A 114,390-nucleotide genomic window follows, 5' to 3' on the forward strand; every position below is an offset into this window, starting at 1 on the left:
CTCTGCTCAGCCACAAGCCAGGCTGATGGCTACCAGCACAGCAGTGGTGGTGGGAGCCTCTCCTGCCTCCTCAGCAGCACTAAGGATGTCCGACTGCAGCTTAGGCCTGCTCCCCGCTGGCAAGTGGACATCCCCCGAGGGCTCCCGGACTTCCAGAGGGATGTCTGATTGCCATCTTAGGCCTGATCCCCCCAGGGAGCTGGCCTAAGCCAGCAGGTGGACATCCCCCGAGGGGTCCCAGACTGCAAGAGGTCACAGGCAGGGCTGAGGGACCCCCCCAAGTGCACAAATTTTTGTGCACTGGGCCTCTAGTAGAAATAATATTAGTTTATTGGAAAATGTCTTTTAAAATGAGTTGTGCAGGGAGGGGAGGGGCCTCGGGGGTTTGTGGTCCCAGGCAGCACGGACCTGTAGTGACCTGCTCACTGCCATGTTGGGCTGGGTTTTAGGGTATGAAGGGAAGAACCCGAGATCAGGTGGTTGGAGCCTGATATGCATACAGAGCAGTCCTAACATGTTCCTAGCACCCATGGGTACCGCTGGCTGAGACTGCCCTGCCTTGGAGGCTAGAGGTCCATTGGCCGGCTGGGTGGAGAGAAGCAGGTCTCCCACACTCCCACCCCATGAGGACTCTGCCAGGAGGGGAGGGGGAAGGGAGGGAAGAGGAGGAAAACCAGAGAGGAATCATCAAAGTGAGCTGCACCCAGTGCCCTAGAGGAGAATCAGAGGAAAACAGTCATTTCCTACACCCAGGCTGAACTCCATCAACTTCCCTCACCGGGGAGGGCAGGGCACCACGGCTGTGTCACAACCAGCTGGGAAATGAACCCCAGGGGCTATTTCACTCCTGAGGAGGCGATCTCTCCCTCCTCATCCAGCCACTTTTATGTTTCTAAATCTCGTAAGCCTGGGCGCCTCTGCCTGTGTGTCGGGAATTCCTAAATCTTCTTGCACCTGCCCTGTTCCCCCAAACTATGACATGCTCTTCCTAGCTGCTTCTCCCTCCTGAATCATGCTCCCTCCTGTGTGTCCAGTATGTTCCATGGCTCTCAAACACTCTCACTTCCCAAACCACCCACCCCTTTATTTAACACCATGACCCTATCTGATCCCTCCCTTCCCTGAACATCTGTTGCAAGGCCAGGCAAGGGTTTCTTTTCATCCCCAGTCCCTACCCGGCCCCCACAACGTTCACTTCCTCAGCTCATTTACAAGGTCAGTGAAGGCAGGGAAGAGTCTTAAAGGCTGCTGTTTCTCCCACCGACTTGGGAACATAATAAATTCTTAGTAAATATTTATTGGTAGGTTGATGGTTGGAATGAGGAGATCTAGACCAATGTAGGGATTGTCTGTGCCAAATCAGAAGTCCAGGAAGTATTTTATTCTCCCCCAACTGTTTTCAACAAAGATCCCATCTGGCCCTGGGCCTTGGTGGAAAGGGTGGGGCAGGAGGATCGGAGGGGCTGAAGGTAATGTGGCTGTGAGATGTTTAATCCTGACCCCAGAAGGCCCAGGCTGCAGAGCTGTGTCCCCACACCCTCCTTTGGAGAAAGTGCAGCTGTGCTGAGAGTGCTGGGCAAAGCAATGAGGTCAGGTTCCATCACAGCCAGTGCAATTCATAGGTGAGCTCATCCTTCTGGATTTACAGCAACAGTCGAGTCATTACCGAAATTGCAGTTATGAACCGACCTACCTGCTGGGAAGAGAATTTGGGATAAATGATGAACTTCAAGGACTTTCTGCCAGGAAACTGAAGAGGTAACCATGGCCACCCGGAGGGCTCTTCATCTTGAGCAGGGAGCTCCATGTTCACGGAGTGGATGTGCAGGCCTGTGCCCCGTACAACCTTCCCTTTGTCTCTTTTGCTTTCTTTGTCGAATGGGAGACAGAACTAGCTCAGGAATCTGGAGCTTCACGGGCCCAGGGTTCAGCTGTTTTCAGTTCCAGAGCAATTAACTGAAGGCGGCTTGGGCACAGCCGTTGGGTTGTCTGCAGAATGGAAAACGGAAACCTCCTCTGGCTCAGTGGCAGGGAAACAGGAAGGAAGGGAAGGTTTGCGGAGGGTCTCTGCACAATCCCCATGATTGTTATCATGTGGCCATGTCCCGGCTCATTCCTACATGGTGCCGCTGAGGGCCAGGCTGGGGTTTCATCCATCCATACACTCGTTTTTGTCCCTTGAAGAACGGCTGTCCCCACACCCACACGCCCACCTGGCAGCTGCCCTGGGGCGTGAGCAGCCCCAGGTGAAACAACAAGCCTCCCCCCAGCTGAGAGTTCTCCAGACCAGAGAACCCCCGCTGATGGGCTGGGTGGGTGGTGTCCCACGGGGATGAAGGAGCATGCTGAGAAACAGATGTTCAAGCAGACATCCCTCCATTGTCTGGTTGCACACCACTGCCCCTCCCAACCCTCGCCCATCTCCTGCTCCACACCGGCCCAGCCCTGGACGTGTGAGAAAGTTACATCAGAGCCTAAATTGGTGAGACGGGGGTGCTTGGAGCTGAGGTGGTGCTACCCACGTGTGAGCTGCCACTGTACCTGCCCCCTGAGCTCCACTAACCAACCCCCTAACCAACCGGGAGGCTGGGGGAGCGCTGATTCTGGCTCCTTAGAGGGCACTGTGTTTTGACGAACTAGGTCAGATGCTGCAGGCCCTGGTTAGCGAGGGGATCAGCCTGGACAAACGAAGCCACACTCTGTTCTGAGCTGGGCCTCTTGCTCTAGCCATGCCTCCAGGACGCCTTCCAGGCCTTCTTCTCCACCCCCCTCAGTGCTTTTCCCCTTTCCTTCCCCCACCAGCTTTTCTGGGCCTTCTCACTGAGCTCTCTCAGGTGGGGAACCTTTTCTCCTCTTGTTTCTCTTTTTCCTGACCCTTTACTTCCAGGCCCTGCTGAGGAATAGCAACTCTTAGATGCCCCCATATGAAACCTAACTTCCAAAAGACACAAAAAAAGACAGTACTTACTTTTCCTTACTGCCTAGCAATCCCTGTGTTAAGTGGAACTGAGCACTAACATTTACTGAGCGCTGGCCATGCACGGAGCACTGATCTTAGAGCCTCACCTGCTATTGCAGGTGTGTGGCATGCCGCCCAAATCCCCTCTTTGGGACCGAGGCCCTCATTCCCAGTGCAGACTCTTTAGGTGTTTTCCCCTCAACGGAGAGAGAGAATTGCCTTGTTTAATATAAGGCTGTCTCTTGGGGCAACGGGTTCCAATGAAAGGCCGATGTCGGGGTATCTGAACCCTTCCTTCAGTGGGGGACAGCTTCAAGGGACTGTGGCATTCGCCTCCTCCCTCTGCCCCACCCAGCCTCCCTCACTCCCTCTGAGTTCTGAGAACTCTCTCCAGCAAGTCTCTGCCTCAGAGGAACTGAATTTCCTGTTTCCTGGGAAACGAAAACTAAGAATTAGCTTATTTACACCTCACACCCACCTTATGAAATACACATGTCACGTTCTCATCTTAGAGGGGAGGAAAACGAGGCTGGGAAGGTTAAGAGGCTTGCCCAAGGAAGGTCTTCTGTCAGTAAATGGTGGAGCCATGATTTGCAGCCAGGATCTGGCTCTAAACTCCACACTGGCAACCTCGAAAGCAACCTCTTCATGGCGACCCCAGAGGGAGCTGAGGGGCAAGGGGGGGAGGGGTGTATCCCCTTTATGGGAAGGTGAGGAGAGAGGCAGGGGAAGCATTGATCACCTTTATCTCAGAGGCTAGGGCACTGAATCAGCAGCTCTTATACCCAGGATCACTCATCAGTGACAGAGGTGGTGAGATTCCTTTTTTTTTTTGAGGAGGAGGAGGAAGCAGTGGGAAAAGCATAGTAAATCCATTCCTGTGCAGCTTGGAGTTATTTAACCTTAGTAAGGTGGCGAGTACACAGATGCTCAATCAGTCCTCACCTCCCTCCATCTGTCCGCTATTTCCAACTCTAGGATCTCAGGCAAGTCTCTTTAACTTCCTGACTCAGTTTCTTCATTTATAAAAAGGAGGTGATGATGAGATGTTGATAAAGGGCTTACTTAGCCCGTGGCCATCCGGCTAGGAGCACAGTAAGTGGTAGTTACCAGTATAATCACGATGCTCTCCTGCTCGGGGTTGCATGTCAGGGCCCAACAGGCTCAGGCTGTGATCCACACCATGTGTGCCTCCCAGACCCGTCTCCCCACTGCGAGAATCCTCCACCTCTGCGTTGGTTTCCAGCTTTTACCAGAGACCAGCGGGTTTTTTCCCTCCGAACTGGGTGTGCGCGTCTCATCTTCCTGTGACTTCTCTGCCCGGAGCAAGGCCGCCCCGTGTGACCCCCCCACCCCCGTGTGAAGGTTGCACGCGGGTGGCGGGGTGCAGTCCTGGACCGGCGCCGCGGGGGTTCGGCTCCCGGCCCCCGCCTCTGCCTCGGCAGCGCTCAGTCCCGCTCTCGGATTGGTCGGCGGCGAGCAGTGCGCCCCGCCCCCTCCCCTCCGAGAGAATAAAAGCCGCCAGACGGCGGGCTCCGCGAGTGCAGCCTGAAACGCCCAACCCGAGCAAAGAGCAAACAAGTATCGGCCGCAGCGGACCCTCTGCCTCTCGCGCTGCCGTGCCCACTGGAGCCCGCCGCCGATCTCCCCACGACGTGCTGCCCTGCGCCCGCAGCCATGTGCCGGACCCTGTCCGCCTTCCCCACCACTTGCCTGGAGAGGTAAGAGGGGCTTGTCCCGTCGCCCGGAGGAAGTGGGGCGCCGGCTTGGGGACCAGGGCGGGCGGGGTAATAGGATGCTGAGCATTGATGGGCGAGGCAGAGGTCACCTGGGTGCCGCTTGCTCAGCTGCTGCCCTTAGAACAGCGGTTCTCAACCTGTGGGTCGCGACCCTTTGGGGATCGAACGACCCTTTCACAGGGGTCGCCTAAGACCATCGGAAAACACATGTATAATTACATATTGTTTTTGTGATTAATCACTATGCTTTATGTTCAATTTGCAACAATGAAAATACATCCTGCATATCAGATATTTACATGATGATTCATAACAGTAGCAACATTATAGTTATGAAGTAGCAACGAAAATAATTTTATGGCTGGGGGTCACCACAACATGAGGAACTGTATTAAAGGGTCGCGGCATTAGGAAGGTTGAGAACCACTGACCTTAGAATCTCAGAGAAGCAACGGAGCCACGAGGAGAGAGGAGGGAAAACAGGGGCCGCTGCTTACTGTCCCTCTCTGACAAAGGGCAGTCCTTCTCAGGTGACCTGCAGAAGACCACGTTGCCATCCCCAGGCTGGACTGACCATCTCCCTCAGTTTCTCAAGCTCTTGGTTTTTATTGGCTAGCCCACACCTGGGGGCGTGGCCTCCTCTGGCCCTGGGAAGGCAGGGAGGTGGTTTTGGATCCGCAGGTGAGGGATGGACCCTCTTACCAGGCGGCCACTCAGCTGCCCCCAATCCTTGCTGGAGCTGGAAAAGATAAGATGAGGAATTACTTTCCACGCAGTTCCAGAAATACTCAGCACAAGCCCAGAGGGTGAGAGCAGTGTGACTTAACTGTCTGAGGTGCTGTAAGCTCAGACAGTGTAAGACCTACCGAGGCCCCGCTCAAACATTCCTTTCATTGTCTGGGGGTTCTTGGTACTAAGGAGAGAAGCCAAGTTCCCAGGAACTCCTGAGGCTGGAATTCAGGGGGCGCCAGCCCGAGCTCTTAGGCCCCATAAACCTCTCTGCCCTGGCTGAGCACATGGAGAATCCTTATGCGTATGCTCCTCCTGCTTTGTCTTCCAGAGCCAAAGAGTTCAAGACCCGGCTGGGGATCTTTCTTCACAAATCAGACCTCAGCTCCGATACTGGGAACGCTGGCAAGCCCGAGTGGAACAACAAACACAGCAAAGAGCGGTGAGTCCTGCTGACCAGCCCAGGGCCCCTAGAGGAGACCGAGTCCGAGTTAGGAGAGGAGTCATGGGAGGGAGAATCCAAGGAGAAACCAGGACATGCTGGACATGCTGGGAGGGACCTGGGTGACCCCCTCCCTGGGCTTCTTGCTGGTCCGCTCTGGCTGCTTGGCTCCTGGGTGACTGGGAGGATGGCTCCAGGGTTCTAAGTCTGCCTACAGATGAGTGTACCCAGGACCCGAATGTCCAGTTACCATACTCTCCCACCTGGAGATGTCATTGCACATGCAACCAGGGCTAGGACAGGGTCCAAGGCCCGCTTGAAGTTTTCAGTCAGGGGCTCTGCTTCCACGAGTGTGCGCTTTACCTAAAAGCCCTTTTGTATTGAACATCAACTGTGCCAGGTGCTGTGCCAGGCTCTGGGGTTCTGGGTGGCATACCCTTTATTCACGAGGCCCTTATTTCCTTGGGGAAAAGTACAAAACAACACCCCGAGAGCCAGGGGGAAAGAAAGAATCTTGGACAGCAAGGAGACCGCCTTAGAAGATATTTACTGAGGGCCAAACGGGGCCTGGCTTTGGTTCCTGTTTACAGACTTGCCTTCTAGAAAATACTTCTGTTTTCCCTTCCCCCAACCAAGGGTTGGAGGAGTCGGTTCCAATAATCGCCGAGCAAGTCTTCGTGTGAATTAGGCAGCTCCCATCAGAGTTCTGGCTAGGATTTGTGCTATGCATGAATTGGTTGGACTTTTTCTTTAAATTAAAATCTTGGCCTTTTTTTTTTTTTTTTTTTTTAAGCAGAAACTTCTCAGAAGATGTGCTGGGATGGAGAGAGTCGTTTGACTTGCTGCTGAGCAGTAAAAGTGAGTAGGACCCCGTGGTGTCTGTCTGTGGATGGCACGTGTGCGCTCATGTGCTTGGGGGGCCAGCCTGAGAGATGCTGAAAGGGCGGGCAAGATAACAGTAGTAATAATAATAATGATCCCCTAGTCTGCCAGCCTCTGTTCAGAATACAAAGGCAGGTCCTTGTTCGAGAAAATTGCCTCCTAAAAATAGAGCTGTTAACGGCAATGGCTGTCTTCGTTTCTTTTATTCCCTGCTGTTCCCTCAGTCTGACCGGTCTCTTCCTCTCTCCCTCCAACCCAGATGGCGTGGCTGCCTTCCATGCTTTCCTGAAGACGGAGTTCAGCCAGGAGAACCTGGAGTTCTGGCTGGCCTGTGAGGAGTTCAAGAAGATCCGGTCAGCTACCAAGCTGGCCTCCCGGGCGCACAGGATCTTTGAGGAGTTCATCTGCAGCGAAGCCCCGAAAGAGGTCAGAGCCCAGATATGTCCCAAGATCCTCCGGACCCTGCCTGCTCCTTCCCCACTGAGATTGGGGGGGCTTCGTGCCACCCTTGGGTGCCATTACCCTCAGACTCACTGATGGGGGTGAAGGGGTTGGCAGGTGCTTGGGCATCTGTCCATACCCACTCTTGCAGACTGAGCCATTTTTAGAAGCCCAAAACAGGGGAGCCAGGTCATTGTAGGGACCTTGTGTAACCTGCCTCGCTCCCCTGGCGGGCCTGCCTCAGATGGGCAGCTCTGTGATCAGTGAACTTGCAACCTTCTCTCAGGCCTCCACCGCCTGGCGCCTGCATTTGATAAGGACCATGGGGCCACCTAGTGGAGAGATGAGAGTAATGCTTTGCTTTTAGTGCCATAGTTTCTATTTTATTTTCTGAACACTTTTATCTAGTCCACGTTATTCTGTAAAGATTTATTGAGCATCAGTTCCATGCCAGGTCCTGTTTTAGTCATTGGGAAGAGAGCAGTGAACAAACAGAGCCTCTATCCTAGTGGGAGAAGGGGCCAGCAACCAATCAAACAAATAAACATTTGCCAGGGGGTGCTCTAATCCTCTGATAACAGAAAGTAGGTACAGGAGGGAGCACAGGGGTGGGGGGACGGAGGTGAGGTCTTCCCATTTTACAGAGGGAAGTGAGAGGTGGGCTATCGGATACGGTGACACAGGAACAGAGGCATGAGAGTTATGGGAGGACAGAACACCTAACAGGAAAAGGAAAGAGCAAAGGCCAGAGAGTGTTGTCATCATCACAAACCAGCACCTTGGCCTGTGTGGAGCGGGGAGAGAATAGCAGATGAGGTCACACAGGTGGCAGGTGGCCAGGGGTGGGTCCAGGTAGCTGCGTGGGCCCAGCATGCACTGTGGCTTTTCCTCTGAGTGACATGGGAAGATGAGAGTTGCCACAAGACTGACCTGGGGTTTGAAAGGTTCAGTCTGGCTGCTGAAAGGAGAACAGACTCGAGGGGAGGGTCGGGGAGGGGGGGAGAAGGCGGGAGGAGAGAGAAGGGAGGGGTGGGGGAGGACCCGCTAGCAGGCTCTGGCACTAACCTAAGAGTGGTTGTTAGAGAGCAAGGGGTGAGAAGGGGTTGCATCTGTGGACAGTCTTAACACATGCTTGAGGATTCTGAGAGATTGGAGGGCAGACACTGGATCAGATGTGGGGACAGGCTCAAAGTTGAAAGCCACTTAATAATGGACTCTGGAGACCCAGGTTCCTGGTTCAGAATCCAGGGCTCCTTCCACTGCCCCACCTGCCAGTCCTTCCTCCCTCTGCCTGCTGGACCCTTCACCGTGCCCCGCAACCCCCACTCACCCACGCGCTTGCCCTCCTTCCCACAGGTGAACATAGACCACGAGACCAGGGAGCTGACCAGGACCAACCTGCAGGCTGCCACGGCCACGTGCTTCGATGTGGCTCAGGGGAAGACACGCACCCTGATGGAGAAGGACTCCTATCCGCGCTTCCTGAAGTCACCCGCTTACCAGGACCTGGCTGCCCAGGCCTCGGCCACCAACGCCTCTCCGTCCAGCTGCAGCTCAGCCGAGCCCTCACACACCTGAGCCTCGCGGCAGCGAGGAGCCGGCCGGGGAGAGAGGTTGAGTCACCCAGCCCTGAGGCAGCTGCCCCTGTGTGGGAGGCAGGTTCTGCAAAGCAAACAAGAGGACAGTGAAGGACAAAGCTGTGTTGTTTTTGTTTGTTTTTGGAAGCAACAGCCTCTCCTCCAGAAACGGTGGGACTGAACCTCATGCATGAGAGGGTCGTCCCCACTCCCAGGACTTGCGGATAAGGGCTGGAGGTCACGGCTGTGTGGTGCTCTCTGGGGAAAAGAAGGGTGATGCAGGAGGTATCACGGGCTCTCGTCATTCTCAACGGGGCAGGAAAGAGTCCAGGGGGGTTTGGGAAATGTAAATAAAGCGAAACTCAAAAATGGGAGGGAAATCAGCCAGGTCAGTTGTTTTGCCTGTCGCACAGCGGACTGGTCACAGCCTGTGTGCCTCATCCCCAGGCTGTCCTGGGCACAGGAGGGAGCCCTGGACACGGACCCCTCCCATTCCATCCGCCCCACCTGCCTCAGTCGCCCAAGGGCCCTTTAGCTTGTACTTCTTAACACTCCCGTGTCCAGCCTCACAGTATTCAAGGCCAGGGGACCAGCGTGACGCTGGCCCCAAGGGAGATTTTTATACCTCAAACACTGGCCTGTGAGCCCACTTCCAAGTCAGCGGAGAGACACCATCTTGCTCATGGGAAATGAATCTTGGTGCTCTCGGTGACCTTGTAGGTGGTCCCTGACCTTGTGTCTGCAGCAGGGTGCACATGTGAGCAGGGCCTCTTGCTGGGATACGCCCCCTCAGCTCGGTTCCACCCTTGAACCCACGCCCTCAAGGAGAAAGGGGTGGCCCCTCTCGGTGAGTGGCTAGTCGGCTCTCATGCCCAGCTGTGTGCAGGGAGGGAGAAAAGGATCATAAGATAGAAATCCCTTGACAGTTCCTGAAAGTTCTGTTTAAGTCAAGCCAATATTTTTGTGTGAGGATGAGAACAGGGAAAAAGAGGCACCCAGGCTGGAAGCGGGGGAACCTCTGTCTCCTGCCGGTGGGTGCGAGGGGCACTTACCACAATGTAAGGGACCACGATGACCCTTGGACAGATCCCAGGAGCTGGGAGTGGAGTTACAGAGAGAGGCTGCGTGGAAGAGCAGGACTGGGAAAATCGGAACCTGCCTGTCACCTTAGGGCATCGCTGAACAAACCTGCTGGGGGGTGGGGGGCCTGGGCAGGAGGCCAGGCTGGGGAGGTGATGGACCAGGCGGCACCCTGTGCCCGGGAATCAGCCCTGTTCTCGCTGCACTGTGAGCTCCTCCAGGAGACAATTATTTAAGTTATAACGTCTTGTTGGTTCTGTGACGACTGCCAGAGCATGTTATTTTTTGTTACTGTCTGTTGGTGTGATTGCTATTGTTATTTATTATTGTGACTATATTATTGTGACTATAGTCTGCCTCGACCCAAGAATCTCAGCAGGACCTGGCAGCCTGTGTCCCTCCCGCCACCAGGCTCTCTACCTCGGGATGTGCTGGGAACCTCTTGGCACCGGTCAGGGACTCCTCACTATTGAAATATTTATTTATTGTTGACAACTGGAGCTGGTTTCCGAGATACAGATGGTGTACTCAATCCCTGTGTTTCCTGTTGCAGCATGTTATATTCTTGTAAAATAAAAATAAAACCCCAACGTGAGATCCTGTCTCCATGGGCTGTGTGTGTGGTCAGGGGACGTGGGGCGAGAGTCCTGTGGAGGAACTGGCCTCCGCCAGTCCCACAAGGACAGAGGGATGAGCTTCCCTGTCACAGGTGATGAAAGACCCATGTTTGGCTGGGAACTGGTGGAAGGGAAGAGAGGGTGACAGGGACTAAGGGTGGAGCCCATCCATCATGGTGGACCCAACTTGTGTTGGGCTGTTAGGTCATGTTGGTGGGACTCGGCTCAGCCTGCTGTCATTTCAGAGCCCGTATGACTTTGTCCTCTGAATAGAGACAGCATAGCCGTGACCAGTTCTGCCTGTACCAACACAAGGGCTGCTCCCCTTGGTCCAGTAGCTAGACATTATCAGGTGGTAGTCATTTTTACTTTTGCCCATTTCCCGCTTTATGAGTATTTTATAAGTTCATATACATTCAAAGTCGTATTCTGGAGTCATTTCACTGACGTCTCTGTGATGAGCTAGGGCAGTGGTTGGCAAACTCATTAGCCAACAGACTCAAATATCAACAGTACAACGATTGAAATTTCCTTTGAGAGCCAAATTTTTAAAACTTAAACTATATAGGTAGGTACATTGTTATTAACTTAATTAGGGTACTCCTAAGCTGGCCTTTGCTAAAAGCATCCTCAGTCTGATTGAGGTACGTTTGCTGAGGTCGACCCCTTCCAACTCTCCCATCCACACTTGTCTTGTATACTTGTTTCGTCTATCTCCTTTCGTTCATCCTCTCTGTATGTCCAAACCATCTCAACATACCTTTCTCAATCCTCGACACTACATCTTCTTTCACTCCATATTGTTCCCTGTATGTGTGCACCCGCACGCGGTATTTTGTGGAAGAGCCACACTCAAGGGGCCAAAGAGCCACATGTGGCTCGCGAGCCGCGGTTTCCCGACCACTGAGCTAAGGGAAGCCACTCTGTATGTGCGACTGCTCCACTCCAGGGCTGAGGGAATAATGGGTGAGTGGGGCTTGAGGACTTTGGGGGGAGGTTTGCAAGGATCCAAATCTGTTTTCCTTTCTCAGCCTATGGATCTCTAATTCTTTCTCTCATTACCACTATTTAAAAAAAAAAAATTCTTCCTGATGTTGAATTATCTGTTCCTATATGGATCTGGACCATATGTTGACTTTTTTTGCTCCCCTGCTGTTAGCCTGAGTAAAGTGGCCAGACTTCAGGTACATTGGGTAGAAAACCCCAGGAATCACACGCTAAGCCCAGATCTAAGAGGCGATGGATTCTGGGGGTGATGCCTGAGGGATTCTGAGTGTAAGAGCCTGGGAAAGGAAGAAGGGAACAAACATTGTGGGGGATCCCTGGTCTTATTTAGTCCTTAGAGCAGCTCCGTGAGGTTAAGTAGGATTACCCATCACACAGATGAGAAAATGAAATCTTCAGAGGGAGGAAACGTGCCCAGGGCAGCTGGCCTGAGAGTAGAATTTGCAATAATATGGGTGCCCAGATGGGTGAGGGAGCTTGGACTCTGGGCTTACATTAGCTTCTCTGAGTCCCAGTTCCATCATCAGCAGGACTGTTAGGGAGTAACTGGGACAGTGGAGCAATGAGTGGCAGGCCCCCAAGTCAGTGCTCAATAAATGTTTATTTTCCACTAATTTCCCTCAAGAAGATAGGGGATTTGGAGTAAGGTGGTGAGGATCAAGCTGGAGGCTGTGACCTGAAAGGCTGAGAGGTGAGCAGCATGACGTTGGACATCAAATTGGTCACCGGCCGTCAGAGAAGAGCCACCACTTTTCTCTAGAGCAGCGGTTCTCAACCTGTGGGTCGCGACCCCTTTGGGGGTCGAACAACCCTTTCACAGGGGTCGCCTAAGACCATCGGAAAACACATATATAATTACATATTGTTTTTGTGATTAATCACTATGCTTTAATTACGTTCAATTTGTAACAATGAAATTGGGGGTCACCACAACATGAGGAACTGTATTAAAGGGTCGCGGCATTAGGAAGGTTGAGAACCACTGCCCTGGCTGCACAGGCTACGCCTTCCAGAGGGAGTGCCTGTGTGCCAGATTACCCTCCCTTCTCACTCCTTTCTTGGCTCCGCCCCCCTGGCTCAGTGACTGTGACCAGGGGAATTTTTTCCTGCTGGCAACAGTAGGAAGTAACAGAGGCGGCGGCGGAGTTTAGAAGGTAAGGTGAAAGGGGTGTGGGACTTTGGGAGAGAAAGGAGAGGCAGCAAGAGGCACCCCAGGGCCCTTGAGTCCTGAGCCTTTCCTGAGATGCCACGGTTCTGCCACAATCCACACATTATTCGGCTGTTTACCAGGCACCTCCGGTCAAATGGGGAAAATGAAACTGAAAGCAGGAAGTGCCCTACCCTGCTTTCACTCAGGGTTTCTTTCCTTCTCTGTTCCTTTCCTGAGACTGGCCCCTCTCAGCTGTAACAGACACATTTGGACCAATGGTTTCATTGCTGGGCGGTTGTGCTCAGGCAGCATCGTTGATTTGGACCTCAGAAGGTGGAGACTTGGAGACAGTGCTGAGATAGCTGAAAAATGGTGGCTGTGTGAATTTGGGAGCAGGTGCAGTAAATATCCAGATCACACTTTGGTGCAATCTGATGCTTAAATTGGATGTCACTTGCTCTGAACCGATGGAGGGCAGTTGGACTAAACTGACACTCCCAGCTCCGATTTGTGTAGTACGTTTGTGCAGATGGGTGTGGAGAATAGGATGCGTTGATGACATGTTCTAAAATTTTGCCATTGTCTGTTTCTGGGTAATGGGATTATAGAGTAATAGTTTTCATTATTTGACTTTATATATGTATATTTATAATATTATGTAATACAACATTCTCTAACAAATAAGTAGGTATATTTTGAAAAAGTTGCCAGTAAAATTCATTTTTTTCTAATTCAAATGTTTTCTATTATAAAATTACAAAATACTTCTTTTGTCTCCAGGCGTAATGTCAGAAGACTCCCAGGGTATTGCCCTTCCTCATATTGCTGATCTGTAGTCAGATAATCCTGATTTATCGTGACAGGAGTTTCTAGAGCTCCATGTTTCTTTGATCAAGTCCCAAGGAGATAGTTTTCATTTTCTCAAAGGCAAAATGTTGTAACCAGTGGTATTTATGATCATGGAGACCAAGGGCCATAACAACCCCCAGGACAGACCCACACCCTCTGGCAATGGGGGGACTTCAGGGGGCAACAATCATTTGTTGATAAAAGCTATTAAACGAGAAAACATGGAGCTGGTCACGCAGTTGCTGGAAGGAGGGGCTGATGTCAATTTCCAGGAAGAGGAATGGGGCTGGTCCCCTCTGCATAACGCAGTGCAAATGGACAATGAGGACACTGTGGAACTGCTGCTTCGCTATGGCGCTAACCCTTGTCTGAGGAAGAGGAATGGGGCTACCCCCTTCCTTGTCGCTGGGATTGTGGGAAATGTGAGGCTGCTCAAACTTTTTCTTTCAAAAGGTGCAGATATCAACGAGTGGGATCTTCACGGCTTTACGGCTTTCATGGAAGCCGCTGTGTATGGTAAGGTCGAAGCCTTAAGATTCCTGTATGAGAACGGAGCAGAAGTAAATTTGGGTCGAAAGACAATGGAGGACCAAGCGAGGCTTAAGAAAGGAGGGGCCACCGCTCTGATGGATGCTGCTAAGTACGGGCGGGTAGAGGTCTTGAGGATCCTTCTTGAAGAGATGCAGGCAGATGTCAGAGCTCGTGACAACATGGGCAGAAATGCTTTGATCCATGCTCTTGCGGGGCCTGATGACAGTAATGTGGAGGCCATCACTCGCCTTCTGTTGCACCATGGGGCCGATGTCAATGTGAGCGGAGAAGGAGGGAAGACGCCCCTGATCCTGGCAGTGGAAAAGAAGCACTTGACTTTGGTACGGATGTTTCTGGAACAAAAACATATAGAGATTGATGACACAGACCGGGAGGGCAAAACAGCACTGCTGTGGGCTGTTGAACTCAATCTGACAGAAATTGCCCAGCTGCTGTGTGGCAAAGGAGCCAGTACGGATTGTGGGAACCTTGTTATGTTAGCGAGGCGCCATTACAACAGTTCCCTTGTAAAGCTTCTTCTCCATCATGGAGCCAGAGAAGATTATCACCCTCCAGCTGGAGACTGGGAGCCTCAGAGCTCACACTGGGGGCCGGCCCTGAAACACCTCCACAGGATATACCGCCCTATGATCGGCAGACTCAAGATCTTTAGGGATGAAGAATATAAAATCGCTGACAGTTCAGAAGGAGGCATCTACCTGGGGTTCTATGACGAGCAAGAGGTAGCTGTGAAGCGATTCTCTGAAGACAGCAGTCGTGGACAAAGGGAAATCTCCTGTCTACAGAGCATCCGAGGGAAGAGTAACTTGGTGACAGTCTACGGGCATGAGATCCACAAGGGCTGTCTGTATGTGTGCACCTCCCTCTGCGAGCAGACACTAGAGAGGCATTTGGCCCAGAGCAGAGGGGAGGCTGTGGAAAACGAGGAAGATGAGTTTAGCCGAAACATCCTCTTATCTATATTTAAGGCCGTGGAGTGTATCCTGTCATGTGGATACACTCACCAGGATCTACAGCCACAAAACATCTTAATAGGTGAGTCCCCAGTGGTGTCTTAGAAATTGTGGGGTCCTTTTTTCTTTTGTCATTGCAGATGGGAAAGGACTGCAGTCAATGTGGATTATTCAGTTTGAGGGTCAGTGCAACAAAGTCATAATTACAGTGCAGGCTCTCCTGCTCCCAGTTGTAACCCTTCCTCCGCATGGAGGTCATGGCTGCTAATGGAATACCAGCTAACCTCATATTGCCTTTGGCAAATACAAATATGAAGGTATGTCTTGGATGGAGCCAGCTCCAGAAATTTGGATTCCCAGAATAGTCTTCAAGTCAGAGAATCCTGAAAATGGCAGTTACTGTGAAACTTAATGGCAAAACAGGTCAAAATTGGGGATGCCAGGACAAGATGCAATACCATGAAACAGATTCCAAGCAAGCACTCAAGTGGCTTAAACACATGAAGGGAATTTATGAGAAAAGTTCTCATAACTGAAAACAATCTGAGGTTTATAATCTGCCCCCATCTACCCCTTCAACCTCATCACAAGCCACTTTCTGACTTAATTCCTCCTCTCCGGGCCTTCTTTCTGTCACGGTGGAATTCTCCAGGTTCCTTTCTGTCTCAGGAATTCCTACCTGGAGTTCTCTCTTCCTTCTCTTCTCCACTCTGCTCACCTACCCAGACTCTACTCACAAAGATGACTCCTCCCCACCCCAGCCATGTAGCTTTTTTAGGAAGACACTTCCAGAGCTTCCTGCCCTTTTGGCTAGCATTTTCAAAATTGCAGTTAATTTCATGTGTATCTGTAATTATTTGTCTCCTCAGCCTGAGACTCTAAACTCCCTAGGCCGAGACTGTGTTCCCCCCTTCACGGGCCTTTTCCCTGCACTAAACACTTGTTGAATAATTTGATGGATTTCCACACAGGATGTCTAAGTTTACAATAAAAGGGGCTCCAGAAGCACACAACTGCTCTGGCCATCATCTATATAGGGTTGCCCAGCCTTCCTTCTCAGACCCCTTGAAGCAAAAAGCAGGAGCCACCTCTTCGATGACCAATCACTGACTTGCCCTCCTGTCGTCTTGTTCCTGGCCATGCTCATCCCTGCATCCCTCTGTCTGAGGACTCAGTGGCTTCCTTCAAGGAAGAAAGATTCCGAAGAGGGCAAGGAGGCAGTGACTCATCACAAACACGGGGTGGACCCATGGTAACTGATGACAGTGTCATTGTGGGCTCTGGCTAGCAGGCTAGATTTGTTATGCTGTGTTATGTAGTATGCTAAGGTGGCCTTGGGTTTGGAGCCTTGTGGGCTAGTTGTCGTTTAGCCATAGGATGTAACCTTAACTCTGCCAACTGCTCCTTTACAAATCTCTGCTCTTTACCCCCAGGAATTGCATGAATGGGGGGCTGGTTCAAGGTCCCCTCATCCTTCCCCACCCCCTGGCTTGGAAAAAATAAAATATAAGACTTGCTATTGGCAGATGCTTCGTAGGTCAAATGACACAGGGCACATGAGTGTTTTGAGGAACAAACATAGTAAGTTTTATTATGGCCTTCTTAAGAGATGATGGATTGCCTACTGGGTTACATATTTATTTAAATGAATTACAGCATGGAGAATGAGGATTTTCAATTAACCACTCTCTACAAACTATTCCTTAGATTCCAAGAATGCTGTTCGTGTGGCAGATTTTGATAAAAGCATCAAGTGGGCTGGAGAGCCAGAGCAAGTCAAGAGCGATCTAGAGGTAATTTCTGGAGCTGGCTAACTTTTCCATCTCTCTGCTTCCTTATTCATTCATTACCTTATTTTCTATGGCCAATTAGAGGACATCCCTATTTTAACCAGGAAGGAAAGAACTTTCAAGGAATTCCCCCCTCCCCACCCCTCCCCGTGCTCACTGCTGTCATTCAATTACAGACAATGGCATTTCCCTAGGCTGGTGTGGATTGGTTGTCACTGTGGCTTCTTTCTGTGTCTTTTTGGATCTCTTTCTTTCTCCAATTACTTCCAGCAGGTATTTCCAAAACAGCTCCAGAATTCCAGTAGTAAATAAGATTTCTTTTCCCACTCCATTCAAACTCCAAAGAGGGCCAGATTCTAAGGCCCTTGAAAACACCTGGGTGCGATTCCCCAGCTCGAAAGAGACTAAGTTTGGTTAAAAAGGTGAAGATCCTGGAATATCTGGTTCTCTGAGAAGAGACAGAGCCTGGTCTCTGAAGACCAAAGTTCCCCATTAATTCCAATTGGGTCAGGGCAGATCTCTCCTGGAGAGTCTCCAGGGTGTTGAACTTTCACCCCAATGGACCAGGGCTCTTCATCCCTGGGTCTGGCCTTGGTGGTTCAGTGGCTCCACATTTCAGCTCCTTCCCTGATTTGTGTCTTGCCTGATGCAGGCATTCCGATGTTGGCCTCCTTCTTGGCCTTTCCTCCATGTTGTGGCCTAACCCCTGGGCCCATCGCTATATCCAGCTGGACCTGGCCTGGCTCCTTTACCTGCTTGACTGACATAGCCCCAACCCAAAGTCCCAGTTCCCAGCTCCTGGCATCCCCCTGGTTTAAAACCTTCTCTCTTCCTCATATTTATCTAACTTTTGCCCATACTTTGATGTCCAGCTCAAATTCCTCTTTCTCCAGGTAGTCTGTCTTGGCACTCTGGCCCAGGATTCTCTTTTTCTCCTTATAGACCTGAACTGTGAGGCCTACATACTGCCTGGAAGAGTTCTCTATGCACAAACCTGTGTCTTCTCTCCCTAACCAGCCTGTGGACTCCTTGAGATATTCCTCCCATTTTCCATTTGCCCCTAGCCTGTATGTACCACAGGCTCCAAAGTTACCCAAATAGAGTGATTGGGCGTTAGCAGCTTCGGCTTGATTGCTGGTTTTGGTGCAGGCCCTTGGACGGCTGGTCCTATATGTGGTAAGGAAGGGAGACATCCCTTTTGAGACACTGAAGACTCAAAGCAACGAGGAAGTGATTACATTGTCTCCAAATGAAGAAATTCAGGACCTCCTTCGGCAGCTGTTCTGGCCTAGGGAACATGTGGAGAACCTTCTGAGCGACCTGCTGGGTCATCCTTTCTTCTGGAGTTGGGAGAGGTAGGTAAAACTTACGTGTATGTCACAGGCCCCTGCATGGAGACAGTGAGTGCTGTAGTCAGGGTTCTCTAGAGAAACAGAACCAATAGGAAAGACATAAAACACCGGAGAGGACAATCCGCTTGACTGAGCCCACTGATGTCAACACCAATCTCATCTGGAAACACCCTCACAAACACAGCCAGAAAACTGTTTAGTCTGGGCACCCTGTGATCAGTCAAGTTAACATGTAAAATTAATCATCACCATGAGGTGGTGTGGGTGGGAGTCCGGCTGAGAATCAGCAGATCCACCTGGGCATTTCCTGGCTGTGTGTCCTTGGAGTGGTGACTTAACCTCTCTGGGTTCTGTTTCTCTCTTCTGAAGAATAGGGAGAGAGAAAGAGAGAGAAACAGAGAGATGCCTGTCTCTCCCATCATGCAGAATTTTTAAAGACATAGTTTTATTACTTCTATTAAAACCCAAAATCTAACAGTTTCGTCTTTCTTGAAAGAGTGGGAAGGATGGAATGACCATGATAATTCTGTCATCCTCAGCCGCTATAGGACCCTTAGGGATGTGGGAAATGAATCCGAGATCAAAACGAAAATACAAAGCCAAGAACTCAGTATCCTCCAACTACTGCAACCTAGACCATCTGAACCTTCCAGAAGTTTTGATAAGTGGACCTCTGAGGTATGAACAATTCTTACAGTCTGGAGGTTACTTAAGGAATAAGAAGCTGTGTAATGTTTTATCATAGTTTTTCTTTTTTATATATTGTTGGCCTGGCCCAACCAAGAAGTGAAAGAAAGGATTTCCCTTTTCTTCCTCCCCATCCTAGTCCCCTTTACCTTTTGGGTCTCTGGCCACCCTCCCCTCCCCCCCCCCCCCCACCCCTTATAGAGGCCAAGCCCTCCTGACAGACTCCCGTCTAGGCTCATTTTAGGGATAGTCTTGTCCCAGCCATGAGCCTTTGCCTTTTCTGTGGCTCTTTCCCTCAAGACTTATTTTCTGAGAAGGGCCTGGCTAATGACCCAATTGCCATGGTAACAAGAGCAGCTGACTAGATAGGGCTTAATCCAGAGGAAGTGCTCCACCATGAGGCCTTTCAGTCCAGGGCCTCTGCTGCCCGTGAACAGCCCAGCTCTGAGGATCCACACAACGCACCTACATTCTGCCCCAGAAAGCAGACTATGAAGAGGAGATGATCGTTCAAATTCCTCCTCTTCAAGAAAAGGCCCGCTTAACTTGAACTGAATATAGTGAAACATCAAAATAAATCACCATCTTGATCTAGTCAGTACTATCAGAACTTTCATTCTTATTCATTAGCACACATCCAACAAGTACTAGGTATGTGCTAGGCCCACGTGAGGTCATGAGTATACAAAGGAGAGTATGGCATGGCCAAGGTAGGGCCGGGACACTCACAGAAACAATGGCTGTATGATACATGCCGGGCGCCCAGAGACAGGTACAAAGCACTATGAGCGAATCCAGAATCCAGAGGTCTTTGACTGAGACCAGCAGCTTCCCTATCTTAGGTCAATCTAGGACTCTGCTTCTCCCACACCTCTTTGTTCCTGGGTCTCATTTTGCTTTCCTTCCCTCACTTGACTCTAGATTACACATCACACTCATAAATGTCAGCTTATTGTTCATTTTTTCCTGCTATCCTATAAGCTCCACAAGGGCAGAGACCATCCGTTATCTTGTCTGCTATTCTATTCCTGGCATGAAGTAGGTGTGCCACGACTCTTTGCCAAATGAATATCTATAAAACCTCAGCTGAGACTTAAACTTGTAGAAACAGAGAAGTGAGGAACCAGCGCAGATGACAGTTATAGCTAAGGACTACGTCGTGCTGACTACATGGCAGCTACAGTTGTGAGGACTTTTGTGAGTCACCACAGTTAATCCTTATAACAACCTCTGAGGCAAATATCTCCATTTTGCAGGTGAGCAAACTGAGGCAGACAATTTTTCCAAAGGCACTGAGCCAGTAAGGGGTACCGCGGGATTTGAAGTTGGGCAGTTTGGCTACGGAACCTGCGCACTAAAGCCACTCACTGCATAACACTCTGATGCCATCAGGCCCACCCAGCCATTTAGTTGTCGAGGAAATTGAGGCTCCCATAATACCCAGGACTGGAAAGGCAGAGATTGGCAGAGTTGGGAAGAGAACCCTATTATTTTGTTCCCTAATTCATTAGCCGTTTCCCCTAAACTGCATTGACTTATATTTAATTTTGATGAACTTCAGGCCTTATCTTTTAATTTCCATTTTAGACTTTTTTTTTTTTTTCCTCCTGTTGATTTTGGTGGCTTGCCCATGTTCATGGTCGTACAATCAGTTTTTGGCAGCTCAGGTCCAGAGCCACGTTTCCCGGTGTATATTCCTGCCTTCGCCCCCACCCTGCCACATACACATGGCTCAGCATTTCCCACGTGTGCTCCACCCATAGTACATGTGGGCCGTCTCAACAGGTCACCTCTAGCCGTGGCCCAGGTACCACTCACTCTTCCTAAGGGAACTATGGCCTCATGGTTGTTGCGTCTTGTTCCCTTATTCCAAACTCTTTCTAAATATGAAGCCATCTACAAGGGTGCCAGCACAAAGAGGGAGGCATTACTATGACCGAAGTTGCCCTGGGACACCGAGAGGCAAGGAGAAATATGTAACCCCTTTGGAAATATAATTCAAAAGAAAAAACAAACAAACAAAAACAACCATGATCATATTGGAAGGGGGGCCACAAGGATAAAAGTATGGCATAGTATAATGAGCACATCTCCTAGCACAGTGGCCAAAGATTTTCTGAACCATGTGTTAATATATTTAATTGCTTTTGGAAACAGACAAATTTAGTTACCGAATCCCATATCCAAACACAACTATCATTACCACTGCTTTTTTAATAGTAGTAATTTTGACACATATTCAAATTTGTATGTCGCCAGGATTTATTTTGCATTGCTACCACATTTTTGTGAAATGTTTTGTTGTTTAGATTGACAAAGGCATTATGAAAAAAATGCAATGGTTTTATAGAAAGAAACCCCATTTAAAATACCAGGATACTGTGGGTGATTTGCTAAAGTTCATCCGGAATTTGGGGGAACACATTCATGAAGAAAAGAATGGATGGTAAGTATTGTTTTCATTCCTGTAAGTCACATTTGAAATGAGAAGATCTAAAAATCCCGTTCTGAATTTATACCTGCTATTTGGTGGGAAGAGCACAGTTAATTTTGATGAAAGAAAAGTAACTCCTCCCCTGTTGGGAAAAGGGCCACTACATGGGCCTTACAAGGAATGATGGATGTGACCAGTAGGCTCCCATCTTTCTTCTTTTTTTTTGTAAAAGAATATTTTTATTGATTATCAGAGAAGAAGGGAGAGGGAGAGATAGAAACATCAATGATGAGAGAGAATCATTGATTGACTGCCTTCTGCACGCTCCCTACTGGAGATTGAGCCTGCAACCCAGGCATGTGCCCCTGACCGGTACTGAATTCTGCACCCTTCAGTCCACAGGCCAACATTCTATCCACTGAGTCAAACCGGTTAGGGGTCATCTTCCTTAACTTCTGCTGGGTCCCACTGAACACCAGGCTAGTGACTCCCTTGTGGAACCACAGTGAACTGGGCAGCTGGGTAAAGTGAATGTAACATTTAAAAAAATCTAGGTAGTAGCCCCATGTTAGTTAAGTCAGCGTTTACTGCCAAAAATGTTAGCTGCAAACTCATTAAAAAACAACCACCAACAACAACTTTCCACTTCTAGGGCTGTTTTGGATTTTGGAAATGTAGATAAAAAATTGTGGAATTGTATTATGTCCATTTCATGGATGATAAAACAGGTTCATAAACATCACATTGCCAAAGTTCACAGATAGTTGAAGAATCAGGCGATGACTCTTGCTCTGTCAGATTCCCAAGTCCTTATTCTCTCTTCTATAGAAACTAGAGGCCCGATGCACGAAATTCGTGTAATGGGCTTGGGCCCCCACCGCCTCAGTGGCTGCCTCTGCCCCAGCCCCCACACACCCCAGTAGCTGTCTCAGGCCTCACAGCACCGGCTTCGTCTGGAAGGTCATCTAGAAGGATGTCTGGTCTAATTAGCATATTACACTTTTATTATTATAGATCATGGGAGCACAGTGATCTCCAGGCCATGTGCTATAAAGGGGGAAGCATTGGGAGGATGCCTGCCAAAATATTTACATTTCATTTCAGGATGAAGTTGAAAATTCCAGACCCTTCCCGGTATTTTCAGGAGAAATTCCCCGATCTGATCATCTACATCTATAAGAGACTACAGAACACAGAATATGCAAAGCATTTCCCCCAAATTCACAATGCACACAGGCCCTATTGTGATGAGGGCAATGGTGGCCAGCAGACTAGCCAGCCCTGAGTGCTGACTGAGCCTTCTGAGGTCCTTATTAGCTGTGTGATCCAGGGCAAATCACAACTCTCTGGGCCCCTTAACCAACCTGGTTGCTTGTGAGGGATGAGTTGGATGGATAATGTCAGTTCCTGGCAATGTGTCAGGCAGTCCCTACATGTTTATATATATAAAAAAGTATATGCTCAAATTACCATGGTGCTTTTTTTTGGGTAAAGATTAGAAGCAAGAGCCAGAGGGCATCCTGCTGAAATTCCTCTTGTCTATTGCACGGAAGGAGTGAGTACCTAGACTTCTAGTACTGTATGCTTTACATCAACTATCTCGCGTAATTATCCCAAAGATCTTGTTTGCAGCATGGGTTAATATCCCCATTTGAGAACTGATGAACTTATAACTCAAAGAGTTTGAACTACTTGTCCCAGATCATACAACTTGTACAGAGCACTGAATAAATGGATGTGGTGTTGTTGCCTCTCACTTAAGCATCTTAGAACTTAATTACTAGCCCAGGGAACATTCGGATGAGACCTAAAAGAAATATATCAAAGGGGCTCCAGGTGGCTTGCCCATTCATTCACTCACTCGCTCATTCATTCAGCAAAGTATAAGTCAAGGCACTGATATTTTTTTAAATTTCATTCCTTCTAGAACCACCTGCACTGGTTCTATGATCTTAAGGTTTTTATGACCCAAAGGCAGTAGCACTAACCCAGGGCCATTTCGCCTCTCTGGGGCCATTTGGTAGTGTCTGGAAAAGTTTTTGTTGTCAAAGCTGGGGGACAGGGAGTGTTACTGGCACCTAGTAGACAGAGGTCAGGGATACTACCAAACATTCTACAAAGCACAGGAGATCCCCCCACTCCCAAAGAATTATCCAGCCTAAAATATCAGTGGGACTGAGGCTGAGAAACTTGGCCTTAAGGGGCTAGGATACCTGCAAACTGGCTCAGGCCCCAGGACCATGGAGTGCATGGGCTGTCTCACACAGGAGTGACTTGCATTTGTTTTTTGCTTTTGGATCTGTAGTGAGCCAATTCCAGTGTCACCTCCTCAGAAGTCCTCTGAACACCTCGCCGAGTGCTCTACACCCCAGTCTGAGTGCTCTTTCTGGCTCCTTAGCACCCAGAGCCACATGGGAGCATGCTTCTCCCCACCCTGAGCATGCTCCTTCTGCACAGGAATCTAAGCTCCTTAGGGCCAGTGATATATACAGGATGGGCAAAAGTAGGTTTACAGCTATATGTGAAGCAGAGTTTATTCTTGTATTATTGTAGATTAATTACTGTATTCTTTGTGAAACAGTGTATTCTTGTGTTGTTGTTTATTATTATATTCTTTACCATATAAACAACTGTAAGCTTACTTTTGCCCAACCCTGTGTGTGTATATGTACACACACACACACACACACACACACACACACATATACATGTTTTAATTTATATCATTACTGCCTAGCAAAGTGACTGCCACAGGTAATATTCAATAAAAATTCATTCAAAATGAATGAACCACCATATATGAGTAACAACACCACCTTATATTTTTATGGTGCTTTATAATTTCTAAATTAAACCTGCATATTTTATTTCTTAGTTTTCAACACAATCCATTTTTCAGATGAGGAAACGAAGGTCAGAGACAAGGTGACTCACTCTAATACACAGCTGGGAAGCATCACTGTCTTGATTTGAACTGCTTTTCTGGCAGTAAGTCTGCCATTCTTTCTACTTATCCTCCTCGTGGGGGTAAACATGGAGCTTTGCAATGGAAGGCGCAGGGCAAAACAGGATCCTGGGAACTTCCTGAAGAGGAAGGAGGTCTCACATGGGTGTCACTAAATGAAATGAAGATGTGCTGGAAAAACACACTTAGGACTTTTGTTTAAGGTTGGAGGAGTAGCAAGATTGTGTTAGGTTTTAAAATGAAGCTTTGATTTTCAGATTTGTAGTGAGTATGGATATGTCAGTCATTTCTATCATTATGTCAAGCTGGCTTCCTCCTTTTAAATTCTTATCTAGATCTTTTTTATTAACTTTAAAGAACTGTTCGCATTTAGAATTACAAAGGTATTTAGTAGAAGGCTTGAGTTGATATGTAAAAGAGACAGCGATTCTGCATTGTGTGTGGCCTCACCACCTTGCCCCCTTGAAGAAGACAGCTGCACTCCAGGGTTTTGGTCACCTGTCCATGGGATATTTTTTTCTCGGTACTGCACTTCTGCCCACTTCTGCTCTGGACTGGAAGTCCCCTGATCCACACACACCATCTTCCCCATGGTAACCGATTTGCATTCAGGAGGCCCTGGTAGGCATCAGTGACCCCGAGAGTAGCTTCCTTCCCATCCCTGGAATTACAGCCCAGGCCTTCTCGGCTGACTGGCATTTTCCTGATGCCCTTTAGAGCAACATGGATGACTAGTGAGTGGGAAATTTGTGAAGACTGCCCCTTCCCCCCAAAAACAAACAAACATTGGTCTGTCTTTTATGCTGGCACACATGGTAAATAGGAGCCCCCAGAGGGCAGTTTATTTGCCACTGTCCTGAATCTGTGTCCTCAATATGCTTCTCTATTCTGGTGACACAAGGTGAGGAACTAGATCGTGGTCCTCCAACCTGAAGTTCTACAAGCCCCCAGGTAAGAATAGCACCCATCCTGCCCCTTCCCCCTAGTCAGGTGTGTAATGCCCATTCACAGATGCAATACAGATTCAGACAAGTTCAGTGATTGGCCCAGTGCTGCCCAGCCAATGACAAAGCCAGGGTCTTTCCACACTTTAGCTAAGATTCTTGTATATTATTGGATGAAAAGTAAATCAAAAGCAAAACAAAACTTGTAGGGTGTGAGTTTTCTTTAAAATAAATGAGGTGGGTCAAAAGTAACCAGAATCAACATAAACTTGAACTTTAAGACATAAGCCAATTTTTGAATAAGAGTAACAAAACTTATTGTAGTGTCTTGTTAAAAAATCTAGTTTATATTATTTGATAAATACTATGGGAACACCAGAAATAAAAAACAGCCATACTCCCATTATGATAATAAACTTTAAAATTTCCACATTTCATCTCAGAGTTTGTTTACATGCATAGGAGAGTTTTACATAATCGACACCCTAGTGTATTATTTCATTCTGATTCTGCTTTTTTACTGATTATATTAAAAATATAATGTTATATTGATTTACTGTAATTTTTTTAAATGATTGTGTAATGCTCTATCAAGTTAAGATTTCAAAAATTATTTCAACATTTCTTTTTTGCTTGTATTGTTAGTTTGCTTTCTCTCAGTAATATAAATACTCCAAGGAGCTGCTTTAAGCATATAACTTCATCCTTTTTTAAATAAAAATTTATAGTTGATACTTGAAATATGTGAGATTTATATTTGTGTATATATTTAATGTTAGTTCATTGCTGGAAAATTAATTTTAGAGAAGAAGAAAATAAATGTTACTGTGTAATTGCAACACTTAGAATAATTGCTGTTAAACTTCTGGTTTTTAAAGTTGCATGTTCATGACATAATTATTGGGAGTTATATATATATATATATATGTATGCTATTAATGATACTAAATGGAAAATTAGAAAAATAACAAATTAAATCCAACGCAAGCAGAAAAATATAAATAATAAGGATAAGAGCAGAAATCAATGAAATTGAAAACAGAAAGTCAATAGAGAAAATCAATGAAACCAAAAACTGGTTCTTTGAAAAGATCCATAACAGGGGTCCTCAAACTTTTTAAACAGGGGCCAGTTCACTGTCCCTCAGACCGTTGGAGGGCCAGACTATAGTTTTAAAAAAAACTATGAACAAATTCCTATGCACACTGCACATATCTTATTTTGAAGTAAAAAAACAAAATGGGAACAAATACAATATTTGTATTTGCATGTGGCCAGCGGGCCGTAGTTTGAGGACCCCTGATCCATAATATCAGTAAGCCTCTAGCCAAACTACTAAGAAAAACAGAGAGAGAGCACAAGTTATTAATACCAGAAATGAAAGAGGGGACGTCAGAACAGATCCCATGGACATTAAAAGGATAATAAAGGAATACTATGGACAGCTCTATGCCACAAATTAGATAACCCAGATGAAATGGACCAATTTCTTGAAAGACACAATTTCCCAGTACTCACATAAGAGAAGCAGACAATCTAAACAGGCCTATATATCTGCTAAAGAAATTCAATCGATAAGTAACAACTCTACAAAGCAGAAATCAGGCCCAGATGGGTCACCTGGCGAATTCAACAAAACATTTAAGGAATGTGGTTTTCTTTTCTTACAATGTCTGTCTGGGTTTGGTGTTTGGGTAATGCTGGCCACATAGAATGAGTTAAGAAGCATGACCTCTGCTTCTATCCCCTGAAAGAGATTGTAGGGAACCAGTCTGATGGGTAGAATTCAACAGGGAACCCATCCGGGCCTGATGAGCTCTGTTTCTGAAGGTTATTAATTACTGGGGAAACCAGGAAGAGGAGAAGGGAACAAAAAGAAATATTTGAAGCAATAATGACTGAGCATTTCCCCAAATTAATGCTAGTCACCAAACCACAGATCCAGGAAGCTTAGAGAACACCAAGAAGAATAACCACCACATCATACTCACTCACACTGTGGAACATCAAAGATAAAGAAAAAATCACGAAAGAAGCCAGAGGAATGAAATGCCTCATCTATAGAGGAGTGCAGATAAGAATTACACTGTACTTCTCAGAAACCATGCAAGCAAGAAGCAAGAAACCTGACCTCTCCACACCTCCATTAGCTCGCCTGTAAAACAAGTCTTGCAAGTCCTCTCTGTTCTGTCGCATACTAACTGCTCAATGGGGGGGTCACAAACATTTGAAAGCATCTGTTAGGGGTCAGGGAGTGCATGTAATGGCATAGGAGGAAATATATTTACTTCCCATTAATCTCAAATATACAACTCCTCCTACATACACATCAGGAATTGAATAGATTTGTGGGTATCCTGGCCACTCAACCCCCATGAATCATGTATCTTGTTGGAGGAAATGCATTCAGAATCTCCCCAGGAATTAACTGTTCAACTATACCCCTACTGGTCTAGTGCTTTCTTCATGCTGTGGGAAGGTTTAGAGAAGAGGTGGAAAGAAGAGCAGCCGCTAATGTCCCTGGTCCCATGCCATGCACGTGGCCTATGTTATCTCATTAGTCTCCAAACAACCCGATGCGGTAGATATTCTCCTCTCCATTTCACACACAAGGGTGTTGGGACTCAGGGAGGTTCAGTCATTCGCTGATGATCACCAAGTTACTAGGGATTAAGGATGGGATTGCACACCAATCTGCCTCATGGAAAACTTGGCTCCGAAGGAAAGGCAGCAGGGCCTCCTGGCCTGCACTCTGTGGGTCAGGAGAGGGCCCATGTGTCAATGTCTCTGAATGAGACCGACTGGCCCTTGGTCTTGATCCAGGATGGGGAGTAAATGTTTCTGATCTCTTAAATTGAAAATGGCCTGTGGATCCCAAGAAATTGCATACTGTTGCTTGTGCCCTTCTCTTAAAGAAGAGGACAGGAGGCCTCCGGACTGTGAATGTGAACATGCTTTATTCTGATTAATGATCTGCAGCCCCGGTTGAGGTGTAGGGGTGGGGACGAGCACCCCGAGCTGCACACAAGCTGCCCCCGCCTCTGGGGTGACACTTGGATCAGTTGGAGGCACTCACAATGAGGGACAGACGTCTTTTCATACTTCTGTAGAAAGAGGGGCGATCTCGTGTCACTCCCTGACACACGAAACTGAAAAGGCTCCTGAAGGTGGAAGGCAGGTCTCGCTCAGTCTCTCTGGCTTTGTTTTCCTCTACCTCTTTCTGTCACTCTTTGGTCTGAATGGGTCGTATGAGCTTCCTGAGAAACCAGAAAGTTCTTCAAGCATCCAGAATGACTGGAACAAAAACAAATTGCATAAGGACAATTCGGTATTTCTTCTTTCTTGGGCTAGTCACAGCTGTCTTTGATTGCTGACTTGATTGTCTGGCAAACTACACTGTCTAATGACTGTGAAGCCAGCATAACTGATGGTAAGGTCAGTGCAGATATACATTGCAAATTCTGTTTTCTCCACTACACCCCTGGCATCTAGCACAGTTCATTTACTCATGCCGTCACTGTGTATTCATGGGGCGACTCTCATCTGCATGTCACTGTGGTCGGTGTTGGAGGTACAAAAAAAAAAAAAAATAGGATGTGGTCTCAGCCCTACAAAGTCTATAGTCTAGTACAGCGGTTCTCAACCTGTGGGTCACGACCCCCTTGGAGGGCAAACGACCCTTTCACAGGGGTCACCTAAGACCATTCTGCATATCAGATATTTACATTACGATTCATTAACAGTAGCAACATTACAGTTAGGAAGTAGCAACGAAAATAATTTTATGGTTGGGTCACAACATGAGGAACTGTATTTAAAGGGCCAGAAGGTTGAGAACCACTGGTCTAGTAGGTGATGCACATGCACAAACAGGTGTCTCCAAAGAGGGGACAAATACGTTGCAGAGACAACAAGGAGATGATGAGAGGAGGAGAGAGGAGATAACTAGGAGGTGTCACCGCTGTGATGTCTCTTCTCACCAGGCGGAGAAGAAAGGGCAGGGCATTCGGAGGATGGAATGCATGAGTGGGCGAGATAAAAGATGAATCTGGAAACCTAGACTGGACCACATTGTCAATGGTCTTATATATGCCACTAAGGAGTTGAGGCTTTTGCAAACAGGCAAAGAAAGGCCAGTAAGGAAACCAGACCTCAGCACTATAACTGTAAAGGCCGAATTCTGCCAATAACCTGAATAAGTAAGGAAAGGGAACCACCCCTAGAGCCCCCTAAAAGGAATGTAGTCCTGCCAATGACCTTGACATTATCCCCATGCTTCCCGGGTTAGACTTCTGACCTGCAGAACTATAAGATAGTCCATTTGTGTTGTTTTAAGCCACTAAGATTTGGGCAATTGTTTGTGGTAGCAACAGAAAACAAATACAGGGCCCAGAGTAAGCCAGCTTCCTGCCTCCGTCCATGGCCTATTCTGTAGATGCCTGTGGCTCCTATGGGTCTATTATTGGGGTTCTCTTCTTCCCCTCCCATATTTTCTGTCTAAGGTAGACTTAGGGCCTAAATATAATTTCAAGGGGGAAAGAAAAAGCTTAAAGCAAAGGTTGCAAGTTTTGTTGAACCTGCTTAATATTACAAAATTTTAAACTTTCTCGTTCTTTCTTTTCCCCTTTTCATTCTCTCCCTCCATCCTTTCCTCCTCCCTCCTTTCTTTTCTTTTCCTTCCTTCTTTCACCTCCCTCCCTACCTCCCTCCGCCCCTTCTTCCCTTTCTCCCTTCCTCCCTTCCTTTTTCTTTCTAAGTAAGCAGCTCTGGCAACTGTGGCTTGGCTGGCTGGCTGGAGCTGTCACTGTCCCCTCTGAGATAGGTTCTCCAGTTCTCCAGTCTCTACCACTCCGTTCTCTCTCACAGGTTGTTTTTCTCATGTGTATCACCCGTCCGCATTTTAGAGGTGACTGGTTCTGTGACGCTAGCCTAAATCTGGTGTTAGAACATGCTAGACCTGGGATCGCTGAGGGGAGATGGTGTAAGAAACCAAAGGAAGCAATCGGCCGGGCTCCAAGAGCAGAACGTCTTTCTATTCACGGTGGTCCTGCTAAGTGTCGTGAGGCCTCCAGTCCTGTCCGCCTCTGGTCTTCCTGACCTGTCACCATCAATCACAGCCTCACCCACACGCTCTGACAGTCTCTCCCTGTGAGCCCTGAGTCAGCATTGCAACATCTTTCATCCTCGGGAAAAGTCTAGGAGCTAAAGGCATCAGCCTGGCAGGAAACGCTGGCTGGAAGCCCGAACGGATTCCCCAATAAACGTTCTAGTCCCTCCTTGTCTTGCAACCCAGGGAGTCAACACGCCAACCTCTCCTTGGCCTCTGGTGGTAAGCCCTTCACAGCATGCTATCGTCTTCCTCCCGACTGTCTTCAAACAGCAGAACATGGGCCTCGTCACTCTAAACTATGATCATAGTAGGCTGTTAGGCCAACATTTATCCAAAGAGTCTCTTTATCTATCAATTGGCAAATGAACAGACCTCCAGGGAAGAACGATCCCTTTTGTGATGGGAAGTTGCATCCATGGTGAGCACGGAGTGAGAAGCAGCAGTGGGTGCTCTAGTCCAGACTCTGCAGTTACTGCCTCGTGATGTTGGGAGAAAGTCACTTACCTCCTGTGTGTGCCGGTTTCTCCAGCTGTTTAAAAATGAATGGTTTCTGACACGGTTACCCACAGGGTTCTGAGGATTTGCTGAGACAGTGGACGGGAGTCACTGTCCAAATGGGAGATCCTAGCACTTGAAGACCCCCATCTGTCTAATAAAACAGCACCTTGCTTCCTGGGGTGCTTCATGCCATCTCCACACACTTGTCTCAGGATTCTTAAACGACCTGGAGTCAGGGATTCTCCAGGCCATGCGGCTGCAGAGCGAGACAAAAACCCGGGTCTCCTGACCCCAAGAGTAGGGTGTTCCGTCACACGTCCATGGGGGATAGACCGTCTCTGCCAGGCCCCCCAGGATCAGAGGGGGCAGAGGTGCTTCTGCTCACGCTCTCTGCCCACATCTTACCCACTGACGTCACCCCACGGATCTTTCCAGGGCAGAGGGTGCCGGGGCATTTCTTTTCTGACCAGAAAAGGTTCTGTCAGTGTCAGGAAGCTTCTGAGAGATGATGCGCCTCTGTTGGGGGGCCCGACTAGATTATTTCTTCTCCTTTTTGATGCCAGATGGTTTTTTTCTGAAGGAATAGAGAAGAATGGCTGGTTAGCGCAATGGCGATAAGGTGTTAGCACTCTCTGCGATGGCAACAGCCTAAACCCAAACCCTTTGCCTTCAGGAGAGGGCCCCTCCCTTTCTTATTCTCACCATCCTCCCCAAGGGCTTGTAACCTCTGAAGACAGGCAATGCCTTTCTGAGCAAAGAGCTCCCAAGTGCCTGGCTTGTCTTCCAGGCACCAGCGCTGGCCAATGATACCTGGGGAGCTCCAAGCCCCATTGGCCTGGCAGCAGGTCTGAGAAGGTGGAATGGCTGGTGAGGAGGCAAGGCCCGCCCGCCATTCAGAGAGCCTGCTGTCTGTAACCTTGACTCTCAAGCAGTTCTTTGGCACTGGTTTCTATGACCCCCTGGGGATTCTCCCAGAGCCTTAATTTAGCATCAGCCCCACGGTGATGCTCTTACAGAAGCGAGGATGAATCAGGTTGCGACAGGCTCAAATCCTTTCTGCTCCTATCGCCAATCTCCTGCCAAGCAGAATAGCTCCTCTTTCTTTCCCATCTTAGGTCCTTATCCCGGAGCACTGGTATATTGGGGGAGCTAATAAAAGGCCACTTGGGTTGCTCTTCCTCCAGCAATGGTGCTCTACTGGAAGCTGGGTCAAGGCTTCAACTTCCTCGAGGGCCTGTCCTAATGGAGGTGGGTGAGGACACCCCAGGCCTCTCTGGAAGCAGCAAGCTCAACTTCTTGGTTCTATATGCCAAGGAGTGTCAGGAGGTGGAGCTAGGTCTCTGGGAAGTTTCTCCCCCGTCTCCCATGGTGCACTTGGACAGAGAAGCTCAGCACCGAAGAGGACTTCCAGCTGGTGCCTACCCTAAGACAGGAAACAGCTGCATGGAGGAGGCCGTATGTCCTGTCTGGGTCAGGTTGCTCGTCGATGAAGCTAAAGACAAATGCAGAGAAAAACTGCATCAGAACTCAGGGCACAGGCCCTCCCTGGAGGCCAGCCAGCCAGGGAGGCATCCCAGGACCAGAGAAGGAGTTGGGAAAGTGATGAAGCAGCAACGCTCCAGGGACAGTCAGGAGACCTGGGTTGGATGCTACAGTGTTATTATTATTTTTTTTTGTCCTAGGAGACATTTCATCTGGGTGCACAGATCATGAGCTCAACCTCACTGACCCGGGGACGTAAAATAAGGAGCTGAGGCCAGATAAGCTCTAGAAACACCAAACTTTAGGGCAGTTTGGGCCCTATGGCTCCTGGGCAGTGTTCCATAATCACCTCCCCACTAAGCAATGAGGGGACATTTCGGAGAAGCAGAATCTCCAACATGGAAAGAGAAGCTGCCAATGGGCAGAAAGGAAAGGTTTGTTGGGAAAGACCATGTGAGAACCAAGGCAGTTTTCCTGGGATTGACTCTGAACGGCTGGAGATGGGAAAGGGAAAGGATATGACATGGACCCAAGATGGGTGTCTAGGACCGGAATGCCCATTACAGAGATAAGGGGATCAGTAGCAGAAGCCTCCAGGAAGCAGGCGGTATGGACTGAAGTTCCATTGAAGCAGCAGGTGCTCTGAGAGGGAGGGGAAAGTAGCAAGTGGGACATCATCATTGTTTCTTAATGAAGATGACACAGCATGCCTGGAAATGGGCAGAGGAGCCAGCAGAAATATCGAGAAGCTTCAGCTACTGCCTTTAAAGGGCTATAAAAGATATGATTATTCTAATGAGAGCTGGCACGGGGCCCTGGAAGGATAGTCAGGAGACCTGCTTCTCACTCCATCCCCGCCACTCACAAGCTGTGTGATCCTGAGCAAGTCATTTCATAATTTGGGGGCCTCAGTCTCCTCCTGGCCAATAAGGAGATGGGCCAAGCTGGCCTTAGGGTCACCCTCTCATTGAGTGGGCTTTTGATATCCATGGGGTTCCAACTCCAACTCACAATTCTGGACTGAACTTGCTATTGCATCTCGCTGCTGAGGCCGCAACCACTCGATACCTCTGAGCAAGGAGAATCTTAAGATGGCATGTTCTCCTGGGGAGGCAAGAGGGGGAGCATTAAAAGCCTTCACAGCAATACCCAACAAAAGAAACCATTCCAAGTAAGCAAGAAAGCTCCTGTTTAACACTCCTGGGATTACAGGATGCTAGCGATAGAACATTTTCTAAATCCAAATGTCTGTATCTTAGATCAGGGGTCCGAGGCCTCAAGAGGGGAAGCGAAAGTCTCAAACAGGATGAGTTTCCGGACCTAGAACCCAAGCGGCCTGACCCCTTAATGCAGGGCATCCTGCCGACCCCCTTCTGACTTCTGACACCAGAAAAGATGCAGGGATTTACTTCCGTGGAGCGCACTTCCTGTGCCCTCGGAGTGAGCATCATTGGCCCACCCTGCCTGCCCACCTCCCTCTCCTTTTCCTTTTGCTGTTGCCTCCTCTCTCCCTACCCCCACCCTCATCCTACATAAGCCCTTGCACCTGCAGGAACATTGTCGCCCACACACTGAAAAGATAGCCGACTGCTGTCTGCAGATGTGGCATTCCACAGGGCAGAGACCAGGAGGCGGCGCCGGGCTCCTGGACCACAGGGTGGCTGCAGCCAGGGACGAAGGTAATTTGTTTCCACCTGAGGTGAGGGCCCTCTCCAGGGGTCCGTGGGGCAGGACCAGGGCTCTGTAGCCAGAGTTGTTCCCCAGAGATGGAGTTAGGTCTCCAGGGCCCCAAAGAAGGGGGTGGCACGTTTGTGTGTGGGCTCTGGGGTCGGGGCAGGAGTGAGCATCTGGGGAAAGGAACACGGGCATCGGCAGGTAGGAGCTGAAACAGCGTGCCCAGCTCCATCCTGGGAGGGCCGGCTGCTGTTTTTAAAACTCCTGTCCTATCCCCACATGCTGTTCTGCAGCTGGTACTGTCCCCAGGCGCACAGAACTTTGGTTCCCAGAACTTTCCACCCAGCCCTGCCTGCCCTCGCCAGGCACTGCCCTGTGCACCCTCCTCCCTCTCTCTAAAATGCCCCTTCGCTCAAGTACTGATCTCAGCGCACGTACTGGGAAAGGGACTGAGCTAAACTGCTCTGTGTAAAGAAAACATGTATATGTGTGTCTTCAAACACAGTTACCTACAAATATATGAATAACATAACATAAATACTATATGAATAATATGATTAACAATATATTAATATGTAAATCTGTCAAAATCACAGCACCCAGAGATACTCTTATTAACACTCTAAGTTGTTCCCCATGTTTTCATAAAAATCATACATGTGCATAAAGATCTTTATGCATATATATATACACACACACATATATATATATATATATATATGTATATATATATATATATATATACTTACCACAATAAAATCATACTCTACATCCACATCTCCATTTTCTCACTTAACACTATAACCGTTTATGGAGCTCCGTGTCCCCACCACGGAGGCTGTGAACCAAGTGCCCAGAGGCACCCTGGGAGGTAATGCCGGGGAGCCGCCCATGGGGTGGGTGGGGGACCTTCCTGCCAGCACTGATTGCCACAGATAACAGACTTGAATGCTTCTCCGTGGGCCCAGTAATGAGATGCCCATCCCACCAGCAAACACCCTCTGTGAGGTCTCACCATTGGTCCTCCCAGCCCTCGCCTTCCCTTCATGATTCCCGTTTGCTAGCGAATCGGGCTGTGGGTCCTGGCGGGGCTTACCTCCACTCCAAATAGAGTACTTGGCCACAGACTTAGAAGGAGTTTTTGAGTCCCTGCTCTTCCTCTCCTTCTTCTGGAAGTAAGCGCGGGTTACCTTCCAGGAACAAAACCTGCGAAAAGAATGGCTTCTGGTCACAGGGAGAAAACCTCCCAGGGGACTGTGACACTGAGCACAGGGGACCCGGCCAGAGCCAGTCTTCACGAGGGTGGGGTGGAGGGGGGGTTGTGGGGCACAAACAAGAGGACAGCTCCTGCCTCAGTGTGCTACCTGGCTCAGCGAGGGGCCAGGACAGGCAGGATGCTGGGACTTCCTTCTGGAACCTCCAGTGAACGGAGTCTATAAAGGACCTGCTGTTCCCCACCCTGGTGTGCTCCCCTGAACATCAGACTCTCAGATCCCATCTAACTCCACCTGGTACAGCCAGAGCATCTGGCTGGCCTCCCCCAGGTCACGATGAACGACCCCTAGTTGGCATCCTGTCCCTGGCTGAGGAGCTGGACCCCCTCACCTCATTCCCACAGTCCTGCCCTGGAGGAAAGCCTGGCTCCTCTCAGGAGCTCAGACTCGCACACGCACTACAACCTGAGAACGGCCGCTGCCTGGAAGCCCTCACAATGCTCCCCATCTCTCCCTCCGTGGCCCTGAGCCCTGGCTCTCCCCAGCCTGTCCGGAGAGTGGAGCCCTTGGAGGTGTCTGGGCTTTCTTTTCTGTCCTGCTTTGGCTCTGGTGGTCTTGACTGCTGCCCTCCTTCCTCCTCCCCAAGGCACATTCCACCCAATCATAGTGGGTTTCTCCTATTCCACTTGCTAAACTGGGTCTCCCTCCAGTCATGGACCTCCCAATATGCCAAGGATGCATTCTTTTAAAAAAATATTATTTTCTTGATTTCTCAGAGGAAGGGAGAGGGAGAAAGAGATAGAAACATCAATGATGAGAGAGAATGGTTGACTGGCTGCTTCCTGCATGCCCCACGCTGGGGTCTGAGCCTGCAACCTGGGCATGTGCCCTGACTGGGAATCAAACCGTGACCTTCTGGTTCATAGGTCAACGCTCAACCAACTGAGCCCCAGTGGCTGGGCCGAGGATGCATTCTTTATGGTGCCTGAGAGACCAAGATTCCTGGTTTTTAACCCACTTACGAAGTGGTACCACTTACCAAGGCCCTGAACCACTCTGAACCTCAGTTCCCTCATCTATAAAATAGAGACAATGATACTATGCATCACCCACCTCACGGGGGTGTTGAGAGGTTCACCTGAGATAACAGATGTGGACACAGTTGTATGATATAAAAATCTTCATAATATATAGGAAGGCGAGTAAAGAACCAGCTGGCAGAGGATCAGGACTCGAGCCTCCCCGAGGCACCCCTGTACTTCCTTAATGGGATGCGGGAGCACTGAGCCTGACTCCAGAGGGAGCAGCGAACACCCCCCAGGGGTTGCTGATCCCCCAGGAAGCTTCGGGACCCATTTGTATTTAGTCCTGGTTAGCAGGCGGAGAATTAAGTCTAGACGTGAGTGCTAGATAACAATTGGTGCTCAGAAGGCTCAACTGGTTATCTTGACCTTAGATTTTTTTAAAAATTTATTTCAATCTTGTTTTGCATAATTTATCTTAGGAATTTAAAATGGAAGGTTGGTGGTTGGTAAGCAACCTTAACACTTCTATTTTAAGAAAGTAACTTGTGGGGGGGGGGAGAGGGAAACCCCTAAGTGCTGGAATCACAATAGTAATCTAAACATCCCAAACTAGCCTGGTCTGGGGCCACTTCAGCCAGTTGTCCTGTGGCCTCTTTCACCCAGGGTGCTGCCATTCACGATGCGGAGGTGCGGGCTGGGGCCATGGTGAACCACAGGCCAGGTGAGTAACCAGCTGGGAGAATTTAGGGGACAGGTTAGGAACCAGGGGGCCCTGGTCACATTTGTTCTGTGGATTTTGTCTTTCTTCCAGTTTCATTTCTGGCCTTTTCAGCTTCTTCCCCGGGTTTTAGGTTTGAGTTGGTAGCCACCTTTCCTACTTTAACCTGGGGAGATAGGACCTAAGAACTTGAATTTCTAGCTTCTTTAGAAAATGGAAATATCTAGCAACTGAGCCCCTACTGGTAATTATGGGATGTGGGCATAGCAGAGGCAAACTCTCCTGGCTCACTGCCCCCAGGAGGCTCCCTGAGCCTGGGGACAGTGTGTCAGCCTTGACAGGCTGCTCCCAAGTAGCTGTGGTCCATGTCACCCTTAGATGAGGAGCCCACGCCGAACACAACCTAAGAGCCCGCTATTCCTTTCTACTCCCCATTCCACCCAGGGAGTGTTGGGGGCCAGGCGTTCCGGTCCCCAGTCCTACTGGGCCTCCCCTCCTCTGACTCAGTGCTCAGCGTGAGCGTGTGAGGGACAAAGTGTAGTGAGCAGGAGGGGAACACACCAACTGCAGCAGAGAGCTATGGGAAGACAGGAGACTCTAGCACAGCGGTTCTCAACCTTCCGAATGCTGTGACCCTTTAATACAGTTCCTCATGTTGTGGTGACCCCCCATTTCATTGTGACAAATTGAACATAATGAAAGCATAGTGACTAGTCACAAAAACAATATGTAATTATATATGTGTTTTCGGATGGTCTTAGGCGACCCCTGTGAAAGGGTCGTTCGACCCCCAAAAGGGGTCGCGACCCACAGGTTGAGAACCGCTGCTCTAGCAAGTCAAGTGTTTCCCTGACCTGGGGAGGGGTGGGGTGACAGTTTTACCTTTTCCAGAAGTACATAATGACGGGGAAGAGAGACACGATGGCCCCGTGAAAGATGTTCCGATCCAGGCGGCCCTCAGCAATGGCAGAGATGATGGCATCCCTCTGGGTCTCAGTGATGTTCACCTACCCGCAGAGTGGGAGCCCGTCACTGGCAGAAAACCTCTCTTGGGCCCCACAACCTTGAAGATCCCCCCTCCCCAGAGGGCAGACGCTTTTCTGGGGGCTGCTAGGTCAAGGATATCCGGCCGACCCAGGACTCAGCTTTCAGGGTTTTTGTGGGAAAATGCTCCTTGGGACAAGGCCAGAGAGGAGTGGAAGTCCCCCTTACCCTCAGCCTCGGAGGGACCTCGGACTGCAGGTAGAGCTTTAGGATGATGTTGATCTTGGACTTCATGAGGATCACGTCATTCTCGTTATAGGCCCAGCTGACTTGAAGCACATGAGCTGAACTCACCAAATCGTTAAACCTAAAGAGAGGCAGTAAGTAGGAAATCAGCAAAGAGGGAAGCAGTGGCGACTTAGGGCAGCCAGCCCACACCTATTTTTGGTCTAAAAGAGAGGGGGCCAAATCCTGGCCAGGTTGTGACTTCATTCATTCAGTCGTAATCCATCTACCGGCAAACACGAATTGAGTGCCTTCCACGTGTCAGATGACATGCTAAGTCCTTCCACAAGTGCGTTTCTTCATCACTAACTCCTTTATTAATCCCATCCTCCCGTCCTTACCCATCAGGCCCTCTGACTGCTTCGAGGGCTAAGTGCTGTCTTGCTCTTTCTTTCCCCTCCTGTGCTGACCCTCTCACAATTACCACCAGTCTCTGAAGCAACATATTCCTTTTATTAATTTTTTTTTTACTATTGTAAGATATACATAACATAAAATGTACCAGTTTAACTGTGTTTGCAGTGGCATGAAGTACGTCCACGTGGTTGTGTGATCCTCACCACCATCACCTCCAGAACTTTCTCATCTTCCCAAACTAAAACGCCTTGCCCATTAAACACTGTCCCATTCGCCACCTCCCCCAGCCCCTGGCAGCCACCACTCTACTTTCTGTCTCCTAGCAACATACGCTTTCAGTGACCCTCAAATATTTGTCAGTTACACCTTATGTTGATGTAAGTACACAGCTGACTTCTCCCGGGCCATTTAAAATTGTAACAATTTAAAGTCTTCCTAATAGTAGAACACCAGGTTTTCCCATATCCATTCATGTATTCAGTCAAGGAATATTTTAATTCAGGGTTTATGCTGTGCCAGACACAGTTCCAGGAGCAGGGTCTCAGCAGGGACTTATCAGGGAATAAAATAAACAAAGGCCGGCTTTCCAGGAGCTCACAGTCAATGAGGGAAGAAGATGCACAGTAAATAGGTGATTAATTAAATATTCAGAGGTTATGAAGACAGAAAAAGGGCATGATGTAATTGGGAAGGGAGCAGGCACTGAGACGGAACAATGAGAAAAAGACAGTCATGTGAAGCCAGCTTGGTGGGTGGGGAGGGGCAGAGGTGGGGCCGGAGCCTCTGAGCTGAAGCCTGGGGCAAGTGGTTGGTGAGTGGCAGGAAGGAGATGAGCTCTGAGATGCAAGGGGGTATATCCTGCTTGCATAGAGTCATTTAGGCCATGGGAGGAAGTTTGGACTTGATTCCGTGGAAATGGGAAGCCGCTGGGTCATTTTGGGCAGGAGAGTGCTCTAATCTGGTTGACGCTGTTCACAGGCTCTCTGGTTGCTGTGTAGCCAACAAGTGAGAAAGCAGAGCGGGAATTGGAGAGGCAGTGGGAGGCTGTTCACCCTGACTGGTATTCCTTTCTGTTCCCCACTCAACCCTCCCTTACACAGATTTTCTAAAAAAAATTCTCACTAACCCCCTCCTCATTCTTCAAACTTCAGCTTAGGTGACTTGTCTGCCATGAAACCACACCCGAGGGCTCAGCTGTCTAAATGCACTTCCTGACTCTACCACAGCATCACACGTCCTAACTTGGTGTCCTTCCGGCCATCCTTCTCTCTGTGGGATCCTGGAGGACGGAGAGCATGTCTTATTTGTACTTTGTGGATCTCCAATGCCAAATCCAGAGCCAAGAATAATCAAGCAATCTATAGGTGTTCGTGGAACTGAGCCTGGTCCCTCACCGAAGTGCAGTGGAAAAGCTCTTAACCCGAATTGATGCGCGGCGTTACCAGCGCTCCGCGCTTCCGAAAAGCACAGCGGCAAGTTGACTCCATACGCTGCTGGTACCTTCCTTGTACAAGCTCACACTGTCCCCACTAGCTAAGACAGGCATTTACTGAAAGTTCTTCGTACTTCTTCCCAAATGTTTTTGCCTGCTGTACTTGTTACTATAATTCATCATTTATGAAAATTAACAAAATACAAACGTGAAAATAAAGGTATTCATTGTTTCTGTGAAAACAGATTGGAATGCTTTGGAATATTCCAATAAAGGTCGAATTGCTTTTTAAAAAATTGCTATGGAGTTACGTATAGCAAGGCGATTACAAACATTTAAAAGATAAGTATAAAAATCCGGAAGGCTTAAGTTGCTTTGCAGTAACCTTTAAGTTCTTGCTCCACTTTATTTATTTATTTTAATATATTTTATTGATTTTTTTACAGAGAGGAAGGGAGAGGGGTTGAGAGTCAGAAACATCGATGAGAGATAAACATCAATCAGCTGCCTTCTGCACACCCCCCACTGGGGATGCGCCCACAACCAAGGCACATGCCCCTGACCAGAATGGAACCTGGGACCCCTCAGTTCGCAGGCCGATGCTCCATCCACTGAGCCAAACCGGTTAGGGCTCTTGCTCCACTTTAACAAGAGAACAATTTTTAGAATTAGTAGATAGCATTTTAGGCATAGTCTATACAAGAAAAATATGTGAGCCCCCAATTAGTGGAATGGCTTTGGCTTTACATCAAAAGTTTGGTAGCTGAGTGAATGCACATTTATATGTTTTAACTTAAAAATATCTGTTAAATGTCATACACACACAACCTTAATTATTATAATTCCTTGCTTTAACTAAAGAACTACTGGTCCAGCCCTGACCGGGTAGCTCAGTTGGTTAGAGTTGTCCCAATACTTCAAGGTTGTAGGTTCGATCTCTGGTCAGGGCATATCCAAGAGTCATCCAATGAATGCATAACTAAGTGGAACAATAAATCAATGTTTTTCTCTCTCTCTCTCAAATCAATAAATTAAAAAAAAATAACTATTGGTCCAATACATAAGAGGATTTCTATCATTTTACTAAATAATAGAACAAAAGGGTTCCACATCCCAGGTATAAGTAAGTGCATTTCAATATTTGGAACTCCAGAATATTAAAGAGCTTTCAGGATGAAAAAGGAAAAAATGGTGGAAACTGATACAGTGACAGCATTCAGTGAGGTTTTCACAGAAATCACTGTGCCAGTCTTTGCCAGGAGGCACTAAGCATGAAAAGCCACAAGGGGAAGGCGAGATGGGAAACTTACCTCTCCATTTCAGAAAAGAAATATAAATCACTGAGGGCAAAGTTGACAGTGATAACCCTGTGGCCAAATATACGGCGCTTCATCAAGATTACATCTCCATTCTCCTCTGCACTCCGGACATTTGAGTGATGTGGGGAGGGGCGTGCTGGTACATTTGGTGATGCAGGGTAATCTGAAAAAGAAAGAGGAAGGAATTAACATCTAGCTTGAGCAAGTCCCTCTTAAGCCTGAAGCCTTCAATCTGGGCATACTTAAAGTGAAAGATGACGGACACACCTTTGGGCCTACTGAAATAGTGACTGCCTCCCATGGGGCTCGACCTTTCACTTGGACTTGGAGGACTGCTGGAAAAGCCGTCTGCTCAGATGGCATGACAACATACATACCAAAAAGAAATCAACCAAGTATTGAAAGGCGCCTTCCTGATGCTGGTCTAATAGAGATAGGAGCGCACTGTAATTATGCCCATCTCTAGCATGGCTGCAGAAACTGAACATGCGGAGGTGACCTTCAAAGTAGAGTGTGTGGTTCTGATGCTGCTTATTCGAGGTTCATCAGGGAAATAGTTTAGAAGTAAACTGGGAAAGAAGCACAAAGGAAAAGCCAAAACAGGAAGGGTAAAGAAGTTAAATAAGAAGCAGAGGGTAGGAAGCTAGAGTAGAAACATGACAGGAATGAATAAAGAAGAAGATCCTTCAAGGTTTGGGTTGTGTGTCCGAAAACCAAGGCAGTTATTTTAGAAAGTCTCTTGATGAGGATATATTAAAAGAAACCCACTCATACGGATTCAGGGCTTAGGAGAGAATAGTGTTGGGCTGGATCTGACAAGTAGGCCCTAGTTCATTGCCTGGCTGGGTTTACCGGTAAGAAACTGTCTAGTCCTAGTGGGATTCGTTCTGATGGGAGGGTGACTACAATATTCAGTAAATACCTCTCACTTTCTGTGTCCCAGACACTGTGCTAGGTCCTAGGGTTACAAAGCATAAGGTCTCTCCCGACTATCTTACAGTCTCTCTTTCTCTGTCTTTGAGACTTGCATTTGAAGGGAAAAAGAGTTTGAATAACAGTGGAAATTGATATGATCATCAGGGATTTTAGGAAAGAGCGTGCCAAATCCACCCAAGAAATCTGGATGCAGGGGCAGGTTGACAAGTCTTCTCTGGTAGGGGATGGGCAGATATGATCTGTTTTATTTGCCTATTTCTATAGCAAATGCTCCCACCATGGTTGATTTCAATCTATCAATGGTTTGTCAACTAGCTCACAAAATACCTAAATGCTTAACAATTGGCTTTCAACTGGGCTAAGGTCATAACGGTGGATTTTTTTTTTTTTTAAAAGCAAGAGCCAATTATATGCTGGCTACAGGAAAAACACTTTAAATGTAAGGCTTTAAATAGGTTATAAGGAAAGGAATGGAAAAAGTCACATAGGCTAACACTAATAAAATGTGATAGTGGCTATTTTAATATCAGGCAAAGTACATTTCAGAGAAAAGAATATTACCCAGGATAAAGAAGGTCCTTTCATAATGAGAAATGGGTCAATCAATTGGAGGACATAATTCTGGAAAAGACTGTAGTGGTGGACCACTGGTCGGGCAGATCTCCTGTGGAGTTGCAGGAGCGTCTTTTTCTTGGGCTCCCATACAATGCTGGGGATGTAGGAAGTCAAAAGAAGGTGAAATTGGACTTCCTACATCCTGGGCATAAGAGGTGGAATTGATTTTACTTAAAAGAAGAAACAAAAGAGCTAGAACTAATTTTTTAAAATATGTTTTTATTGATTTTTTAGAGAGAGAGGAATGAAAAGGGGGAGAGAGAGAAACATTGATGTGAGAGAGAAAGATGGATCTGCTGCCTCCTGCATGCCCCCTATTGGGGATCAAGCTCGAAACCCAGGCATGTCCCCTGACAGGGAATTGAACTGGTGACCTTTCGGGGCATGGGTCGATGCTCATCCAACTGGGCCACACCAGCCAGGACTAGGACTATTCTTAAATCCTAAATGTTTGCTTGCGAAGCAGTCCATAAGACATACATACAAAAACTTTTTGCAAGTTAGGAAATACAATAATAATACTACAATTCCAATAGAAAAATAGACAAAGGACATATAAACAGTTCAAAAAGAATACAAATGACCAATAAATTAAGGTGCTCAAATACTAAAAAAAATGTACATAAGAACTGTACATTGTTTTTCATCTAGCAGACGGCCAATTTCTAACAAATGTATAAGAGCTCATGTGGGTGATAACGTGGCCTTCATTTATACTCTTGGTGAGAGTTTAATTAGTGCAGTGGTTTTAGACGGCCACAACTGAACTATTCTTAACCATTTACCCATTACTTCCATTTTTAAAAATGTATTTCATAGAAACTGACAGTTGCAAAATAAGTTTTGCAGCATTGTTTGTTGAAGTGACAGCTGGAACAACGCAAAAGTCATCAAAAGAGACACAAGGTCTGTCACTCTCAAACCCGCTAATCTCATCTCACTTTCCCCATCTCATTAATCTCCAGCCCAACTGGAGATTAATGGCCTCAAGTTCCTGATCTGCACCATCCCCTCTTTCCTGTTTTAGGATTATATGCAGACCTAGAAATCACTCCCTTCTATGTTGCCTGCCTAACTCGCTCATCTCTGAAACTCAACTTTATGTCATTTTTGGTACGTTTCTCTCCTGATCCTCCCCGTGGACTAATTAGGGTCTCCCTGCAATCATCAATAGGATCACTCATCACAATGTATAATAATGAAAGCATAATATGCTAATTAGACTGGACAGCTGAACAACCTTCTGGATGTCATTCCAGATGTCCTTCCAGACAAAGCCGCAGTGGCGGGGGCTGAGGCAGAGGTGGTTAGGGGTGATCAGGAAGGCAGGTGAGCAATTAGGAGCAATCAGGCAGGCAGGCAGGCGAGTGGTTAGAAGCCAGTGCTCCAGGGATCGGGCTTAAATTGGCAGTCTGGCATTTCCCAAGGAGTCCCGGATTGCGAGAGGGTCAGGCTGGGCTGAGGGGCCGCCCTCCCTTCTGCCGTGCATGAATTTCGTACACCAGGCCTCTAGTGATATAATAATAGCAAGAATACTGGCTAACCCTTTCACAGCACTTACCATTGCCCCAAATAGTTCTAAGATGATATATATATTCGCCTAATCCTCACAACAATTCTCTGAGACAGGCACAATTATTTCCATTCTACAGATGAGGAAACTGAGGCACAAAGCCACTTTCACAAGGTCCTCCCATTAGAAAGTGCCAGATTCAAACCCAGGAAATCTGGTTCCAACATCTGTGGCTCTTACTTGCTGCCTTGCCCTCAAAACTGGAGGTACCTTGAGGGCAGATCCTATGCTGCACGCTCACTACTGTATCCCCAGCAAAGTGCCTGCCACATTCTCAAAAAGGGCGTTGAATGAATGAACAAAACAATTTAATAAATCTCTTACTACTAACAAACAACATCAGCAAATAGTTTGGTAAAATGTGAGATCTCACACTGCTTTAGCCTAGTCCTTCTCCACCCTTTCTGGGTCCCTGAGCAGATGCCACTGGACTCCCATCCTCTCTAGGCTGGCCTGGGCTTGGCTTTGCACCCAGAACCTGGACTTCTTGCTGGACCCCGGGCTAATGCAGACATGAATGACACAGAGCCATACCCCTGCAACTTCTTCTCTGAGCCAGCCCTGCTACTGAAATCAACAGGGAAGGACAGCAGACAGACATGTGACTTACTTTCCTTGTTGTTAAGTTCCAGGTGGAGATATTTTTCAAATTCCTGGCGCAAGTTGGCATTGTTCATGCTTCTGCGGTACTTACAAAAGCTCTTGATAAAGCTGACCAATTTCGGCCAGATTCTTTTCTGGGGAAAGAGAGAGGGTATGACATAGTTAGTACAGCTGCTGTCCACTGAGAGTCAACTACGCCCCGGAACTCGACATTCTTTACATGCAATCCTCACAACACCTCCTTTAAAAAGGACTAATCTTAAGCCCCAGTTAAAAGCCCAGGAAATTCAGGTCAGAGAACTTGTATAACCTTCCCCAGGTTAAGCAGCTGCTGAGAAGTTTCTGGCTTCAACCAGGCATGTCTGGGGCCATTGGCAAATGAAGGTTTGAGTTGCCGTGTTTGAGAAAGGACTTGTCCGAGCTAAAAACAGGAAGAAACAGAGGGCAGAGATAAGTATGACTCACAAGGCGGGAATCATGGCGCACGCAGATTTTGAAATGTTGAAAAAAATAAGGAAATGAATGAAACCATTTCTAAGCATTTACAAAAGAAAAACTAGTAATTAGATGCAGACACTCATACACCACACGCTCGTACACTCTCACACACAAATTCATTTGGCAAGTTTCTTCATCCATTTCTTCACAGAGACCTAGTGAACATTCTCTCTAGTTCATTTACCCCTTGAAAAATGGATGTTGAGGGCCAGAAAGCATCTGGCTGATCTAGTTTTGTTGTCTCGTTCTACAGGCAGGTAACCTTAGTAGAAACATGGCTTCAGAGAGCCGGAGGTCAAGTTCAAACACACATGGACTTAGAATCAGAAACTTTGAGTCTGGAACCTAGCTCACCCTAATTGTATATAGTTTGAGCCAACTGACTTAAACCATGAGTCCATGTCTCCACGTGTAAGACAGAAACAAATGGTTGTGGTGAGGGTTAGTGATGATATATGAAAACCCTAATACAGTACTTAGCACAAAGTAGGCTTATGTACATGTTGGTTTTCCATTTATCTTTTCTTATCTAAGAGCAACAGGAAGACCTCAAAGTAAAACAAAGCATCGGGTTCTGAGTGCAGTATTCTTTCCAATGTCCTATGTGATCTTTCCTGGTACCCTGACATGGAGTTGATTCATGTATGGAGGAAATACAAAGAAGAAAGGCCAGGGAAGCCCATTTCCATACCTGGGGTATTGGGTCAATGGGCTTAGGAATGATTTTCAGAAATATCTGGGCATTAAAAAAAAAAGACATTGAACCAAGATTATTTAAGAGATTATTTAGGATTCTTTTTATTTTTTTTCTCCAACCCTATGAAGGCTTTCCTGAATAGCATACCTGTCTTCTCTTTCTTCCCTTTTTATCTCCTCCAGTAGGAGAAAGAATGAGTTAGATGACTGATGAGTTTGGAAGAAGGAAGCAGGTATGGCCTGCTCTGGGCCCTTTGCACTCTCTCTGGGAAGTGTTTGTCTTCAGGACACATGCTCAGGCCTGCCCTTTCTCATACAGGAAGGGGCTCACTCAGGTAAGTGGGGGCCTAAGTTGTTCCATTATGCTATCGTGACTGGACACGTGAATGTCAAAGAGAAAGGATGATCAAACCCTTTCGGCTTCATGGTCAATTCATGTCCTTGAAAGTAGCTTTCAGCAATAAAAAACAAGCAAAACACAAACACAAAAAAACAAAAACCTGACATTTTCATCTCCATCAGTACCTGCTGCCTCTCACAAAGACAGTAGAGAGTGACTTCCTTAAATTCCCACTGAATTTCTCTGAGACTCAGATTCCTCCTTCATAAAATGGGGTTTCAGAAACCTACCCCAGAGAGTAGTTGTTTTGGTGACTGAATAAGCTAACAGCGCAACTGTTTTGTATGGGCGACAATACCTAAGCAGCGGCTTCCTCACTCACCTGGGGTTCCTGTATTTGCGTTGATGAAGTCTTCGAGGGCTTCCTATACACAGTTAGTATCTGAGTTTGCACTTCCTGAGGAAAATCTGGGAACAGCTCTTGGTACTCTTTAAACCTAGCAGGAGGAGGTGAGGACTGTCACAGTAGGCCAAAGCCTGGCACACCAACAGGCGCAGCCAAGGCAAGCCTATCTCTGCTTTTGGAGGAAGTCAAAGTAGAAATTGGGGAACATCAAGATAGTCAAAAATAGTCTCCTTAATATTTCCATCCTTTGCTAATGTCAGCCTGCCCTTCCCATCAATGCTATATTGTTCCTGTTCAGACAAATGAACAGAAGTGTGTGTGTAAGAGTGTGTGTGTGTGTGTGTGTGTGTGTGAGTGTGTGTGTGTGTGTGTGTGTGTGTGTGTGCATGCCCACACATCCATGTAGGTAGGTAAGAAGGTTCAAGGTAAGTTTGGCTTTTCTTTTGTAGGGAGGCTCTGACGATGAACTCTGTAAGTGTATTATGAGACTTGAATCATGTGGCTTGCAGCAGCCAATGGGCAGCTCCAGAAAGGCTCACTGCCTCCACTAAGCGATACTCACCACTTTTCTTCCAGAGATTTCATAACACAGCTCTGAAGGATCAACAATGAGTTTGTGCTGAGACGACCCTTCTGAGAGACTTCTCTGATGATAGGGTCATCACACTGCAGCACTTCTTCTAGAAAATTACATGGAGAGGGGGAGAGAGGAGGGGAGAGGGGGAGGGGAGGGGAGGGGAGGGGAGGGGAGGGGAGAGAAGCCATCATCTCTCGTCTATCATTTCTGAAGTAGCTGGTGTTTTTTTCATCTCAGAGTCTTACAGTCCCTTATTCTCAATCTGGTTATAGACTGATCTCTCCACAGATTGCTTGAAAATCTCAAACACATCTTCAGGTGTTACGTGCAAGAGTATTTGTAGAGCAAATACTGTTCCTATTCTAGTTTAGTTCCACTCAAATCTCAGATAAGTGTGTAAAGGGAATAAATATTTAAAAGACTCATTTCTGAAGTTAATTTGAAGTTTTTGGTTCAGGAAGAGAGCAGAAAGGTAAAGGATTAAAGTTAATTGCTGAGGCAAATGAGAAATCCAAGATTACAAGTAAGTATTGTAAGGACAATACAATTTTTGTTGAAAGACTATGGTGTTCACTTCTGGCTCATTCAAAACAATGTACAGAACTTGATATCCTGACACTTAATAAACAAACATTTCTTACAAGATTTGCCAATTTTACCTCTTTTTTGACTTGTACAAGATCTATAACCTTTCTTGGTTGACCACAAGCAAAACACACACACACACACACACACACACACACACACACACACACAACCATCTCTGTCAAAATAGTAGGCTTGCCGAAACCGGTTTGGCTCAGTGGATAGAGCGTCGGCCTTCGGACTGAAGGGTCCCGGGTTTGATTCCGGTCGGGGGCATGTGCCTGGGTTGCGGGCACATCTCCAGTGGAAGATGTGCAGGAGGCAGCTGGTCGATGTTTCTCTCGTGGATGTTTCTGACTGTCTATCTCTCTCCCTTCCTCTCTGTGAAAAATCAATAAAATATATTAAAAAAAATAGTAGGCTTCATCTTTATTACTTGGCTTGTTTACCTCCAAGATGGAACCAAGCTCACCCTCTTTAGTTTGCCTTCAGACTTATAGGTCAATACTTTACATGCAACTTCTGCTTCTGGCCAAATGAATTTATAGCGTCAGATTTACCCTCCCACTTTAGGCAAGAAAACAAGGCAAAATTATGAGGATTTTCCAAGGGATAGCTCTGCTTCCTGGCACAATTACCTTTATAACCGGTGAGTGATGGACACCCTTGCTTTGCATACAGTTTACTCTCGCTTTTGTATCTAACTCCAGTGTAGTTGATTTGAAGGTCAAACAACTTGAGCTTGAATTCAAGTTCCACCAATTGGATAAGTTAGCTCCTCTGTTTCACCTTCCGAATTAGTTAAGTACAGCTATTTATCCCTACCTTTTAGGGATTAAATAAAATCCTATTTTCAGGGTAAAATTAACTGAGAGTATGTATTTCACATATAAATGCAAGTGTTTTGCACTTGGCTTCTTTTACTACCAATATTTCTAATTGATTGTTGTTCTCTGCTTTCACTATCCCTCTTAATCTGTTTCAATACTGCCCCATGTGGCCGCTATTCTGTTATGCTCCCTTAGGAGACTCAAGACCAGCTCTTTTCCAGACTCTTCTATGATACTAAAGGGAGAAGCAAACAGTATCAGGAGGAAGCTGCATACCAGCAGGGACTATGCCAGAGAAATAAGTCTCCATTATATTTTCAACAAGAGACTTGGCGACTTGTTCATCTGTCTCAATACTGATCTTCTGTAATGCCATCAGGAATTGCAATGGGCCCTCAGCCTTCCGTTCTTTGAGGAATTCCGTGAAGTACTCCAAGTGCTGTACATTTCGAAAGACTTCTGCCAGGTTTCTGGAAACAAGAAAGCATCACTGGTTGAGAGAATGGATGGTGACCCTGAATTCTGTTTCACTTAGGGAATGGGGAAGGGCTTCTCCCGGGCTGCGGGGCCTTTAACTATGTGTGAAGATCAGGGTGAATGAATTGGTTACTCTTATTTCCTTGTAGATAAATTTTTATCTGTCCATCCTAAGCGTGGTTCAATCATTTGCCAACATTAATGGAAGAGGACGAGAGGTATTTTAAAGGGGCTAATTTTTTTTTTTTTCTAGAACCACCTTCTTTCTGCATTATGGATTCAAAACAACCCCTAACTGGCAGTCATTTCAGTGGGTAGAGCAAGAGTGATCAGCAATTATTGATCAATATTTCTAAATTGCCTTTGCACTGTTCCTTAAATAAAGGTGCCCCTAATGTTTCATTCTCAATCCTCTGAAATTTTGCCTTATGACTCCTCCCTCTCCCCTCCCTGCCCCCAATTCTTACCTCCTCTGTGATCTCAATGTTCATTGATATGGTAAAACTATGTTTCTAGTCTTTTTGTAATTCAATAGTTTGATTATAATGTGCCTAGGTGTGAATATTTTTAAGTTTATCCTACTTGGGATTCATTCAGCTTCTAGTATGTTCTGAGTAAGTACTCAACCATTGCATATTCAAATATTTTTCCTGCCCCTTTATCTCTCTCCTGATATTTCCATTATTTGTATGATGGTGTCTCCCAAGTCTCTTATTTTGTAATGCTTTCACACTGGATAATGTCTGCTGAGCTAATTTTAAGTTCACAATTCTTCTGCCAACTCAAATCTGCTACTGATTCTTTCTAGTGAATTTTTCATTTCAATTATCATACTTTTCCAATGTTTTATTTGGTTTTATTTTATAATATTTATCTTATTAGATATTTTCATTTGATGAAGCATTATCATAATACTTTCCTTTAATTTTTCTTTTTTACTTTTAAATATATTTTATTGATTTTTTACAGAGAGGAAGGGAGAGAGATAGAGAGTTAGAAACATCGATAAGAGAGAAACATCGATCAGCTGCCTCCTGCACATCTCCTACTGGGGATGTGCCCGCAACCCAGGTACATGCCCTTGACTGAAATCAAACCTGGGACCTTTCAGTCCACAGGCCGATGCTCTATCCACTGAGCCAAACCAGTTTCGGCCCTTTAATTTTTTTTAAACATGTCACAACCTTTAATTCATTGAACATATTGCTCAGAAGTTCTTAGAGTTCAATATCTGGATCACTTCAAAGATAAAAGTTTCTAATGAGTGCTCTTTCCCCTCTGTGTACGAGCCATCCTTTCCTATGTGTGTTTTTTTTTTTGGGGGGGGGGGGAGATGGGGGTATGCATAATTTTTTAACTGAAATTTTAGATGACATAATTTATAGAGTTCTAAAATTTTTGACAGGTTTGTCCAGTTTTACCATTGGAGAGACAATTTTTTGAGGTTCTTACTCTACCATTGCAGAAGTCCAATTCCTCACCTTCAGTGTTTTGTTTTGTTTTTTAATCTGTATCTTCCATTGTATATCTACTAGAGGCCTAGTGCACGAAAATTTGTGCACTCGGGTGGAGGATCCCTCAGCCCGGCCTGTGCTCTCTTGCAGTCCAGGAGTCTCAGGGGATATCCAATTGACGGCTTAGGCCCACTCCCCCAGAGGAGTGGGCCTAAGCCACAGTCTGGCCTCCCTCTGCAGGAGGTGACCCCTGTGGGCTGATCTGGGGATGGCAAGATCTGGGGATGGCGAGTGGCCTGCCTCGCCCTGAATCGTTTTGCTACTGTCACTGCCCGTGGCCTCCCTCTGTAGGAGGTGACTGGGCAGGTGATCAGGGGTTGACATGAGCCCCCATCACCCTGCCACTGGTTGCCGCCACCCTCCACCTACCCCATCGCCATCCCCTCCCTCTGCCCACTGGCACGCGCCTTGGCTGGCCTGGCACCACCTGCTCACCGACCAGTTGTTCCGCTGTTTGGTCGATTTGCATATTATACTTTTATTATATAGGATTCCACTTTTAACTTCAGGTCTTTAATATCACTTGCCCAAACAACTGCCACAACCTTCCAACTATTATTTCTGCCTTTAGTCTGAGTCTCTGACTCATCATACTATTACTATGCTTACCAGAGTAGTATTTTAAAAATCCATATAATAGGGTGTGTTTTTTTTTTGCTACTCCTGTTCCAACAAACCCCCATGAATCCTTATTGCCACTTAATCAACACAAATTCCTTAATAATTCACTCAAAACCTTCTTTCAGTTATTTTAATCTCAATCTAGGTTTCTAATTTTGTATTTTATGTCTAAATTCTCCCTAAGTATTCTGTGCTTTAACACCACTGGACTATTTTCAAATACCACGTTCACACTTCTGAGTTCATTTCTTCGTGTCATTTCTTCAGTTTAGAAGATTTAGCCCTGCCCACAAAACACTCCCTTTCTTTGCAATTGAGTTGCTCCATGCAGATCAGGGCCTCTTTTGATATTCTAAGTTTTCCTAACCCTCACGCAAAATTTCCTCCTTCAATGATGCTCTTATAGCAATTAATCAATATTTTATCATGACATTTAAAGGTCAGTATTGTAGTTTATTTAGTTATGTACTGGATTAAGGGCAAGGACTATGTCTTTATTTGTATCATTAGTATCCACAGTGTGTCTGGGACACTGTGTATGATCAAAAACTGTTCAGTACATTGAATTTGGACTAAGGGCAAGGTTTAAGAGAGTTGTAACTGTGGTATACCTGGATCATTCTGCTGTGGTCCTAATGGAGTCGTGAAACTAGACTAATGGTTAGCAAACTGCGGCTCGCGAGCCATATGCGGCTCTTTGGCCCCTTGAGTGTGGCTCTTCCACAAAATACCGACTTCTGCTCATGGGCCATGAAGTTTCAATCTCACTGTACATGCGCGCCCGCACGCAGTATTTTGTGGAAGAGCCACACTCAAGGGGCCAAAGAGCCGCATGTGGCTCGCGAGCCGCAGTTTGCCGACCACTGAACTAGACTATATAACCCTGCATAGTCCTTCTAGAATTTAATGATCTTATAAATATATGATCTAGAAAAGACTTCTGTGATACTCATTTTCAACTAATTTGGAAAATACGAATCTCTGTAGATATAGTGAAAAGTAGCAAGTAGTACAAATTAGAATATCAAACGGAATAAAGATTAAACCTCAGGGATTAATTTCAGTTCCTTGAAAGGGAGGAAAAACCTCTCTAGAGTATTTAGAAGCGACAGAGGGCTTCTCAGCCCCTGTGAAGGCTAACAGTAACTGAAAACATACTTCTGGGAACTTTTCTTTGCAAATACTCTGCTAGCGATGTTGACTACCAAACTTGTACGTGCTAATCTATCTCTATCCTCTGTGAGAGAACTCTCCATGTCACTAGTCATTAATAGATAGTGAATTAAAAAAATGAATGACTGGCCAGCTGACATGGCTCAGTGGTTGAGCACTGACCTATGAACCAAGAGGTCACCATTCGATTCCCGGTCAGGGCACATGCTCGGGTTGTGGGCTTGATCCCCAGCGTGGGGCGTGCAGGAGGCAGCCGGTCAATAATTCTCTCTCATCATTAATGTTTCTCTCTCTCTCTCCCCCTCTCTTCCTCTCTGAAATCACCAAAAATATATTTAAAACAAACAAACATCATTAATTAAGTAAATAAATAACAAATGAATGACTGAATGAATGTCCTGGCTTACAAGAAAATGTTAGTCAAGAAGGTAGTCAACATACCTAAAAAATCAAGAGCAGTACAAAATAGTGCATGGTAAGTGTTTGCGGTTATATTTTAGGGATTTAGTGTTTCAGAGGAGAGGGAGTCATACATTTGGATAACTTCTATGTAGAGGTGGCATTTGTACTAAGAAAAGTGGATAAAGTGAGGGGGCACTCCTGAAAGCACGGGCCACAGCGTCTTTGCCAGCAGTGGGATCTTACCAGAGGCCGACTCTTGGATTGATTGTGAGGGGGAGAGACAAGAAGTAAGGACCCAGTTAAGAGGCTTCTACAGTCACACGCAACCCAGAAAACACAAATATGCAAGGACACATGTACAAAGACGAATATTATGGTACTGCTGATAGCAATAAAAAATTGAAGATAACATAAATATCCATGAAAAACATATAGTTAAATAAATCATGCTCCATCCATTCGATGGAAGAAAGTAGACCTGTATACATATTGACATGAAAGGATGTCCATAATAGTTTGCTATGTTGAAAAACTTATTGTATAATACATATTGCATGGTGCCAGGTTTCAAAAACATACAGTGATTTAAAATACTTAGTATGCTTGTGCATGTATATGCGATATATGGAAAAGAGTGTGGACATTAACACAGAAAAATAGGCTCATGCTGAACCCCAGGGCTGTGCCTGGAGATATTGGTGTCACCAGATCCTATGTCTTACCTGGGTCCATGTGAAGGCTTCCTTACAAGAGGAATCTTTTTTACGGACGCGTCCTTATGTGGGGGTGAATGTGTCCTTGGTTCTCTGGTAATTATCTGACGATAGACTTTATACTGGTAATCTAATGAGAAGTCACAACATTGGGCAACACCATGTTATAAAGAACATTGCAGAGAAGAAGAAGGGACAAAGTAGCAAGAGTGCATGTGGGAAAACCACAGTCCGCACAACTGCTGCCATCTCAGGCCATTAGTGCTGGGAGTGCATGGGCCATTGGGGCATAAGAGACTTGGGGAGGATTCTAACCCCTGACCCTACTTTCAGTCCAGGCTGTGTTATTTACATCTGCTGGCTATTAGGCCTAGAGCCCACCTTCCTTAGAAAACTGCTGAGACCTACTCCATCATACTTCTTATCATTTCAGCACCAAACAGCATCTCTCCCCAATCAGTCATTTTTACTAGACCGTACTCCACGTGACAGTCTCCCCGGACACCTCTGCTGCCTCCTCCGAAACCCTTCCACTTGTCCTCTGGAGCCCCTGCTTTGTCATCAGTGAACTCACGGATTCTTTTTTTAAAAAATATATTTTATTGATTTTTTACAGAGAGGAAGGGAGAGGAATAGAGAGTTAGAAATAATGGATGAGAGAGAAACATCAAGCAGCTGCCTCCTGCACACTCCCTTCTGGGGATGTGCCCGCAACCAAGGTACATGCCCTTGACTGGAATCGAACCTGAGGCCTTTCAGTCCACAGGCCGACGCTCTATCCACTGAGCCAAACCAGCTAGGGCAAACTCACGGATTCTTGCTTGACCTCCTCATTAAGAGTTCCCCCCATCTTCTGGCTTTAACAGAAACCATTCCCTTTCCTGAGGACACTGCTTGCACAGCGAACTTCTCAAGTGGTATTCTGTCACACAATAGTACACAATTTGGAGTGGGTGTCTGGTGCCCTATTGCCACTTAGAAACCATTATTTCAAAAATATGTTAAAAACATTACTTTTTAAGAACGACAGGCTCCAAGCATTTTAGTATTCAAAGAGCCTTTTGAGGTCGTTAATATCGTAGAAAATAATGCAGACTTTTGCAAGGGCAGGGATGGCATATTACTCATCTTGCCCCTCCAGAAATTAGAACATGGCCTGGTTATAGTAAATCCTTTATAAACTATTTATTAACTAGAATGTCCCCCCACCCCACACACACATAGGACATTTCTGTCTGGTTTGGTAACACGTTCAGTGACAGATAATATGCCAAAGGATCGAAAACAGTAGAAACATATACTGAGTCTAATACGCAATTGAATAGGTGAAAAAGTACAACCCAGACAATGTAAGACCAGATATTAAAAAACAAACCAAAGAACCCCAAGAAACCTCCCAATAAAAAACACCTAGAAATGCTGGCTAAAAGAGTAACACGCGTTCAAACTTCTAAGGAAGCCTGTAAGACATACTACAAACCAAAATAGAAACTTAGGGATCAGAAGCAAAGAGAAGGTTAGAAGCCAGAGGGTAAGCTGACACCAACAGTGCATCTGCCCTGGAGGCATTTGCCCTGTTCAAGGCCAGAAGAGGACTGAAGACAAAGCCGTGTGCCCTTAGAAAATGGGCAGAGAAACCCATTGGCCACTGCTTTTACGTTCAAGGCATTTGACAAGTATGACAACTGTTACTGAGAAATACAGAACTTTTTGGTGGGCTCTCAAGGTAAAAGACAGCAAAACTGCAAAACAGCAAAGGAGAAAAGGCCCTGAAGAGCACCCCAGGCTTTTAGTTGGGACCACCCCCTCAAAAGGAAGGAAAACCAGAACTTGCTCACCCATCAAAAGGCATGGAAGCTAGTTCTGAACCAGCTCTAACCCTCAGTGGGTGAAGGTCATCTGGATGCGCCTGTTCAGTGTGTGTCAGAAGTAAAGCAAACCCTCCCTTGAGGACAGTAAGGGCACCCAGAGCCTCAAATCACCCCTACACACCCCATGTGAGTTGATACAAACTTGTACCAACAGCGCGTTCACAAATAAAGCAGAAATAACAAGGCATTTCCAAAGATGACCAAACACCAAGGAGAAAAAAGACACATGACACTTGAAAAAAACATGGCAGGAAATCCAAATATGGACTTGAAAATTACTACTATTCATTCAATGTAAGCAATTAAAAGAGAAAAAAAAATATCAACACGGACCGAGTATCGCAAAAAGGAAAAAAATAAATTCTAAAAATAAAAGGTTTAATGACTGAAATGTAGAAAATTGAGAGTTAAGAAATGGGTAGGATGACAAATTATAAATAGCTGAGTGAGGATTGTTGAACTAGGAGTAAGACCCAAAGAAAATATCTATACTGAAACAAAGAGAGAAAAAAGACATATGAAAAAACAGAGTAAAGCATATGAGACATGGGGAATGTGGCTGAAACGTCAAAAATATGTGGCCTGGGAAGTGTGGCTCAGTGGTTGAGCATCGACCTAGAAATCAGGAGGTTACGGGTTCAATTCCCAGTTAGGCCAGGTTGCAGGCTCGATCCCCAGTAGGGGGCGTGCATGGCCAGGTTGCAGGCTCGATCCCCAGTAGGGGGCGTGCAGGAGGCGGCCGATCAATGATTCTCTCTCATCATTGATGTTTCTATCTCTCTTTCCCTCTCCCTTCCTCTCTCTCCGAAATCAATAAAATATATATATATATTTTAAAAATATGTGTAGTAAAATTATCAGAAGGAAATAGGATGAAACAGGGCAGATACTTGAAGAGATAACTGGAATTTTTCTAAAACTGACAAAGGACAAGTCAGAAATGCAGGAAGTCTTGAAACTCATTCTGGGAGTTGCCTCCAACAAAGGGCCCTGCCTGACCCAAGGTCAGACCCTCCTGAGGGACAGCCACACCCCATGTGAGTTGATACAGACGTTATAAAAGCCCCTTGCCTCAGTGAGGGACCATGCTGAAGTGCCACCTGGCTCTCCAGCTTCTTAGGGGATCTGAGGAGGTCTACTGTAACCGCGTAACAGTCAGTGCCTACCTCTGCCCAGTGCTGCTTTCCTCATTCCCTTACAGGTGTTATTCCCAACAAACCTCCTTCTATACATCTTTGACTCCAGGGAACATCACAGAAGATAAATCTGCATTATTTAAAAGCCCAGAGTAATAACTAGGCAAGAAGGTAGAAATTAACTATTTTCATCCTCATCCTCGTTCACTTATCATCACATCTCATTTTCATGATGCCCTTCTATGACTTTGTAGGAGGGGGCAGGAGCTGGGAGACAAGTCTGACCACCCCTCATTTCAAACAAAGCATGGTTCCCCTTTTGGTTTTTGGCTCATTGCGTTGGGAGATTCTTTCGTACTAGGCTGTCTCCAATCTTTCTGTGGGTTTAAACACTTACCCATCTTACTAGTAGGTGCTTTTTCACAATATATTTTGTAGTCCTCACTTATCTTCTCTATGGCCACCTTTGGATACTTGTAGCAGAGTTCCTCAAAGGACATTTTCTCTATATCTATCAAGTAGAGAAAAAGAGGGGAGAGTCTAGTTGACCACTCTGGGGTCAAAGATTTATATACTTTTGTTGAAAGTATTGCTTTTTAAAGGTTATTTAAGTACGACGGTAATGTTCTAATGGAATGTCTATATGCAAGGAGCACAAGTTCTCTAAGCCAGATTAGAAGCAAGGAAAGACCGTGGGCCACCCCTCCAGCGTGGGAGGATTCTGTCCTTCTTGGAGACAACTGACCTGTGGGGACCTTCTGCCCAGGCACACACAGTTGTCCTGGAACTCCCAGGGCAGTCTAGTGCTTTCTGAGTGATACTGGTGAAGTCCAGAAGGAATCCTAGCGTGTGGACTACAGATGTCAGTTGTCCTTATGACAATTGCCACTGTTGTCAATAGCGCCTCTCAGCCAAGGGTGTCTGGCTGTAAAGTGCAAGAACAGTGGCTTATTTCTGTAGAAGATCTAGGTTTCCAGTCCTCCCTTGCTGAGCAGCTTTGGGCAACCTTTCCACCTCTGTGGGACTGATTTCCTCTGTATGAAAGCGGAGAGCACTCTAGTTCTGGTGCTCTGTGAGTTTCTGGAGCAGCGTGAGTAGAGGCATCAGCCTCCTGAGCAGACAGAGCTCCAAGATGGACAATGCACAGGAGGCCCTTATCAGGTCAGACCCTTGTTCAAAAAATGCAGCGGCGGATGAAACCATCATGTGTGCTGCGGGCGAGGGGTCGGGGGGTGAGGGGAGAGGGCGTCTCCATGGAGGGTGGTTCCCTCTTCCTGGCTGCCCCTGACACTAAAGAAATGCCTGTTGCCCTGTATGGTGTGGTGATATTTACCAGCTACCCTTTCTCCCACTTCTTTCTACATTTCTGGGAGAGGTTCTGGAATGTTCGGGATTTAGAGAGAAGGTGAAACTCTAGGTAAAACAGAGGGCCTGATCACGGTAGATTTAAATAACTCATGCTCAGGCACAGCTCTGAGGGGCCAGCGTCCAGGGCATCTTGTTTTGTATATAAAGTGCACCGTGCAAGGCAAAGATTTCAAGAGTTGAGTGTTATTTAAAAAGAATTTTTTTTTATTGATTTTTAGAGAGAGGAAAGGAGAGGGAGAGAGAACCATTGATGCGAGAGTGAAACATCCATCGGCTGCTTCCTGCATTGCACAGTGCTGACACACAGTAAACAATCACTAGATGTTAACACTCCATAGTTCCCAGATGCCTATGTGTCAGGGGTCGAAAAAATTATGGTGACGGCCCTCACCTGTCAGAAATACTGGAGACTTCAGTTCTACCCGAAGAGACCCGTCATGTCTCAGGTCCTCAGTAGCTAGTTTTCTCCACTGCACAGAATCCATTTCCTCCATGTTAGCCAGACCCTGGCTTAATGCCAGGGACTCCTCCAATCTCTTATAAAGAAGAATGTTCTCTTGTTTGCTTATAGAGTCTTTCTTATGCTTCCTCGTGTGGTTGACATTGGTCTGAGTCTAAGAGAAGGGGGAGGGGGACAGACAATATTTGCTACAGGAACTAGACCAGAAGCAAGACTTTTGTAACAGCCCCGTCCTCCTGTGTCTCCCTGTCAGGCGGACTGAGGCTGGTGGTTTTCAATTTGCTCAGATCCATTGCAAACCCATTTCCTATAACGGAGAAATTCGATGTGACTCTTAAAGTCAGCTTAGGCACTTGAGTCTTTTGCCTTGAGAGCTTTATGTTTAAGCATCAGGGACCATGTCAAACCCCCCAGTAGCCTCTAGGAAAAAAAAAACCACATCAGACTTTCATTTACTTTAACGAATAAGGCTTCTAAAAGAGCAGTTACTCTCTTTTCTCCCCTCAACCTTGTCAACCTTATGATTTGTCCCCAACTCAAAGCCCCTCTTACTGTGTAAGTGAGAAACAAGGAGTCCTCTTCATTCAGGAATTCATCATACCAGGAGCTGAGCATCTGCAATTCAAACAAGACATAAGGACATAAGCGTTAGGAGGTGTGCTCAGCCTGCTGGTTGTTTACCTGGGAGAAGTGTAGGCTGCCGATTCCGGAGTCTCTAGTTTGGAGATACAATGGAACAGCAAACATTAGCCATGACCAACCAGGACGTTCCTCTGTCTTTCTAAATTTGCAGCTCATGCAGCCTCTCTCTGAACCTCAGAGGATAGTAACCGATACTTAAGAAGAGGTACAACAAAGTTTACTGAAGGACAGTTATTTGACACCTCTTAAATCTTTGTTCCTTTACAAAGTACTATCTCATCTGATCCTCAAAATGGTCCTGAAAACCAACCATCTTCTTAATATCTCCTCCTTGAAAACCTTGCCCACTTGTGAAAATTATTTCATGACATTAAAATAAGTAAACAAAGCCCAATAATAATAACAACAGAAAGCTATGCGTTAGTGCTTAGCTAGGTTAATCTATCTATACCCTCACATTCATTCATTTATTTATCTGATGAGTACTTTCTCAGTGCCGCCCACGTGCCAGACACCGTGCCCATTGCTGAGAATATACAGATCAATATGCTGCAAGCCTGGTTCTCGAGGAGCTCACCTTCTAGCATGACGGCACTTGCCACCATAGAGGTGTGGGCAAAGTTCCCTGGGAGCGGAGAGGAGGGAACACATTTCACAAGAGGTAGGGGGCCTCTAGGCTTCCAGGACTGAAGAACTGTGCGCAGGAGAGCTGTGGCTGTGGATCCACTGGACTGATCTGGTCCTATACAACCCAGATGTGCAACCCTCGATAATTATTCTGTACTGGAAATTGTGCTGGACTTAGAGCCAAGAACTCCTGGGTTCTGCCCCCTGGTTCCTCTACCAGTCTGCTGTGGGCCTTGAGCTAATCCACTTACCCTCTCTGAGTCTCACTTTCCTCATTGTACAAATGACAATACTACCCTGTATGCCTCTGAGAGGTGCTAGGAGGCCTTGAGGAGGTAATGTGTTTTATAGGGTAAATAAATTGTAACGCACTAAAAAACTTGCTACTTACATCTATTTGCCCTTCCAGATCGACTCTCTACCCTTTCTTTACCGGGCTTATGCCTTGGGAAATTAACCTTTATGGACCACATCAACAAGCTCCCATGACGTCTGGTTGGGTTTATCCAGACAGGAGATGGGAAGGCAGGAGCCGATATCTATTCCCCTTGGTTCCTCCCAGCCAGATCACTATGGACTGGCTACATCCCTCTACTGACAATTACAGCTCCTGCTGAGCGCTCCATTCCATATAGCTCTTCTGGGAACTATTCCCTCTCCTCAACTCTTCTGGCCTAAGTGTGGTAAAGGGGATCCACCATTACTGGCCCTGGGGTACTGCACTATCCTCTGTAGTTTCCCTACTCTCACGCCCACTACCTTGTAATTAGTCCCTTTTATTGGATGCTCATCTGTTTCCCAGCTGACTCTGCCATTTGTTTTTCTCCCAAGATCTTGATGATACAACAATCAAGCAATGGGCCTTACTTCCTTTGAGTCTTTAGGATGGTCTCCTGCTTTTATCTCATGTTTTGGGATAAGAATAAACCCTTCTCCATTGGCCGTTTTCTTGTTGGCTATTCTAGGAAAGAAAGACCTTGCATTCTAATACACAATGTTCAGAACAGAGTTATTAAAACTTCCCTCAGTGGAACACTCAGAGGTTCATGGTTTTGGGAGACTCTACATAAGGGGGAACTGAAGAAGGAATAAAAGGTGGATATTGACCACTCCCCCATCTCCATTCTACTTTGGAGTTTTGGCTGTTTCTTGGGAATCTGTACAGCCTGCTCCTAAAAAATTAACAGACTCTTCAATAGGTGAAGGGTTATATGGGTAATTATATCATTAACTTAGTATAGATGAGCAGATAGGATTTTAGGTCAGTTTTGACCCAATCTTTCAGATCTTAACCCATCTCGGTAAGGTGTGACCTACCTGGCAGATCTCCTCCTGGGCTTTGGGTATCCAGGGGTTCATATTCCCAGAAGGCAGCAGCTCCTTCAGACCTTCAATGGTTTGGGATTTGAGTGGTAAGCGTGGACCAATCTGTTCATTCAGGTAGAGCTCACAGATCCGGTTGCCCAGTATGTGCCAAAAGGTGGCATTCCCAGTCTTCCTATTATTCATCAGGACATTGAGGAAATGGTGCAGGTCCTGCCAGAGGTCCAGGAGTTGGATCTCCATTTTCAAATTCAGCTTCTTCAGGTGGTCCCGGAAGGGACTCCCTGCAAAGGCATCAGCACACAAGGCCCAGTGGGTGTACCCCAAGGAGAGTCTTTTCTTGATGGCCCCCTTGATGGTCAAACGGGGGGAGTGACGGATGATGGGGGTGGCCATCCTCAGGTGGGTAGAGATCTTTGTCTCAAAGAGGCCCTCCATGTGGAGATGGCTCTTGGCTTTCTTCTTCATGGTGGACTTCCTGGCACTGAGACTGTCCTTTTCCAGGGAACTGGTTATTCCCTCCTTTGAAGAGGCCGTTTTCAGGGAAGGCATGTGTACAACCACTTTCTTCTGAGGAGAGATCTTCTGGGAGGACGTGGAATTGTCACCTGGCTTGGTATCCAATTCTAGAGACCACGAGGCATGATCTATCAACTGCCACATCTTCCGTTTGATCTTCCTGCTCGAGTACCACCTCTGGGGGTGGCAGGACTTCTTGATGCTCATGTTAAGAGGGAGCTCTGCTAAATGGGAACAGCAAAGACTGCACTGGCGAGTCTCATACTCTTGCATCAGATGCTGGCATGAATCCTCCTTAGCTATGATGGTCTTGGCATGAGTGTGAAAGTTGGGAAGCCAATAGCTCTGGAGTTTGAACAAAGCCACTTTCTGCATGTTGCTCAAGATCTCCCGCCTGGTGGTTGACTGGTTGGGATGCCAGATGGAAAGGTTCAGGAGAGACTCTGGAAAGAAGGCAGAGAGATGGAAGATGAAAACCGATGTGGCGCCAGTGAGCTTTTGAAGTTTTTCCGAATGTTTTTTGATTAGAATTTCATTGGTTCCTCACGCAACCCAAGGATGTGAAGAGGTCAAATATATGGTGGATGCAAGTTTACGATTTGCTCAGCACAGTGACCCCTTTCTCTGATTACCTTCCTTTTTCCCCAGATAAGTCATTCTAGGGGATTCTTCAAGTTATTTTTTAGACTATAGAATGTTATTGTAAAGAAAAGCAAACATCACATGAAAACTTGTGTAAGAACATGTACCTCTGAATGGGATTTCTCGGGATCAGATCTGACAGGAGGAAGGACTTTGGACAATAATTTGAAGGAGTCTTTATTAGCCCTGATTTTAATGCCATCAATTCTCAATTATCTCTATGAATTAAGAGTAGCGTGACTAATTCCAAAGAGCAAATCTGGAACACATTTGTGTTTGGGTTAGCAATGCCTCCTCACTGGGTGTTCTAGAGAAGAGGTTGGCGGCTTTGTCTGTGAAGGGCCAGCTAGTAAATAGTTCAGGCTTTGTGCGCCACCTACAGTCTTTGTTGCACACTTGTCTTCTTTAACCCTTTAAAAATATAAAAACATTCTTAGTTCATTGGCCACATGTACTTCACTTGACCCATGGGATGCAGTTTATTCTAAAGAATCCCAATTGAAAAAAAAAAGAGAAAAAGAAAAAAAGACAAGCCCTGCAGGCTCAGAAGATGGAGGAGGTATGCAATTACCTTGTTCCAATTCCTCTTCACTCCATCCAGCAAAACATCACTGGCAAGTAAAAGCTCAGGAAGAGGCCAGTATCAGCCTAAGGACAAATAGTCTCTCCTATCCCTCCCCTGTTATGGGCTGGTTCTCCCACTGGCATCCCTGATGCATAGAAGATGGAAAGGGTGGCAGTGTGCAAAGCCAGAGACTGAGGGCTATCAGACACTGGATTGATTTCTCTGGTTACATCCCCCAGGGATTTTACTTCAGATACGCTTTGTAGTTCTCACTGATGTTCATGTTGCAGAGGGTCACGACCCGTGAGCCCTCCTGAAGATGGGTGGCCTTCAGCAGGAGGAGGAGAGATAGGTAGTGGTCTCTCAGTTCCAAGTCCATCTCATCTATGCCCAGGATCTTCTCAGCAAGGATCCAGAAATCCACCAGCTCTTCACCTACAGATCAGACAGGGGAGGCACAGAGCTACACCCCTATCTATCCCCTTCAGGGGTTGCATCTGGGTGTGGCAGCTGATACCCCCACCACCCACCTGCTCTACTGCCTCCAACATTAGCCACTCCTCTGGGTCAAGGCACCATCTCCAGAAATGTCCTAATATGGGGGCAGATGGGAGTCATGGGGGAAGGGAATTCATGGATAGGGATCTTTTGTGACTTTTTTGTTAGAAAAACTGCCACTTTAAGAAAAACGGCACGACTCTGAAGATGGATCATGAGACATTTGAGTTTGGTCCAAAAAATAAAGACAGAGGGAAAAGCAAACTTCCAAGATTTTGGACCCAGAGTAGCTAGCAGAAGGGCACTCGGGCCAAAATGTGCCAAACACTATGTTCCCTGTTTCGTAACTGTCAGGGCTGAAGTCCTTGTGACACACTGAATGATAGTTCTTCCCTCCATGTTCCCTGGAGATCCAGGATTTCACCCTTAAACCAGGGCTTGTCCCTGAGTAAAACTTAACATTACTGAACTGTCCAAGCTGTTGGCCTCCCAGTATCCACCAACTACTGGACCCAATAGAGCAGAAAGCGATGCATCCCAACACTTTCGCCACCAGGATTTATTTATTTACTTGTTCCTTATCTGTCTCCCCACCACCGTGGCAGCTTTATGACGTGGGGATTTAGTATAGCTCTCATTCACCGTTGTATCCCCACCTACCAGCACAGTGGCTGCCAGAGAGTGGTGCTCAATCGCCATTGTTGAATGAATGAACAAATGAGTGAGCGAAAGGGACTCAGAATGCGTTTGCCCTAACCTACACTATGAATCCCAGTTTTAAAAGACTTTACTCAAATTGCATTATAAGTAAATTTTTATATTCACCATAGACACACAGAACTGTCAGTAAGTGCTCTGGGGCATCCTAAAAACTGTTGAGAACTTGCAAAGACCCCAGGAAGATCTCCAAGAACCCACCTGCACTGCCCTTGAGGTAGGTACAGAAGCGCCACATCCCTCTGACCCCGCCAATGCATTTCTGGAGTAGCCACTGGTCTGCCTTTTTCCATCTCATCATCTTGGCTGCCAGGAAAAGTCCATGGTGAGAGAGAGTGAGCTCTGTCCCCGGCTCCTCTCTCAGCCTCACGCACGGTCAGACCCCCATTCGCTCAGTGAGGAGAAATGGTGGATAGTTAGATGAGTTGGGTCCTGATTATGTGGTGCTTTAGAAACTAGGCACCAGAACCTCTACTGATATGCATCAAGTGACATGTGAGAGACCCACAAGCATATGTACAATCCAAAATCAAAACACCCTCCAACCAAGGCCCTTTGCCTTCTACAGTCCCCTCATGACAGTAAATCTACCAACCCAGTTTCCCCAATACGTATATCGCAGGAGAGAGAGAGCATAGCAGTGATGTGTTACAACATTTTACTCAATGGGATCTCCTGGATCTTAACCTTCCCTGGGTGGAGCATATCTGATTTCCTTTGGTTAGTTGAGCTGAAAGTAAAGTTACCAATTCAATCCTAGATGGAGATTTTATTCATTCATTCTTTCAACAAATATTTATTACATGTCTACTAAGTGCCAAGTACCATTCCAGGTGTTTGGGATACATTAGCAAACAACAAAAATTCCTGCCCTCAAGGAGCTTATAGTCTAGTGAATGACACAGACAATGAACAATCAGTATAACAAGAACATTATCTGGAAAAGTTGAAGCACTACAGGAAAAAATGAAAAAGTAGAGAAGGGTTGGGAGTGCTAAGGCAGAGGGTGGACAAGTGGGCATTATGGTCTTCATGGAATAGGTGAGAACTTCACAGAGATTTGAGGAGATGAGAGTGGGAGCCAATGTGGATATGGAGGAAGAGCATTCCAGGAAGAGTAAACAGCCAGTGCAAGGCTTTGAAATAGAAATATGCCTAACATGTTTAAGGAACGGCGAGAGGGTCAATATGGTAGAAATGGAGTGATTGAGGAGGGGCATAGGAGGAGATGAGGTCAGAAGGGAAATGAGGCCAGGTCTCTAGGACCTGGAAGGCCATTGTAGGGGTGTTGGATTTCACACTGAGAAAGCAGCCATTGGTGCAGGGGTGGTGGGTGGTGAGTAGAGGAATGACATGATCTGAATTAAATGCTGAAAGGCTCACCCTGACTGCTTTGAGCAGCAGAACAAGAGCAGAACCAAGGAGTCTAAGATGATTTCAGTGGCCAGGTGAGAAATGATGGTGGCTGAGACCAGGTGGTGGCAATGAAGGTGGTGAGATATGTTTGATTTTGCATAGAGTTCAGGCAATTTTGTCATGTTCTGTGGCCACCACTCATTCTCTCTTTTATGAATGTAGTGAGACAACAGCCAGCCCATTTGACTCCTGCTTATTGATCTAGGTAACAATTTTCCAGCTCGAGATTTTACCTATTATCACAACACAGACTGAGCCGCCTGCATGTCTAAGGCTATAAAAGTAGCCACTATTTGTATGTTACTGTAGGACTAACACGCAGCCTGGCTTCCCATATTTCTTCATACTTATACCTTCATGCTTACCTCCTTCTGGGGAATTAATGAAACTGATGAGCTCTTGACAAAGAATGTAATGGAAACACAAGTTGGTTTTACAGAAGAAAGGTAACCGGTATTTTCCCAGCCAGGTCAATAATCCTTTGTACTTTGGAATCTAGAGTCCAAACAAAATAGGAACAGAAAAGAGAAATGGAACTGAACTGCAAAGAAATGCAGCTTAGAAAAGGGCAACAAATAACCTAACACTTGCTGAGTCTGGCCCAGAGATTAAAAATAGAACCTAAAGAAACTGAAGACTTGAACTGAGGCTCCCAAAGGAGTGAACGGATTGGTACAAAAGAAATATTCGTGGGTGAAGCTGTTTTAAAAAAAGATCTAAGTCACCCAGCTGACGTGGCTCAGTGGTTGAGCGTTGACCTATGAACCAGGAGGTCACGGTTCAATTCCTGGTCAGTGCACATGCCCAGATTTCAGGCTCAGTCCCCAGTGGGGGTCATGCAGGAGGCAGCTGATCAATGACTCTCTCTCATTATTGATGTTTCTATCTCTTTCCCTCTCCCTCTCCCTTCCTCTCTGAAATCATGACCCCAGAGAGGGTCAAAATCATATCCATTTTGAAATAAGATCTAAGCCTTGCTTGATAGAAGAGGAGCAGAAGAGACTTTGGTGTTGAGTCATAACTCTATTCAATGTGCTTCTTTATAAAAGCACATTTATAATATTTTGCAGGCTCCCAACCCATATCAACTGCACAGCGTGTACAAAAACACACAAAGACTCACACATAACATCAGATAGAGTACAGGATGGATCCCTGAGACACTGGGCCACCAGAAAAAGGAGGAAAAAACTAAAATGTTTACGTTTCGGAGTTCTAGGAATACTGAATGTAACAGTCAGAGTGGGGTGTCTTTCTCAGCTCTCCAGATCCCAGGGGGAAACAAAAGCTTGCTGTGAGTAGGGATTAGGATGATCTGTCTGAGACTGTCTGCCGCCGGCAGGGTATGTGGAAGCCATTGGTATGTCTCACATTTATACGGTGGAAGAGGATACCAGTAACAGGAAGGGGGAGAAGGGAAAGAGAAAGACCATGGATGAGGACAAGGAAAAAGGATATAAAGAGGGAAAAGTGAGACAAATCTCTGGAGGAGAGTGGCGGAGTAGGTATTCGGAATTGCAGAGTGGCATCTGACCTTGAGCTACACTTTATCATGCAAATTACTATGTAGCCCATGGACTGTGACTGCCTACCCCACACCCACGTCAGGCTTTGCCAATCAATTCCCAGACTCTTTCTGGCTTAGGTGTGGCCTCAGAGTTCTTTTCAACACAGTGCTTCAAGCATCTACGACCCAACCAGTCACAGTGAGCATGAGAGATGAAGTCCCATTTGCTAACCCTCGATTGGAATATAAAAGGAGGAACTCACCAGCACCTCTTGGGCAAGTGATAAGAATGCACAAAGGAGAAATGTCTAACTGGCTTGATACTGTTTGCTCTACTCACCTGCTTTCCTTTCTCCCTCTCCCTCTCCCAATCACACTTCCATTTCAGCTCCCTCAGCCCCCCACCCCAAGACGGCCACCACTGAAGTAAGGCCCTTACTCACCAAGTCATGAGGTATTTCTGGCCACAAGCTCCACTGTGCATTTTCAACTGTATAAAATGGTGTCTGACCGAAGACCTGCAAAAGAAAACTAGGAAACAGCCAAAGGGGTAGAGCGTCTCCTCATGAACATGTCACGGGGCACTGCAGCTACAGGGGAAGAGAGGTTCCATTGCTTTCCTATTTCAGGGGACATTCATTCTTACATGTACGCCACTGAACCAACTTGCCTTGCCCCAAAACACCCAAAGTAGACGAAATGACAAGATTTGTTTATCTTTTGGCTCCGCCCTCAACCTGGGAGTTATCTTGCCAAAGCCCAAGCTATTAAAAGGTGTTGACTTTTGTGTATTTTGTGTATTAATTGGCTAAAGACAAAGGTCTAAACTCTTTCATAAAGAGAAACAGCTTTGGATTTGCCTGAACTCTTGAGCTGGAGAAAGTGGAAAGGACCAAGGATATGAAGATTAGGGGTACTGATCACTTATGGGGGCATTAGGTGTCCAAAACTGATAGATAATTCTAGCCTTTTGTCATGGAGCAGAGCCTGTGACCTAGGGAACCAGGTGGGCGGTGATCAGGATCTAAAGGCAAAAAGGATGGGACAGATAAGAGAGATTTTTTACAAAGCAAAATGCCAGGCCTCTCACTGTTTGAAGGTTGGGGAGAGGCGGTAACAAGAGGGAGGAGTTTGGGGGTAACAGGCTTAGCTGCCTGGATGGATGGTGGTGCCGGCCACATGGTAAAAAGAGGAAAGAGGAAGAGCCCTCTCAGAGCAGGTCTTTGGGGCGATCCTCACGCATACTGTTACCTCTGCCAGTGTCATGAAAGGTTTCAGAAGTCATACTAAGACATTTTATTAGTTGCAAAGTGCTAAGGGGCACAGAGGCAGGGAAAATAAGTCCCATTGGAAGGACACCTGGGAATTCCTTAAGGAGAACAGGACTTAAGCAGCGATTTGAAAAATGGTTAAGACCTTGGACGGTGGAACTACAGAAACTAAGAACACAGCTCAGCAGAGGTGCGGAGGAGGAAGAATGCCAGGGGTGCCCCTTTGGTAGACTACTGGGTACCGGCAGAGGGTGTGACGGGCAAACGCAATTAAGGAGGTGGGGACTTGGGATTATATCAACGATGGGAAGCTCCTGAATATTTAAAGGAAATTCTAATTCATATTTACTTGCTCAAAGTGAAAAGTTTTTATTTGGTAAGTTTATTTATTTTTTTTAAAGGCACATGGCTCAGTGAGATTCACTACTTGTCTGTTGATGAAACATGTGGATTTAAGTCCGAGTGAGAAAACTTACCGGGAGAGAAAGAAATGTGTTGAAAAAATCAGCAAAGATTTCATCCTCCAGCAGAATTATGAGATTTGTAGAACAGATTATCTCTATATGGGGAGAAAAAACAAACACACTCACGAACCAGAATTGTACTCAGGATGAGAAAACGAAGCAACTGAATGGGTCATTTCACATCGCCAAATCTCAGCTGACCGTGGCCTCTGGGGTCATCTAACTCAATTTCCGCCCCACCCCCAAGACTCTCCTCTGCAGTATCACTCCGCTTGAGCACCCCCAGCTGTGGGGAGCTCACGGCCTCCCAGGGCTGCCATGCCATTTATGAAAAGAGGAACTGTTAGGAAGATTCTTCCTATTGTGAACTGCCTTCCTTTATCTTCTTTCTACGGACAGAAATTCTACCCTCTGAAGCTTTCACAGGATTCATTTAAGTCCTCTTAAGTGGGGCAATGCTCTCACATTGATGAAGACATCACAACCTTCTGCTTATCTCCAACCCCTCTTGCTAGTCATTAAGCAATTCTTCAACCGCCTCTTTGCCATCTGGTTCCCCTTGTGTGGGTTGGAGTGTCTAGCACAACTCAAACCATCTGCACTCACCCCAGGGAAGGACACAGACAACTGCTGTCCATATTGCATGTTTTATCAGTGTGGCCAGAAGTAGGGTTAGCTGTGGGTGCCCTCTCATTTCATTGTTAACTCCACCATCCCTTATTTAATCAGTCACTTTTCAGAAACCAAGGGCAAGAATGTACATTTATTCCAGTCAAAGTGTAACTTATTGGGTTGGGCCCAACATTAAACCCAACGAGAGCTTTTCTAAATATTGATCTGGTCGTGCAAAATATTTTCATTCTCCTCAGGCTTGATCACTACACTGTCCAAGTTCATCTGAGAAGATAAATGTTGAACGTTACAAAGCCAAGCATGGAGACCACAGGTGGACGAGGTGACCCCTGTAAGTTAACTCTAATTCACTATCTCTGCTCTTAGAGCACAATGCTCAAATAGAGAATAATAAGCTAATTGTTCTATCGATGTTCCTACATTTGCCCATCATACCTAAAGTTTATAATGGGAGACTTATAAAATGAGCAACCTATATACATAACTAGTCCTATCCCTCAGTCTGAACAACTGGTGTGAATAGTAAGTACCACTCTCCACCACTAGAGTGTAGTTATGATAATATAAGAAAACTAAACAAGACTTCCATAACTTTTCCTGATGACACTCGATGATTATTGTCTTCATATAATAAAAATGGAAATAAAAGCTAAAACAGCCAAACACTATTGTTACAGAGTCTGTCAGCTCATGCCCTCTGTTCCACAGACCTATTCTTCCTGCCACCTCGTGTTGTAATTAAAAAAACCAACAACACAGAGATAATTTATTTAAATCAGCAAATTCAGATTCTTCAAGCCCCAGTCCACAGTGGGAAGCCCTTCCTCCTTTCTCCCCTCACACCATCCCTTAGCCACAGCGAGGGGAATGGAAAATGAGGGGCCAGGAGGGCCTCTGCCAGGGCAGGCTTCCTTCGGTGTGTGGCGAGCCCAGTCCAGCTGCGCAGGGGTGGCAGCTGCCACAGACCCCTCCCTATAAATTAAGTCCCTGCAGCCACAGCTGTGAGCGAGGCATATTTGTGGAAGGAAGGCCCAAAGGCATTGCTGATGACCCCCAGCCAAGGAATGAATTGAAGGCACAGAGATACGGGGAGAAGAGAGGTCTGAAGGAGGAGGAAAGGCCCTAAATTTTGGTCAGGGAAAAAGAAGAGGCCAGTTGGTCCAGGTTTTGTGAGTTTGGAGAAGGGACTATATTAGTAAGCACAGGGGGAGAGGCTGCCATTGGGCACCCCCGGAGGAGATAATGCCAGGCCAGGCCCCCACCCTGGCAGAGGGGAGCTTGAGAGCTCCAGGGGCCTCTAGGGAATGTCATTGCTAAAACAAACAAACAAACAAACAAATAAAATAATACATAAAATAATAAATAATAAATACATTAAAAAAATAAGCTGTCCAAGGGAGGGCAGGAGCAGGGCTGAGGATGGATCAGAGGAACTGGCATGACATCCCATAGCCAGTCATGCCTGCCTGAGATGCCCTGTGGTTGGTGCCTATCTATAACCCAATCATGTTTTTGCCCTCTTGCAGCTGGTTGTCTTGGATTTCTTAAAAAACCAGTTGGGATCCCCAGAGAAAAACCATCACCCAGGCTACTGCCACCCAATTTTATCAGTGTCCTCTGCACACAGACCATTTCTTTCCTTCCCAGAGGCCCCTGCTCTGGAAGATGTCGGTGCTACAGATGCCGTAGCGCTTGGCTGCTGACAGGAACTGCGACATCTGCTCCATCCACATGAAGGCCACGGAGAAGGCCTGGATCTTCTTCCCTGGGCCAGCCCCTCGGGGTACACACAGCCCGTTAATGCGCTCACACAGCACCGTGTGCCATCCCTGAGCCTATTCTGGATGTCCTCACATCCTTGCCGCACTGGGCAGTGATCCACTGGATCAGGATCTGCTCCAGGTCTGCACTGTACTGCTTCGCAATCTTCTGCTGCACCTCCTGGCTCAGGCCACAGGCACGTGCCGTTGGCCATTCTGAAAGGTGGTGGTGGCTGTGGGTAGCGTCGGGCGGGCTGGAGAGCCCATACTCCAGGTGGGGTTGCGGGGCAAATGTTTGTATTGTAAATTTATATCCATGTTTTTTCTGTCTCCCTTCTCAGCCCTTTGCCCTTCCTTTTATAAGCATTCCCTGAGATATTTATTCTGTGCCATGTGGATGATTCCAAAATCTGTGTTTTTGGTCCAAACTTCTCTATCTCTAGTTCTAAATGCCCAAGGAGCTATGGGACATCTCTACATGAACATCCACCAGCACCTTCATCTCAATATTTTCAATGCTGATCTGACCTTTTCTTTCTTTCTTTCTTTCTTTCTTTCTTTCTTTCTTTCTTTCTTTCTTTCTTTCTTCTTTCTTTCTTTTCTTCATCCAACCTGTTCCTTTTCCTGTATTCCCAATCTCTGTTACTGGGACCACAACTCATCCAATGATCCAAACCAGAAACCTGAAAATCACCTTTGATTCCTCTCTGTTTCTTTCTCTCTCTCTCTCTCTCTCTCTAATACTCCCACATGCAATGGAGGACCATGCCTTGTGGCTTCTCCCTACATGTCTCTGGAACCTGTCCTCTCTTCTCCATCCATAAAATAAGTCACTCCCTTATTTCAGGCCCCTGTCATCTCTCACCTAGACTACTGCATCAGTTTCTTAAAATCACCTCCCGAGCTCCAGGCTCTTTCCTTTCCAAGCACTCTCCACGCACTGCTGCCATAATCTTCTGATGTTGTTATTGTTAAGACCTTTCAAAGACTCTTCAGTGTCCTAAAGTCAAACTCCTTAGTACAGTATCTGAGCTTCACCAGTTCTGGCTTTTGGGTTCCCTCCCAGGCTCATCTCCCACCACCCCTTAAAATTAAACCCCTTGGACTTCCTCTCAATGACGGACTTTTCTGTATAATTCCTCCCGCCACTTCTTGTGTGTATCCTCATGTTTAATTAAACTTCCTTTCCTACAGATGTTATAAAAGAGGAAGTAAACAATATCTATATGGAAAGAAGCTATCAAAGACATTCAACAGTGCCACCTGTTGACCAGACGAGACATTGCTCTTCCTTACACATTGTTCTGTATTCTTACTTCCAACCTCCATGTCTTTGTTCTTGCATTCCCATTGCCTGAAATGTCATCTCAATCCCATCTGCTTCAGAAATAACCAGTCATCCATCAGGAACTGGGCTACATATAATCTTTGTGGTAAACCAAGCACAGTAGAAGCTACTGCAATGGCACCGCCCCACACACACACCATCATGTACATCTCCCATCATTACAATGAACAAGTCATTGTTTTCATCCATTGGTGTATCTTGTCTTCCTCACTCAACTGAACTCTATGAGAGTAGGGACCTTGCCTTTTCATCTTTCTTTTCATGGGCACTGAAAGGGTTTTCACAATGTCTAAGTTCTATAGCTCTTCAATCTTTAGGACTTTTGTTTGTCATTCACAAGGCCTACCATGGATTTGTTTAATAAGATTATTAAGATAGTTGAGTACAGGAAAGTGGGGTTTGGCAGAAATTTCCCAGTTGGTTGTGTTCCATAACTATACACATGGCTGGTGACAAGGGCTTGATTATGATAGGACAGTCTTATTGGGGTACGGGAACAAAGCTCTCCACATCTTCCCCTTACTCATCCTATAATTTCTTCATTCTTGTTTTCCCTTTCTCACCTCTTCTGCCTTCAAACTTCCTAATAATTTGGGAAGGCTTTCAACACTCATTCCACACAATAATAATATCAACTTGAGAACCAAAGAAATCATTGACTAATCCTAAACCTCATGCTAGCCTGGAGGAGGTATGACACAGGATGGCCTGACCGGCATTTTGTCTTATGAATGGGGTCCTGTCCTGTCCTCAAATATATGGTGGCATAAGGTGGGGAAGGTGGGGTGGGGAAAACAAGAGCAGAGTGAAGGAAAACAGAGGGCAGGAAGAACTAAGAGCCACTCGTAATGTCCCTGAATGACTCAGGTCTATTAATGAATGGGAAGGTGAGTGATTTGCCTTATTTGGGGACTCAAAGCCTGGGAGCCCTCCCTCTCAGGGACTCACCAGCATTGCTCATGTTGCCATGCTCTTCCTGCCACTGTGATTCATAAGGGGCAGCATTAGCCCCATTAACAGAACCCAGCTCTTTGAGAATGCACAGTGACACCTGTTCCAAAGGGTTCCAGATTCTACCAGTCTTTATGTGACCCAATCTCCTGGATCCCCTTGAACGTCTCAGACTCTTCCCACTCTAAGGCCTTTAGTCCATATTTTTTGTGTGCACTGACAGGTTCTTTGTCACTGTTGTCCAATGATAGTTTTAAGTCCTAAGTTTAAGTTCTGCCTCTTTAACTTGACTTTATGTTTTGGGAAAACAGGAATCTGCCATTTCTAATGTATCTTTTAGATATAACATCCTTCTAGAAATTTATCAGGTAATCAATGTATATGTAATGACTGTCTCTCATATAAACTGGAAAATTCAACCTAAGATCCAAGTTTTGTTTTCCACCTCTTCCCCTCCTTTCCAGATAGTTTCCTCTGGTTGGCTGTGGGTTATCTCATTTTCCACTGGCTTTAAAAAGGGAGACAGTAAACATTAGCTAAGTACCTTCCATGAAGAAGAAATCAGACTAGGGGTTTATACTTTGTCCTCAATCAATTCTCAGCCCTGAAAAGCAAATTCTCAAGCTGTCCATAAAACAATTTTGTGTGGCTCTTCCTTAGTCACCCTTCCTAGGGGGCAGGAACTCAATATTTTTCTCTGGAACCACTGGGCCATGAAATCCCATCACTGGAACTGCAATGCCAAGTTAGGTGTCTGAGTACAGGAACTTACAAGACCTTAGAACGCCTGCCTGAACAACTCTAACAAATTCCCACTTATCCTTCAAAACCAAGATCAGAATTAAACTGACATTTCATCTATGCTACTGTACCAGACTGTTTGTTTACTACTTATTGCATGCCTATTATCTGACTAGAGGCCCCGATGCATGAAACTGGTGCAAGAGTAGGCCTTCGCAGCCCCGGCTTCATCCAGAAGGTCATCTGAACAGTTGTTCCGCTGTTTAGCCATTTGGTCGATTTGCATATTATGCTTTTATTATTACAGATTATTACAGATAAGCTAAAAAGAGCATTTTGATGGTTCTTATAAGGTTGCTAAAAAGCAGCCATTTTAGCTCAAGGGACATTGACACTGTATTTGTGAGATACATACATATCTATAAATCTATAATGTGTAGATATCTATATATATGTATCTGTTGTTTATAGATCTAAAAATATAATCTGTAGCTATTGATTAAATATTATGCTTATCAAATTCACACATCTAAGTTTAACAGGAAACACACAGACCATTATATTAATGGATTCTTAGACAACCCTTGCTTCTGTATTTTTCTTCCCTCTTTCATTTCTATTAAATGGATAGTTCAATACTAAATGGAGAGCAAATGCCTTAGTGGGCACATGTAAAGATAGTGCCCTCTGGTGGATAGTAGTGAAGATGACACCTTTCTCTCCAAAACCATATTTATTTTTTTGGTTTTGTTCTTCCCAAAATGTATCTTCAGTTGGTTTTACATTTCAAAGTTTAGGATTACTGTCAGAGTGCACATACAATATTGTGATGTAGGAATAAAGAAATGTCCTTATCATCTAAACAGGAAGCCTGCCCATTCCACCATTATCTCAGGCCCCATTAATAATCCTTGGTGGCTCTGTAGGCCCCTATTAATATTTATTGTTTTACTTGAAAGACACATGTTGTGAGACATAATATTTCTAGGCATTAATTTACTACAAGAATGAGCTCATCCATATCTAATAGGACTCAAAAGTCCTCGGAAATGCAACAGCTCTGTCAACTTGTAGCTTTGGTATCTCTTCAATGTTTACCTTTGTAGAGTGAAAATACCTCAAAATATTAATATGTGGGCTTTGCTTTTCTCTCCTTGTATACAACATCCCTTAATTAGTGAAAGCTATTGCCTCAAGATGAGGTCTGATTATAACAGCAAAAAAGTATCATTTCTTTAGGTTAAAAAAAAATCCAAAATATGCTCTAAATATCAAAAAGAGGAGGCCTGAGTGAAGTAGGAAACAGAGTTTTGCTATATCACTAGGAAAGGATATAGCAGATTTCCTACAACCCCAATTGCAGGTCACTAGAGGAGGTTCAACTAGGCTACAGAAAGGGGGAGCTGCAAGGCAGGGCAAGGCTTGGAAAGATACCCAAGATTGTGGGGAGAAACCCAAGGAGATGGGACCAGAGGGACCAACCAGGAACACAGCAGAACCTAAAGGGGAAATTGCTGAGCTCCACTGGTCACCTGGATCAAGAAGAAGCACAGCAGCTGAATGAAGGGCCAGAATTCCACAGGCCCAGAAGCCTGGAGAAATCTGGACTATCCTCCATTAAAAGACAACAGGGAGCCTTCATTGCTGGAGAATCCCAGGACGCTATCAGAAGTCCGAATGGGGACTGATGCTGCCATTTTAAAGCTGCAACCTCAGAACGGTATTTGGTGGGTGGGTTTCCTTCACAGGGGAGGCTCTGCAGATGGTTGGGAACCTTAGGAATACCTGACAGATGCTCCATCTCCTGGGCACAGCAGGGAGAGACGCAGCATGGTGACACAGAGACACTGTTTCCCAAGTCCCCAATAATTTACCTCTACTCTTCAGAATTCCAGCCCTCCTTGACACCCAGCTATGGCATTATGTGGCATTGCAAAATGACTAGCCACCTTAAGCCACTTTCTTTGAATTTTAGATTATCATCTATAAACCGATCTGACAGGGTAGCTGTAGGAGTAAAAAGAAAAGGATGTGAAATAAACAAGCCATTGAATTGTACTATACATGAAAACCAGGAAGGAGTGGGTCCAGGAGGGTCTACTACTTGGAAATTGATTGAGGTATGTACAGAGACATGGACTGGTACTAGACACAGATAGAAGATCTTACAGAACACACTCAGGAAGAGAGAGACAGAAATTCTGGAAGCAGATGATCCCTTCTAAGCCTCACTCATGTAGGGTGTTACTCTGTTCTACTAGACCAATGATGGCGAACCTATGACACGCGTGTCACCTCTGACATTTTTTTGGTTGATTTTTCTTTGTTCAATGGCATTTAAATATATAAAATAAATATCAAAAATATAAGTCTTTGTTTTACTATGGTTGCAAATATCAAAAAATTTCTAGATGTGACACGGCACCAGAGTTAAGTTAGGGTTTTTCAAAATGCTGACACACCGAGCTCAAAAGGTTCGCCATCACTGGACTAGACTCTGAGGAGGACAATGCCCCACAGTATCACATAGGTCCAAACTCACTAAAATATATACATGAAGTATGTACGATTTTTTTTTTGGTATATTAAGTATACCTCAATAAAGCTGAAAAGAAAGATCTGACTTTCCTTTTGACAAGTTATAAAGTAATCAAAACAAAGAACTCAGTAACAACTCTAATGATGCTATATATTCAAAATGGCAGTTCCGACTCAGTATGAGTATGGAAGAGATCCATAAAGAGGCCGGATGTGGAGGTGGTTATTATGAGAGGTAAACTATTATGATGTGATACAGTATGTGAATTATGATGATGTACTAAATATGACTAGCTGGTATTCTATGTGGTGGGTGAAGGGTATTTATCGAGACCCAAAGGCGAGATGTAGTATATTATTTTTCCATTCTCCTGGAGGGGAGTGGAGAGTGCAGAGAGGAGCAGGGTGAGCAGACTGCCTTGGCTGGAGTTAAAGAGAGTGAGGAGAGGTAGGGGAAATACTCGGGGAGCTGGGAGTGAAGGTCATAGTCACATGCCTATCACCTTTCCTCTGCACCCAGCTCAGCAAATGAGACTGAGAGGAGCCAGAAGGGCGGCGGGGGGGGGGGGGGGAGAAGGGCGGGGGGGGGGGGGGCGGCCTGCCCATCCTAGCAGCGTCTCCTGCATCATCAGGTGGAAGCTCTGAAGGAAGGGCACCTGGTCCTCCTCTCTGACAGCTCCACTTCCCTCAATTTCTCCACCAGGTGCTCCAGAAGGTGCAGGTGACAGGAACCATTCTGGGCCCGCCCAGGTTCAGACATCAACAAACGTAACAATACCACCAAAACGAGAAGCCGTAGATCCAGGTCATCAAAATGGCAATGAAAGCCACATGCCAGCAGAAGAAGGTGGTGACGAATATAATGTCGTTTTTGTCATCGTCCATCCACTTATGGCCCGAGATGGGTTTGTACAGCATAAAGCCTATCTGCATCAGCCAAGAGCCTAGAATCATATACAAAAAGGCCTTCATCACCCAGAGCTGCAGCACGTTGGGAGCCCAGCATTCTGCAATGACCACGAGCGTCAGCAGGAAGATGACCTGGATAAGTAGGATGTGCGACTGCAGCTCCACGCCTTCTGAGTCCTGTATGTGAGACACCATCAGGGGCAGAAGCAGAAACATGCCCAGGACTTGGGCACTTTGCTCCAGAGCAGCGCACCTCTGGGGCAGCAGGTTCTGGCTCACCACATCTACACACCCACTCAGGAAGAAGGTCATATACAGAGTGAGATGCTGCCACTGCTTGCGGTACAAAAAGTTCCTCTGATGATATATCTTGCTGATGAATACAAACTGTCCAGGAATGCTATGCAGCTCTTGGGCCACTAAAATGCAGGCGCTCAGTATCTTCACCAAGCCGACATAGTATATTTGCTGCAGCCTGGCCCATCTTCCTTTGCTCCAGGGACAGCGTGGGAGATACTGAATGGGGCTGTTGCATATCAAGGCCCTGAAAACGAGTCGTGCGTGATAAAGTCCGTAGAGGAAGAGGGACAGGCCTGGGTACAGATGACCCTCAAAGCCTCCCATGGAACTGAAGACAGGTCTGACCAACTGCAGAGGCGAGAGGGTTAGCAAGGACCTCCTCAGGCTCTAGGATGTGGAGAGAGCTTCCTGAAGTCGACTTATATCCTCTATCCAGCTCACTGCATCCACGTTCAGAAGGGAAATGGTTTTGGAGAAGACCCAAAGTTATGGCGGGGTGGGTGTCATGGTTTCCGTCTGGTCTTCTGCTCTGGTTCATTGATAACTAACCAACCGTTGCCAAATAGTGATATAAGCATGTTCTCCAGCACAATGCCTGGGCCTCTGCCCTTCTCAGAGGGCTATGGGTCCCCCTTGCTTCTCCTCCCCCTTGTCCTTGATGCCAATGCTACCTTCCTTACTTTCCTCCAAATTCACAGAACGTAAGGAAGAACTCAGAGGAAGCACGGAGAACACACAACGTAGAGAACATCCCTTGGAGTCCTCACATATAACCTCATACAAACACAAGTACAACTGTATTTCCCTGGGTATAAATAGTCTTTAAGAGCCACAGTAAACACACTTAGTGCCTGATTACTTGAGAACTGCCAGGAAAATGTTCACTCCTGAGAAGCCCAGATTAAACATTGTATCTGGGTGTACCTATGGGATTTGCTTTTGAATCAGTGGATTTATAAAAATAGCTTACCCGCATCAATATGGACGAGTTTCATCCAATCTGTTGGGGGCCCACATAGAAGAAAAAGCAGAGGAAGAAGGAATTTGCCCCTTTTGCTTCCAGCCTGTCTACTGAGCTGGGACATAGGCCTTCTCCTGCCTTTGCACTGGGATTTGTACCACCAGCACCCCTGGTTCTCAGGTCTTTAGACTCAGACCGCAATGACACCATCAGGTCTCTAGACAGAGACAGCAGATGGTGGGACTTCTCTGTCTCCATAATCACACAAACCATCTCCTCATAATAGGTCTCCTTTCCATAGATCTTTCGGTTCTATTTCTCTGCAGAACTTTAATACAAACATGGAACCTCAAAAATATAACTCTAAGTGAAAGAAGAATGTCAAAGTTCAAAAACACACAAAACTGAACGATGTGAACACATATGTGAAACTATAAACAAAGTTCAGGCAAATGGTGACCCCCAAGAGTTCCATGTTATTTTGTACCTATTGGATATTAAGTAGTTTTTTTAAGGAAATAAGAAGGCAGTAGAAGTGCTGTGTGGGTACGTGAGACCATGCCTAACAAGTCCACTGTAGGATGAAAAAGTGGAAAAGCAGCTGTTTGCAAAGGGGCTCTTCATATGCCAAAATGAGTTTTCTTTCAGATGTCAATACTTATACGTATCATTCCACAACTGGCTTTTTTTCAACTCAGTCACAGAATGTGTTGGAGATAGAGCCATTTTGCTACAGAGAGGTGCAGCTCATTCCTTTTAATGTCATAGTCTTCATCTAGTTCTTTACCAATGAACATGTTGGTCTGATTCTTTTAAACAAACAACGCTGAACAAATATTCTTCTTTAGGGTAGGTAACCACAATTGACATTTCTGAATCACAGACTATTCCCTTTTGGGGGGTTTTAACAGATAGTGATGAATCTCCCTTCAAAGTGGTGGTACCAATTTTTACTCACCCCCACATCCTCAACAAGTTCTCTGGATTCCCAAAACCCACCCACTACCCTCATCCAGGCATCACCAACTCTGCATTGTTGCAACATCTCTTAACCGGGCTCCAGTCCTCACCTGTTCGTATCCACATTGCAGTCAAAAGAGTTAATTATGCGACTGGCTAACTTAAATCCCCCAGTGGCATCACACTGCTTTATGGGTAAAATCCATGTCATGAGAATAAGCTTGAAGGCGCCTTTTGCTTTAGCCTGACCTCATTCCTAGTCCCCTCCCACTGTATCATCTCTAGGAATATTGGAAGCTTTTCTGGAATGTTCTTCCTATTCCGCATTCTTTACCTGGGGAACTCCTTTTTCCTTCAAGGCTCTGCTCAAGCACTGCCTCCTCCCAAATGGGAAAGATCCTCTCTATGCAACTTATACACATCTCTATTGTTATGCCTGACACACTGCTCCACCATTCTTTATGTACTGGTAAGTCTTTCAAGTTGGAGACCATATCCTGCATTCTCTGTCCCTTTAGAATCTAGCCCCATGCCTAGAGGTGTTCAATGAATGTTTGATAGATGAGTGGATAAATTAATGAACTGTCAAATGAGCACATGGTCTCTACCCAAAAATGTTTTATAGTTAGTTATGAAGATGGAACAGATACATACAAATGATGCAAGGCCACTAATGCTCGGAGCTAAAGCTATGTGAGTGGAACAAATGACCAGAGCTATGCAGTTAGAGGAGAATTTTATCTCCGACTTCTTCGTCCTTGGACACAGGAGATGCAGAATGAAAGGATGTGGATGACTTGGCATAATTTTAACTTCTCAGCCACAGGCGCAGAGCCCTTTGCATAAATCAGTGTTTCTCAACCCTTTTCTAGTTTTTGTCCTCTCTAAGAAACTTTTTCAACATGTGTTCCCTTATCACCTTCCCTGCATGAAAACATTTTTAACTATTTTTATTGTTGACACTATTACAAATGTCCCCATGAAAATTTAATATCACAGCTATATTGTATATTTTATTTCCTATGGCCTCCTGGAACCATTGTAATACCTAAAATCACAATATTTTTACCCTCTTGGGGGCGATATTGCCCCCATTGAGGGCACTTGGTGTAAACCAAGAGCAGAGTGTGAATCCAGCAAAAAGCTTGGTGAGGATGCAGCACAGAGCTTATCTGCAAACATTGTTTACCTTTCGGCAATAGGCAGAGTGGATTCATTGGTACAGGTAGACTAGATGGCCTCAAAGATTCTACCAAGTTCTGCATGTGTGTCCCCCAGAGATCTCATGTGGGGAAGTCCTGGCATTTAATTAGGATCCTAATTTAATTAGGAATTTAATTTAATTAGGAAACTCATATTCAATTAAGAGAGAATTGAGTGAAAATTGCTCTTCTCTTCTCATTTCCAGCCAATAACAGGGGTGACAACTGTATCAGAAAAGGAAGTGTCATCTAAAAGGGTGAAAGGAATGGACACATCTCTGGTTTGGGGACTGATACCCAAAAATAGATGGAATGCAGATAAGAATACTCTGCTTGCACAAATATGGCAGAAGCAAGAGCTCCCCCTATTGCGCTGGAGGTATCACTGATGGGGCATCCACCTAGAATGTGGAGGGAGCAGATGCCAAACTCACTAGCTGATGTTCCATGACCTACAAGAAAGACCTCTACCTTAGGCGACCCTCTTGGTACTCCTGTGGACACTTGGCCACTCACTGGCTCACCACTAGGGGCGGGCCTTGTGGGCACAAGTATGAACCTTGCCACTCATAATAATCACCTCAGGAGAGCTTTTTTAAAATACGGAGTACTAAGTTTTCACCCTGACCCTAATGAATAAAGTCTCTGCATCTGGAATCATACATGTCTCCCACCCCTGGTAATTCCAATGTAGGCCAGCCATCCTTTAGCTGATGCTTGAAGCCACTGCACTAGACTAGGAAACACCACCCTGATCCTTAGGCTGTACCTGGACACCATCCTCCTGCCCTCACTGACCCACAGATTCACCCAAGAATGTGGGGAGACATCTTTACAAAGCAGAACACAGCAATATTTACCAAGAGAGGTTGGCATGCACGTGGAGAAAGGGGGCAGGGAGGGAGGAGGAGGCTAAGAGAGGGATGAATAGGGGAGGGAGAAGGTGGAGGGGAGAAGGAGAGATGAAGACTGAAAGAGAACATGAGGAACTCAACAGAAAGAAGGCAAAGAGGGTAAAATCAGCTCAGCTCCTGAAATGGGAGAGGCAAGGAAAAGAAAGCAAAGGAGCCGGATAAGTAAAAAAAAAAAAAAAAGAAAGAAATAAAAAAAAATCCTCCTTATTCAGGTCCCAGGAAACATTATAAATCAGTGATTAAGAAAATGAAACGTTTGGTCTGTGTTTGAGACCTAGTTTGCCTAGTTTGCTAGGCGGATGATTCAAGATGAGGTGTTTATCTTCTCCAAGATTCATTCTCCTCATAGATAAACATGGAATTGTGGGATTCCATAAAATGCTGTATTTTAAAGCAGGTTATAAATATAAATTACTTTAAGTTGGTCATCTTAGGGCTGGATGAGACCATAGGGCCTATTTGAAACTAAAGTCCAGAGAGAAGTGACTCACAGGATGTCACATGGCTGGTGGCTTAGTTGGGATGCTGAGAGTCACAAGCTGGCTGTCCACGAGAGGCACAAGAAAACCCCAGCTCAGTCAGCATAAGGCAAACACGTAAGTGGACCAAGGCTGTGAGCCCCCTTCTCAGCCAGCTCCCAGGCTGCAGGAGAGCCCAGCTTCCTGGCGGGCCCACTGACTAGCTCTCAATCTGTCCCACTCTGCCCAATGCCTCAGTGGTACTGTCAAGAGAAGAAGCCAAATAAGAGGTCGGCAGAATTGGGGGACAAGGAGAGTGAGCATCAAATAAATGGAATACTTTCTGCAGAAGCATCCCCACCCTAAGAGATTCTAGGTGCCACACACACGCTGCCTGGCATGAAAATGCCCACTTGCACGTGTCCTCAAGACTAGATGCTGCTAGAAAGAGCTGTGAGCGAATCAGTTATGTTGAAGCTGGGCTTCCTGGTGGAAGGATGTGTTGGCTGAAGGAGGAGTGGCTGGTCAACATGGAGTCTGGAAACACATAGACTTTATCTGTCTTTATCCCAGTGGTTTTCAACCTGTGGGTCATGACCCCTTTGGCGGTCGAACGACCCTTTCACAGGGTCGTTATCATATCCTGCATATCAGATATTTACATCACAATTCATAACAGTAGCAACATTACAGTTATGAAGTAGCAACGAAAATAATTTTATGGTTGGGTCACAACATGAGGAACTGTATTTAAAGGGCCAGAAGGTTGAGAATCACTGCTTTATCCAGTGCCATCCAAGGAGAAAGACTATTTGGGAGAAAATGAATACTCTGTTACAGGAGTGAAATCTTTTTGGAACAGGGACAATTTCTCAAGCTTTTCCTTTATCTGCTTTATTTTCCCTACACGTTCATTTAGTCATCTGTGTTCAGAGTCAATATTCTGAGCTAAATTATCCCTAGCTACTTTGATCCCAGCAAAAGGGGCGGGGGTGGGGCGCTGGTGGGGGAGCGTGGATGGTTGGTCGGGGTATCTCATCAGCAGGCATGAGCAACTCAGTCACTGGAAAGACATGGCCTCTAATATTAGTGAATAAATTGTCCTTCTGGTTTAGGTATTAGTGCCAATCAGTCCTTCAGAACCTAAAGAGACTGATAAAATTGAGTTTCTGGATCTGTAACACTGAGGTCTTGGTTCACCTCAGGATTTATCCTGCCTTCCTGTGACCCCCAAGTTCTGCACCACCTCACTTTCTGCCATCCCAGCCACAACAGTTTTCTAACACTGCCCAGGTCACATATTCACATTTAAAGGAAACAACAGTAACTTGGCCACTTCAACAAATGCGTGTTAACCACCTATAATCAGCCAGACATTATGCTATAAGGTGGTGCTGAAAAGATGAATAAGACATGGCACCTGCCCTCAGGCAACTCAAAAGCAGTACCAATGCTGGAGGGGTGAGTGCCTAGGGGAGAATCCGGCCCTGAGCCAAGTGTGTTCTTGGCTTCAAGCAGGAGAGAATTCAAGATGTGAGCCAGACAGACAAGAGGTTAGAGTGGAAGCAAGTTTCTAGAGCAGAGAGGATAAGCAAGAAAAGCCACTCCACCGACAGAGTGGCCGACTCTCCTTACAAGAAGAGAAGGAAGAGACACCCAACTGTCCCTACAGGCTGAGCTTTTATATCTGCTTATAGTTTCTATGGAAGACTGCTTGTATGGGGAAATAGAGAATGGAACAAAACGTTGGGATTAACTTTAACCTTTATAAGGTATATTTTCTGGTCTGTTTCCCTTTATGGTATGGGTAAATAAAAAGTATGGATGAGTAGCTATATATATATATATGTATGAATGGCTTCAGAGAGGAAGGGAGAGGAAGAGAGAGATAGAAACATCAATGATGAGAGAGAATCATTGACAGGCTGCCTTCTGCATGCCCCACAATGGGGATTGAGCCCGCAACCTGGGCATGTGCCCTGACTGGGAATCGAATCGTGACCTCCTGGTTCATAGGTCGATGCTCAATCACTGAGTCACTCCAGCTGGACTGTTAATCAATCTTTACAGGAATTTTCTTTGTTCCGGAAGCTCCCTGTGGTCTGCTTGCATCTCTAGTCAGCCCCGGGCAGCACATAGCAGGCCCCTACTTAGCTCTGTTTGACTTTAGTTCATTCACATAGTACTTATGCCCCTCTCCAATTATATTAATATTTTGCTATTCAAAGTGTGGCCCATAGGCCAGCAGTGTCAGCATCACCGGGAAGCTTGTTAGAAATACAGACTCCCAGGCCCCAAGCTAGACCAATTAAATCTAAATCTCTGTTTTACCAAGATCCCTAGGTGATTAGTATGTATTTAAAGTTTGGGAAACACAGATCTAACAGAAAAGACCCTACTAAAGCCATCCTGGATTAAATTTTATGATGATGGAATAGACCAGGTACGGTGGGAATATAGAGGAGCGTGGGGTTAATTCTGATGGAGGAGTAAATATTTGCACTGAAATTTAAATTGCACTGGCCAACAACCTGGGGATGGGGAGCAGATGAGAACAGGTAGGAGCATCTAGGTATGGACAATGGTGTGAACAAAGCTGTGAATGTGGTGGGTGGGTGGGGGAGGGGGAGGGGAGGCCATGTGCAGAGCCAGCCTAGAGCAGACTAGAAGTCTTTCAAGAGCTCCCTGGGATGGACAGCACCACTCAGCCCGCAGGTGCTGTGCTCTCCTTTGCACTGACCTGGATGGTACCCTTTCACCAGCCCTGCACACTAGACAGTGGTCAGTGGTTAGACAGGGAGAGGCCTCTTCCCCACACCTGGCCCTTCGTGACCCTTCAGGGATGATGTTTGCAGTCAACAAAGGATGCCGAGTCTCAGATCTCATGCCAGGCCACCTGGTCCCTGGCAGCGACTCTGCAGGACGACCTTGGTAGGAAGTGGATTCCCACAAATTCTCATGGATTCCCACACATTCCCATGGATTCCCGGCAGCCCAACCTCTGGGGAGAGGTTGGCAGGGAAGGTGACTGTGAAGAAAGTAATGACAAAAGGGAAAGGGGTTGAAGCAGGAGTCGGAGACCTGGCCTGGCCTCCGGCTGCCTGACCATGAGGCAGCCTCTGGGCTCAACTGGGAAATGAAGACGATGGGCCAGGTGGTTCCCAGGTCCTTCCAGCCCCGAGAGCCTGGGATTCTGGTGCCTTCCGGTTTTGGAAAGGTCTGTCATTGTTCCCTTTTTCAAACGATTTAGAGTACATTCTCCTGGAACTCACTTTCAGTGGCAAAATGAAACATTTTTCTTGGGTCACAGTCTCCAACCAACTCACAAGGGCTCTTGGGTTAGATCGCCCATCAGAGTTACACTTGGGGGAAATATATATGTGTGTGTGTGTGTATATATATATATATATATATATATACACACACACACACACACACACACACACACACACACACACACATACTATGAAATAGATATTTTTTTTAAAATATATTTTATTGATTTTCCACAGAGAGGAAGGGAAAGAGATAGAGAGTTAGAAACATCGATGAGAGAGAAACATCGATCAGCTGCCTCCTGCACATCCCCCACTGGGGACGTGCCCGCAACCCAGGTACATGCCCTTGACCGGAATCGAACCTGGGACCTTTCAGTCCGCAGGCCGACGCTCTATCCACTGAGCCAAACCGGTTTCGGCTATGAAATAGATATTAAACACCCACTATGCATTTTTCTTGACAACTGAGTTGGGCACCAACGAAGCAGAAGCTTGCATTCTGGCCAAAAATGTTCTCATATGTATTTGGAGGAACATGATACATATTAGTAAAGAAGAAAGCCCTATATAATTCTATAATAAAGTATCCTATAAATGATAATTGTTAACATTTCACGGTGCTAAACCCTTTATAGGAATGTCTCATTTATTCCACACAAATCTATCAGGTAATAAGTCATTTTGGATGTTTTTGGCTGCAAATAGAAAACTCTGATCCCACTGGCTTAAGCATTAGGACATTTATTCTCTCACTTAAGCACTCCAGAGGTAGTGCAGCCCCATCAACAGCAAGGGAACCAACCACCAGTGGGGTCAGCCTGCTTCGGTCCCTACAAACAGGTCCGGTGTCCAGGCCAACCTCCTCTGATACACAAGGCGGGGGGGGAGGGGGGCGGAGGGGAGGGCGGATAACTAGCAAAACAAAAAACGGGGTCCTTTAGGGAGAAAGAAGAGGCAGGTGGCTATTCAGAAGGCAAGCACAAATTTCCATTTTGCAGTTCAAAAAACGGAGTTTTCCAGATTGTAAGTAACTTGTTCAAGGCTACACAGCTTATGGGAGTTGGGATTCAAAGCACAGTCCATACCCTGGGCACATTCCAAGTCAGGTCAAAGTCACCTGCCCCCTATCGCCTCTGCTCCCTTCCTGAGCCCCCTCCCCAAGCTCGCTTAGGGTCAGAGACTCCTTCCCTCCATATCTGTTATTTGCTTTCACACCTGCTCCAGGACATGGACTAGTCAGTGGTCGGCAAACTGAGGCTTGCGAGCCACATGCGGCTCTTTGGCTCCTTGAGTGTGGCTCTTCCACAAAATACCGACTTGTGCGCATGGGCCACGAAGTTTCAATCACACTGTACGTGCGCGCCTGCACGTGGTATTTTGTGGAAGAGCCACAGTCAAGGGGCCAAAGAGCCGCAGTTTGCCAACCACTGGACTAGGTTTTATTCATATTTTTATTTCTCTTTTCCCCCCCATCCTCTAACACCATGCTTACTTGCTTTTACACTAAATCTCCATCTACTGGGCTCAATAGATTGGTGTTTCCTCCTTAGTATAAAGCATAACCTCTTTCTTTTGCCGTTTCCTCAGCCTCACTACTGCCCAGAACTCAGCTCTAATACCAGAGAAATTCAGAAACAAGGCTCAGACTTTGGGCCTTGACAGACCAAAGTTTCAGTTCTAGCTTTGCCACTTATGAGCCCATCGGTCAAATAATTGAGCCTATCTAATCTTTGTCTCCCTACCCATCAAATGAGAATATTCACCACGTAGGGTTATGGTGAGAATGGAATGTGATAGAGTTTAGCACAGCCTTCAATAGATGGGAGTTATTTTTTTAATTAATGAAATAATGTAATAAAAATGGAAACTCATGTTTTTAGTTTCCTGAGCTTTCTCTACACTATCTCCTCTGACCCTCAAAACAGCCCTGTTAGGTGAAGGAGGCTCCTTCCCTGTGACAGCTGGGGAAATTGAGTGTGAGTGAGGTAAAGAGCCTTGTTTAGATTCCTCTATGGTACATTCTTGGGGTGCTTTTCTTTAACCATGTGTGTCAGCGGACCCTGCTTGTGTGGATCGTCCTTGGTATGGGTTGAATTGTGCCGTCCATATATATGTTAAGTCCTAGCCTCCAGCCCTCAGAATCGGACCTTATTTGAAATAGGGGCATTATAGTTGTAATTATCTACGTTAAGATGAGGCATACTGGAGTAGGGTAGATTTCTAATCCAATCTGACTCACATCCTTCTAAAAGAGGAAATCTGGGAAGACACAGGGAGAACAGCACTTGAAGATGCGGAGATTCGGTGATGCTTCTGGAAGTCAAGGAATGCCAAGGATTAACAGCCAACCGCCAGAAGCTCGGGGAGAGGCAATGGAACAGATTCCCTTACAGCCGCAGAAGGAACCAACTCTACTGACCCCTGGATCTCAGACTCCTCACCTCCAAACCTGGGAGACAATACATTTCTGCTCAAGCCACTCAGAAAGAAGGCAGGCATGCGAGAGAGTGCTTGCTGTTGATACAGCAACGATGTCCCTCTCCTCTAGCTCCAAGTGGGGGGTGACGCTCCATCTCTGGTGCTGCAGCCCAGGGGGTAAACGGGCTGCCCCAGCCTAGTCCCTGCTCACACCAGCAGGGGCTGCAGGAGGAGGCTGCTCTAAGCCACCACCCTCCTCGTTACTCTGTGAGACCTCAGACACGTGCTCCTTGCATGGCCGTGGAACCTTGTCTCTCCAATCAATCCTATCAGACCCCTGCTGTCCCCTCTTTAGTCCTGCTCAGGGGAGTAATTGCATCAGATAAACCCTGAGTCTCGTGCTTGTCTCAATCCCTGGGATCTTATCTAAGGTTCCTGGCTCTTTCACTTTCTAAACAAAGGGTCCATCCTGACCCCTTCTGCTGCAATAGTTTCTGTACCACCAGGCAGGGCCCACATTTTCGGAACAAAAAGAGAGCTGTCCACCCTCCTGAGAGATAAGGAAGATCCAAATTTCTGGAACAAAAGGCCTATTTGCCACCCTGGCAGTGTAATTAGGAAATACCTTTCATTCCTGGTCAGGCCCACCCTCCTCACGGGCCATGTTGAATTTCTATGACTGCCTAAGTATAGCTGGCCCGGAATCTTTTCCACGGTGGAATGGGGCAAGCAAGGCCATGACACCCATAGCTGGTGTCTCCATCATCCCAGCCAGCAGTTGGTAACCTAACAGAAAGCTATAGTTCTGAGTGCAGATAGAGCCCAAAGTCACTGGTTAACATTTTCATTGCCTACTCATTCCCTCCAGCTATGTACTTGCCCAATTGCTCTGTGTAAATAGCCCCAGGATCAAAAAGGATATTGAGTCATAATCTAATAATCAAAAGAGTTCAGAAATGGCTGCAATCTCCTGTTAAGAGTTTTCCTTATAAACTGGAACACGTAACCAAATCAGAATTGCCAAAGAGTGGACTGTAATCTGGGGTGACCTGCTGCTTCTCCCCCATAGTTCTCCAATTACCCAGAATTTATTAACTAGCCAGAACTGGATGACATTTACAGAATGAATGGCAATAATAGACATTCTTCTTATGCAACAAACTCCGGAGCTATCACCCCCATTTGTCAGGTAAGTAATCAAGGTTCAGGGACTTGTCAAAGGTCACATAGCCAGGAGGTGAAAGATGGGAATTCAAACCCAGGTAGGTCCCGCTGGGCCAAAGCCTGGTGCTTGCTCTCTCGGACCCACACTCACCACTCATCTCCCTGGGTAACCAGACTGGTCAGAATCTCAGTACTATATGTGACCAGATGAATCACCCGAACTCTAAAATATCCAGCCGGGTGACTCTTTTGCCACCCTGATTTGTGGAAATGAGAGAGGCATTGTTCAGGCTTACAGGCCTGAGACGTGAAAGCCTGCTCCTAATAGCCAGCTGAGAGAGCGGTGCCTGGATTTCTGCAGAAACAGTCTGTTTTCAAGCCAGCATCCAATGACCTCACTCAGGAGACCCCCCTTTGCCCCACCCCTCCTTAAGTTCCTAACATGAGTTCCAATTTCCTATCAATCTTTATCCTCAGAATTTTATTCCCAGGATTGTCCTAACTCAGGGAAGACACTGAAGGTTGGAGTTAGTATAAAAACATGTGCTTCTCGTTAGATTGTCTGGAGCACGAGTTATAACCTGCTCAACTTCAACGCTTGGAAGAGAAACACAGCCTGAAAAATACAATGAATGCTATATTCCCATTATGTCCCTGATGGCTCAAGATCTCCGGCTCCCTACTGAATTATCAGACCCAAAATAAATGCCACAGTCTAGCACTCAAGGTCTTCTGTCAGTCTTGTCGCCAGCTGTCTCTATTCAAATCTGGTTTGCTCCCCCAAAGGCTCTGGGGCCTGGCAGGCATGCTGCCCTCCACCAAACTCCTCCCCATCTTGGTACCTTGGCTCATGCCTGAAACATCCTCTCACCCCTATGCTCCTCCTCCAACGCCATCATTTAGGACTCAAAAGAAAAGGCTCCTAGAAGCCCTTCCTGACCAGTCCCTATGCCTACAGCTCTTCCTGTTCGCATGTATTCAGAAGGCCAACATTTACTGAGCACAACCCAGGAGTCATCAAGTCCTTCTTCAGCCAACATTTATTGAGCCCTTTCTATGTGCTTGGCACTGTGCTAAGTGCTCTGCATACTACCCTATTGCCCTACTTCCCTTTACTAGATATCTCCAAAAAAAGTTGTTTATACTCATGTCTCAATTCCTGTCCTCTCATGGTCTTCTGAGCAAACTGAGGTGACCTCCATGTCAGCAATGCCCCTCCTCCAGACGGCCACCTCTGACCCCTCCTCTCCACCCTTAGGTTCCTTCACCCCCCAGGGGTTCTTCTGGGGGAAGAACCTTAGAAGAAGCTCTGTCCTGCTGGCTTCCACAGGGTTCGTATGCAGACGCTGGAGACAACCGCCATTGTCCTCTGTCATAGGCCCACACCTCCCCACCATGGGGCCACCTCTCCCCGCTCTGCACCAGGCAGCTGCAGCCCCATGATAGCCTCTTGCCACTAGATTCTCAGGTGAGAGCCAGACACAGCCTCTCCATCCCTCCAGAGAACACACGTCCTGCTTTCCACCTAGTGCCCTTGAAGCCATCTCACTTGGCTCTAGGTGAGGGGAGTGCACCTTCATGCCTCCCTCAAGCCAGTGGGGATGGAGAACAGAGAGCACACAGGGCACTGACACTTCTCTTCAAAGAAATCCCCAGTTTCCAATCTCTTGTCAACCTCAGCTTCTTCCATGGGCTAGAGCTGGGTGACAAACCAAGGCTGGCAGCACAACTCCAGGCCTCCCCTTTGGAAGTCTTACACAGAGGCTCCAGCCACCGCCCCCTCCCTCCAACCACCACCTTGAAATGACACTGGGGTTTTGCCACTAACTGTTTTACTACTAGACTTGGAAGCCACGGTTGGTACTCAGAGACCAAAGGATGAATTACAGTTAAGATCCTGTTTCAAAAATTTGTTGAATTCAATACCAAAAATAGAAAATGACAATATATGGCTCCAAAATGAGACCCAACACTCTTGAGACAAGTCCAGAAGACCAACTCTGCTAAGGAAAAAACTGTCTGCTGAATTCTTAAGCTCCTGAGATCGTAAGCTTTCTGGACAAGCTTCTTCTTCAATCAGAAAACTGGGGAAGCAATGAAAGCAATGTCTTTGAAAGAAGAGATCTTGGTGATGTAGATGGGACAGGACACTTGGGAAAGATGACCATGACATCCAGGAGTCTGAGACAAGGACAGGAACAATGTGACAATTAGTCCAGGACCAGTTCTATCAAGGATTAGGGCCCTTTTATGGCAGGAGAGAACTCTCTGCTGGGGCCTGCCTGTGGCAATCCTAAACTTCCTTATTTAAACATCAGTATTGACATGCAGCGCCTCCTCCCCACCCACCCACCCCCGTTACCTCCCCCCCACTCAAGTTCCTAAAGCTCTACTTCTCACCATTTAGGGACTAGAGTAAGGTGAAGAAACAGAACCAGGCATGATAGACCCAAACTACCATTATTCCAGCATGTACAACAATCTACACTTCCCTATTACAAATCATTCATTCTTCACAATAATTCTGAGTAGACAGAACTAGCCCCAGGAGGAAACTGAACTCAAATTAAGAGATTTTTTTTATGAAAACACTGAAGACAGGGAGGTACAACTCACTATTTCCAGAACATTCCCCAGACTTCCCTGCCTTTGCTCATACTGTGCTCCATCTGAAAGATCACTGCTCAGCTCTACCTGTCCAGATCCTACTATTCCTAAAAGGGCAGCTCCCATCTAACTTCCTGCTTACCGCAGCCTCGGCTCCCTCCAAGGCAGAAGCAACTGTTGCTGGAACTTTGTACCTCTGCTGTAACATTTCAGTCCCCCTCCTATTGTGCCTATTTGTGTCCATCTTATTTCCTCTAGCACAGCGGTTCTCAACCTGTGGGTCGTGACCCCTTTGGCGGTCGAACGACCCTTTCACAGGGGTCACCTAAGACCATCCTGCATATCAGATATTTACATTACGATTCATAACAGTAGCAACATTACAGTTATGAAGCAGCAACGCAAATAATTTTATGGTTGGGTCACAACACGAGGAACTGTATTTAAAGGGCCAGAAGGTTGAGAACCATTGCTCTAGCAGCATATAAAGTCCCTGAGGGCACTAATGGTGTCTTATTCACCTTGGTATTACTCAATGCACAGAAGAAATGCATGAGAACAAGTTTCTTGCTCACAGCAGGCACTCAACACGTTTGTTGCATGAGGAGCACAGAGGTGTTACAAAGGTGAAGTCTCGGGTATCTGGTACCAGAGCCCCTTGTTTGCTGCTCAGATGAACAAGATCTGAGAGTTCGCTGCAATCAAAAGCAAATGCTGGCCTGTCTCCAGAGGGCATCTATCCCATCCTGGCTTCTGCTTCAAAGTTCCCCCTAAGTCCCAGTTGCAGGTCTCTTGATCTTTCCATGTTTGCTCATTAAAGTTAATTTGAAACATGAAAAGATTCAGGACTGAGTATTTCATTAAGTCCAGGTCTTCTTAATGCAGCAACTGCAGACAAAACGTAAAAACAGGGCAGAGGTTGCCAGCACAAGGCCAGTACCTGGAGCACCCCTTTAAGGCCCTGGCCTCTGTTCACAAATGACATCTGCTGTCAGCTTTGGGGTTGCTAAGAACATCAACAGAAGTAGATTATGCCCCTTAGAGATATCATGTGTCTTCAAGGAGTTCCACGGCTCTCCCGGAAGCAACAATTTATGTGAACACAGTCTTGTCTAGAGTCCTGGGTGTGGACTAAGATAATTGTTAACAATTATCAGCTACCATTTCCTGAGTTCTCCCTGTATACTGAGGATTATGCTGTTTTTACCGGGGCTATCTCTTCTAATCCTCATAGTAACCCTCTGAGGTGATACTATTATTGACCCCATATTACTTATGAGGGAAATGGGGCTTAGAATGTTCAAGACACACACTGACCCTAGAATCTCAGGAAGGTAAACTCATAATGATAAATGGGGCTCAATCAACTTTTCCATCTCATGCTAATGGTCAAACACTTTCTAATTCATTCATATCCATGCTCCCCGCATTCTTGCCAATACTGACTGGTGAGGTCTTATAATTCTTTTGGTGCATGGACTTCCTCTCCCACCTCAGGTCTTGCACATCCTTGTCTAGGCTATTATTGGGATCTACTCTTGTTATGGATGTGGAGGTAATAGGGGTGGTGAGAGTGAGTCCTACAAAGACTGGTGTCCCCTGGTGACAGAACTCTCCCAGGTGCAGTTATTGAAAGGTATTTCTACAGAGGAAGACTTTTCTCTCAGCTGGGGAGAGGGGTTTCTTCTGTCAGAAAGGGAGGTTCTATGGAACTGGGGAGTTCAGAGTTCTCAGGCTCACCTGTTTCCCCATCCCAAATCTCAGGGTCCCACTCCTCCCACAAGTGCCCCTGTCTTAGCATTAGAGACTGGGGGTGGGGGTGGGGGGGAAAGCATTTAATTAGTCCTGTCTCTCTACAATCCATACAACACAGCACTGGATTCTTAGCCATGTCTGTCTGTCCTGCAACAAAAAGAAATGAAAGATTCCTTTACAGTTGGTATAAAAGCTTTTGAAAAACCTTCCCTGAGTTACTGGCAGTCCAGGACATATCTGGGGATGTTTCTCACTAACACTGAATCTCCCCCAGGAACAACAACTGTCATTGAAGGCTTCTAAAATACAATCTACACGTCACTCGACATGACATTCTCTAATTCGAAATAATTCTCCAATTACCATATATTTCTATATTTCCTGTGTGTGTCTGCATGTATATACTATGCTTTTAACTATATTGTAAGCTTTGTGGGGACAAGATTATCTCAGTATTTAGTAAATTCATGTTGACTAAATTCCTGAAGACCTTCTTGCTCATTCTAACATTTGATTCCAGACAATGGGCAGTGGCTGTGCCTGGGGACCCTCAAGAATGTGGGGAGGCAGGTGGGGGGGGAGGGGTCTGCGGGAGCCTCACTGTGGAGCAGCCAGGCCATGAAGGACCTCCATGGACTCCCGTGATCAAGCTGAGTTTTCCTTAGGAAACAGCTTCCCGGGCACTTGGTGCCCACAGACTCAGGACTGTCTGCCAGCTCTGCTAATCATTCACCCCCTTTGGCTTTCTTCTTGGCTACTTGTGGGCAGGGTCTGGTTTGGGGTGGGCGATTCCTACCTTCAAAATTGAGGTCAGGATGTTCATGTTTCAATGAACAACATGTAATGTTGGTGTGTGGCCAAGGTGGGGGCCTGAGCATCCTGGATGGGACCTTAAGTGGGGCTACTTGTCCTCATTTGTGACAATTTCAACTTCGCATCGCTGTTGGATCAGCACTGCTGTTCTCTCTCCTCCTCTGGCCACTGGCTCACAGATGCCAGGAATAGTCAAAAGGTGGAGACAAATGGGGTGGTCAGGAAGTGAATGCACTTCCCTCACTATCCACTATGTCCCTTAGACCCACAGCTATGACATCTGGAAGTAACATAACTAGTGACTGAAAACAGCCACTTCTTTAAAATATATATATATATATATATATATATATATATATATATATATACATACACACACACACACACACACACACATACACACACACACACACACACACACACACACACACACACACATATATATTGATTTCAGAGAGGAAGGGAGAGGGAGAGAGCTAGAAACATCAATGATGAGAGAGAATCATTGATTGGGTGCCTCCTACACACCCCCTACTGGGGACCAAGCCTACAACCCGGGCAGGTGCCCTTGACCGGAATCGAACCTGGGACCCTTCAGTCTGCAGGCCGATGCTCCATCCACTGAGCCAAACCGGCGAGGGCTACAGCCACTCGACACCTTCAGTGCATTCTAGGTGGAACCGGGCTACTCAGAAACGTGCCTGGGCTCTTGGTGGAGCAATGGACTTTGCTGCCCAGAGGCCACCTCCCCTCAGAGCAGCTCAGCAATTTCCCAGAACAAAGGCAAGAACCAAAGAGAGCCCCAGAGCTTCCTCCTCCATGACCCACTCCAATCCAGGGTCGCACTCACACTTCCCTTTGTACCTCCTCTCCCTAAGCATTCAGCTCCTTGACATTTTCTGGGCGTTTTGACCACTAGCTTAAAAGGGAAAATTGGGGGTACCAGAGTCACTCCTTTCTATGCAATAACCCCCACATTTTCCTCTCTTTCTCCTACTCTCCCCCTTTCTCGTTCTCCTCCTCTTTTTTCTTCTTCTCCACTCCCCCCTCTCTTTAGAGAACACAGGTGCCAAAGCCCTTTCTTTTCTCTAATAGAGGAATCGAAGCTCTGCTAATTAGGGGGAAATTTGGACTGGAATCCTGGTCTCTCAATTGACAGTCATTATTTTTTCCATTTCAAACCATGCCTTCCTAAAGCTGAGGTTCTACAACAGAATGTTAACAGCAATTATCGTCGGGTTTGGAATTGCAAGTGCTTGTTTTTCTCTATTTTTTTTGCTTAGGGATTTTTCCAAATTTTTCTGCAAAAGGCTATGAATTACTTTTGCAATAGCTTGGGTAAACTGGATGCTATAATAAACAAGTGTAAAAATTTCCATTGTTTACCCAAAAATGTTTATTGCTTGACCATAGATAGTCCAAAATGAGTGTTCCTGAAGAGTGCATAGGCCTCCTAGAAGAAGCAATTCAGGAAACCTGTTCCTTCCACCTTGGAGCTCCTCTATTCTCCAGTGTGACTTTCAAATAACCTGTAATGTTCAGTATAAAGCAAGAGGGAAGGAAAGAATACACGAGGGACACTTTTATGGGGGAGGCCAGAAAGTAATACATGTATATCACTTCCATTCACGCTCCATTGGCTAGAACTCAGTTGCAAGGCTGCATGAACTGTAGGCATAGTGGGAAATGTAGTTTATCAGCATACAAAAGAAGAAAAGGAAATGAATACAGTGAATGTGTAGTCAATCTATGCCACACCGTAAGGAAAAGAAAGTTGAAGTTAAAATGGAATAAGGAAGGCAAGTCTCTCTGTAAAGCTATCTGAAACTCTATCTCCCTTACAGCATTTTCACACTCAAATCCCCATTGTCCCACTGATAAGAAATGCCCTTCATCCTCAAGGGTATGAATAGATTGGTTTTTCTGATGTAAATGGGTATAGAAAAGGGAGATCACTGGATAAGACTGAGGGCTCAGGCAGCTGCTGTGACCTAGGGGTAAACCTCCTCCTCCTCACTGGGGGCACGATCAGCATATGGGTATCGCCTCTGCTTTTTACCGTGAGGACAGATGATTATGAAGACTGTGCGATGTCACCATGGTTCATGTTGAGTAATGAATTTTCTCTCCCCTCAAGCACAATGATCAGGCCCAGAGAAACTCCTATTCCATGTACCTCCTGCAACAGATCCAGAACCATTTGTGTGCTCAGAGCATGCACCTTGTTCTCTACCATCCCCTCTAAATGAAAACCTCTTGCCTTAGATACAGTATTAACAGATGTGTTAATATTCGTGAGTAACCCAGACTTCATCTGGATAACCAGGCCATGGGAGAGAGGGACAGCTGCGACCAGAAACATCTCAAAGGCCCAAACTCTGAGCTCATGAGAACACACATTCTCATAGGTGCATACCAGGAAATAGTCATCTCCCTTCTTTGGGAGAAGTCAGTTCCCAGTGTACTAGAATGGAATGGAACAATGAGACCCACCTCACCAAAAGTGTAGGCTTCTGTCCAGAACTTTCCATTCTGTCTGGGAAGAGTGGGCAGAGAGAGATAATAAAAGTAGGTAGAAGTTAGCTCTTTATATACAGCCCAAAACTTGAGGGGGTCCTCAAAAGAGAGGAGGGCAGAGAGGTCCTGAGTTCTGCTCTTCGTTCCTGAATCAGAAAGATCGGTAATTTCATGGGAAAGTTCAATGGTCATGTATACCCAGGGCTGTATCTTTTCTCTTATGGACTGTATCAGGCAGCAGTGGTCTTTAAGACCACCATAGTCAATGACTCTCTTCTGCATCCTTCATGTCCTCCCAGAAATAAGGGAATACGGGCCAGGCTGTGGGAAATATCCTACCAAGGTTTGTTGAAAATAGTGACCGGCTCTATCTTTACGATTTATGTGATCTTCTGTCTTGATGATGGGATGGTGCTGATGAACAGGGAAATGCCACCGAGATTTATGTACCCCAAAGAGTGGCAGCACCTCACCATGTTCATCCTCCTCACCCTCAATGGCTGTGTAGATGTCACGAGCAAGAACTTGCTGCCTCAGAGGTGTGTGCTCCTAGAAAAAGGTGCCCTGGTCCTGATCTTCTACGTGCTCCTGATACTGTTGGTGTCACATGTTCAAGATTCGACAGGGGTGGAACTGCAGGTTCATTCTCTACTCATCTTGGTGGTGTTCCTGCTCATGCTGGTGTTGACTGTTGAGCTGTGGGCGCCCAACGCATTTCACCTCTCAATGACTGAGGCCTTTCTGTTTCTGATGATGGGCTCCTGGCTGATGCAGGCAGGCTTTATTCTGTACAGACCAGTCACTGGCTATCCATGGCAGGATGATGACATCAGTGACATCATGTTTGTCACCACCTTCTTCTGCTGGCATGTGATGATCAATGCTTTGTGTCTACTGGGAACATATGGCATCTCTTCCTTTTGGCATCATTGTTACAGTTCCAGGTCGAAGCTGATGGGATCCAAAGAAGCTTCCATATTATACAAACACTGAAGGACCTGTCTACCAATTGCTGCCAAAAGTGGAGCAGTCAGAGAAAGATGACCAAGCTCTTCTCCTCCCAGAGAGCTCACCCTGAGATACCTGGCACATTGTCTATCCCTACTTCCTCCTTGTAGGTTCTCTCAGACATGTGCATTGTATCCTCTTTGGTCTCCAATGAAGGTAATGGCCAAGGAGAGCATTTGGTCTCCGTCTGCTGGTACATCTCCTGTCCTTGAACCTCAAATCACTGAGGAGATGAGGAGAGAGGGGGCTGAGAAAGGGATGCTGATGGGATTGATGTATTGGGGGGAGGACCATAGGAATAGATAAATGTGGGAGAAAAGCTATTAGAGTTAAAGAATGCAATCCAAGATCGGCCTCTGAATGGAAGAGAGTGGAGTCCAGCAGTCATGCCAGCACCAGCTGTTTCTCCAGGTTTTTACTTGTGGAATAAAGACTACTTTCTCACAAATCAAAATTGCAATCGTAGGTATTTCTGTTTGCCAACTAAAGTGAAACATTTATGGTATAATCCACTTCTCTCACCTGGTTACAGTAATAAGAACATCATACATACATTTTAAAATTTGGATAGATCAGGATTGTTTCAAATTTTCCACATAAAGAATCAGTACTTTCATATCACAGTTTGTCAAATTCCCATAAACCAAATTTCCATTAAGTGGTAGCACATTTCTTATTCTTGATTTCTAATCCAGCCAAAGCAAGACGTAGCTACTTGTTTAACTACCACCAGCCCTACCAGGAATTTACTAGATCCTACTTTGCTCTATCCTACACTTGCGCCTTTGCCAAAGGACACCCTGTGCAATTTGGAAAAAGCCATCGCCAGTCACATATTAACTATAGTGTTACTTTATACCTGACATTAAAACTTAACACTACTGCCACCGAGAATTATTTCTCCAGAAAATTCTCACATACTCTTTTGATCTGAACTCTTCAGCACCTCATCTAAATCTGCCTTGTTTTTTCCATGCTGATGATACATTCTTTGTCCTGTTTCTCACACTGTCTCTCACAGGGGAGTTTTGCCTTACCCACTCAAGGCTGTCTCCTTAAGAGCAGAGATCTGTCATATCCTAGGCACCTCATTTGCTCAGCATGTTCCAGAGGAATATAACGTTGGCCTCTACATATGAGGATTAAATTGCTTTACCAACTTTCATAATACATTATAAATATTCTATAATTAAAGCTGTGGTATAGGAGCAAGCAAGTACCACTGGACTGCCCATCAACATAGTATAATGTAATAGACGCTCCGGACACAGAAATACAGTGTGAGAACTAAATACATGCTAAGAAAGGGCTCCTCAATTAATGTGAGGAATAACTGACTCTCCATTTTGGGAGAAAAACCCTTAGTTTCTACCTCAGCCAACACACAAGGAAAGAATTATAGATGGATTGAAAAGTTAAACATCAGTAATAAGACTGTCAAATTATTTTAAAGGAAATACAGGAAGATATTTTATAATAAAAGATATGAAACTTTCTTGAGCAAGACAAATTCTAAAAAGATTACCCATTTTAATGAGCTTTCCCATAATTAAAAGACACAAGAAAAAGAAAAAAAAGAAAAGAGACAGCCCTAGTCAGTTTGGCTCAATGGATAGAGCATTGGCCTGCAGACTGAAGAGTCCCGGGTTCCATTTGGGTCAAGGGTACATGCCTGGGTGGTGGGCTCGGTCCCCGGTGGGGGGCATGCAGGAGGCAGCCAATCAGTGGTTCTCTCGCATCATTGATGTCTCTATCTCTCTCTCCCTCTCCCTTCTTCTCTGAAATCAGTAAAAATATATTAAAAAAATAAAAGGGACACTGGGAAGAATATTTTTAACACATGTAACAGACAAAAAAAAAATCAGTATCCAGAATATATAGAGATATTCTAACACTGACAAACAAAATGCAACCTGATATAAAAATGGGCAGAAAATATAAGTGTTGTCAAACCAGTTTGGCTCACTGGATAGAGCGTCGGCCTGCGGACTGAAAGGTCCCAGGTTTGATTCCGGTCAAGGGCATGTACCTTGGTTGCAGGCACATCCCCAGTAGGAGGTGTGCAGGAGGCAACTGGTCGATGTTTCTCTCTCATCGATGTTTCTAACTCTCTATCCCTCTCCCTTCCTCTCTGTAAAAAATCAATAAAATATATTTAAAAAAAAGAAAATATAAGTGTCCATCGCTCAGAAAAAGAACAATCTCTGCCTCCACCTTCACCTTGTCCTCTGCCTTTCTCTTATAAAGCCACATGCCATTGGATATAGAATCTACCTTAAAGCCAAATGATCTCATCTCGAAATCCTTAACTTAATTATATCTGCAAAGACCCTTGTGCCAAATAAGGTCACTTTCATAGGTTCCAGGGTTAAGACTTGGAAATATCTTTTTAGAGGCCACCACGCAAGCCACCACACTGTGCTTGCCCATACCAGGACCTTCTGTCCCATGTCCCTTGGGGCCTAAAGGCAGTTACAGCTCCATCTGTTACTCAACTATCCCTTGCGGTCACCTTACACCCAGCTCACATCTGTGTAAGAAGTACCCATTTAAGCCCTCCTTGAACTATTCCAATTTAGGTTGCCATCTATTTCCTATTGGGACCCTCTCTGAGTCCCAATAGACACTAATAGAGTAATTTCAGAGACCAGAGCTTTAAACAGAATTCACCCCCAGATATTTGGAACAATGATAAGAGAAAAACTTTTTAACTGAATTTCACTGAAGTGAACCTACAGTGAAGGAGACTAATTTGTAAACAGGTAGATAATAAATTAAGGGGATCTTCCAAATTCAATGAAGATGATCAAAGGATTAATTCATTCATTAAAAAAATCTTAAACAGCTACTTTTTTCCAGGTACTGTGTAGGTATTAGCAATACAATAATGAGAAAGACACAAACAGACATACACAATTATAGTGCAACTTATAGTAATGAATGAAAAGGAAGATTAGATGGTGTGGTCAGCAGAATTCTAAGATGGTCCCCAAGACTCCTGCCCCTGGTGTACACACTCTGTATAATCCCTTCTTCTTGAGTATGAGTGGGACCAGTGAATGTAATGGAATAGCATTCCATGGTTCGTTTGTAATAGTTGAATTTATTTCGTTGTTGTTGTTGTTACTTTAATATATCTTTATTAAATAGATATGACTTATTGAGCACTTACTGTGTGCAAGGTTCTTTATATGTTACTATTAACCCTCGTAGTAATATTTTTGAGGCAGCTTATTTTTATTTAATAATAATAATTTATGCCCACTTTGCTGAAGACAGTGAACCTCAGAAATACAAATATATAGTAAACTAGTTGAAAAACAAGACGATTTCTGAATCCAAGCTCTTTCCTCATATTATAATAAGTTGCATTTAAATTAGTGAAAAGGGAGATTGCCCTGGGTGGGTCTGACCTAGTCAGGTGAGGTCTTTACAAGAACGTGAGCCATCAGGGAGATGCAACCTTCTTAGCCTGAAGGAAAGCAAACAGCCGTGTCATGAACTTCCTATTGGGGGCAATATGGCAAGGAAATGCGAGCAAACTCTAGTTGCTGAGAGCAGTCCTTGACTCACAGGCAGCAAGAAAACGGAAGCTTGGGTCCTAGAACTGCAAGGAGCTGCATTTTGCCAACATCCAGTGAGCTTGCAATAGGATCTTGAGCCTCTGATGGGAATCCCAGCCCCAGCCATCACCTTGGCGAGATCTGAGCAGAGGACTCAGCCAACCCATACTGCATTCCTGGCCATGGAAACCATGAGATAATACATTTGTGTTGCTTAAACTCCTATATTGAAGTTAATTTGTTATGCAGCAATAGAAAACTAATGCAGGTCGTATTCATTTTGGGTGAAGGTTTATCCAGCACAGGTTAGGGATGAGAAACACCACAGTTCATTAAAGATTTATGGCTCTGCCAGGCTGGTGTGGCTCAGTGGTTGACCTCTGGACCAGGAGGTCACAGTTCGATTCTTGGTCAGGGCACATTCCCAGGTAGCCAGCTCAATCCCCAGAGAAGGCATGCAGGAGGCAGGTGATCAATGATTCTCTCTCATCATTGATGTCACTGGAAGACTGTATCCAAAATGAAGCTGAGATCCTAATGAGAATGAGGAGCTTCAGGCCCATCGAGTTCTTATGCTCTGTGTCTATAATCATAAGGTGGAATTTAGTTTCTTGGGCCCCCAAACAGTGGCTTGGACAGAGTACATGAGAATTCTAGATTGTGAGATACTGAAGGTAGAGGAGGAAGTTGGGTGGGAATAATAAACATAACCCTTTGGATGTTCGTCACATAAAAATTAAGGAATTTACTGAGCTTTCAGTGAGCCTCTTGGAGGCTTGGTAGACAATGTATATTAATTACCTGATTTAAAACCAGGCAAACCCTTAACTCCTATTGGCTTAACACAACAGAAGGGTATTTCTGCTACGCTCATAAAGTCAAATGCCAGCAATAACACACGTGCCATCTCTGACCTTGTGTCTGGTTCTGCTGGAGCCCCCAGTCTCTGGCTTTCTCTCTTCCTCTGATGTATTTCTGCCTTGCAGCAAAGGTGAGCTGCAATCATTTTCTGATGATGATGATGACGATGATGATGACGATGACGACGACGAGGAGAAACGCCTTCCTAAAGAGAAAGGAAGTAAATTAAAAGATGCTTGTAGATAGCACCATACTAAAACCCCCCAGCCATTGAAAAGCTTATACTGTGGCTCCCTAGATGCCATTTCTGACCAAACTTCTACGTCCTCTCCAAACTGTTCTTTTCACTAAAACTGAAATTCACTCAACATGTCATTCTCTCCTAAATCCGCACAATCCACTATGGCAGCCCTAACTATACACAACTATGGAACACTTGTAATTTAGTTTGTCTGAATTGAGATGTGCTGTAAGTATAAAATATATGCCGGAGTTTAAAGGCTTAGTATGAAATAAGGAACATAAAATACTTCATTTATAGTTTTATTTGTTTTGTTTTTAATATATTTTATTGATTTTTTACAGAGAGGAAGGGAGAGGGATCGAGAGTTAGAAACATCGATAAGAGAGAAACATCGATCAGCTCCCTCCTGCACACTCCCCACTGGGGATGTGCCCGCAACCAAGGTACATGCCCTTGACCGGAATCGAACCTGGGACCCTTGCATCCGCAGGCTGATGCTCTATCCACTGAGCCAAACTGGCTAGGGCTCATTTATAGTTTTTATAATAACATGTTGAAATAACATTTTAGACATGTTGGGTTAAATATCTCATTAAAATTAATTCCACTTTTATATGCTTTTTTTAATGTTGCTGTTAGAAATTTTTAACTTACATGTGACACTTGATTTCTATAGGAGAGGTAGTCTAGTTTTCTCATGTCTTCAGTGTATGTGTGTGTGTATGTGTATATAGAACTGTGTGCCTTCAACTAAATAGTAAGCTCTTTGAGGATAAGAACTACGATATATTTTTTATATGCCCTGCGGCATTCAGAATTCACAGATTTTATTAAGTTCATGTTTACTAAATTCCTGGGGACCTTCCTACTCATTCTAGCATATCAAACAAGGTAAGTGGCAGTGGCTGTGTCTGGGGACCCTCGAGAATGGGGTGGGGGATGCAGGTCTGAGGGGAGCCTCACCATGGAGCAGCCAGGCCATGAAAGACCTCCACGGGCTCCATGATCAAGGTGAGTTTTCCTTAGGAAACAGCTTCCCAGGCACTCAATGCCCACAGACTCAGGACTGTCTGCCAGCTCTGCTAATCATTCACTCCCTTTGGCTTTCTTCTCGGCTACCTGTGGGCAGTGTCCGGTTTGGGGTGGGAGATTCTTATCTTCAAAGCCGAGAGATCAGAGTGTTCATGTTTCAAAGAACATGCAGCATTGTTTGGTGTGTGGCCAAGGTGGGGGCCTGAGCATCCAGGATGGGCTACTTGTCCTCATCCATGCCACTTGCAACTGCTGGGTCATCTCTACTGGGTCAGTACTGCTGTTCTCTCTCCTCCTCTGGCCACTGGCAACGAGCTCATGGCTGCCAGGAACAACTGGGGAGACGAGTGTGGGAGCTGGAATGAGCTCTACTGCCCCCACCTCACTGGGACCCACAGCCTCAAAGTACCGGAGACAATTAAGAATGACCATATGCAGCCCCTCTTGGGACCTACAGGCCACGATCTCTAGCCCAGCACTGCTGATCCCCGGAGGAGCAATGGACCCTATGCTTCTCCCAGAGCAAATCTAAGAACCAAAGAGAAACCCTGGGGTCCTCTCCTTCCTGAGTCATAAAACCTGTCACTTCGAGTCAAGCACTGAGCTTTACAGTGTGCTCCAAGTATTTTGAAAATTCACCAAATGGGAAAAACCAGTCAGGAGATAAATAAGCTCATGTCTGTGTAACAGTATCCATGCCCTTTTATTTTCACTTTAATCGAACGTTCAACACTCGATTTTTATTTTTTTCAGTTAAGGAGTATGAAATTCAGTGAATCAAGGGAGAACTGGATTTAGAACCCAGATTTCTGGCTTCCAGTCAATGCATTTTCCCACTTTGTCAGGCTGCCTTCATAGACTGTGTTTCTATACCTTAGTGGTGACAATGGTCACCTTCAGACTGTGGGGTTACAGATGATTTTTTAATGTTCTTCTTTTTGCTTAGATGTTTCTCTGTGTTTTTTCCCACAATGACTATACAATGGATAAAAACGCCTAAAATTAAAATTTGAAATAAAGCAAAGTCCTTCAGAAAGCAGAATTAAGCTTTGTTTTTCCTACTTGCCTTCACACTCCAATACCCATTCCGACCAAATCTCTGAATAGCAAGAAGCAATCTAAATTATTGCCATCCTCGAGGGCAGAGAGAAATTTTAGTTTTTTGGAATTAAGTGGACTTGAGGAAGAGTAGGTATTTGCTGAGGCAACGCTGTGTGACCTGGGTGTGAATTCTCCTCCTCTCCACCAGGGGCGCTGTCAGCATGCAGGTGCCAACTCCCTGCTCACAGCATTGCTTATACTGTGAGGGCAGATGATTTTGCAGGAGACTGTGATGTTAGCATGGCACGGCTCGTGTCGAGTGATAAACTCCCTTTCCCCTGCCAAGGAGGTGAGCCAGCAGATCAGTAACCAAATGCATAAGCTACAGTGGTCCCTGGCACCTACACCTTCAAAGTGTGCTTAGGTTGCTGCCTTACTCCCACCTTCAGATTCTCAGGTAAATTTCTCTTGTAGCCAGCTCAACCTGGAACCATTTAGGAAAGGGAATTCTGGGAAACATGACTCAAGCTTAGGTTTATACACCACAAAACCACCACTTTCTTCAAAAGGAAGCTTTTTAGATCCAGTGGAGATGTTGAAGTGGGGGTAGGGGTGGGACAAAGATGTGAAGAGGTAAGGGGAGGAGGTGAAGGGAGCTTTCTTGGTCATTTTCCAGAATGTGTCTATAAAAGAATAGAAAAGCCAGGTAGACAGTAAGTATGTATTAAATGGTTATATATCCAAATGTTTATAAATATATGTATCCAGAAAGAAAACCTTACAATTGGACCCAAGTTATGTCTCAGAGGTACTGAATGATTTTCAAGGGTTTGTGAGTGCCCCGGCTTCCTCTGGATATCATGGTAACCCCTACTCATCCCTTAGTCCTCTCTCCTTCTGCTCTAAGTGCTGGGCAGCACAAGGGGAAGGAATCCAGGGGAGAAAGGGACAAGTGTGACCTGAAGCACCCCAAAGGCCATAGAGGGGAGCCCCTAAAAACACATTCATCAACTTTCTTCTTTGGCAGAAGCCAGTTCCCAATGTACCAGAATGGAATGGAACAATGATGCTTTACACCACCAAAGGTGTAGGTTTGATTCAAGAAACATTTCCTCTCTGTAGGGGGGCAGTGGGAGGGGTGAGATGATAAAAGTTGGTGGAAGGCAATTCTTTCCAAAGTCCAGACCTTGGAGTGGCCCCAGACGGTGCGGACGTGCCTAAGTTTTGTTCTTCTCTCTTTCGTGAAGAAGATCTGTAGTTCAATGGGAACCTTTGTCGGTCATGTGTACCCCGGGCTGTTTCTATTTTCATACGGACTGTATCAGGCAATAGTGGTCTCCAAAGCTGTGATATTCAATGACTCTTGCCTGAATCCTTCATGTCTTCCAAGAAATAAGGGAAGATGGGCCAAGCTGTGGGAAATATCCTACCGAGGTTTGTTGAAAATAGTGACTGGCTCCATCTTGATAGCTTATGAGAACAGTTGCATTAAAGGAGGGTTGGTCCTGATGAACAGGGAACTGCCACCGAGATTTATGCTCCCCAAAGAGTGGCAGCACCTCACCATGTTCATCCTCCTCACCCTCAATGGCTGTGTAGATGTCACGAGCAAGAACTTGCTGCCTCAGAGGTGTGTGCTCCTAGAAAAAGGTGCCCTGGTCCTGATCTTCTACGTGCTCCTGATGCTGTTGGTGTCACATGTTCAAGATTCGACAGGGGTGGAACTGCAGGTTCATTCTCTACTCATCTTGGTGGTGTTCCTGCTCATGCTGGTATTGACTGTTGAGCTGTGGACTCCCAATGCATTTCACCTCTCAATGACTGAGGCCTTTCTGTTTCTGATGATGGGCTCCTGGCTGATGCAGGCAGGCTTTATTCTGTACAGACCAGTCACCGGCTACCCATGGCAGGATGATGACATCAGTGACATCATGTTTGTCACCACCTTCTTCTGCTGGCATGTGATGATCAATGCTTTGTGCCTGTTAGGAATCTATGGTGTTTTTTCCTTTTGGCATCATTGTTACAGTCCCAGGTCGAAGCTGACAGGATCCAAAAAAGCTCCATATTACGCAAACACTGAAGGACCCATCTACCACTTGCTGCCAGAAGTGGAGCAGTCAGAGAAAGATGACCAAGCTCTTCTCCTCCCAGAGAGCTCACCCTGAGATAGGGCCCAGGATACCTGGCACATTGTCCATCCCTTCTTCCTCCTTGTAGGTTCTCTCAGACATGTGCATTGTATCCTCTTTGGTCTCCAATGAAGGTAATGGCCATGGAGAGCATTTGGTCTCCGTCTGCTGGTACATCTCCTGAACTTGTAATTGCTGAGGAAATGAGAGGGGGCTGAGAAAGGGATGCTGAATAGATTGGTGAGGTGGGGGAAAGAGGACCAAGTGAATAGATAAATGTGCAAGAAAAGCCATGGGGATTAAAAATGCAATAGAAGGGAAGCCTTTGAAGGGAAGAGAGGGGAGTCCAGCAGTCATTCCATCTACCAGCTACTTCTCTGGGTACAAGTGATTGCCTTTTACCTGAGGGAGTAATGATTTCTTACAATTTAAAACTGGAATCATTCATGTCTCATCCTGATAAAGAATAGTGGGTATTTCTGTTTGCTCACCAAAATGGTTCTACCACATGGAGCTAGCATCAACAGAACTTTTGTCTCCTCCCAAAGAAAGCCCTTTAAGGATTGGGTTAATTTCAAATTAATAAAGTGAAACTATACTAATGCTTTAATATAGTAACATTTCAAATTTGTACAACTGAAATTTTTATAGAATCCAAATGTTCAGTGTTTTCCTAACTTCATATTTTATTAGTCCTATTCCAGACAAAGCTCACCTAGTTCACCATTACCACCTTAGCACATGTAATTTACTAGGTCCTATCCATGAGGGTTGGCAAAAGTTCAGTCCTATTTCACAGAAAGCCGTCCCGCAGTCACATTTTTATCATGTTATCTGGTACCCAGCATAAGACCTACCTTCAGCCTCACACCATGGAGCACCCCCAAGGAGGCCTTCTCCACTCTGACTCTTTTGTTCTGGGACTCTTAGACACATTTACTAGACCCACCGTGTTCATTGGCTCATACAGCTGATACACTCTGCTTGCTCTGTTTCTGAGGTCCTTCCCCTTGGGGAGGCCTTTCCTCACCATCTAGAGTGTAGGCCATATCAAGTTACATACTTTCCTATGTATGAGCCAGCTATGTAGCATAGGTGATGCTTAATAAAGGCTTGTTTGCTCTCAAAATCTCTGCCTACAAGTCTCTTCTAAAAGTGTTGCCAGACAGGTCGGAAGGTCTGTGAAACTCTGGAAGCCTAAAGCCTAAGTCATCTCCTTAGTCATGTGCCCACTCTCTTCCTCATTCTTGGGATAACAAAATCCACTATTCTGTTTCTGCATTGTTTACTGTGCTAATCTATACTTATAAAAGGGTAATATGCTAATTAGACTGGGTCAACCAGACATCTTCCGGATGTCTAAGTTCCTTCCAGACAAAGCCACAGTGGTGGAGGCCAAGGCATAGGCAATTAGGGGTGATCAGGCCAGTGGGGGAGGGCAGTTATGGACGATCAGGCCAGCAGGGAAGCAAGCAGTTAGGGGTGATGAGGCCATGAGGGGGGCAAGCAGTTAGGGGTGAGATCAGGCTAGCAGGGAAGGGCAGTTGGGGGTGATTAGACCAGCAGGGGAGGGCAGTTGGGAGTGATCAGGCAGGCAGGCAGGCGAGTGGTTAGGAGCCAGTGGGATCAGGCCTAAACCAGCAGTTGGACATCCCTCAAGGGGTCCCAGATTGGAGAGGGTGCAGGCCGGGCTGTGGGATACCCACCCCCCATGCACAAATTTTGTGCACTGGGCCTCTAGTTGTTTTATAATTCCCATAAGCATTTCTACAAGGAACCTCCAAAAAACGCTGAGACTCAACAGGTTGACTTGCCCAAGTCTTACAGCTAGCAAGACAGGAATTCAAGTGTAGGTGTGTCTGACTCAAGCCAATGACTATGTCCTCTGGGTCACTAATTGTGATTTTGCTAATGGCAATGGTGAAGGGAGTGATCCTTCAAATGAAATTGTTAAGAGAGAGAAAAGAGAAAAAAGAGCAAGCAGCAGTGCAAATACTCTAGGTTCCCCTAAAAGATGTCTCTTGTCACACTTTCTGTTCATCACCACCCCCCAGCCTTGCCCTCTGGGGTGAGAGAGAGAGAGAGAGAGAGAGAGAGAGAGAGAGAGAGAATGAATCTAGCTGACTCTCAACTTCTAGATGGGTCTTAAATTTTTGGGCTCAGGTCTATGTGAGGGCTGAGGATAAGATTCGTTTGTGACCAAGTTTCCTGATCCTTGCCATTTCCCCTTAACTGTTGGTTCCTAGGCTTTTCTCAATGACCTTTTTTAGAGGCGACCTTCTTTCTCTTCATTTCCGGTACGCATTGATGAGAGAAGGCGAAACACCACAGTGCTGCTTGCTGCCCATTTCCAGACATCTGGCTTAATTTTATAATCATAAACAAGCCTCTGGTAATCAATTGATACCCACAGGATAATACCTCTTCAATATCCAGTATAGGTAATAAACTTACCTGTTATTAATTTACTATATTTGAGATGCAACAGAGAGGCCCTCCCCTTGAAAGCCAGTCAGAAAACTTACCACTCTTCAACTTGCAGGGAGACATGTAATTCTCACAAAATTCCACCAGGGGGCACTACGTTCACACCACCCCAGTTAAGCCTCTAGCTCTCCAACTTGGTAAACAAGTCTCTCAAGAAAAGGTTTAAAAAGCAGGGGTCGGGAGAGGGAAGGTAAAGGAGATCGGGACAAATACAAAACCCGTCTAAGTATTGCCCAAGCATCCAGAAAACATACCCTAGGGCTATTTGTTTCCCATGAAAATTTGGCATGTGCATGTGAAATACACAGGGATTCAAATCAATTAAAGGGATGGGGATGGGGGAGAAGGACCTTGGACCCAGTTGAGGATATCTTTGGGAAAAGTACCAACTAAAAAAAGGCACACTCTGATCCTAGTAATGTTTTGACCGCAATGCTAAATCTCAACTTCTTCATAAACTTCAACAATGCTCCCATCAGTAGATCCATCCATACATTGAGAATAAGGAACCCATTTTATCGGTGAATATCCCAGATTCACAAAACAGTGAAACTGGGGGCCAATTATTGAATATGAAATATGATCTCCAAAGATCCCTTTAAATGGAACCGTAAAACATTTTTGTTTCTGGTAATCCAGTTGTTCACAACGAATATATTGAATGCCCACTTTATGGAAGGCACTTAAACCCACAGTAGTAGTGTAGCACTTGGATTAGTCCCTGCACTTGGGTAGAGATTTCAGTGTTTCAGAGGTGGTAGTCCAGGAAGGCACTGTCCACAGCCTGACACTGCAGAACAGCGGTTCTCAAACTGTGAGTCGCGACCCCTTTGGCGGTCGAACGACCCTTTCACAGGGGTCGCCTAAGACCATCCTGCATATCAGATATTTACATTATGATTCATAACAGTAGCAACATTACAGTTATGAAGTAGCAACAAAAATAATTTTATGGTTGGGTCACAACATGAGGAACTGTATTTAAAGGGCCAGAAGGTTGAGAACCACTGCTGCAGAAAGTGAAAGAGAGTAAGGCTCTCAAGGGAGTTACACACTGGAAGCACACCGGCTGTGAAATACTGCCCTAAGATGACATCAGCAAGCTACTGACTTATTGAGGCCTCAGTTTCCTCACCTTTAAGACAGAATAATATGAACATCTAATTCCAGAATTGCACGGCTTTAATTTTCCCAACAGTACTTGTTTTCCCATGTTGTTAGCTAAGATGAACTTAATGCTTCCCAACTCTGCAGTTCCCTACTGGAAACAAGATTTGGGGTAGGGCTTAAAGAGACTCAAACCCTCAGCCATAACATGGAGTTTGAGAAACCAAGTCTTCACTGTATTCGAATGACTTCAAGGAGCCTTCAACAAAAATCAGGCTAAAGAAACACAGCTGAGGTTTGAACTTCTCATTTTCTAACCTGAGCTTAAGAATATCAAACAATTGACCTAGCTGGTGTTGCTCAGTGGTGAGAGTGTCAGCCCAAGGACTGAAATGTTGAGGGTTTGAGTCCGGTCAAGTACATTACCTTGGTTGCAGGCTCCATCCGACCTGGTCCTGTTGGGGCACGTGTGGGAGACAACCAATTGATGTGTCTCTCTCTGTCTCTCTCCCCCTCCCTTCCATTCTCTCTAAAAATCAATGGGGGAAAAAATATACCGGGTTAAAAGATTAACAAAACAAAAAAGAATATCAAACAATCGGGAAGGATATAAAGAACAATTTCTCTGTGTTCAGTGTTGGGTGCTGAATTAAGGTAAAAGCTGGTCTTCCCTCCTTTAATTGTGTAATGAAATTGGAAAGCTTGGCCACCTGCAGCTCCTTCCCTAAATCTGGTTTAAGAGTAATGACATTAACTCCCAAGACTGTTCCTTTCCTTCTTTTGGATTTTTGTTTTAAGATTATACAATGGTCTATTCTTCTGAAAAGAATTGGTATTGATTTATTTAAAAACAAAAATAGTTGACGATTTGGGGTTGGGTTTCCAGGGAGTTTCTGAAGCCGGGGTCTCAGCTGTGTGCCTTTAGCCTGATTAAAGGGTTTTGTCGAATGCCTATTGAAATCATTCAGATGAGGGAAACCTCCATTTCTCAAACTACATGTTAGGGCTGACGGTTTGTGTCTGATTGAGCCCTACCCCAAATCTTGTCCCTCAGGAGTGCAAGGCAGCCATGCAGGCCCTGGGAAGGTACCTCAAACCGCCAGATTAAGGGCTTCCTACCTGCAGGGTGAGAATGAGTCCTTCAAAAGAGATAGAAATTGAAAGGTGAACTCCCAGGTAAACCCACCCTAGACAAGGCCTTTATTTCAGGCAACAGAGCAATATTGAAGAAATGCTTTTAGTCCCTGGCCATCCTTTGATATGGAACAAAATCTTTACCTGGCCCTACCTGGTTGGGTTCAGTGGATAGAGCCTCGACCCAAGGACTGAAGGGTCTCGGGTTCGATTCCAGACAAGGGTATATACCTCTGAGGCCCCAGGTGATCCCCAAGGCAACTAATCGATGTGTCTCTCTCAGAGCGATGTTTCTCTCTTTCTGTCTTTCCCCCTCCCTTACACTATCTAAAAATCAATGGAAAAATATCCTCGGGTAAGGATTAACAAAAAAAATTAAAAATTGCTCTCCCACTCCACCTACCCCTTGGACACACGGACTCGACCTAAGAGACAAAAACCTGAATTTGCAGCACATGTAATAGAACCCCCTGTCGGCTCTGATACTGAGTGTACCAAGAGATAAGAGAGCACATAGGCTCAAGCATTCTAATGCCCTTTTCACCGAGGGGGTGGGGAACAGGGTGGGTGGCATTTGGGGAAGAAGCGGAAGGAGAACAAAGGGCAGCAGACACAGCAAAGCCAAACCAGATGAAACAGGCTGTTCTACTTTTAACTTCTCCAAAAGTACAGTCTGGGTTTCTGGGGGTGAACCAGTTAGTAACAGGACTTTCTCTTCCCTCATACCCTTTTAAGATTCCCAGATCAGTCCCTGGACTCCTGTGAGCCCTACTTGGGTTGGCTTCAGTAAGTGTAGGGTGGACCGAGGAGGACAAGGCCTCTTGCTCCCTCCTGAAAGACTCAGCAGTTGTGTACTATGTTGCTAGCACTGACAAAGTATGTCCCTGGTCACAGGAATGGCTCAAAGCAAATCCATTTCCATTCTTGGAAAAGCAGCTCAAAACCACATGGTTTCTTGGTGCCGCTGTCCTATCTATGTGGTCAACAAACACCACTTATTGAACACTCACCCTGCATACTATTGGGAATTACAAGATGAGTAAACTGCTCAAGGATGGTAAGCTACCTAGCAAGCATTCACAGGACAAAATATGACATCATAAGCTACAAAAACACTGCACTTGCTACTATTCCATTTCCCGTTATGTTTGCCATTCCCACCTCAAGTGCTGGATAGAGGTGGTCAGAAGAGTAGAAGGCTCTGGTTTATGCTTAGGCAGTTTGGCATCTAAATAGCAACACCTTTTTAAACAAGAACATCTTGTTTGAAAGGACCTTTTCAATTCCTCACCTCCCCCTCCTCAACCAGCTTAAACTCAAGACTTAACAGAAAGAAATGGAATGAAGACAGCTCACTGTTACCAGGTCTAAGCCCACTCTCAGAAAACAAACAGTGGGGCATAAGAGAGTTAGAAAGTTGTGCCTAATGGGTTGTTATGAGGGAAGAAATAATCCAATCTCTCCAGATTACATTTTATCCTATAATAATCATAGGCACTATGTTCCAGATACTATACTAATTTACTTGCAAATGCTGTCACAATTAATCCCTACAATATTTTGTAGGCAAGGAAACCGAGCCTTCATGTGGCTAAGTAACTAAGCCAACACAAAGCTGGTAAGAGGTAAAGCCCAGGTTTGTCTGACCTGAAGCCCCAGCTTTCAACAACCACATGCTAAGATTCCAACAGGCAGCACTGAAACTTAACATGGAATCCCTTACACTTGCCAGGCACTTTACCCAGTCCAGAATGTCACCTGTCCGAAACATACCAAAAGCTCTTTTAAGATGAAGGTTGCACTACAGTAATTTTAAAGCACTACAGTGTTGAACAAACTCTTAAAGGGGAGGGATGTTGACCAAGAAGCCACGTTGTGTGTTTGTGGTCACAGGCAACATTTCTTTTCCACATTTGTGGTACAAAAAATAACCAAAAGAACAAACTTCTTCCCTTCCTCTTCTAAAGGCACTGAAAACATGCCTTCTCAGTCTTCAAACAAAAATAAGTTTCCAACACTGGGGCTCCTGAAAGATGTAATAAAGGCCAGATACCTTCAGATGGACTTCAGAGAATAAAAATAGAGAATGATTAAGTAATAAAATTGGTGCATATATATCGGTATGTGTGTATGTACATATATATGTATATGTACATACACACATACACAATTACTGTGCATCTGTTGACAAGCATCCATTTCGCGATTATGTTTGTCTATACATTTTCTTAACCATCGCTGCAAGGCTGAGAGGGGGAAGGGTACTGACTCTCTTTTCAGATTAAAAAGGCGGCGCAATAAATTACCTGAAAAGCAAAACCAGGGAGGATTTGTTTAAGGAATCCTAAATTTTCTATTTATCCTAGGTCTATTCAAAAACCTCCCTTTCCTTTTTTTAGCCGCCCTTGGGGAAGTTTGCACACAGAGAATTTCAATCCTGGAGGGCAACTCTAAAGGTTCTCTCTTGAAAACCTTTGTTTGCAGACAAGAAAACTTGGGCCCAGAGAGACTGACTTGCTTTCCGTGTAACAGAAGGGGAATCAGACAGGTCCCTAGCTTTGTTTCGCCTGCCCTCAGGTTCCTCTCTATGGATGGTACTATAAACACAGCACGTTGACTATTAACTGTGAGCTCGAAGACATCTGGTTATTCACCCAAACCCACCCAGGCCTACCCCGGGAGGCCCCCTCTCTGCGCCGACCTCTCCGCCCGCAGGCCCAGGGC

The 114,390-nt window shown here is 45.8% G+C and overlaps 6 protein-coding genes across 15 annotated transcripts; 4 read left to right on the forward strand and 2 right to left on the reverse strand.

Annotated features, from left to right (window-relative positions):
* The first annotated feature begins 4,511 nt into the window (after window positions 1-4,511).
* RGS16 (regulator of G protein signaling 16) lies at window positions 4,512-10,444 on the forward strand. Of its 4 annotated transcripts, none has more exons than XM_036344411.1 (5): window positions 4,512-4,680; window positions 5,759-5,869; window positions 6,663-6,727; window positions 7,011-7,177; window positions 8,549-10,444. In XM_036344411.1, exons 1-5 carry the CDS (start codon window positions 4,637-4,639, stop codon window positions 8,768-8,770), a joined length of 609 nt encoding a protein of 202 aa, XP_036200304.1. In that variant the 5' UTR covers window positions 4,512-4,636; the 3' UTR covers window positions 8,771-10,444. The 4 variants fall into 4 exon arrangements, with proteins under 4 accessions (XP_036200304.1, XP_036200305.1, XP_036200302.1 ...); XM_036344412.1 differs by having other exon boundaries at window positions 6,666-6,727; XM_036344409.1 differs by lacking the exon at window positions 4,512-4,680 and adding an exon at window positions 5,084-5,504.
* A 2,071-nt stretch (window positions 10,445-12,515) lies between these two features.
* On the forward strand, window positions 12,516-25,888 carry RNASEL (ribonuclease L). Of its 7 annotated transcripts, none has more exons than XR_004973292.1 (8): window positions 12,516-12,625; window positions 13,402-15,057; window positions 16,683-16,768; window positions 17,915-18,120; window positions 18,657-18,795; window positions 21,114-21,250; window positions 22,343-22,793; window positions 24,114-25,888. XR_004973292.1 is itself a non-coding variant. In XM_036343470.1 (7 exons), the coding sequence occupies exons 2-7, from the start codon at window positions 13,575-13,577 to the stop codon at window positions 22,521-22,523; spliced, it is 2,232 nt and encodes a 743-aa protein (XP_036199363.1). In that variant the 5' UTR covers window positions 12,516-12,625; window positions 13,402-13,574; the 3' UTR covers window positions 22,524-25,888. The 7 variants fall into 7 exon arrangements, 5 of the variants coding, with proteins under 5 accessions (XP_036199363.1, XP_036199366.1, XP_036199365.1 ...); XR_004973293.1 differs by having other exon boundaries at window positions 22,733-22,793; XM_036343470.1 differs by having other exon boundaries at window positions 22,343-25,888.
* Window positions 25,889-29,869: 3,981 nt separating this feature from the next.
* On the reverse strand, window positions 29,870-103,737 carry RGSL1 (regulator of G protein signaling like 1). The gene is made up of 24 exons (XM_036343866.1): window positions 103,697-103,737; window positions 102,543-102,607; window positions 68,843-68,925; window positions 67,539-67,613; window positions 65,954-66,083; window positions 64,374-64,478; window positions 63,231-63,392; window positions 61,226-62,193; window positions 59,192-59,254; window positions 58,571-58,793; window positions 57,209-57,322; window positions 53,814-53,934; window positions 49,181-49,374; window positions 47,475-47,592; window positions 46,889-47,003; window positions 45,283-45,393; window positions 44,980-45,106; window positions 41,237-41,408; window positions 38,081-38,219; window positions 37,751-37,875; window positions 35,008-35,117; window positions 33,249-33,341; window positions 32,178-32,247; window positions 29,870-31,329 (listed from the first exon to the last, which is right to left on the reverse strand). Exons 1-24 carry the CDS (start codon window positions 103,735-103,737, stop codon window positions 31,293-31,295), a joined length of 3,561 nt encoding a protein of 1,186 aa, XP_036199759.1. The 3' UTR covers window positions 29,870-31,292.
* Window positions 77,561-78,334, reverse strand: LOC118673279 (transmembrane epididymal protein 1-like). Its single transcript, XM_036343873.1, has one exon. It carries the CDS (start codon window positions 78,332-78,334, stop codon window positions 77,561-77,563), a length of 774 nt encoding a protein of 257 aa, XP_036199766.1.
* On the forward strand, window positions 97,094-98,050 carry LOC118673278 (transmembrane epididymal protein 1A-like). Its single transcript, XM_036343872.1, has one exon. It carries the CDS (start codon window positions 97,229-97,231, stop codon window positions 98,048-98,050), a length of 822 nt encoding a protein of 273 aa, XP_036199765.1. The 5' UTR covers window positions 97,094-97,228.
* Window positions 103,738-106,068: 2,331 nt separating the features above from the next.
* On the forward strand, window positions 106,069-106,974 carry TEDDM1 (transmembrane epididymal protein 1). The gene has a single exon (XM_036343871.1). The coding sequence runs from the start codon at window positions 106,069-106,071 to the stop codon at window positions 106,972-106,974; it is 906 nt and encodes a 301-aa protein (XP_036199764.1).
* Window positions 106,975-114,390: the final 7,416 nt, after the last annotated feature.

Source organism: Myotis myotis, unplaced genomic scaffold, assembly GCF_014108235.1.
Source record: "Myotis myotis isolate mMyoMyo1 unplaced genomic scaffold, mMyoMyo1.p scaffold_m19_p_18, whole genome shotgun sequence".
NCBI lineage: Eukaryota > Metazoa > Chordata > Mammalia > Chiroptera > Vespertilionidae > Myotis > Myotis myotis.

Coding starts and splice junctions, on each gene's coding strand:
- RGSL1 (XM_036343866.1), bottom strand. CDS start 103,737: ATGGAGCCCGTGGAGGTCTTTCATGGCCTGGCTGCTCCATG. Junction 49,375..53,813: donor AAGCCTTCACATGGACCCAG/GTAAGACATAGG, acceptor TCTTGTTTCCAG/AAACCTGGCAGAAGTCTTTC. Junction 38,220..41,236: donor TTCTTTTCTGAAATGGAGAG/GTAAGTTTCCCA, acceptor GCCTCTCTTTAG/GTTTAACGATTTGGTGAGTT.
- RNASEL (XM_036343470.1), top strand. CDS start 13,575: ATGATCATGGAGACCAAGGGCCATAACAACCCCCAGGACAGACCCACA. Junction 15,058..16,682: donor GCCACAAAACATCTTAATAG/GTGAGTCCCCAG, acceptor ACTATTCCTTAG/ATTCCAAGAATGCTGTTCGT. Junction 18,796..21,113: donor TTGATAAGTGGACCTCTGAG/GTATGAACAATT, acceptor TTTGTTGTTTAG/ATTGACAAAGGCATTATGAA.
- TEDDM1 (XM_036343871.1), top strand. CDS start 106,069: ATGGGAACCTTTGTCGGTCATGTGTACCCCGGGCTGTTTCTATTTTCA.
- RGS16 (XM_036344409.1), top strand. CDS start 5,452: ATGAGGAATTACTTTCCACGCAGTTCCAGAAATACTCAGCACAAGCCC. Junction 5,505..5,758: donor ACTCAGCACAAGCCCAGAGG/GTGAGAGCAGTG, acceptor TTTGTCTTCCAG/AGCCAAAGAGTTCAAGACCC. Junction 7,178..8,548: donor GCAGCGAAGCCCCGAAAGAG/GTCAGAGCCCAG, acceptor TCCTTCCCACAG/GTGAACATAGACCACGAGAC.
- LOC118673279 (XM_036343873.1), bottom strand. CDS start 78,334: ATGGGAGGCTTTGAGGGTCATCTGTACCCAGGCCTGTCCCTCTTCCTC.
- LOC118673278 (XM_036343872.1), top strand. CDS start 97,229: ATGGGAAAGTTCAATGGTCATGTATACCCAGGGCTGTATCTTTTCTCT.